The sequence below is a fragment of the Moschus berezovskii genome, chromosome 8 (assembly GCF_049115385.1).
Source record: "Moschus berezovskii isolate FMDL1 chromosome 8, NW_MosBer_1.0, whole genome shotgun sequence".
NCBI classification, from domain to species: Eukaryota; Metazoa; Chordata; class Mammalia; order Artiodactyla; family Moschidae; genus Moschus; species Moschus berezovskii.
Genome location: NC_142467.1, coordinates 2,108,602 through 2,252,780, shown reverse-complemented (window position 1 = coordinate 2,252,780; position 144,179 = coordinate 2,108,602). Strand labels below are relative to the sequence as shown.

At 43.7% G+C, this 144,179-nt stretch overlaps 1 protein-coding gene and 1 pseudogene across 2 annotated transcripts; both read right to left on the bottom strand.

The window, feature by feature from the left end:
* Nucleotides 1-67,059: 67,059 nt before the first annotated feature.
* On the bottom strand, nt 67,060-141,037 carry PJA2 (praja ring finger ubiquitin ligase 2). Of its 2 annotated transcripts, XM_055430197.2 has the most exons (11): nt 140,903-141,015; nt 139,789-139,879; nt 119,118-119,235; nt 115,676-115,876; nt 112,881-113,931; nt 102,873-103,058; nt 91,578-91,763; nt 86,274-86,385; nt 73,412-73,526; nt 72,900-73,021; nt 67,060-70,175 (listed from the first exon to the last, which is right to left on the bottom strand). In XM_055430197.2, the coding sequence occupies exons 3-11, from the start codon at nt 119,146-119,148 to the stop codon at nt 70,050-70,052; spliced, it is 2,130 nt and encodes a 709-aa protein (XP_055286172.2). In that variant the 5' UTR covers nt 119,149-119,235; nt 139,789-139,879; nt 140,903-141,015; the 3' UTR covers nt 67,060-70,049. The 2 variants fall into 2 exon arrangements, with proteins under 2 accessions (XP_055286172.2, XP_055286173.2); XM_055430198.2 differs by lacking the exon at nt 139,789-139,879 and having other exon boundaries at nt 140,903-141,037.
* Nucleotides 141,038-143,453: 2,416 nt separating this feature from the next.
* LOC129559682 (U1 spliceosomal RNA) lies at nt 143,454-143,604 on the bottom strand (annotated as a pseudogene).
* Nucleotides 143,605-144,179: the final 575 nt, after the last annotated feature.

The window sequence follows — 144,179 nt, the reverse complement described above, 5'->3', positions numbered from 1 at the left end:
GAGGGAGGGAGGGGCTGTAGAAAGGACTCAGACCCAGCACAGCACATGGCGAGTTCAAGGACACGGGAGAAGCTCCAGTGACCTGTGTGAAGACAGCACGGGAGCAAAGAGCAGAGGCAAGCCAGAGAGGAAGGTGGCGGCCGTCTGGGGGCGCAGGTAAGGAGCTGGGCTTTATGCAGCAGCAAGGCCGCTGAGCGTGCAAAGTGCACCATCGCTCTGTCTTCAGACATTTCGCTCTGGCTTATGTGCCGATGGGAGTGGACTGAAGGGGAGCAAGAATGGCCCAGCGCCAGCCGGTCTGGACACTGAAGTCATTCGCACAGCAGATGATGGGACGCTGGACTTCGGAGTCAGTGCTGGCCATGGGGAGAGAAATTAGACCCAAGAGGTTGTTAGCACATTTTTCAAACTACGGGTCTTGACTGATTAATAAGCATAAATTTACATAGTGAGTCACGACTAGAATTGTTTTCATGAAATAGAACTAAGTAAAGGCTACCAGAGGAGAGGTTTACTCCATGTTCCTGGGTAGTTCCCATGCACCCAGGAGGTGTAAATGTTAATAAACTTGCTTTTTGTCTCTGTAAACAAATAAATAGATAAATAAACAAAAGCAGAAGCTACCAGAGGACTCTGCATCTCAGAAGGGTCCGTACGGCTCCCTCGGATGCGGTTTCAGGTGCGCGTGCGAGGCTGTTACCTGGTCCTGAGCTGCCGCATAGACCGGATTTCTTCTTTCTGGCCGCACGAGGGTTTGAAAGCACAGAGGCAGGCCACGGCCCGCTGAACCCGACGGCTGATGGGCCGGGGTGACCGAGGCAGCGGCGGGCGGCGGGACGACGCCCCGTTTTCAGGCACCGAGGTGGGGGCGGCCGGGTGAGGAGGCTGGGTGGGCCGCGGCGGGCCCACGGATACGGGCCGCAAGCTGCGGGGCGAGGGCCCTGCGAGGCGCCGAGCGGCCCAGAGGCTCCTGGCAGAGCGAGCCGGCGCCCCTGCGGCCGCGGGGACTTCGGCAGGTCCCCGACCTGGGACTGGACCCCTCGCCTCCCCAGGGCGCCCGCGCCCATCGGGGCTCTGCAGGCGGGCTGTCGGTGGAGCCGGGCCGGGTTCGGGCCTCCGGACTCAGCGTTTCCGGGCTGGTGGATGGTCCCCGGGCTCGCCCGAGGCTGAACGGCCGCGGCCGCGGTGCGTCGGTTGCTCTGACACTGTCTGCCGGGCGCCGCCAGCTGCTCCTCTCGCCTTGCAGGGCGCCTTTGTCGGGTCTGCGAGCGAAGCTGCTCCCCATCGGTCAGATCAATGGCCCGTTGGCGTGGACAACCCCCCTCCCAGCCCGCCGCGGGAAAGCGTGCAGGCCTGGACGCCCTCCTGGCTCTCGGCGGCCCCCCGCTCCCACACACGCCCTGCCTGCGCTGCAGCCCCCACCTCCAGGCACTCGTCTCCCACCCGAGGGCTGTGGTGCCTCCGCAGAGTTCAGATCCCTACCTTGAAGGGATCAGAAGTGCCCGAGCTCTATCCTAATAGAGACAGTATCTGCTTTTCTGTGTTTAGCACTCCATGTTTCTGTTGAATCTTTTCATTAACTCTTCCTTCAGGAAACCCATGCTTAACACCAGCCTTATGGAGCCAAGATAGTTCTAAAACAGTTTCGCATAGATTGTCTCAGAAAAGTTGCCGCCTAAGGCTATGGGAAGAGGCCCCGAGGCCGTCTGCCCGGCATCAGCTCTGCTTGGCCACTGTCACTGGCCAACTGTGGGCAAGTCGGTCTCTTAACCCGTTATTTCTGCGAAAGCAGGGCTATACGGGTGACACCCTCACAGGAGCGATGTGAGGACTAAAAGAGCTGATGGCTGTCTCACAGCCCGGAACATGTTCGGTGCTCTTGTAAGTGACTTCCAGGCTTTCTCTGTCCGTGGGATTCTCCAGGCAAGAATGCTAGAGTGGGTGGTCATCCCTGCTCCAGGGGACCTTCCTGACGCAGAGATCGAACCTGGGCCTCCTGCATTGCAGGCGGATTCTTTACCATTTAAGTCACCGGGGAAGCCCCTTGTAAGTGACACCTATTGCTTATTATCACCACTATCGTCAACACCATCATCGTCACTATGTTCATCAGTATTTGAGTAATCCTGTGGAGGAAGGGCTTCCCTGGTGACTCAGTTGGTAAAGAATCCGCCTGCAATGCAGGAGACCCCGGTTTGATCCCTGGGTTGGGAAGATCCCCTGCAGAAGGGATAGGCTACCCACTCCAGTATTCTTGGGCTTCCCTTGTGGCTCAGCTGGCAAAGAATCCATCTGCAATGCAGGAGACCTGGGTTAGATCCCTGGGTTGGGAAGATCCCCTGGAGAAGGGAAAGGCTGCCCACTCCAGTATTCCAGCCTGGAGAACTCCATGGACCGTCTAGTCCATGAGGTTGCAAACAGTCAACACGACTGAGTGACCTTCACTTTCATTACAGGAGAGAAGATTAAGCATTATTCCACCCATTTTCTAGATGGATAAACTGAGCCTCAAAACTGTAAGATGTTAAGTGACTCACTCACAGCCCTGACGTCAGCAAGTGTGTCCCAGCTCCAAGCCCTGTGTTCTTTCTCCCTCACTTCTGTGGATCTGTAGCGTTTAGAAGGCTCTTTTACTCCTCACCGCAGTTGTAAGAAAGCTTTCAGCATTCACCACTGCCGATACGATTTGACCGCCCCTTCTATGCACCATCTCCTCCTTGTGGGCAAGATGGAGCACCCACACCCTGATGAGTTCCCCCCAGGGGTGTCTCTAACAAGACAGCTTCCAGAGGCTGCTGCCGTCACTCCCCAGGGGAATGGGGGCAGGGGCAGAGGGAGGGTCAGGGTCCCGGGGCCACCACTGCCATTCCTGTGGGCTCTCCTGGGCTACCTGGGAGCAAGTGTGCCCTGGAAAAGGTGGCGTCCAGTAAGTTGCAAGTCGTTCCCAGGTAGCTGGTGATACACGAAGCTGAGGGTGTCAGCACGAGCCCTCACCTTCCCGCGGCGGACTGGCTGCACTGCTCCACGGCCAGCGAGGGAGAGGGCGTGCCTTCGGCCTTCCGCTTCGCCAGAGGGGGGCACAGGGTGGGCCCAGGCGGGTCTCCCATGGGGGAGCTGCTGAGCAAGGCCCACCGGACACGAGGCTCCAGGCCCACTCCACTCCTGGGGAGTCTGCTTCCAGCTTCCGAGTGTCGCCCTGACAGCTTATGGTGAACGGTGTCAGATGAGTGATCTCTGAAGATGTACCTTCGGGACCAGGGGCCAGCCTTGATCACTCAAGGGCTTCTGTGTAGCAGTGTTTTATTAAAGGAAGAAAAGGGACAGAAGAAGTTTCTGACAGACATCAGAAGGCAGATGGAGAATGCCAACCTCATAGTGTTAGCAAGGGAGTTAAATACATTTTAATTAGTTATTTAGTTCAGTTCAGTCGCATCCGACTCTTCGAGACCCCATGAATCACAGCACGCCAGGCCTCCCTGTCCATCACCAACTCCCAGAGTTCACTCACACTCACCTCCATCGAGTCGGTGATGCCATCCAGCCATTTCATTCTCTGTCGTCCCCTTCTCCTTCTGCCCCCAATCCCTCCCAGCATCAGAGTCTTTTCCAGTGAGTTAGCTCTTCACATGAGGTGGCCAAAGTATTGGAGTTTCAGCTTTAGCATCAGTCCTTCCACTGAACACCCAGGACTGATCTCCTTTAGAATGGACTGGTTGGATCTCCTTGCAGTCCAAGGGACTCTCAAAGGTCTTCTCCAGCACCACAGTTCAAAAGCATCAGTTCTTCGATGATCAGCTTTCTTTGCAGTCCAACTCTCACATCCATACATGACCACGGGAAAAACCATAGCCTTGACTAGACGGACCTTTGTTGGCAAAGTAATATCTCTGCTTTTTAATATGCTATCTAGGTTGGTCATAACTTTCCTTCCAAGGAGTAAGCGTCTTTTAATTTCATGGCTGCAATCAGCATCTGCAGTGATTTTGGAGCCCAGAAAAATAAAGTCTGACACTGTTTCCACTTAGTGCAGAGTTTAAACTGAGTTGTTTGCTGTGTAGCCGTCAGCTCTGGGCTTAAAGAAAATAGCGTTTTATGTGACTACAACTAAGGAATGTAGAGGGAGAAACAGATGTTCGGGCTCGCCTCCTCCTTGAGAATCCCAGACCCCTACCTCAGCTTCAAGAGCCCCAGACCCCTCTCTCCTCCTCGGGGACCCCGGACTCCCTATCAAGCTGCCTAGGAATTGAGTCTCAGCCTTGTGTGGACAGTCTGCCCCACCGCGCGTCCCCCAGGCCCCCATCACTGGCTCCCTCCCTCTCCATCCTCTCGGGGACAGAGTTCTAGTTCTCTGATGGCCAGACTAGCTTCCCGAGGGCTCTCTGGGGTCAGCACCTTGGTTCTGCGTCCTGACTGATGTCACATCCTCCTTACCCAGCCCTGGGCTTCCTCAGTCCTCTAGGAGGTTATAGCCTCTCTTCAAGGGTGTGCCTGCCTGACTGTGCTCAACGCCGACAGCCCATGGAGCTGGCTCCTGCCCCTGGCTCCCCTCTGCTGCTCCCAGCCATCCATTTCCTTTCACGCCTGTCTCCTGAGTGACAGAGCTCATCGGTCTCCACGAGCCCACGGCCTGCCTACTGATGGCAGCTGGAGGAAATACACGGGGCTCTTGTTACCGGGTGGAAGGATGATCACGTCAACAGAGATGCCTCAGATCTCACCCTCGCAGAGGAGGGGATGCAGCATTGGGAGCTGGAGTGAAAACACCGATCTGCTCTTAAAACAGGCATCTCCCTGTTTTTATACACATTGCTCCAACAAAATTCTGTCCCATACTACAGGAATCTTGACTATGCCGAAGGCAAAACAGCGGCAACCCGAACAAGAGACAGACAGACACTTGCTGCTACTAACACTCCGCGCTGGGACACGCTCATTCAACATGCTCGTTGTCGCGGGCTGGGAAGGCTAACGCTGTAAAGGCAGAGGCTCCTTCACGAGGCACCAAAAACACTGGACAAGGCTCAGGGGCTCCCGTCGGGCTCCTCGGGGTCAGTGGAGACGCCTCGGGGCTCCTGCTCTTTGCTGAAGGAGGCTGGCAGACAGCGGCGTCGGGGGGTGGCCGCCGAGCTCCTCTGTGCCTTATTCCTCCTTGCAGCTTTGGGGGGCGCGGTGAGCAGAGGCGGGGGCAACAGCTGCTGCGTCCTGGCCACGGAGAGCAGCGTGCCCACAGGCCGTGCTGGGCAAAGCTGCAAATGCGGCAGGTGCCTGAGGATGCCCCCGAGCACAGGCGAGGTCCCCGCACGTCTGGGGTCAGCAAAGACGGACACACGGTGCTGGGGGCAGGGGTGGTAACTGCAGACTCAGAACTCAGGAGGACGCAGAACTTTCCGGCCCAGGAATTTTCAAGCCTGTCTTCTGGCTACATTCAAATAAGGAGGTACTTTATGAAACCAAAGGCTCTGCGTGCAATACGTTTGGTTGTGGTTGGAATGAAACCCACAGAGAAACAACCTAGTAACGTTGCCCCAGATTTCAGTTCAGTCACTCAGTCGTGTCCTACTCTCTGTGACCCCAAGGACTGCAGCACGCCAGGCCTCCCTGTTCATCACCAGCTCCTGGAGCTTACTCATTGAGTCAACCATCTTATCCTCTGTTGTCCCCTTCTCCTCCCGCCTTCAATCCCTCCCAGCATCAGAGTCTTTTCCAGTGAGTCAGTTCTTCGCATCAGGTGGCCAAAGGATTGGAGCTTCACCTTCAACATCAGTCCTTCCAATGAACACCCAGGATTGATCTCCTCTAGAATGGACTGGTTGAATCTCCTTGCAGTACAAGGGACTCTCAAGAGTCTTCTCCAACACCACAGTTCAAAAGCATCGATTCTTTGGCACTCAGCTTTCTTCACAGTCCAACTCTCACATCCATACATGACCACTGGAAAAACCATAGCCTTGACTAGACAGACCTTTGTTAGCAAAGTAATGTCTCTGCTTTTTAATATGCTGTCTAGGTTGGTCATAGCTTTTCTCCCAAGGAGCAGCGTCTTTAATTTCCTGGCTGTGTCACTGTCTGCAGGGATTCTGGAGCCCAGATTTACCTGTTCTTTTTTTTTTACCATATCCACCCTAATCCTTCTATTACACTGGTATTGTTTTCGGTCTTATCAACCTGGGACCTGCCTCTGGTCTCTGGACCAGACTCAGCTGATTCTGATCTCCCTAAGATGAGCTGGAAGTCACAGGACATGGACAGGTGCTGTCAGGGTGCTTTCCCCTTCACTCTGTCAGGTAAGTGTCTGCAGGGCCCCCAGCGTCCTGCCCCCACTGTCAGGGGGCTGCGGCAGCAGGTGGGCCCTGGAGGGACAGCCTGGGGCTGCCCCCTGCAGCCGGCTCACCACAGGGGCTCTGCGAGGGCAGCGGGCAGGGGCCAGCTTTCCTTGGCCCTCTGGTCTCAGCCGTGGACCCACGTCCATGCAGGCTCAGCTCTGACACTCTGGGAAATTGAGGGCAGCTCGTGTGCCCTGTTCTTTCACGGGGGCATAAACAAGTGGTAACGATTTCTACCCCAGAGGAGCCAGGAGGGACTTCACAGATGCTACCTCCGTCCACCCACCTTGCAGTGTGGCACCCTGTCCCCAGGAAAGAGATGCACAGGCCTGTGTTTCTTTTGCTTCCAGAAGAAGGAGACAATTCCCAGGGGGTCAATCCTGGCAGCATAAGAGGCACCTCAGGTCCCCGAGGAGGGACTGTGGGCGGTGATGGACTGGAGCGAGAGGTTTCTCCACACAAGGAGGTTTTCTCCTTCCTGAGTCACTTGCCTCCAGCAGGACTCACTTCGGAACTGAACATGGAGCCACAGATCTGATGCCGAGGCTTCGGCGTAACACGGTGTTGAATTCTGCCATACAAAGTTCAGAGGGTGGAGGCACCCTTTGCCCGAAGCATAAATTCTGCTGCTTTTAGGTTACCAGGTTTCCTCAAATGACGGCGGAAGCTCCGGATGCATAAACGCTGTCTCTTTCTCTGCATCCCCTCCCTTAACTGTTTTTAGCCACTTGCTGAGGACCAAAAGCAAAATTACATTTTAAAACCAACCATTAGTTTATGGATGCTGAGAAGATTTGTTAATCAAGTCAGACTTTTTCCTTTCTTGATCAATACAGATCTGGCTTATCCTGAGAATGGACAGTTACCCAATTACCCACCTTCTAATCGCAGCCTCCACGTCCTGGAACAGTTCAGCTTGTTTCACTGATCAGGCAGCAGCTATTAAGCTGGCATGTGGGCTATTGCAGAACAGATTTAATCTGGCCTGCACGTGATTAAGAGCCCTCACCAAAGCCAGTACCAGCTGTGCCTTTATCGCGTACAGGCCCTCAGGAGCCATCGCAGCAACCCGGTAGCAAGGCCCTAGCCTGGTGAAATGGACGCTACAAGTCCCCTTTCCTGTCTTCGGAGACTCCCGCGTGTACGATGGGACAAATGTGTCCTGGAAACACCAAATTCCCGGTCCTCCTCTCCCTGAGAAACATCTCTAGAAGTGCACTTCTCAGGTGAAAGGGGTAGCTCCTTATACATCTGATGATTTGTCGATTGCAGAACAACAACAAAAATCAGAATATAAATATCACCAAAAAACAACAATGGGAAAATACTGAGCTCCCTTTGTAAACTGACTTCAGAAAAGGTAAATTTCTTAGGAATCACAATGTGATTCCATAATAATTTTATAGGAACCTTTAAAACAATTCCTATGTCTTCAAGCATTTGTGTTCCTAAAATTTACTTAATGAATCTCTCATATTGTAAAAAAAAAAAAAAAAGACGTTTAATTAAAATGGCACTGTGGACTGCAATTCATTCATCGAGAGTAATCACTTTCCCTGTCCATGGGGATTAAATGATGATGATAAATGCTTTCTAATTACCAAGGGGAAAATATCTGTTATCTCTGTCATTAGTTTTCACCTCAACCTTGCAAAAGGAGAAAATGCAATTAATTCATTTGCAGTAAGGATCCTGAAATTGTAAGTAGAAAGTCAAAAATATATCCAGTATTTTATAGTATGTAAGTGATGTACAATGTAAATGTAAATTATTTATAAATGGATTGCATTGTATTTATAAGGATCCTGAAATTGTAAGTAGAAAGTCAAAAATATATCCAATATTTTATAGTATGTAAGTGATGTACAATGTAAATGTAAATTATTTATAAATGGACTGCACTGTGTTTGCAATGAGGAACACTGACCTTGTCCAGGACCGTGCAAATAAGGAAGGAGACTGAGCATGACATCTTAGACGCCAAGGGGGAAAGTTGGCGTCAGGATTTCTGCCTCGATTCCACGTAAACTACCTAGGAAGCTGTGCAAAGGGAGCTCAGACCCAAAATATGTGCTCAAAAATGTTGAAATACCAAATATTGAAACATATAAAAATATGTTTTAAAGCCTGCTTTCTCAGTTCAGAGAAGAGAATCAGGCCCACTGTTGTGGAATCACGCTTTAAGTCTTTCTCAAGCAACATTTGAGTTGGCGTCAGATGAAATGCCTGCACTTCCTTATCTGAAACCATAAATAACAACACACTGTGAATATTTATAAAATCACAATATTAGAATATTCTTTACAAAAAGATTGAGTAACAAGTGCAGTTTTCTTTCTGTAAGTCAGTGCTGTACAAGGAAGTGGAGGCAAATATGAAGGCACTGCTGCGCTCGGTCGTGTCCGACTCTGCGGCCCCTGGACTGCAGCCCGCCAGGCTCCTCTGTCCACGGGATTCTCCAGGCCAGAAAACTGGGGTGGGTTGCCATGCCCTCCTCCAGGGGATCTTCCAGACCCAGGGATTGAACCCAGGTCTCCTGCATTGCAGGTGGATTCTTTACTGACTGAGCCACCAGGGAAGCCCATGAAGGCAATAGATAAAAAGAATATCTGAGACACTAAATCATGGAATTTCTAGATTTCACCTTCCTAAGTGAGTCATACTGCTCTGAGATTAAACTACCCTGAAACAATAGGCGCTGGGACCCGGAGCCTCACAGAACAGGAACTGACACCCTTTTGCAGCTACTCTTCAAATATAAGAAACCCACCCTGTCTTGCTTGGACGTGGTATGAAGAACATGCTCGAATGGTACCGTCTGTAATAGACTGTCTCTAGGGTCTGTGCACAAGACCCTCTGCTTTTCCTTCCTTCCTGGCCCTTGATTGCCTCAGCCCTGGTTTCCCCGCTCCTTCTGACAAGGGCATTTGCTTGAAGATGAAAATCACTAGGGCCAAGCACCCCCGCTTTTCTCAGGGGACACGTCGCTTTCTGAAGGAGCAGAATCACTTTGTCCTTCCGAGCCTGACACGGCCTCTATTATGAAGTCCCAGGAGGTGCTGTTTCAAGGTTGAAAGCACCTCCACGCTGGGTGGGAGCGGGAACACTTCAGTGCTTGCCTCAACGGCCCTGAGTCCCCCAGACTGGCATTTAACTCAGGGCCCTCCAGTGCAAATAGCCCTTTTCGTGGAGATAATGCTAAGAAAGAGTAAAGGTGATAGCTCACGGGTTTCCTGATAAGGAGGAATTGGAGTCAGCTTCCCCTGCGTTTGCCGTGTCAGGGAGCAGGTGCCCAGGCCTGGCTCCAGTAGGTGCTCGAAGAGTGGCCTGGACAGGTATACCATGCAGAAGAGCTGCGCTCTCACTGCCCGTCTGACGAGAGTCTCTCAGGGTCGGACCAGGGCGCCGAGGCACCAGGGCTCCTAGGACTGGGGAGGAAATAGACCCAGGCTCGTCTGCGCTGCACCATCTGAAATCGTTTCTTCACGACAAGGTGCTGGGGTCCAGTGGGCATAGGAGTCTTCCTACTGTTGCTGCTCTTCCTCCTACAGCGGCTCTGTCCCATTTCCCACCCTAACTTCACTCCAGTTTGCTCCCCTCCACCCCCCACAAAACTCAGCTTGCATAGACTCTGCTCCCTTCATGCAGGTGCCAAAGAATGGATGCTTTTGAACTGTGGTGCTGGAGAAGGCTCTGGAGAGTCCCTTGGACTGCAAGGAGATCCAACCAGTCCATTGTAAAGGAGATCCGTCCTGGGTGGTTCTTTGGAAGGACTTCTTTGGAAGGACTGATGCTGAAGCTGAAACTGCAATACTTTGGCCACCTCATGAGAAGAGTTGACTCACTGGAAAAGACTCTGATGCTGGGAAGGATTGGGGGCGGGAGGAGACGGGGACGACAGAGAATGAGATGGCTGGATGGCATCACCGACTCAGTGGACATGAGTTTGAGTGAACTCCGGGAGTTGGTGATGGACAGGGAGGCCTGGCGTGCTGCGATTCATGGGGTTGCAAAGATTCGGACACGACTGAGCGACTGAACTGAACTGAACTGAAGAGAAGAGAGAGAAGGAGGCAAGATGGTGGAGGAGCAGGTGGACGTGGAGTCCATCCTCTCCACGGAAGCACCAGGAATAGTCTCCAGATGAAGATCTCGCAGAACACCCGCTGAGAGCAGGCAGGAGTCCCTGACTTCCAGAAAGGAGTATATAGATCTGTGCAGAAGCTGCAGGGCCTGGGGGAACTGAAGCAGGGGTCGGATCCCCGTGTGGGGCTGTTGTTTAGGGCAGAGGGGAGGCGGGGGGCGTTGAGAGTGCAGCGGCTGACCTGTGACCCTGGGTGGCCCAAGAACCACACAGACAGTCCCTGCCTCAGCCCTGCGCACCCAGGACAGGGCCACCAGTCCCCCGGGAGGGGTGGTGGCTGGGAGCTGGAGCGCGGGGATTGGGGAGCAACCCCAGGGTGAGGTCTGCTGCTGACTGCGGAAGAGACAAAGCTGGCCCGAGGGGTGTGGGGGGGTCTCGGGGGGAACGTCTGTGGAGCAGAGCCGGGCAGCCATGGAGGCAAGGCCACAGGCTAAGGCACGCGCAGAGCGAGGAGCGTCGCCACAGCCCCCTCTCCCAACGCGGCGCGGCGGCCAACCAGCAGAGGCCCCAGAGAGGTCTGCAAGTGCTTGAGGCGCCAAGCACGAGGGAAGGGCCCCAGCCCCGGGGTGGGTTTGAGCGCTGCTGCACCAACAGATAGAGGGCCAGCCCGGGAGGCCTTCTGCATGCCAGCTGGCAGAGGCTAGAGAGAGGGCTCTAACAGAGCCACAGATCCTGGGAGAGAGGGCTCTAACAGAGCCACAGATCCCGGGCCCGAGGTGCCAGGGTTCCTGTGATGCAAGCAGTCATGTCACCCCTGTGCTCAACCCCGCAGGGCAGAGCTGCCAGGGGCTGGAGAAAGCCCTAAGAGACCGCGTCCTTGTGCCCGTGGCCACCAGCTCCCCCGTGCAGCTGGTGCTACCCAGGCCCTGTAATCCACACAGCTGCGCCCCCTCTACATCTGGTCCTCCCTGGGGCAGACCCAAGGCCTCCAGGGCAGCCTCTCCACTGTGGAAAACAGTCCAGAGATTCCTTAAAAAACTACCCTCTGTGTGCATGCTAAGTTGCTCAGCCGTGTCCGACTCTGTGTGACCCCATGGACTGCAGCCCGCCAGGCTCCTCTGTGTGGGATTCTCCAGGCAAGAACACTGGAGTGGATTGCCAAACCCTCCTCCAGGGGATCTTCTCAATCCAGGGATCCAACCTGCATCTCGTATCTCCTGCCTTGGCAGGTGGGTTCTTTACCACTAGAGCCACCTGGGAAGCCACAAACTACCGTACGACCCAACAGTCTCACCATGGGACCTGTCCTCTGAGAAAAGCACAATTCAAAGAGACACATGTGTCCCAGTGTTCACTGCAGCGCTATTTACAACAGCCGGGACACGGGGGCAACCTAGATGCCCATCGACAGTTGAATGGATAGAGACTGTGGTGCATACACACAATGGAACATTACTCAGCCATGAAAAGGAGCGCATTTGAGTCAGTGCTGATGAGGTGGATGAACCTGGGGATTATTATACATAGCAAAGCGAGTCAGGAAGAGAAACATACATGCTGTATGTTAACGCATATATGTATCAATAGCATCTAGAAAGACGGTGCCGAAGATCCTGTTTGCAGGGCAGCGGCGGAGATGCAGACAGAGAGCAGACTTGTGGACACGGGAGGGGCAGGCAGGAGACAGCGGCGGAGACTGACACACGAGCAAATGCACACAGAGAGCCTGTGGGGGCTGCTGTGCGGTGCAGGGAGCTCACAGCGGCGCCCGGTCACAGCCCAGGGGAGGGAGGCTCCAGAGGGAGGGGACATGCGTATACCTGCGGCCGACTCATGCTGACGCGCGGCCGACATCAACACAGCACTGCAGAGCAAGCGCCCTCCAATTAAAAATAAATGCTTTCTTTTTTTAAAGAGGAGAGAAACATTGGTGATTTTCCATTCCAGGGATTTCATTTTACCATGAAGAAATCAAGGCTCAGACAAAGTACACGATTTGCCCAGAGCCACAGAGCTGTGAGTAATATTTATGATGGTTAGTGCTTGACTGCTGTGCACCAGACTGCTCAGCGATTTGCAGCCATCACTGCAGCGTTACGACCTGGGAAGGAAGGCCCTGTGCCGTGTGAACTTGACTAGGCTACAGCCAAGCATTAGACAACCAAACGCTGGTCTAGGTACTGCTATGAAGATATTTGGAGATTTAATTAAATCCTGCAATCCGCTGACTTTGGCAAAGGAGGCTGTCTTGGCAAAGCTGGATGGGTTTAAAAACAAAGGCTTCCACGGCTGTGCGTGTGAAGCGTTTTGTTGGAGGTAAGATTTGAAGAAAGCTTCTGAGCTCCAACTCAGCCCTAGGAGCCCGGGGTGGTGGTTCCTTCCCACTCCCTGCTCAACTGAGAGCAAGGGTGCCGGGCTTTCATCAGAGAGGGTCACGCTTTCCCCTGCAGTTTGGGGCTGGAGGAAGTCACAGTGGCCTGGCATCCAAGTCTGCCTGTCCCATTTAAAGGGCTTCTCCGCCGGGGGAAGAAGCGGGGAGGGGCAGCTGCAAAAGAAAGGTCTAACCCCGTGGTGCCTGCCCCCGACCTCCCAGGGGCCAGCTGCGATTTATGGGCAGAGGTACCTTCAGCCCCGCGCAAGAGGGCCACCTGGAGAGGCAGGGGATGACAGAGGATGAGATGGCTGGATGGCATCACCGACTCGGTGGACATGAGTTTGAGTGTACTCCGGTGATGGACAGGGAGGCCTGGCGTGCTGCAGTCCATGGGGTTGCAGGGAGTCAGACACGACTGAGCGACTGAACTAAACTGGACTGGAGGGGCAGAGCCCCAGTCGGGGTAAACAAACAACAGGAACCACCGACGTTCAAGACACATCATGAGAGTAAGTCACCCACCCTCCGGGGACTGCGCAGGACAGTTCCAGACGTCTCCAGCCCCTGCAAGAGTCAGCAGTAATGTGCCGGGCCACCTGTGAGATGGTGACCCTCACCACAGAGCCACAGGGGAGACCTCTCCTTACTGAGAGGGGGGATGCAGAGAAGAGCTCCTTCAGGGAGGAGGGGCCAGTCGCGACCCCATCTGCTCTCTGCTCGGAGCGTCCTGTCGGGGGGCTGCCTCGACTTTAGACCAAGGCCATGGTTTTGACTGTTCGGGACTAGGCTCACAGTGTCCACATAATTCCTGTGCAGAAACAGACGGCGGCGTGGGGGATTTGTCTGACATGAGCGTGCCCAGGAAAGTCCTGTGACGCCCTGCTCCAGGGAAGGAACTGGCCCTACTGAATAAACTTAAATGGAAACAAAAATAAAGTGTGTTTGTGTTTTTAATACAAGACACTTGTCTGAGACAACTCTGCTCCACGTAATCTTTGCACACGTTGCAGCATCTCCGTAAAGTCTGACGCCCTCAATGCCCAGAACAGGAGGCCTTCTTCTCCAGAGAGGGCAGCGCTGCTTCGTCTTTGAGGGCTCTTTGCTGTCTTTGGTGATTCAGCTGCAAACTCAGATATCTGTTTCTTTCTTTGAAGTGACTCATTATCTTGGGAGTGACTCTGCTGATTGTCATTATGAGGAGAGAAAAAATGCAAGCAAACAACCTAGTCCCCTTTACCCTCCTCCTTCCCACAGAGCATTCGCCTCCCCAATTCCTCAGCGGCCACCGCTCAGCCACTGCTACGCTCGCAGCCTCTTAACTCCCAGGACTGTTTCTGGCCCCCGTCCTGAAGGCAGGCCTTCTCTGCTTGGCGCGAACTGGCCCCGCAGTGGGTCTTAACACAGACTGTGTTCACTCTGTTACCTGAGGAGTAAGAGTGGGAGATTTTCACGTAATTATACTCAGGCCCTGGAGAAGGGAATGGCAGCCCACCCCAGGGTTCCTGCCTGCAGGACGGGGTGGCCGAGAGTCAGAGGCGACGGAGCGCCATCGCTGCCCAAGCACAGACGGCGAAGGGCGAGAGGCTGCTCCTGAAGCTGCAGCCCAAACACACTGTACCTGAGGGCACACCTCAGATGTGCGGGCCTCACCTCCCTCAAAGTCTGTTCTTCCTGCTCCCTTCTCCTCTCTCCCCCTGCCCCCACTCCTCGTAAAGCGAGCCTCTGCCATATGGTGGGAAGTCTTTCCCTCCCCTCTGCAAGCAGCCTCCTGCCCATCTCTGGTCGAGACGCACCCCTCTGCCGACCACGTTTCACGGGGCACTTGCTGAGAAGTATGAGCCCCGCTTCGCATCCATAAAGGGAGACAGTTGCAAACGTGTGAACAGAGCACAGTGGGCCGAGTGGCAGCCAGACCGGGGATCCTGGATCTTCAGCACTCACCGCCTCAACACCTGCTCCCCCTCACCTTCCGAAGGCCTGGGAGAAAGGAAGGAAAGGCAAAGCAGACCCCCAATCCGGCAGAAAGCCAAATCAGTTCAGTTCAGTCGCTCAGTCGTGTCCAACTCTCTGCGACCCCATGAATCACAGCATGCCAGGCCTCCCTGTCCATCACCAACCCCCAGAGTTCACTCAAACTCATGTCCATTGAGTCGGTGATGCCACCCAACCATCTCATCCTCTGTCGTCTCCTTCTCCTCCTACCCCCAATCTTTCCCAGCATCAAAGTCTTTTCAAATGAGTCAGCTTTTCATGTCAGGTGACCAAAGTATTGGAGTTTCAGCTTCAGCATCAGTTCTTCCAAAGAACACCCAGGACTGATCTCATTTCTGTTAACTCAAGCAGCAAAAGAAAGCGATTGTACAGGGTTATATATTTGGAAAAGCCTGTTTGCATTTCAAAATCGTGCCCCCTACACATATAACCAGCAAAACTGAATTTAGGTTGCCCGGATAAGCAGCAGCCTCTACCTGAGGGTTACAGTGCATGAGGAGCACGCGTTCATTAGGAGGCCACAGCTGTGCTCTCTGCTGGTTGTGAGGAGACGACACGAAGCTGCAGACAAGAAAGGCGATGCCCAGAGCCGCACACGGCGCCCATCCAAGCATCCTTTGGGAATTCTACTCAGTTCTCCCGAAGTGCCTCTTTTCTAAGAAAACTGCGTTGCTGTTGACACGAGCTCCTTTCTCTCCTGACGCCTCCCTGTTGGCAATCACCGTCACAGCGCATCACGTTTTCCTCCCCCAACTCAAGTCCAGGTCAGATGCAGTCACTCAAGACAGAAATTTCCGGCTGAGTTTCCCGGCTCACAGCGACCCGAGACGATCCGCGACCCTGAAACGACCCTGCGCTCTTGACCAGAGCCGTCCCTTTCCATTCACCTTGCTTTCCCAGAGTTTTCCATCGGTGCCATGAAAGACCTTGAGTGGAAATCACTGCAAAGAACCGGCAACAAGCCGGTTTCCGCGTTGCTCACAGCCCGCCCAGAATCACCCTGACAGCTGTCACCTGTCGCTGAACGAGCGTGGCTCCACGAGCACGCGGCGCCCAGGGTGGAGGCCCGCGCGGCCTGGCAGCTGCGAGGGCACAGCTGGCGCTGGGGCCCCGCTGGGCAGGCCGGCTCCGCTGCCCGTCGGAGGCTTTGTGGACACAGGGCCTCAGGAGACTCACGAGCGGTGGGCACTCCTGTCCTGGCTCTGTAAAGGGGGACTGCCCAGAGAGAGACGGGACCCCACACCCACTCGAGAAAAGGGGCCCCTTTACCTTCTCTCTGACTCCCCCGCGGCGGGACCCGACCTGGTGACTCTCCCGCCACCGTCTGGCGCCTCACCCGCCCTGAAGTCCTCAGCGCGTGTTAAGGCGAGGTTACTGAGGTCTCATCTGCACACAGGAAAGTCCACGCCAAGCCCACCCCCGGCACCTGCGAGGTTCTGATCTGTCCTCTGCGCCGATGGTTTTGCCGTTTTCAGAACGCCACTTTGTATCTGAGTCCTTTCACTTGAAGAACGCTGGGAAGACTCATCCGTGCTGTCGTACTTGTCAGTATTCCATGTCTTCTGATTGCAGAGACGTGTTTCATGAATGGACGTTCCACGGTTTATCAGTTTACAGCTGATGAAGAGTTTGGTTCTTCCCAGCATGGGGACACTGTGACTAATGCTGCCTTGCAGGTCTTTTTTGGAGACACGCGTGTTTAGCTCTTTCTCTTGGCTAATAACTCAGGAGTAGAGTTGCTGGGTCATATGGTGAGTGTATGTTAATTTTGCAAGAACTTGCTCATTGGCTTCCGAAGTGACTGGACCAGTTCGCGTTCCCATCAGCAACGTAAGAGCCCTGGTCACTTCACACACCTGCCAGAGTGAGGTGCGCTCCCTCAGTCAGGTTTGGACACGTTAGTGTGTGTCCCGTGGCACAGAGAGGCGAGGAGGACAGCCGGGGCAGCTGCCTCGGGGTCTCTGTGTGTGGTCTGCATGCCCGTGTCCGCCCACAGCCTACACACTGAAATCTTAATGCCCAGTTTGGTGGGATTAGGAGGTGCTATTGAGAGGTAGAGCCCCCAGGAATGGGAACCGCGCTCGTATAAAAGACCCCACACAGCTCCGCAGTCCCCCTGCCCTGGAGACCCGGTGAGAAGTCAGCTGTCTGCAGCCTGCGAGCGGAACCTCACCAGACTCTCGGTGTGTCGGACCCCCGACCTCCAAAACTGCAGGAAATAAATGCTTGTGTTTATAAGCCAGCCGGTTCGTGCCCAGTTCTTTGTGACCCTGTGGATGGTAGCCCACCAGGCTCCTCTGTCCATGGAATTCTCCAGGCAAGAGTACTGGAGTGGGCTGCCATTCCCTTCTCCAGGGGATCTTCCCAACCCAGGGACTGAACCCAGGTCTCCCTCATCGTAGGCAGATTCTTTACTGTCTGAGCCCCCAGGGAGGCCCCATAAGCCGCCCAGGGTACGGTGATTTTGTCACAGCAGTTGAATGGACTAAGATGGGCTCTTTTCTCTCCACTTGGGGACCTGGTTCCCACCGCTCTGGGGGCCCAGGATGCAGACACACTGTCCACACCGCTGGCATCTCCCCGGCACACCACGGCTGTCCTCTGTCAGCCGAGCACTTCCTCTCCTTGCTGCTGGCGCCTGAGCAGCAGGAAGCTGATGGACCAGCATCATGGCGCCCTCGCTGCCCTTCCCCGAGGCGAATGGCTGACGAGTGTGCCACGCTGTCCCCAGGGCCCCCTCAGGGCTGAGCCTGGGCTCCCTGCTGGTAACAGGTGTGCCGCACGCCCTTCAGGCCTCTTTCTCCTCCCTCGCACGCCCCCACTTCCTGCTGCATCCTGTCTCAGCTGCCAGATAGCCTCCTTGCATTTATTTATTTAGATTAATTATTTTAATTGGAGGCTACTTACTTTACAGTATTGTATTGGTTTTGCCATACATTGACATGAATCAGCCACAGGGGGTGTACATGTGTTCCCCATCCTGAACCCCTCCCACCCCTCTCCCCCTCCCATCCCTCTGGGTCATCCCGGCTCACCAGCCCGAGCACCTGGTCTCACGCATCGAAGCTGGGCTGCATTTGGGTCAGCTACAGGAGGAGCCCAAAAGGAGACAGCTTTTCTTTCTGCATTCCTTGGGACAGCCCTGCCCGTATGTCTACAGCCCACTCCAAGTCCTTCTCAGAGGAAGCCCCGGCCGACACCAACGAGCGGAAGACAGACTCTGCGGCCTGGTACTAGGCTCCTCCGAGTCATCTGCTTCAAGCCCTCTGGACTGCCTCTCATCCACCATGCTTCCAGGAGACTCCAGGTCTACTCGTTTCTAAAATTCACAGCTAAATATAACTGCACTTAAGAGCATTCGCTGGGTCTGGGATGATGCGTTCACACCAAGCCAGGGAGCTTCTGAGTCTCCAACGTGAGAGGCTACAAACGGACCACATTTAGAGCAAGCCATCCACGACCTCCACCACAGCGCAAGGCAAGGCGGCAGCCTGCACATGTGGGACTCACCCAAGTACTTTCCTAAACCTGATAGCTGGGACTTCTTTACCTAACGGACTGCAGGAATGCTTTAAGAAAATCAGAAGTCTTGCAATGAGAGTCAGTCTAATATCAGATCAAACTTACTCTGAAGGATCCTCTTTAGGAGCCCAGGGCACTTTTAATACAGCGAAACTGCCCTCTCACAAGCTGGAATCAAGATTGCCAGGAGAAATGTCAATAACCTCAGATATGCAGATGACACCACCCTTATGGCAGAAAGTGAAGAAGAACTAAAGAGGCTCTTGATGAAAGTGAAAGAGGAGAACAAAAATGTTGGCTTGAAGCTCAACATTCAGAAAATTAAGATCATGGCATCCAGTCCATCACTTCATCGGAAATAGATGGGGAGACAGTGGAAACAGTGGCTGACTTTATTTTATTTGGCTCCAAAATCACTGCAGATGGTGACTGAAGCCATGAAATTAAAAGACGCTTACTCCTTGGAAGGAAAGTTATGACCAACCTAGACAGCATATTAAAAAGCAGAGAGATTACTTTGCCAACCAAGGTCCGTCTAGTCAAGGCTGTGGTTTTTCCAGTGGTCATGTATGGATGTGAGAGTTGGACTATAAAGACAGCTGAGCACCAAATAATTGATGCTTTTGAACTGTGGTGTTGGAGAGACTCTTTAGAGTCCCTTGAACTGCAAGGAGATCCAACCAGTTCATCCTACAGGAGATCAGTCCTGAGTGTTCATTCGTAGGACTGATGTTGAAGCTGAAACTCCAATACTTTGGTCACCTGATGCAAAGAGCTGACTCTTTTGAAAAGACCCTGATGCTGGGAAAGATTGAGGGCAGGAGGAGAAGCGGACGACAGAGGATGAGATGGTTGGATGACATCACTGACTCAATGGACATGAGTTTGAGTGAACTCTGGGAGTTGGTGATGGACAGGGAGGCCTGGCGTGCTGTCGTCCATGGGGTTGCAAAGAGTCGGACACGACTGAGCGACTGAACTGAACTGCCCGATCTACTGGCCTGTATCATGTTTGAGTCCATAAAGCAACAGGACGCAGCTCTGACATTATTTGTAGGTATATAACATGGTGTTCTTAAAAGAGTTAGGAAAAATGTCACTGAGCTTTAGGAAGAAAGTCTTCTCTTGAAAAATGGAAATCAATGTCTGGTGGAACATGTAACACTGAGAAATAAGGCAGGTTCTATACTAGTGACAGAAGCCTGAGTGCACGCCATCCATGGCTGCTGCTCCTCATGACAGCTGAAGCCAGTCCCTAACAGCAGAGCTGGGACGGCTGCCCCCACAGCGCGGTGAGAACCACGCTGACTCGTGGGAGGGCTCTGAGTCCGGGGCTCCGTGCAGCTGCCCAGGCTGCGTGGAGGGCGGGCTCTTTACCGCACATGCTTACTCTTGCGGGGAGGCGAGATGCGTCCAAGGGCTCCCAGGTGCTGCGAGTGCTAAGGATCTTCCTGTGAATGCAGGAGATACAAGACATGCGGCTTCAGTCCCCGGGTCGGGAAGATCCCCGGAGGCGGGCGTGGCAGCCCACCCCAGTGTTCCTGCCTGGAGAACCCATGGACAGAGGAGCCTGGCGGGCTACAGTCCATGGGGTCGCAAAGGTTTGGACACGACTGAAGCGACTTAGCATGTGCAAATGCAAGGAGCATCCAAAGCTCTCAAGACTTAAACAACATGCAGGAATATGAATCCCAGGACTAATCAGAGCCCCAGTTTGGATGGTTCCAGGAGATCCTGTCCCAGCTGCATTTGCTGCAGTTCTCTCTGAAAATTAAACTGTTAACCCTGATGTAACTAAACAGCAATGCTGACCCGTATTTTGCTCTAGCTAAGGCCTTTGTTGGTCAGCAGTGAGCTCTCCTGATATCACAGAACTCTGAGATTGGGTCAAACTAATTTATGTTTCTGTAAATGTCTTGCTTGGAGATGATTTGTTTTTAAAACAATTAAAGGAGGAGTGGATGCAATACATCTTTAGAAAAAAGAAAAAGTACCCAGGATAATGAAAATCAATTGGATAATGCTAATGTGGAAATGGCTTTCAGAAATGGTTATAGTGGTTTATCATAATATTGCTCACAGAACCTCCGAGAACAGTAAGAAAATGTCACGCATGTGTTAGAGCAGAGAGACTCTTTTCTCGCATATGACGTTAGATGGTGGGCCATTTCTCCCAGCTTTGTTTAATGGCTCCAGTGTCCAAGATCCTACTTGAAGGTGATTCTCGAGCTTCTTGAATGAGTGGAGCAGACAGAAACCGTTCCTCGCACGTGCTTGCTGGACCTCAGCAACAGGCCAGAACCGTTTACCATCTGGTCTTAAAACCCCAGCAGGGCTCAGGGCCTGTGCTACCGACTGTTCCCTTCCTCTCCTGTACCATCAACTGTTCCCTTGCGACTGGCTCCTTTCCATTAACATCTGACACTTAAACATGTTCCACGTGTCCCTGTCTTAAAATTTAAACGCCTCCTCTTACACTTCCTTTGCACAATCGGGTTTCCTACACCTCCCGGCTTCAATCCTTACTGCTCACTCATTGTGCAACCCACACGCAGCTGGACGTGGGTTCCGTGAACACTGCTTTTGCCAGATCAGGAACGGCCTCCTCGTCATTGAGTCCAGTGGACACCTTTCAGTCCATGTTTCCCTTGACCTCCGTCAACTTCTGCTGTTGCCCTCCCGGGGATTCCACCAGGATGGAGCAGAGGCTGGCACACTGAGGAGGCAGCGCCCTGCGATGCCAATTGGGAGGGCGAGGGAGGTGGGGACTAGCAGCGTCTCAGGGTTCAGAGTCACGGGACATGCATCGCCCCCTTCGCAGTCCTGCCCACACTGATGCGAGAAATGGCCCAGCACCCTGCGCTACCTGTTGCAGGGCAGAAGAAGCAAGACTGGCTTTGCAGCACTTACTTTTCCTCCTTAAAATTCACCCATTCGAGTGAGGATGACAGTTTCCCAGCAACATGCAAAAGTCAGGGCCTCAGGCTTCTCTCTGAGTTTCTGGTTAATTATCAAGCGTAAGGTGCTGAACTGTGAGCAAACGCTGTTTCTTTTCACGGATTGAACTGGGCAGGTTGGCGGCCAGCTGCGTTTCCCCTCCTCGCACCTTTAGTCACACGGCCTTCCTCTACTTACCCTACCGTCAGCGTCATGAGTCTCTACAGTCGTAACTTCTTCATTTACAAACCACACCACCACCCTTGCCAACATATCATCTGTACATGATTTTGTGGCCATGACTTCCATCCAAAGAGCTTTCTGCAGTACCTGGAATGACAGTCAAGAATTTGTTTTCTTTCCAGTTTGCTTCTTTTCTTTAATGTCCTATACAGGACATGGACACACGAGGCCGTGAACAGCGGTCTTCACGACCTCCTTGGCATCCCCTCCCAAGCCATCGTGTGACGCGCCTTTTTTTCTGCAATGTCTCTTGTTGAATGGCTCTCTCCTCTAGAAAGCCCACTTTCGCACTTCGTGGGGCTCAAGACATGCTTTGCTAGAGCTGCAAAGTCTCTCTCTGCCTCCAGGAACGTTCCTTCTTCTTTCCTGTGTCTAGTTTCTGGGCTGACCTGAGAACATTTGTGGACTGGGCTAGAACACGGCGAGTTACAGAGCTGATTGTTCCCCTTGATAGCTGTTACCATGCGTGAAGACGGATGGCCCGCCTGCAGTGAGGGCAGCGCCTCAAAGCACCTCGTCTTTTCTCTCACAGTAAAGGAAAATGGCTTTTACTCTGATAAAAATAAAAACCCGGAAGTCTTTACAACAGTGCTGTCATCATGCAGACCTGCAGCTCTTCACCCTGCTCACCACCTCCTGCTGCTCTGCAGACACTCGCAGACGCCCCGACGCCTCTGATCTCCATTCCCCTCCCCGCTTCCCCCGGGGGCCCCCAGTCACCTCTGCCAATCTGCTCAGACATGACCTGAGCCCTCACTACTCCCACACTGTGTCACAGGGTTCTCAATGCTCTGGATTGTTGCTCCAGCCCTTGGTCCATCACAAACAGTGTAGTTTACTTATTTACTAAGTTCACAGCTTATTGTCCATCAACCCCCGTGCCTCACCACGAGGGCAGGGGTGTTTTCCTCTTCATGTCTCTTCCAACTACTGAGAAAATGTCAAGCACGCTGTTGTTCAGTCGCTCAGTCGTGTCCAACTCTTTGCGACCCCATGAACCGCAGCACGACAGGCCTCCCTGCCCATCACCAACTCCCGGAGTTCACTCAAACTCATGTCCATCGAGTCAGTGATGCCATCCAGCCATCTCATCCTGTCGTCCCCTTCTCCTCCTGCCCTCAATCTTTCCCAGCGTCAGGGTCTTTTCCAATGAGTCAGCTCTCTGCATCAGGTGGCCAGAGTATTGGAGTTTCAGCTTCAACATCAGTCCTTCCAATGAACATCCAAGACTGATCTCCTTTAGAATGGACTGGTTGGATCTCCTGCAGTCCAAGGGACTCAAGAGTCTTCTCCAGCACCGCAGTTCAAAAGCATCAGTTCTTGTTGCTCAGCTTTCTTCACAGTCCAGCTCTCACATCCATACATGCTGCTGCTGCTGCGTCACTTCAGTCGTGTCCGACTCTGTGTGACCCCATAGACGGAAGCCCACCAGGCTCCCCCTTCCCTGGGATTCTCCAGGCAAGAACACTGGAGTGGGTTGCCATTTCCTTCTCCAATCTGTGAAAGTGATAAGTGAAAGTGAAGTCGCTCAGTCGTGTCTGACTGTAGCGACCCCATGGACTGCAGCCTACCAGGCTCCTCCGTCCATGGGATTTTCTAGGCAAGAGTACTGGAGTGGCTTGCCATTGCCTTCTCCGCCATCCATACATGATCACTGGAAAAACCACAGCTTTGAATATATGGATGAATAAATTAATGAAATTGAGGTGATTATAAAGAAGTAAAACTATATTAATTATCAGCAATTTCAGCTGATTGTCTTTACTTTTTCAGAGAAAATGTCTACAGCTCTATTTACTGTCATCATGCTTTTCGTATCTCAGTGGGAAATTGGCCCTTAGAAGAGAGATTTAAGAGGTTCGATACCCAGAAGCCATAACGCTGATAAAGGACCAGGTGGTGGGGTGGGTTTGGAAAGGAGGAGTTGGAGGGCTGGGGGTCAGGAGACGGTGCGGGGGCCACACAGGAAATGACCCGTTCAAAATGGACCCCTGGCTTCCTGCTGGCAAGGCCCCCTCGGGGACGTTTCCTGGGGCTGCCGCGCTTCCCCTGAGCTGCAGTGGGCTTCAGTCCCGCTCCCGGAGTGCGCAGGAAGGCCGGACCTTGCAAACGCCCTCAGCCCCGCGGGCAGCCAGTCCGGGAAGCGCGGCCGCGGAAGGCAGCCTGCGCGGCGGGCTCGACAGGCGCTCGTCCAGGGGCTGCCCTCGGCCCTCCGGCTCCGGGCCGGCGCCCCGGCTGAGCGCGGAACCGCGCCGGGCAGGGGCGTGCGCCGGCCTTCCCGCGGCGGCTCGTCCGCTCCAGGCCCGGGTCGGCCCGTGGGAGCCCCGCGGCGCGGCGGGCGGCTCGCGGGGCAGGAGCCGCGGGCTGCGCTGCGCTGGGCGCCCAGGGCCCGCTTCCCGCCGCGGGAGGCAGGAGCGCAGGCAGGGCCCTGGGGGCACCGGGAGCCCCTCCTGCAGAGGAGCCCCCGGGAAGGGAAACTAGGGCAGTCTGTCCACACGGGAAAATACGCGGCATCCGTCGGGAGCAAAACAGCGAGATAAGGGCAGGGAAGAAAGTCACGTTTAAACGGGGAAGATCCGGAGGCCAGTCTCAGGGCTGAGCTTTATTCCGGCAGCGACAAGTCACGGGCTGTTTCTCTGCGGGGGTTTAAGTGGACAGAGGCCGTCCTCCCTTAGATCCTGAGAAGGGAGACGAAAGGAGCCCGCTGGGAAGGGGGCTGCACCATTCTGGACTGTTCTCGGCTCCAGCTACCAGGACAGATGTCAGGGATCAGAAGGCAAGAGGGGACAGCACAGAAGCCCAGGAGACCGCCCCCCGCCCCACGGTCACAAAGCCAGGCCTTTCTCCCGCCTCCCTGCGGCAGGAGGCTGCAGGTCACAGGGACGCAGAAAGTACCTGTAGGCCCTGGAGAAATGGCCCTCATGGATCTGAAGTTTATCTTCCCTAAATAGATTTTCTGCCTCAAATTGTTTCTGCCAGCCTGCCAATTCCTTTTTCTGGCTTTACATTAAGTCAAATTGTTGCTTTTTTTTTTTTAATACAACCTTTAAAAGGAAACATAATAGACACACAGGGTGAAAAATAAGCAGAAGGGAGCTGTAAATCACATTTCTAAAGATGCTAAGGTGGAACAGTCACGTCCATCCTGGTCACAGAGGCATCATCGAACGTGTGATTAGACTGTCCTCTTTAAGAAATAAATCTAGATGAGGACGGTTTTGTGGCTGCCCGTCCACGTCACTGTGGGCCCGACTTCTCCAGGGGTTACAGGGCACGACTAGAAAAACTGTTTTAAAAATAACTTGCTGTCATTTTTCAATTTCCAAATAAAACTGGTTACTGGGCTCAGAAAGTACTGCACAAGAGATAAATCACTTCTAAGGAACATTGAGCTACTATTAAATTTTTTTCTTTATGTGGTAGACATTCTCCCTTTAAAGATAAATATATACTTTACAAATTAAAGTACAGCAGAGTCATTTGTTCTCCCAGTGTTGACAAGAAAACACGCTGAAAGGAGCGTGCCATCTGTCGGTTTGCCCATCCCTTTGTACGCACCTCCACGCCTCGACGTACGCCGCGTATTAATAACAGACAGTGTGACAGATGCTCCCGTTTCTGCTGCTTTTGGAAAAATTTAACAGATTGGATTTAGCTGTTCTGTGATTGTACTGTCTCCTGTTGAGCAACCACCGTAGACCAGGCTGCTCTCCAAGGAGCCGGAGTGAAGCGCCAACCGTGGCTTTCCACACAGCCCGAGGGCTCCCGCCGTGCAGCTGGGGTGTAAAGCCAGGACACTTATCTTCACCGGTGCAGGCACTGTAACCGGATGCCACAGGCCGGCGGCGGGTAAACAGGAGGAATGCCTTTCTCGCCATTCCTGGAGGCTGGAGAACCTGAGGTCAGGGCTCTGGCAGATTTGGGTCTGTAGGGAGCCCATTTCCTGGCTCCTAAGCAGCCTCTGATTGCCGTGTCCTCACTGAGTGGAAGCAGGGAAGAGAGCTCAGTGGGATTCCTTTAATAAGGGCCCCACCTCCTGGCCTCCGCACCTCCCAAAGCCCCCATCTCCAAGTATGAACGCCGAGGACGAGGTTTCAACATGTGATTCTGGGGCAGATACAACCAGTTAGCCTATAGAAAAGGCATAGGAGCTTTCAGTAACTCCACTCAGTCCCACTCACACACACCTTTGTCTTTTTACAGTACGTCTTCGGAGCATTTTCAAGTAGTTGAGAAGCAAAGCTAAAAAGCTGTGTTGTTTTAATACAATTACCAGGCAGAAGAACAGGATATGTCTAATGCTGAAGATTTATAGACCTGGTTTGACAACTTTGCCTCTCCACAATGTGGAGGAAATACTTTACAGTGTGTTGCAGGATTCAGGCTCATCATGTGGCAGTAGAGCATTTATTAGCTTACACCGAGGGTTCTCTGTTCACATGCAATCATAGTTTTATTTTCCTTTTAGTCTAAACACCACTGATGAGGTGTAATGTGTGCTGCAGTTAAGGGTGACACTTCCCTGCTTCTCTGCCACCTTGTTTGACCTTTTACGCGTTTGCTGTGGGTCTTGAATAGCCGTTCCTGCGGCATGATGAACCCAATCAACAGTGTGCCCTCGAGGCGAGGGAGGCACCGATGTTCCAGGAGAGGAGGAGGAATGAAGGAACTGGCCATCGGAGGCGTGCGTGTCCCCAGGAGTATCACGGGAGAAAATGGCAGCCCCAGCAACCATGGCCTCCGGGGGACCACATTCTGAACACCCTCACACTCCAGGCAGTGTCCGAAAGGTCAAACAAACTGGCACGTGAAGACTAAAGAAGGTGCTGAGGGGCCTTCTCTGCTACCCCTACCCCTCATCACAATGCCCAGTGGGGAAGGAGGGAGAAAACCGGTCTCGTACTGTCCCTGGGAACAGAGTCAGGGTCAGCGCTGGAGAGGCAGGCGGGGTTGATGCTCGCCTTCTGACATTAGGACGTAACCTGGACCTGGATCTGTCCTCCGGAGGGAGGTCCATGGCACTGACATTTCCATGGGGATCCCCAGACATTCTTCTCTGCTGGTCAGCGGTTCTTGGTGCTGACCCTACTTTAGAATCATTTAAAGACATTGTTTCAAACTAAAGATTCCTGGGCCCTAAACCAGACTTACTAATCACAATACCCGACGGCTAGGCCCTAAATACTTGTCCTTTCACAAACTCCCCAGGTGGTTCTGATGTGCAGCCAACATTGGGAGCAACTTGTAACAACAGTAAGATGCCATTCCAAACCAAACTTCTCAAATATCCACAACACTATGAGAGCAGTGACAATAATAGCTTCATCATCAGATACCTGCTTCTCTTTCCCTGCCTAAATTTTGCCTTCCTTGGTCTTGGATCAGTCAGGATCTCTCCAAGGGGTGGCAGACTGACAATGTGAACATACCCCCTTCCAAGTAATGCTTCAGTTCAGTTCAGTCGCTCAGTTGTGTCTGACTCTTTGCGACCCCATGAACTGCAGCATGCCAGGCCTCCCTGTCCATCACTAACTCCCGGAGTTCACTCAGACTCATGTCCATCGAGTCGGTGATGCCATCCAGCCATCTCATCCTCTGTTATCCCCTTCTCCTCCTGCCCTCAATCTTTCCCAGCATCAGGGTAGGAGGGGCAAAATTGTGATTAGAATCAAACCCTGTACCTGCCAGAAATGCTCAGAAGTAATATTTATTTGCCAAAAAATCTTGTATTTTCCATAACACGAATAAAGGCATGAAATGAAGCAGGAAGGTATTTTTCGGGAATTGTGTGCTGTTAACCGACAGTCATCTGAAAGTTTATTTTCTTAATGGAAGTAAACAGCTGGCCTCAGTTCCTCCTGAGAATAGTGCAAGATGAACCAGTTTGCCTTAGACATGAAGATTAGCACCTTTTCACTAAAGGTTCTCATACCTGGAATATGTTTCTAAGTGTACACGCACTCCTTGTAGGAATTTCTGGAAACCATGTGGGTTCCTATGTGCCCAAGAGGACTGCGTTTTATCCACCAGTCAGAGGCTCCTGCAGTCCTAAACCACGTGTTAACTTTAAGCCCCCAATGCAGCGGCAGCTTTGGTTGCTTTCTCAGGTGTAGCATCGTGTCTCTCTGGGAGAAGTGAGTCTGCATCTGAGGAGGGGCTATAACCAGCGGCAGGGCCCAGGGCCTGGCTCTAATTTTCAGAAGCTTTACTTCCATTGTTTCTCTTTGAAACCCAGGGCACAAGAAGGTGATTGGACTTCTGTAACTACTTTGTTCATTTATTAACTTTGTCTTTTGTGATGAGAGAATTAAATTTGTTTGATTGGTTCAAGGATCTTATCATCGATGCCTAGAACCTTGGCTGAATGAGCAAATCAGCAAAATGATTCATTTGAAAGCTGGGAGATCAGCGGCCAACTTATGGCCGCTTCTTACTTTCCTCGTACAGACTCGGCTTGCACTGTCGGCCTGGCCAAACACAAGGTCTCCTCCCCTCCGGGGAGTGACATCCTGGGACTCTGACCTTAGAGCTGGGGTCTGTGAGCTGTACTTGCTTGGGGGGAGGTCACTTGGTAGAGGTCATTAGCCAAAGGACACTGAATACCATCCCGCAGGAAGCCGGGAAGGTGGTAGGGAAACGTGAGGGGTGTGCAAAGTGAGGAAGGGCTGTTCACTATGAAACATACCCGGGTTCTCCATGGAGTGTCTGAGAAGCTCCACGCTGTGAAATCAGGGAAGTGTTCACTGAGCTAGGGTCAGTGGAAAACAATTTCCCAGGCCAACCAATAAGACATCTTTTCACCTCCTCATTTTGCTTTTCTTTTATCTTTATCGGTAACATTCTCCTCTTTCGACACATCAATGAAAAATATTTTCCTGCTCCGTCCTATAGGAGTTCTGATTTAGTAAGCCTACCTTGGCCATTTCTAGGGTTGTATTTGATAGAGAAAACCCTGTCTTCATGAGAGTTAGTGCAAGGTGGTTCCTGAAAGCCAGGAGGGGGAGGATTTGGACAGGCCGCTCCACAGATAACGTGTCCTCCTGGGGAGCTGCCAACTGGCCTTGACCGTGCCAGCTCACAGTATCTGGATCCAACAGTCTGAAATTCACACTTAAGCAAGAAACAATGCAGTGGATGTCTTACAATTTTTTAACCTAGAATTTCTTTTGCCACCCACCACCTAAACATGACAGACCAAATCTTCTGAAGAGTTTTCAACACCCACAGCCTGGCAACTCAGAATGGGAAAAAATCATGTACAATATACACTTTAAAAGTATTTTTAGTTTCTTCCGTGAAGTGACATTTCATCTTACTCTTCTTAAAAACATTTAACTGTCAGCGATGGCTCATGTCTGCTAAACTCTGCAATTTCTCTAAACAAGCTGCTTAGTTCTTCAAGACAATGGACAGCTTTATCATAACTTGTTTGCCCAAGTTATAGCAGGCGCAGAGCCGTTTGGTGTGATTGTGAAACAGTGGAGGTTTACCAAGGGAAGTTACAGGATCTGCTCTCCCAAAACCAAAAAGGGCCCAAGGCCTGCTCTAGAATAGGATACATTCAGATCTATCTGACATGGAATCAGTGTCCTTGGGGAAGAAATGGCAGATACAGAGCTGATAATTTGAGGGTGTTTTTTTTTTTTTTTAACGGACTGCTCCCAACTGTGTGGGCAGGGTGATGGGAGCCGGTAGAGACATTTGCAGGACCAGCAACAGCAGGGAGGCACTCCTAGGCCTTAGATGGATGGAGCAGTAACAGGGCCTCAGAAAGAGCAGCTGGACAAAAAGAACTTCCTAGTCCAGACCTCACTGCCTTTCCTCCATGGCTCCCACAACTTAACTCGTCAGAAGCCAGATGACAAGGGACCCTGTTGGTTTAGCCTCCTATATCTCAGAGCAGGATGGAGAAAGACGGACAAGAGATTCCAGGGCAAATGAAAGAAATGCAGGAAACGGGAATCAGAGAGGCAGAGGTGACCAACCAAATGCTCTGGTTTATCTCTGCTCATTCTGTCATTCATCAGGCATGCATTGGTAAGCACCTTCTATAGATTCCCAAGCACCTTGGCAACACTGGTTGCTGCTGCTAAGTCACATCAGTCATGTCTGACTCTGTGCGACCCCATAGACAGCAGCCTACCAGGCTCCTTGTCCCTGGGATTCTCCAGGCAAGAACACTGGAGTGGGTTGCCATTTTCCTCTCCAATGCGTGAAAGTGAAGTTGCTCAGTCATGTCCGACTCTTAGCGACCCCATGGACTGCAGCCTACCAGGCTCCTCCGTCCATGGGATTCTCCAGGCAAGAGTACTGGAGTGGGTGCCAGTGCCTTCTCCATGGCAACACTGGTGAAGAGTGACAAATACTTCCTTCTCTCAGGGAGCTCAGCTCCAAGCAGTAACACTGAAAAGTTAGAGGAGGGATGGTCAGCACGGGCCCTGAGGGAAGGCCGAGGGTGGGAGGATAAGAGGGTTTTAATAGGCCTTCTCCAGTGGTCACGTATGGATGCAAGAGTTGGACTATAAAGAAAGCTGAGCACTGAAGAATTGATGCCTTTGAACTGTGGTGTTGGAGAAGACTCTTCAGAGTCCCTTGCACTGCAAGGAGATCCAACCAGTCCATCCTAAAGGAGATCAGTCCTGAAAATTCATTGGAAGGGCTGATGCTGAAGCTCCAATTATTTGGCCACCTCATGCGAAGAGCCAACTCATTGGAAAAGACTCTGATGCTGGAAAAGATTGAGGGCAGGAGGAGAAGGGGATGACAGAGGATGAGATGGCTGGATGGCGTCACCGACTCATGGACATGAGTGTGAGCACGCTCCGGAGCTGGTGAAGGACAAAGGAACCAGGTGGGCTGCCGTCCGTGGGGCCGCACAGGGCCGACAAGACTGAGTGACTGAAGGACACTAGGACTTGGGCTGGGCCAGGGACGGGTCCCGAGGCCCTCAGTCCCCACCTCAGCACCTCGGGCGCGACAAGCCGACAGAGGAGTGTCTCCGTGAATCCCAGGACTCTGCAACACTAGATCCACACACTGCTCACTGTGTACTTGTGCTGGGTCACCCATTTTACACATGGTATCTCACTGAAGCCTTATGATGGCATTGCTGGGGTGTACGTTATTTTCCACATTTTATGGGTGATGATAAATGGAACTCCAAGAGGTAGCGTGTCCAGGGATAACACATCTAATGCCAGAGAAGATGGGATTCAAAGCCAAGTGTTTCTGACACCAAACTCTCAGCTGCTAACCTGAATGACAGGAAAGGATTTAGCAATGGTGTCTGACCTGAGCTTAAACATTTCTTCTGATAACACCCCGGGTGTTCTCAGATGACCAGCAGCTAGAACCGTTCCCCTATTTTAAGAAGCTGCTTGCTGGTGAAACAGAAGGAGCTGCCTGCGCTTCCCTGTGCACTGGCAGACAGAGGTGTTATCTGCGCTTCACCCACTTAAAGCCCTCTGATGACCCTTCACTGTGCCCGGCACCGACCCCACGCGCTCTGTGAGCAGGGGCCCAGCTGCTCCCACGGCTGGCTGGGCCCCTGACTAACCCTTTCCTCGCCCGGCTCCACTCACGGCGGCCCTCCTTCTGGTCTTCGAGTCAGTTATGCGACTCCCACCACGGCTGCTGTTCTAAACCTTCCCTCTGTCTAGACTCCCTGCCCCACAAGTCCTCACAAACAAGCTTCTTTTCTTACTCAGTCTCAACAGAAATGTCCAAGAGTCCTTTCTGACCATGTCCCATAACGACCCCAATCAACCTCTGAAACATCACCCTTCTCCTAGAGTAATGGAAATAAAAATAAACAAATGAGACCCGATAAACTCAAAAGCTTTTGCACAGGAAAGGAAACCATCAGTTCAGTTCAGTTCAGTTCAGTCGCTCAGTCGTGTCCGACTCTCTGCGACCCCATGAATCACAGCACACCAGGCCTCCCTGTCCATCACCAACTCCCGGAGTACACTCAAACTCATGTCCACAGAGTCGGTGATGGCATCCAGCCATCTCATTCTCCGTCGTCCCCTTCTCCTCCCGCCCCCAACCTTTCCCAGCATCAGAGTCTTTTCCAGTGAGTCAACTCGTCGCATGAGGTGGCCAAAGTATTGCAGTTTCAGCTTTAGCATCAGTCCCTCCAATGAACACCCAGGATTGATCTCCTTTAGAATGGACTGGTTGGATCTCCATGCAGTATAAGGGACTCTCAAGAGTCTTCTCCAATACCACAGTTCAAAAGCATCGATTCTTCGGCGATCAGCTTTCTTCACAGTCCAACTCTCACATCCATACATGACCACTGGAAAAACCATTGCCTTGACTAGACGGACCTTGGTTGGCAAAGTAATGTCTCTGCTTTTTAATATACTATCAAGGTTGGTCATAACTTTCCTTCCAAGGAGCAAGCATCTTTTAATTTCATGGCTGCAATCAGCATCTGCAGTGATTTTGGAGCCCAAAAAAAATAAAGTCTGACACTGTTTCCACTGTTTTTTCATCTATTTCCCATGAAGTGATGGGACCAGATGCCATGATCTTTGTTTTCTGAATGTTGAGCTTCAAGCCAACCTTTTCACTCTCCTCTTCCACTTTCATCAAGAGGCTTTTGAGTTCCTCTTCACTTTCTGCCATAAGGGTAGTGTCATCTGCATATCTGAGGTTATTGATATTTCTCCCAGCAATCTTGATTCCAGCTTGTGCTTCTTCCAGCCCAGCGTTCCTCATAATGTACTCTGCATATAAGTTAAATAAGCAAGGTGACAATATACAACCTTGACGTACACCTTTTCCTACTTGGAACCAGTCTGTTGTTCCATGTCCAAGAAAATGAAAAGACAACACACAGAATGGGAGGAAATATTTGCAAATAATGCAACAAAGGGTTAATCTCCAAAGTATACAAACAGCTCATGTGACTCAATATCGCATAAACAAACAATCAAAAAATGGGCAGAAGACTTAAAAAGACATTTCTCCAAAGAAGATACATATGGCCAGGAGGCACATGAGAAGATGCTCAGCATCGCTAATTATTTAGAGAAATGAAAGTGAAATGAAATCAAAGCCACAAAGAGATGTCCCCTCACACCAGTCGGAATGGCCATCTTCAAAATGTTTAAACAGTAAATGCTGGAGCTGGTGTGGAGAAAAGGGAACCAGGGAACCCTCTGACCTGTTTGTAGGAATGCACACTGGTAGAGCCACTATGGAGCACAGTACAGAAGTTCCTTAAAACACTACAAACGGAGCTACAGGATGGCCCAGGAACTCCCCTCCTGGGCATATATCTGGAGCAAACCGTGGCTGAAAGTGCACACGCAGCCCAATGTTCACTGCAGCACTGGTTACAATAGCTAAGACAAGGCAGCGTCCTAATGTCCACCGGCAGAAGAGTGGACACAGAAGGCGTGGCACGTATACAACAGGATATTACTCGGCCGTTAAAAAGAACGAAACAGTGCCATCTGCAGAAACATGGATGGAGCTAGAGAGTATCATAATAAGGGAAGTCGGTCAGATAGAGACAAATATTTGATATCACTTATTTGCAGACTCTTTAAAAAATACAAATGAACTTATTTGCAAAGCAGAAACAGACTCAGACTTAGAAAACAAACGTGTTTCCCAAAACATATGGGACAGGTGAGGGGGGGCATGAATTAGGAGTTTGAGATTAACATACATACACGACTACATTTAAAACAGATAGCAAGGACCTACTCTATAGCACAGGGAACTTACTGAATACTCTGTAATAACCTAAACCATCTGTATCTGAAAAAGTATCTGTAAAAGAACAGACATAAGTATATGTTTAACTAAATCACTGTATTGTACATCTGAAACTAACAGAACATTGTTAATCAAATATGCTTCAATGTAAAATGCACGCACGCGCAGTTGCTTCAGTCACATCTGACTCTCTGACTCCATGGACTGTAGCCCACCAGGCTCCTCTGTCCATAGGATTCTCGAGGCAGGAATACTGGAGTGGGTGGCCATGACCAACTCCAGGGGATTTTCCTGACCCAGGGACAGAACCCATGTCTCCTGCACTGTAGGCAGATCCTTTACCGCTGAGCCACCAGGGACAAAAGAATTTAAAAAAGAAACCTCTGCAATATATTTTTTAATTTTTAAAATAAATAAAACATCACCTTGTCTTCCAGAACACTCATCACTGCACATTGTTCCCTGTCTATTTACTCTCCACCATCAGGAGGGCTACAAACTTGCATCATCTACGCAATGATATTAATGACTCGCCCACACCACGGATAGTGCTGGGCTCCTTAAATGTTTGCCAGATCAATCAGTGAATGAGTTCATCGTGATGGACCGGGACTCAGAAAGGAAAACAATTAGCATGGTGCTTTAATTTCTTTATCCTTTAACAGTCATGTCTCTTTCAGGTATTATTTCTCCTTAAATTTAGAGATGAGAAGAGTAGTCTTTAGGGATGCTCAAGACCTGCCAGCCACAGAGCAGGACCACACACGGCCCTTCTGACTCCAAGCCCACTGAGCTTTCAAACGCCACTGCTGCTTGTCCGAGTTAGGCTCCGGGTATGAGGCCCCCGAGGGCAGTGAAAACTGCTTTTCCTCCACGTTCTTGTAGAACTCAGTGTTGCTGCCAGGTGGAAGGCAGGTCCAGGCTGCCTCTTGCAGTCATTGCCGTTTCTGTGTAGGCGGAGAAGGGCGCAGAGGGAAGGGATGCAGGCCGTGAAGAAACGCCTGGAGGGGAGGCGCGCTCCACCCTCCGCGGAGCTGCGGGAGAGGCGGCAGAGGCGGGGGCTGCGGGGGGCCGCTCAGCACTGGGGGAGCTCAGGGACCGAGAGGAAGAAGGGAGAGCTAGATGCAGGGACGATAAGCAGACTTCTAGGCCTCAGAACAACCATGGTAGACAGAGATGAGTATCCTTTCCCTTTTACTTACCGAGAAACTGGGGCTTAAAGGGGTCAGAGATGACACTGTGCGTCAGCGAAAGGGCAGGAAGGACTCACAGCAAGATTCCACTTTAGTTCCCTCTTGGGCATTTCTGTCTGCCTGTCTCTCCTTCTCTCTCTCAGCTCAGTCCAGTTCAGTCCCTCAGTCGCGTCCAACTCACTGTGACCACATGGACTGCAGCACGCCAGGCCTCCCTATGCATCACCAACTCCCGGAGTTCACTCAAACTCATGCCATCCAACCATCTCATCCTCTGTCGTCCCCGTCTCCTCCTGCCCTCAATCTTTCCCAGCATCAGGGTCTTTTCCAAGAGTCAACACTTGGCATCAGGTGGCCAAAGTACTGGAGTTTCAGCTTCAGCATCAGTCCTTCCAGTGAACACCCAGGGCTGATCTCCTTTAGGATGGACTGGTTGGATCTCCTTGCGGTCCAAGGGACTCTCAAGAGTCTTCTCCAACACCACAGTTCAAAAGCATCAGTTCTTCAGCACTCAGCTTTCTTCACAGTCCAACTCTCACATCCATATATGACCACTGGAAAAACCATAGCCTTGACTAGATGGACCTTTGCTGGAAAAGTAATGTCTCTGCTTTTTAATATACTATCTAGGTTGGTCATAACTTTCCTTCCAAGGAGTAAGCATCTTTTAATATCATGGCTGCAATCTGCATCTGCAGTGATTTTGGAGCCCAAAAAAATAAAGTCTGACACTCTTTCCACTGTTTCCCCATCTATTTGCCATGAAGTGATGGGACCGGATGCCATGACCTTAGTTTTCTGAATGTTGAGTTTGAAGCCAACATTTGCACTCTCCTTTTTCACTTTTATCAAGAAGCTCTTTAGTTCTTCTTCACTTTCTGCCATAAGGGTGGTGTCATCTGCATATCTAAGTTTATTGATATTTCTCCCGGCAATCTTGATTCCAGCTTGTGCTTCTTCCAGCCCAGCGTTCCTCATGATGTACTCTGCATATAAGTTAAATAAGCAGGGTGACAGTATACAACCTTGATGTACTCCTTTTCCTATTTGGAACCAGTTGGTTGTTCCATGTCCAGTTCTAACTGTTGCTTCCTGACCTGCATACAGGTTTCTCAAGAGGCAGGTCAGGTGGTCTGGTATTCCCATCTCTAAGAATTTTCCACAGTTTGCTGTGATCCACACAGTCAAAGGCTTTGGCATAGTCAATGAAGCAGATGTTTTTCTGGAACTCTCCTGCTTTTTTGATGATCCAACAGATGCTGGCCATTTGATCTCTGGTTCCTCTGCCCTTTCTAAACCCTTTTCTACATCTAAATCTCTCTCTCACACACACCCACACCCAGAGCTCAGTGTCCCATGCTTAGATGAGGTATGTCTGTTTTCACACTTGGAATGTCCTGCAGCTTTGGTCTCTTAGAAAGACCTCGACCAATGAGCAGGGAAGAGTGCTGAGTGTTCGGGGGCCTGGGACCCTGTGCAGACTCTGACAGCAAAGCCTGCCTCCTGGAGAAGCAGTCCCTGGGCGCAGCGTGCACTGATGCGCCGAGACCTGGCTCCCAGTGGAGGGGCTGGGTGGGCACCGGGAGCTCCATAAGAACAAGGGGCAGGGGTCCCTGGTTCCTGAGCAACAGTAGCAAACAGGCCACCAGCAGGCACGGGGCCACAGTCCTTGTGGACTGGGATTGCCCCTGTGCGCAGCTGCTGTCCTGGTGTCTATACTAAAAGCTCCCCTCTCACTAATGCCCCAGTTTGGATAAATCATGGGCTTTCCTGGAGGCTTAGACAGTAAAGAATCCTCCTGCAATGCAGGAGACCCAAGTTTAATCCTTGGGTCTGGAAGATCCCCTGGAGAAGGGAATCGCTACCCACTCCACTATTCTTGCCTGGAGAATCCCATGGACAGAGGCGCCTGGTGGGCTACAGTCCGTGGGGTTGCAAAAAGTTGGACATGACAGAGCACTAACACTTCAGATAAATTATATAGTCACCGTACCAGCAGCCCAACTTTACCACTGGGACCCAGCTCTAGCATCGGGGGAGAAACCACGAACAGCTAACACAGAGGGGAGATGCCTAATATGAGCCCTAAAGTTAACGGCCACGGTTACATCCCAATAAGAAATGGATCAACTGTTCAAATTAACAGTAATTCCATGCTGCTGGATAAACCCAAACAATCTAATTATAAAGGTTAATTTTATAATTCCTTCTTAGATTAATTACTGAACAGAGTAAAAATGCATTGGAAGATATTTTATGCTGCAGAATCATTAATGATTGAAAGATCTAGGAACAGAAACACGCACAGTCACAAATTACTGAAACCACATAGGACTTTATGAAATTCTGTCTAGGAGAGGCATTCGATAAATAATCCAGAATTCATCTATTTCCTGTCCATGCCCTTTGGTTTTAATGACATTCCCATTTTTCAAAGCAACATTGAGTTACACTGCACATGCAGTTGCAGAAAAACTCTTCCCAGTTAATCAAAATTTACTCAGTTTGTAGCACAATTTCATTCCCCAGAGGCCATCACTGACACTCCATATCCACGAACCTGACCGACAGATCCTAGCAGGAGAGTTGCAGAATGACAGTTCTCAAGGAACTCTGGCTTGCAATCAGACAGATGTAAAGATCAAGACATAAAAGCAGCTTCTGCTTCGTGAGGTTAGAGTGAAATGCAGGATATGTTCATAATCAAAGGATAATGAGTAAGAGAAAGAAAACAGCAATTTAAAATGAACTCACATAAAATAGGGACCAACATTTCATAATAAATGACGAAAACAAAGCAGGTCCCCACAGGATTCAGGGAAATTAAGAACCGTGCAGGTTTTGGTATAACTTCCCAACAAAATTGTACTTTGATTCTTGATTTTTCACAATACCAGTGCAGAGAGGATCATTTAACAAAAACGTGTTAGATGGCCTCTCTGAGGGTTCCTTACGCCCTTTCACATCCAAATGTTTACTCGGGGGTTTATTAGCCGGTCAGCCTCTGGGCCTCCTTGCCTCTCAGCTGTCAATCAGTCTGACTCCAACAGGGCGTCATGTATCAAAGTCTTGTCAGCACACGTGACTTGGAGCAATTCTCACTATATCAACCTCCTGAAATCTTGCATCTTTCACAAGATGTGCATTTTCGCTTTGCAATCCATGTGCACTGTGTTAACAGCACATTGTTGGATGTTCTGTATCCTGGAGTCTGGAAAACAGACATTTATATGATTGGTGGGAACCAACATTAAATGTAGCAAAATGTTTGAACGGGGATTTTCTGGTCAGGTTCAGAGATATGGAGAGTCAGTGATGACCTCTGGGGAGTAAACCTGTTGTGCTCCAAGCTGAGTAACTTTTGGTTAACTGGGAAGAACTCTGAAACTCCATGTTGAGCAGAGAGTAACTTTATGACCGTCAGGCCCAGCAGGCAACAGTTCTCTTTCAAGCCCCCAAACCAACTGTGCAGCCGCAGGGCCTTAGATAATGAACTCTGGGGGCGGCCAGGACTCCCTAGAATTTCAGGTTCAGGTCCTGAGTCCATCAACCTGTGCTCTGGTCTTGAGCAAGTCATTTTATTTCAATGACCCTCCAAGCTCAAGAAACCCAGACCCACTTTTGGGGTGCCAGGGGTCCTGCACATATGTGCTAATCTGCATGTTCTCAGGGGGTCTGCTCAGATGTTTCCTCAGAAACATTCAATCCATCAGTTGTGAGGTTTCTCGCATGATCTCCAAAGCTGCTTCCAGCACTCACAACCTCTGATTTCTGACTTTCTCTGGGCCAAACTATCTGTGAGGAATACAATTAAGCCAGAGGGTGGAGGTGTGAAGGGGACCTGTTATCTGTAACCAGTACTGAAATGTGGGAAGCTAATCCATCTGTTCCAACCAATCTACCTCCCAGCAACCTCTGGAAACTTATTTTGAGAAGCTAAATATTTTCAAGTTTGCTGTTTCAGGAGAGGCAGAAAGCTGTATAGAAGGTTTAATGATGCTTATCCAAGTCATCAGAGAAACGCCGGGCACTCAGATGAGTCTGTTTCTGAGGGTTTGAAACATCATTATTAACTATCTTCGTGTATTACTAATTATGACTGAAATCACTGCAAATAAACATAGAAAATGACACATAACATCGGATGTGGACAGAGCAAGTAGGTTTTCTGAACTGGCCTTTAACAGTTATTCCAAACCTGGACATCAGCACAGCTAAAACTTTGTTACTTACTAAGTGCGAGTTTTATATTTAACTCTATAAAGATGATTGCAACATGATATTCCTGTAACAGCAAATACAAGGGGAAAACAGGAACCTGCTTTGACGACATCAGTCTCAGTTTTAAAGCTCTTTAGAATCTCCTTTGTTGGACTCAAAGAATCTGTGTCTATTTATCTATTCATCAGAAATAAAAGGGTCTCAGGATGGGGAAATTTGGTATCATACTACTGAAATAGTGTAAGCTTGAACTCATAAAATCTTAAATGATAATACCCAATAGTGGATGGGCTAAGGCCCAGGGTTGTAGGAAAATAGCTTATATATTTTTATTTAGCATCCATAAGCAAATAGAGTCTATATCTCATTGTAAGAAAAATTTACGAGAAACCTGAAAGAGGTTGTAGGGACTGAGTCAGCTATAATGAGAGGCCAGGACACAGAAACCGTGAAAGCGATTTACCATCTACTTTCTCAGCCATAGAAAAATTTCGATTTTTAAAGGGCTCTGGGAAAACAAATACGCTGGACTCCAAACCAAACCATGCTTCCCTACAGATATGAAAATACATATGAACAAAACGATTGAACGTGTGTGGGGCAACAAAGCATTGCTAACTAATTCAAGTATATGCCAGGATTTATCCTCAAATTGGATAGAAATATTGGGAAACTGACAATAGGAAGGAATTATCTTTCCTGCCAAACTGCCAAGAGCTTATTCAGCTCACAGATTTTCAAGCACTGCACCACAGTGACAGTAAATCAAGAGTCTCAGGAGAGGGTGCGGGCTCCACGTCCATGTGTGCGCGCGGTGTGCTAAGGGGCCTGCGGCCGCCGCTCTCCAGGGCCGCCTCTCCCCACCGCAGTCTGCGCAGCTCTGCGGGGGCTGCAGCCGCGGCCCTGCGCTCAGACCCGGGTCAGGCCTGGCCAGTTCCAGCAGTGCGTCCCTCAGGCCACCGTAACGGGAAGAGTAACGGAGTGGCCAAGCTGGCTGTGGGAACCCAGCCTCCGGGCCGTGGGGAGGCTGCTGAAGAGACCTCTCCCGATTCGGACAAAATACAGGGGGTGGCTGCGGGAGCGCGGTGCCTCGAGGAGCGGGAGGGCGACAGGCCCGTCCCAGCCCCAGACCGCACTCTGAAGCGCACGCGGCATTCCGTGATCCTGGCTCTGAGACCCTGTCTAGTCTGGACCCGCCTGCCCGTCTTTCTGACTTTCCTGACCTTGCACCTTTGCAAGATGACAGGTCAGCTGTCTTCGGAGGGGTTTCTCAACCTGGGTTTTCCTGATGTTGCTCTGAAGTTGGGTTCACATTACGCATTTTCAGTCGGGCTATCACAGCAGTTCTTCTGAAGGCCTCTTATCAGGTGGCACAGGATCTCGATTTGTCTCAAGAGGGATGATGTCTGTTCACTGGCCCGTGGATGAGGTGGTATCTGCCAGATGTTTCCACTGCGAAGTCACCGTTCTCCCTTCTGCAGTAAGCGTTTCCTGGAGAAGTACTCTGAAATTATGTAATTTGGTGTAATTTCACCAAACTTTCACTTCTTTGCTTCTCTGTTATAGTTTCTGGTTTCCTTTAATGCGTTACAGTTTTTCACCAGCGGTACTTATTCTGATGCACAAACTGTCCTCCATCTGGCCAGTGGGAGCCACTTTTTGCATCTTTGTGACCATCAGTCTCTGGTCACTGTCACTTCCTTTTCTGACTCAAGCTGTTTCAGGCTCATCTTGTGCTTTCCCTAGCCCAGCCCTAAGGTCAGCCATTTCTCCAGTAAGCCCTGGTCTCTTTTAGTGGCAGATGGCTTTTCGAGACCAAGATCTGGGAATCAGGATTATCCTTGCTTCCGGCGTCTCAGTGGAGGAAGGCAGACGATGCACATCTGTGTGCACACACACACACAAACGCATTTACATCTCTATTTCTGCATCTGTGTGCACAGAAAAGCACGGACTCACACTGACCTATCCAAATCCAACTGGTACCAGAGTTGGTTCTATTTTTCTTCCTCTCCCCATTTGCAACTCCCTTCCCCGAGAGGAAAAAAGTCTGGATTCCATATCATTAGTACATGCAGCTATCGTATCAGCCCCCTGGATGTAAGGGATCACCGGTCTCTGCAGCACCGGGGACGCCCTGCCCTCTTCGTGGGCTCTGCTCTGATACAGGGCCGCCCCGCACCGACGCCTTCCTCACCCAGCTTGGCCTGGGCGCTCTCCGGCAGACACCCCTCAACTTGTGATCCCACCGCCGTTCCCTGCAGGGCCCCCTCCACTGCTGGGGCACCCCCTGGTCTGGCGCACGGGCTCAGCATGGGGATGCCGCCCCCCTCTGCGGATGCCGCGAGGCCCCCACCCCGGCTCCCGGGCCTTCCTCATTCCACACAAGCCGCAGTCCAGGGGGCAAAGAGGAAGACGGGAACTTTTCGTGCTTTAAAAAATCGCTTTTGTACTGAAAAGTGAACCGTTCTGACTGGAAAGAAAGAGAAGGAAGTTCTGAGGGTTTCCAGGAGTCGTCTGGTCCTCTCTTAAGGTCTTCACTGAAGGTAATGGACGAAGGGATGATGGACGGCTTTAAAGACGCAGTACACACATCGATGGCTCAGTGGCAGGGAATCCTCCTGCCAGGGCAGGAGACACAAGAGACGCGGGTTCAGTCCCTGGGTCGGGAAGATCCCCTGGAGAAGGAAATGGCAACCCACTCCAGTATTCTTGCCTGGGAAATCCCATGGACAGAGGAGCCTGGTGGGCTACAGTCCAGTAGGTAGCAAAGACTCATGGCTGAGCATGCATTCTTAAAGAACCAGATCCCAGCATAAAGTGCTTTTCCCCTTCACGGGCAAGGGAGACAACAAGCCGAGGCAACGACCATGCCTGGCCCAGCCGTGGGGGAGCCTCAGCCTGGTTCTTCAACTGACTGTACCTTATGGAGGAGCCTGCAAAGGGCCTCCCAGCCCAGGGCTCTGGCCTCCTTGGCCACCCTGGCAACTGGACCCTCAGACACACTTTTCCTTTCCTACAGGAGAGATCGTGATCTGGGAGGCTTCATAATTTATTGTCAAAGCTCTGAAAATAAATTTGGGCCTGTATTCTGCGTGCTACTTAATGGAACCCCTACTGTTTAGGACAGTGGGTTATTAGTGATTTGATGAATATTCATGAATTCTGTGAAAATCCGGATGAACATTTTATCCTGGACAGGAATTACAAATGATTATAAAGGAAGCATGAGGGTCCTTAATAGCTCAGTGCACACAGGAGGCGAGGGACGCTTGCATTCACGCACTGGGGCGGTGGTTTTTGGGGCCTCCTGACACGGAGTGGCTTGGCTGGACCCCAGCCTGCTCCCCCAGCGGGCTTCACGGGGCCCAGCCAAGAAACAGCAGTGAGGAGGGCGTTCACGAGAGAGCCCGAACCCCCAGGAAAGGCCTCGCTGGTCTCAGGAAACACGCTTGCTCATGTTTTACGTTCCTGGAAAAGACGGGAAATTCTTGCCCCTACGGAAGACATCTTCCCGTTCTGCGGTGAAATACTGTCGTGACCGGGCCAAACCTGTGGCTCTCGGTGCCTGCCTTGAGCAAAGTCGCTGCTTGGCTGAGTCGCGCCCCTCGCCAGAGGAGTCTCCCGCCGGCGGCGCGGCCCTCCAGGCCCGCTCCCCTCGGGGGCTCCCTGCCGGGACGGCTGGGGCAGCAGAGGGCTGACTGCACCCTTGGGCTGAGGCCTGGAAGCCGTGGGCTCCCGACTGCGTACTTCAGGGAAAAACCGAGAGATAAGGAATGCTAAAACCGCTCGGCCAGCCTCAGGGATCGAGTCGTATGCTTTCTGTTTTCTTGAGATCAGGTATCAAAGTGAAGCGTGTCCCCAGCGGTCAGTCCTGACTTTGGAAGGCAGGCCTCAAACCGGAGGGAGAGCACACAGCAATCCTTGCTTAGAAGACAATATTCCACGGGGAAATTATTAAATTATAAATAAAAATTTCTAAAGAAATATCTGAGGATAACAACATTCTGTTCAGAGTCTTTAAGCACACACACACACATACACACTTGCAGAGCATAATTTCAGGGGATTCATTTTGCTTTAAGAAATAATACAGATCACAGAAATCCCTGTGTGCTTTTCCTTGAGGGTTTTCATCTAAAAAATTATTTTGCTTTAAACTGTAGTGAGTATGAGGATCACCCAGAAATTTGCTTACAATGCAAATTCCGTAGCTCCATCCCCAAAGGCTGTTTTAAATGATACAAAAAGCATACTTTGAGAACAACAAATTAGAGACAAAACAGCTAGGGTGTCACATGAGACAAGACTGGTTGGTGTGACTCAGCCATGACTCAGCCGTGACTCAGCCGTGACTCAGCTGTGACTCAGGTTGCAGACTGCTGGGAGAAAGGCAATGGCTGAGCCTCCTTTGGAAAGAAAGCACTTTATTAAATTATATTAAAGTAACATCACTACAGTACATTTGGTTTTTCAAAAAGCAACAAGAAATATAATAATCCAATTACGCTAACATATTATTTATTATCACTTTATTCCCATTCTTTTTTCACATCCAAATTTTCCTCAGTTATTACCACAAAATGCATATTTATAAAATAGTGTTGCCTCCTCTCCTCTCTATTTTATTTCACAGAAGTCTTATTCTATGTCTGCGGCTGGCCTCCCTAACATAAGGGCAAAGTGCTCCATCTTGGTTTACTCATTGGTTTAACAACAATGTCCTTCTTAGATTCAGTGAACACGTAGTTTGCTTCCAGTTTTGCTATGTTGAATATCTTCATTCCCATAACCCCTGACATTTTGAATTAATGCCCTTCTTTCTGGGCACCTTGACTTTTAACCCATGAATACACCTCTCCCATCATCTTCCCCGAAGGTCAGGGACCAGGCACAGGTTCAGCCTGTGGGCCTTCAGAGCGCAGTGGCTGAGGGCTAGGAAGCCAAGAACTTTCAAAATCTACTGAAGGACATTAAGAAGGAAGGGGGTTACCTTCTGTGCTATTGTCCAAGTCTCTGGAATAATCATAAAAACAAAACAAAAAAATTCCAGGCATCTTGCGGGGCTCAGAGAAGAGCTTATAAGCTTTTGGGAATGGAAAGGAAGGAGAAAAATTAAACATAAAGTGCAACCTGAGGAGGTGGTTCAAGATGGCAATTCACCAAGATCCTGAACTCACCTCCTCCCAAGGACATAACGAATCTACAGCCACGCATGGAACAATTTCCTCTGAAAAAGGTCTGAAAACTAGCTGAGCAACTCCTACACGTGTGGAAAATGAGAAAAAGGCCACACTGAAGTGGGTCAGAGAGGCTGAGACAACAAACTCACCATGAGGAGAGACACGCCAGAACACCCGCTCTGGTGGCCAGCAGGGCTAACCCACTGCAGCTCCACAGGACTCATATTTGCATACTTTAAAGTTGCTGCCTGAAGGTGTGGCATCCAATCAGCCTGAATCGAGGTGCTGTGATTCCACCTGTCGGGACCCTGACAGGTCTTGGAACACCTTCAAAAACTGAGAGCTGGTAGAAAATAAAATAGGCTACTTGGACAATCTCAAAGGTTCAAGGGCCAACCAAGAGCTAGGACAAGGGTGAATAAGGTTCCTCCGTGACACGAGGCCACTCCTCCACGACTGGGAAAGGCGGCAGTTCCATCTGCTACATAGAAACAAACACAGCCAAGAAAATGAGAAAACGCAGGAATGTGTTCCAAAGGAAGACCAAGATAAAACCTCAGGAAAAAAAAAATTAAAAGGAGACAGGCACTCTGCCTGATGAAGAGTCCTGAGTCATGTCATAAAGTTGTTCACTAAACTTGAAAGAAGGATGGATGGACACAGTGGGAACTTCAACTGAGAGACAGAAACTGTATGGAAGTATCAACAGACATCACAGAGCCGCAGAGCACAGTGACGAGGCTGAGAATTACAACAGAGAGGGGCTCAGGAGACTGGGCGAAGCAGAAGAAAGGGCCGGTCAGCCTGAAGACAGGGCAATGGAGCTCCCCCAATCAGAACGGCAAAGAGTTTTATAAAAGTGAAGATAACTTAGGGGATTTATGGAACAACATCAAGCAGACGCTGTTGGGACAACATCAAGCATTTGCTTTTTAGGACTCTCAGTAAGAGAGGAGAGAAAGGCGTAAAAAAATTACCTGAAGAAATAGTGGCTGAAAAGCTCCCTAATCTGGGGAAGGAAACAGACATCCAGATCCAGAAAGCCTAAAGACCCAAATAAGATGAACCCAAAGAGGCCCAAGACACATTATAACTAACATGTCAAAGGTTAAAGACAAGAAGACAATCTAAAAGCTGCAAGAGGAAAGCAACTTGTTATGTGCAAGGGAACTCCCATAATACTGTTAGCAGATTTTTCCGCAGCAACTTTGTAGGCCAGGGGCATAATATTAATATATGTAAAGGGCTAAAAGGAAAACAGTTCCAACAAAGAATACTCTGTCTCCCAAAGTTATTTTTCAGAACTGAAGGACAGATAAAGGGTTTCAGACAAGCAAAAGTTCATCATCGCTAAACTGACCTTAAAAGAAATGTTAAAGTACTTCTCTAAGCTGAGAAGAAATTAATAACAAGAAAACATGTGAGAGTATAAATCTGACTGGTAAGAGTAAATATATAGTGAAGGTAATAGATTAATCACTTATAAAGCTAGTATAAAAATGAAAAGACAAAGTAACAAAAATAACTAAAAACTATGGCTTCCCTGGTGGCTCAGCAATAAAGAATCCGCAGGCTTCTTTATTGATAACGAGCTGCAGGCTCCATCCCTGGGTCAGGAAGATCCCCTGGAGGAGGGCATGGAAACTCACTTCAGTATTCCTGCCTGGAGAATACAACGGACAGAGGAGCCTGTAGGGCTATAGGCCATGGGGTCACAGAGAGCTGGACACAACTGAAGTGACAGCGTACATGCACACACAACAGTTATTTAAGGGATATAGAAAATGATAAAAATTTGGCATAAAAAATACAAAACATGGTAGGGGAGGAGAACGATGTAGGGCTTTAGAACATGTTCAAACGTAAGTTGTTACCAACTTAGAATATTCCGTATAAACACAGGTTGTCATTGGTAAGCCTCATGGTGACCACAAAGCAAAAATACATAGTAAATGCACAAAACATAATGAGAAAGGAAGCTAAGCACAGCACTAAAGACAGTCATCAAACCAAAGAGGAAGCGAGCAGGCCAAGAATAAAGGGCCGGAGAGGAGCTGCGGAACAACCAGACAACCGTTTCAAACCTGGCTGAGTGCGCGTGTACCGATACTTACATTTTAAACGCATCACGTCCTCAGTGAAAAGACACAGCCTGGCGGCATGGAGTTAAAATAAAGCTCACCTGCACGCTGCCTGTCAGACTCACATCAAAGGTGAGGACACACAGACTAAAAGGGAAGAGACAGAAACGGACAGTCCATGCAAATGGAGAGCAACAGAAAGCTGAGGCGGCACACTTATATTTGACAAAACAGCCTTTAAAACAACGACCGCAGTCACAGACAAAGGTGGGCATTACATATGATAAAGGGGTTAGGCCAACGATGACTGACATTTAAAAATATTTGAAAATGATAAGACAATAAAAAATATTTATGCCTCCAACACAGGAGAACTTAAATATATAAAGCAAATACTAGACCTAAGGAAGCAGTAGACAGCAACAGAGTAACAGGAAGGGACTTTAATAGTCCGCTGAGAGCAGTGAGTAGGTGCCGGCCTTGAGTGACGCTGTGGCCAGAACTGACACATGCAGAATACGTGATCCACCAGGGGCAGAGCACACACTCCTCTCAGGGGCGCGTGAGGCCTTCTCCAGGACGGAGCACGTGCCTGGCCACAAAGCAGATCCCAATATAGCGAAAGAGACTAAAAGCACGGCAGACAGCTTTTCTGATCACAAGGACATGAAACCAGAAATCAATTACAAGACAAAACCGGAAATTCCACAAACACGTGGAGATTAAACAACCTGATACTGAGCAACTAGTGTGTCAATGGAGAAATCAAGAGAGAAATTAAAAAAATGAAAACAGAAACACAACACACCAAAATTTATAGGATGCAGCAAAAGCAGTTGTTCTAAAAGAGTTCACACTGGTAGGAGGCAGCTCAAAAATAAAAATAATCTCAAACAAACTTCACATCTCAAGTAACCAGGAAAAAAAAAAAAAAAGAACAAAATAGTAGAAGGAAGGAAATAACAGTGAAAATAAATGAAATACAGACTAAAAAGAGAAAAGAAAAGATGAATTAAATTAAGAACTGGTTCTGTGAAAGATACAAAATTTTAGCTGGACTCATAAAAAAAAAAGACAGGATTCAAATAAAGTCATGTATGAAATGAGATGTTACGACAGACACCACAGATTTAAAAAGGATCACAATGAGATATCTACAAACAATTATATGCCAGCAGATCTGACAACATAGAAGAAAGGGACAACTTCCCAGAAATATGTAATCTTCCAAGACTGAATTATTAAAAAATGGAAAACCTAAACAGAATAATTTAGTTCAGTCACTCACTCATGTCTGATTTTTGTGACTCCAGGGACTGCAGCACGCCAGGCCTCCCTGTCCATCACCAACTTCCGGAGCTTACTCAAACTCATGTCCATCAAGTCAGTGATGCCATCCAACCGTATCATCCTCTGTCGTCCCCTTCTCCTCCTGCCTTCAATCTTTCCCAGCATCAGCGTCTTTTCAAATGAATCAGTTCTTCACATCCGGTGGCCAAAGTATCGGAGCTTCAGCTTCAGCATCAGTCATTCTAATGAATATTTGGGACTGATTTCCTTTAGGATGGACTGGTTGGATCTCCTTGCAGTCCAAGGGACTCTCAACAGCCTTCTCCAACACCACAGTTCAAAAGCATCAATTCTTCAGCGCTCAGCTTTCTTTATGGTCCAACTTTCACATCCATACATAACTACTGGAAAAACCATAGCTTTGACTAGACAGACTTTTGTCAGCAAAGTAATGTCTCTGTTTTTTAATATGCTGTCTAGGTTGGCCATAACTTTTCTTCCAAGGAGCAAGCATCTTTTAATTTCATGGCTGCAATGACCATCTGCAGTGATTTTGGAGCCCAAAAAATAAAGTCTCTCACTTTTTCTATTGTTTCCCCATCTATTTGCCATGAAGTGATGGAACCAGATACCATGATCTTAGTGTTTTGAATGTCGAATTTTAAAACAGCTTTTTTACTCTCCTCTTTCACCTTCTTCAAGAAGATCTTTAGTTCCTCTTCACTTTCTGTCATAAGGGTGGTGTCATCTGCATACCTGAGGTTATTGATATTTCTCCCTGCACTCTTGCTTCCAGCTTGTGCTTCTTCCAGCCCAGCGTTTCTCATGATGTACTCTGCATATAAGTTAAATAAGCAGGGTGACAATATACAGCCTTGACATACTCCTTTCCTGATTTGGAACCGGTTTGTTGTTCCATGTCCAGTTCTAATTGTTGGTTCCTGACCTGCATACAGATTTCTCAGGAGGCAGGTAAGGTGGTCTGGTATTTCTATCTCTTGAAGAATTTTTCAGAGTTTATTGTGATCCACACAGCCAAAGGCTTTAGTGAAGTCAATGAAGCAGAAATAGATGTTTTTCTGGAATTCCCTTGCTTTTTCTATGATCCAATGTATGTTAGCAATTTCATCTCTAGTTCCTCTGCCTTTTCTAAATCCAGCTGGAACATCTGGAAGCTCTTGGTTCACAAACTGTTGAAGCCTGGCTTGGAGAATTTTGAGCATTACTTTACTAGTGTGTGAGATGAGTGCAATTGTGCAGTAGTTTGAACATTCTTTGGCATTGCCTTTCTTTGGGGTTGGAATGAAAACTGACCTTTTCCAGTCCTGTGGCCACTGCTGAGTTTTCCAGATTTGCTGGAATATTGAGTGCAGCACTTTCACAGCATCATCTTTTTGGACCTGAAATAGTTTAGCTGGAATTCTATCATGTCCACTAGCTTTGTTTGCAGTGATGCTTCCTAAGGCCCACTTGACTTCACACTCCAGGATGTCTGGCTCTGGGTGAGTGATCACACCATTGTGGTTATCTGGGTTGTTAGGACTTTTTTTGTACAGTTCTTCTGTGTATTTCTGCCACCTCTTCTTATTATCTTCTGCTTCTGTTAGGTTCATACCCTTTATGTCCTTTATTGTGCCCAGTTTTGAGTGAAATGTTCCCCTGGTATCTCTAATTTTCTTGAAGAGATATCCAGTCTTTCCCATTCTACTGTTTCCCTCTATTTCTTCGCACTGATCACTGAGGAAGGCTTTCTTATCTCTCCTTGCTATTCTTTGGAACTCTGCATCCAGATGGGTACATCTCTCCTTTTCTCCTTTAACTTTCACTTCTCTTCTTTTCTCAGCTATTTGTAAGGCCTCTTAAGACAAGCATTTTGACTTTTTGCATTTCTTATTCTTGGGGATGGTTTAGATCACTGCCTCCAGTTCAGTGTTACACACCTCCATCCATAGTTCTTCAGGCAATCTGTATCATATGTAATCTCTTGAATCTATTTGTTACTTCCACTGTATAATCGTAAGGGTTTTGATTTAATGGTCTTATGGTTTCCCCTACTTTCTTCAATTTAAGTCTGAATTTGGTAATAAGGAGTTCATGATCTGAGCCACAGTCAGCTCCTGGTCTTGTTTTTGCTGACTGTGTAGAGCTTCTCCATCTTTGACTGAAAGAATATAATCAGTCTGATTTCAGTATTGACCATCTGGTGATGTCCATGTGTAGAGTTCCCTTGTGCTGTTGCAAGAAGGTGTTTGCTATGACCAGTGTGTTCTCTTGGCAAAACTACATTAGCCTTTGCCCTGCTTCATTCTGTACTCCAAGGCCAAATTTGCCTGTTACTCCAGGAGTTTCTAAGATCATGGAATCTGGTCCCATCACTTCATGGCAAATAGATGGGGAAACAGGGAAACAGTGGCTGACTTTATTTTTCTGGACTCCATAATCACTGCAGATGGTGACTGCAGTCATGAAATTAAAAGACGCTTACTCTTTGGAAGGAAAGTTATGAACAACCTAGACAGCATATTGAAAAGCAGAGACATTACTTTGTCAATAAAGGTCTGTCTAGTCAAGGCTATGGTTTTTCCAGTTGTCATGTATGGATGTGAGAGTTGGACTATAAAGAAAGCTTAGCGCCGAAGAATTGATGCTTTTAAACTGTGGTGTTGGAGAAGACTCTTGAGAGTCCCTTGGACTGCAAGGAGATCCAACCAGTCCATCCTAAAGGAAGTCAGTCCTGAATATTTATTGGAAGGACTGATGCTGAAGCTGTAATACTCTGGCCACCTCATGCGAAGAGCTGACTCATTTGAAAAGACCCTGATGCTGGGAAAGATTGAGGGCAGGAGGAGAAGGGGACGACAGAGGATGAGATGGTTGGATGGCATCACCGACTCAATGGACATGGGTTTGCGTGAACTCCAGGAATTGGTGATGGACAGGGAGGCCTGGCGTGCTGTGGTTCATGGGGTCACAAAGAGTCGGACACGACTGAGCGATTGAACTGAACTAAACCAGGTGTTTCTTGACTTCCTACTTTAGCATTCCAGTCCCCTATAATGAAAAGGACATCAGTTTTGGGTGTTAGTTCTAGAAAGTCTTGTAGGTCTTCATAGAACCATTAAACTTCAGCATTACTGGTAGTGGCATAGGCTTGGATTACTGTGATACTGAATGGTTTGCCTTGGAAACAAACAGATCATTCTGTCGCTTTTGAGACTGCATCTAAGTACTGCATTTTGGACTCTTTTTTTGACTCTGATGGCTACTCTATTTCTTCTAAGGGACTCTTGCCCACAGTAGTAGATATAAAGATCATCGGAGTTCAATTCACCCATTCCAGTCCATTTTACTTCACTGATTCCCAAAACACCCATGGTCACTCTTGCCATCTCCTGTTTGACCAATTGCAATTTACCTTGATTCATGGACCTAACATTCCAGGTTTCCATGCAATATTGTTCTTTACAGCATCAGACTTTACTTCCATCACCAGTCACATCCACAACTGGGCATTGTTTTCGTTTTGGCTCAGCCTCTTCATTTTTTCTATAGCTGTTTCTCCATTTTCTTCTGTAGCATACTGGGCACCTACTGACCTGGGGAGTTCATCTTTTGGTGACGAACAAAATAATTACTAGCAACAAAATTGAATTGATAATTGAAAACCATCCAATAAACCAAAGTCTGGAGACTTCTACCAAACATTCATAAAATGAATACCAATCCTTCTCAAATTCTTTCAAGAAACAAACAACAACTGCAAAAAAGAAAATACTTTCAAACTCATTTAATAACACCAGCATTAGCCTGATACCAAAACCAGAAAAGAACACAAAAGAGAAAACTATTGCCAATATCACTAATGAACATAGATTAAAATATTCTCAACAAAATATTAACAAGTTAAATTCAACAATTCATTAAGAGTCATACACCATGATCAAATGATATTTATTCCAGGGATAGAAGGATTATGCAACGCTGATAAATCAATCAACATGATAAACCATATTAACAAAATGAAGCATAAAAACCCATATTATCATCTCAGTACACGCAGAAAAAGCATGAGACAAAGTTCAATATAGACTTATGATAAAAAGTCTCCACAAAGTGGGTACAGAAGGAATGTATCACAACATAATAAAGGCCATAAATGACAAGTCCATAGCTAACATCATAGTCAACGTTGAAAAGCCGCAAGCTTTTCCCCTAAGATCTGAAATAAGACAAGGATGCCCTGTCTTGACACTTTTATTCACCACAGCACTGAAAGTCCTCGCCAGAGCGTTGAGGCAAAAACAAATAAATAAAGGCATCCAAATCAGAAAGGAAAAATTAAAACTGTCATTATTGGTAGATTACATGATAATACATATAGAAAACCCTATTAGACAAAAAAAAAACTGCTTGAACTAATCAATGAATATAGTACAGTTGAAGGATATAAAATCAATATACAAAAATCTTCTGTGCTTCTATAATCTAATAATAAACTATCAGAAAGAAAAATGGAGGAGATAATCCCATCTGGAATTCCATCAAAAAGAATAAAATATCTAGAAATAAATTTAACCATGGAGGTAAGAGATCTATACACTAAAAAGTATAAGACATTGACGAAAAAAAATTGAAGAAGACACAAATAAATGAAAAGACATCTATGCTCATAAGAATTAACAATGTTAAATGTCCATACTACTCAAAGAAATCTAGAGATCCCATGCAATCTCTATGAATGTTCCAATGATATTTCTCATAGAAATAGAACAAACAATACTAAAATTTGTATGGAACCACAAAAGACCCTTCAAAGCTAAAATAAATCTTAAGGAGAGTGAAGGAGGCAGGATACGCTCCCTAATTTCAAACCATATTACAAAGCTGTAACAATCAAAATAGTATTTGGGGCATCCCTGGAAGCTCGGTAGTAAAGAATCTGCCTGCCCGTGCAGGAGACGCGGGTTCAGTCCCGGGTTCAGGAAGATCCCACATGTGATGGAGCAACTAAATGTGTGCAGCCCAACTCCTGAGCCTGTGCTCTAGAGCCCGGGGCCATGACTGCTGAGCCCACATGCTGCAGCTCCTGAAGACCAGGAGCCCTAGAGCCCATGCTCCACAACCAGAGAAGCCCCCGCAGCGAGGAGCTCATGCCAGCAGCTAGAGAGCAGCCTCTGCTTGCTGCAACGAGAGAAAAACCCGCAGGGAGCAACAAAGGCCCAGCACAGACACAAAAAAATAAATAAAATAAAATAAAAACTGTATCTGATAGGCATACAAGCACATAAAGAGGTTGATGGAACAGAATAGAGCCCAGAAACAAAGCCACGCGTGTACGGTCAATAAATTCACGACAAAAGAGTCAAACAGATACAGTTGGGAAAGGACAGTCTCTTCAATGAACGGTGTTGGGAACCCAGGACCACCACGTGCAAAAGGATGAAACTGGGCCACCAGCTGACACTATGTGTGTGTGCGTGCTAAGGCACTTGGGTTGTGTCTGACTCTGCAAGCGCATGGGCTATAGCCCGCCAGGCTCCTCTGTCCATGGGATCTCCAAGGCAAGCACACTGGCGTGGGTTGCCACTGCCTTCTCCAGGGGACCTCTCCAACCCAGGAGTCAAATCCACGTCTCTCACTTCACCTGCACTGGCAGCGGGTGCTTCACCGCTAGCGCCACCTTCACTATGCACAAAAATTAACCCAAAACGGATTTAAAGCCTTGAATGTAAGAGCTGAAACCATAAAACTCTCAGAAGAAGCGTAAGCGGTAAGCTCCTCGACTCAGTTTTAGCCATGACGTTTTTGGATCTGACTCCAAAAGCAGAAACAGACAAATGGGATTACATCAAGTCCCAAATCCTCTGCACAACAAAGGAAATTATCAACAAAATGAACAGACAGCGTACTGAATGGGAGAAAATATTTGCAAACCTTAACAGTTCTCATCATAAGGAATAAAATTTGTAACTATGTATGATGATGGATGATAACTAGACTTACAGTAGTGATCACTTTGCAGTATATACCCATAGTGAGTCCTTATCTTGTATACCTGAAACCAACATGATGTGATATGTCAATTATACCTCAATAGTAAAAAAAAAAAAATAACCTGAAAGCTTATAAAATGATAATATTTAACCTTTGTTATTTTAGTCACTCCGTCTGTTCAGCTCTTTGCGACCCAAGGGACTGTAGCCACCAGGCTCCTCTGTCCATGGGATTTCCCAGGTAAGAATGCTGGTGTGGGTTGCTGTGCCCTCCTCCAGGGGGTCTTCCCGACCCAGGGATGAACCTGCATCCCCTGCGCTGGCAGCGGGTTCTTTACTGCTGAGCCACCGGGGAAGCCAGTAACTAACTTAGAGTGCTTTCTACTGGGGGCTTTGAAAGTGTTTGAATAAATCGCACCCGTCTCCCCTGGTCAAATTCGAAAGAAACCGAGAAATAAGACAGAAGGGTGGCAGACAGTGGTCAAAAGAGCACCTTTGTTACTAATAAAGGTGAGAAGGGAGAATGGCTTTATTCTTTGAGCAAATGCTTTTCTCCAAGGCATTTCCTAAGGTGTGCAGAGCTCTGAAAATACCTTTGTTGGGCCCTTGTCTATATAAATAACTGATTAAAAAATACATTATAAAACTCAAGGGCCCATGTGAGGTATTGAGATTCATCAATCAAGATTTAGCACCAAAAATGAGAAAAGAAGGTGTACTTACAAATTTGTTTATGATCCATCAGCGCACGTGAAGGTTTTCATACAATGCAGAAACCATTTCTTCCTGTCCAGATCCAGAAACCACTTATTCATGTTGTTATCATATGCGATGTTCCTGGCTAATTTATTTCCCACCATGAGGGATGTTAGCAGGAGCGTAGCTCACGACGCCACAGCTGTCAGAACCTGTTTGCGCTGACACAACAGAGTTCTTCTTGCCTCTGCAGGTTTCTCCTTCCATTTACTAAATGCTGGTCACATCGTTACTCCTGAGGTGGACTGTGGATGCCAGCTTCCCACGGCTCCATCAAAGGTTGCTACTGTGCTTGACGGCCACACCTGCAGGTCCTATCCAGAGTAGGCAGGAAAAAGTGAACAAAAATTCATCCTCTAGATATGGGAGATGTCCTGTTCTGAATTTTATGGCATAAACAGAACAGCGCATCTTCCAACGGCATCCTCTCTAGAACTCCTGAGGCTGCAATTACTTCATTCCTAGAACTGATCTCTTTCCATAGGGACCACACCCCTGCCTTCCACACACCATCATCAGGGAGAAGGGATGCTGGTCGACGGAGGAAGCAGTTCCTTTGGTACAAGAAACTCTGACCCCCGTCCAGCACGGTTTAAGACCAACCCGTGAGAGACCGTATCACCGTGACGAGGCAGGAGAGGTCGTGGATGCAAAAGGTCTGCGGGTGCGGTGGGGCAGGGGTCTCAGCGGACGGCAAGCCACCCCAGCAATGACGCGTTAGAGCTGGCTGACCGCCCTGGCTGCCAGCGGCGGGGGTGGAACAGGGAAACGACACCCGCGGGTGCCGGGCCGAGGGCCACAGGCTGAGCGGCTCCAGGGACACCTGCCCACACTCGCGGCTCCGGCCAAGACTGAACTGGCTCCGTTTCTGGCGTGAGTCAGAGGTGCCCCACATTAGCATGATTCTGGGGCCTAATCTTGTCTACTTTTTGAAAAGAAACATCCTGTCGGTCAGCCGGAGAGACTCACGGCCAAGCCATCCTCCTGGAACCAGAGCCGGGAGCCGGGCCGCAGAACGACCCGCAGACGTGAGTGCCGGGACCTCCGCGCCCAGCTGAGGACGCACCCGAGGGCACACGCCGGGTCCAGGGTGCACACTGACCCTGCCCGGAGGCTCCGTCTGTCCGGCCACGCGCCTCCGCGGGCCCAGGGTGTAAGAGGTGAGGACGCAGCCCCGGGGTACAGATGAGGCCTGGAGGTCCGGCAAGCCGCTGGCGGTCTCACAGCTGATAAAGGCGTGGGTCTGGGTTTAAACTGAGCCCGTGCGGCTGATGAAGGAGGGAAGCAGGGCGAGATGGGGAGAAACGGCCGGTGCCGCTTCCTCCCCGTCACCAGGATCCGAGGGTATTTTTCTTCTTAATTTGCAGTGTGGAGGTGTTGCCTCAGCTTCCCAGTTCCCAGGCTCAAGAAACTCTGCACAAAACAAACAAGTTTGTAAAACTTAAGTTTGAAAAGAAAAAGATGCTCTCCTTGGGTGCAGTGAAGCTTATCCTCACTTTTGGGGACATCATCTCTTACTTTTAACAGATCACTAGAGAGGGCCATTACTCAATTTACAAGACAAAAAGCATTCCCTTCAAATGTGATTTTTTTTTTTAAACCCAGCAGGTTCCCTCCTTCAGGACCACGAAGCAATCACCATCTCCCAGGGATGATTAATCAGCTAAGTTATCCTTAAAAAGCTCAAAAATTCCACCCTGTACTTTCATTTTCATAAAGGGCCTGTCGTAAAAAGCAAGCTCTTGGAAATGCAAAGGCAGACAAGGTTCCAGTCTGGAAGAAATGAAGTACACCTCACCTCCTGCCTGGAGCTGAAGAAACATTCCGACAAGGCTTTCCCCAGTTTCCAGGCAGGAACCACAGGGGAAAACGGGCCCAAGGTGAGAGGTAGAATTTTCTGCAGAAATCCAACCAGGGAAGGAGAAACGAGCTCCTTTAGGACATGAATTGCAGAGTGTCTTCCTGAACCAGAGCGGCTCAGCTTTTACAGTGACCGTAGACAGAGCATCCCAACAGCAGGGTCTGGACGCCGGCAGGGAAGAGGGCATGCACAGCGCTGCACTGACTGTGGACCATCCCACAGCGGACAGAGGGCTGCGGGGCAGGCGCGGGCGGGGTGGGCCGGGGGTGGGACACGGTCCCGGCCGGCGCCCCGACACCGAGGGCAAAAGGGCCTTCCAGCCCTGTCCCCCAGAGCCTGGATTCTGAGCCCCTCCTTCCAGCCGGCAGCTGAGACTCAAGGTCAAGTCCGGCAAAGCCTATTTCTGACCCTTGACGGTGGGAGACCCACGTGGTTTCAGGAGGGCCTGAATGACTCAGGTAGGGGAGGTCGAAGCCAGAACAACTGTCCTAGGGACACGGCCCTAGGAACAAGGATCACTGTTACACACATACAGATGAGCATTCTTTTGTCAACGTGTTAAAATGTGTAGTTATCAGGTCCACTGCAGACAGATAACCAGTATACAGCATATACATGCTATAGTGAAGTCGCTCAGTCGTGTCCGACTCTTTGCGACCCTGTGGACTGTAGCCCACCAGGCTCCTCCGTCCATGGGATTCTCCAGCATTCTTGCTGGAGTGGGTTGCCATTTCCTTCTCCAGGGGATCTTCCGGACCCAGGGATCGAACCCAGGTCTCCCGCATTGTAGGCAGACGCTTTAACCTCTGAGCCACGAGGGCAGACCCACACACGCTATATGTCCTTCAATTTCTCAGCTACCTTTTGAAATGTTATTAAAATGTCTCCTGTCACTCATGACATGTATTTTAGAACTCCAGAAGCTTCGTGCTTGTGCTGCAAGAGCACCCAACACCTACTGAGAAGTTCCGCAGGTTCTAGAGCCACTGACGCTGCTTTTCCATCCTGTCTCATTCGAGCTCCTTTCTCTGCCACTTCATTCTACCTCCTCACCCCAACTCTTTCCTAACTCAAAACAGGCCCAGAGTGGAAGAATAAACATAGGAATTCATAAGCAAAATCTTGATCTGCTTCTCTGTCATTATTTCCCTACTTGGCCTGCAGGCAGCTGAGGACCCGGGCACAAAGCAGCTTTAGAGGCAAATATGAGCTATATCTGATCTGCGCTTGCTGCTGCTCTGGCTCACCGGAGGCTGACCCAGGGCATGAAAGCAGAAGCAGAGTCTTGGGCATGGTCAGAAAACCTCCTCCAAGTCTTAGCTCCAGCATTCAGCTTGTATGATCACGGGCAAGCCACGGCCACCTCCTTAGGTGAGGTAATATATTTGTAATTTAATTGTTCTTTTTTCATTGACCCAAGTACAAAGCAGTCTATGGATAGGAAAGGCACCTCCTGCCAAGTCGCTTGGGCAGTGCTCTCCCAGCCTCCTGTTTCTGGAGACAATGAGGCCGTGGTGTTCAGTAACCGAAGGGCTGGCTCTCTGGGACAGAGACTAGTTAGGACAGGAGATGACCACGCAATCAGGGCGACGGGCAGTAGGGGTCTGACACTCGGCCCCATTTAGTCACAACCCGCTTTCCACCTTGGCCTGATCAGTGTGCAAACTGCAGGCTTCCTCTGACTACAGTATTGCTCTTGCTTACTCAGAGAGGTGGATACTGGCTGGTGGTACTGCGGGAACCACAGGGAATGACAAGGGAATAGTGGATGCACAATTCTATTTGAGTGGGTTGGAAATGTACATAAACATCTACACCTGATGAGATCTTTTTTTCAGGTTCAGTTCAGTTCAGTCGCTCAGTCCTGTCCGACTTTTGTGACCCCATGGACCGCAGCACACTAGGCCGCCCTGTCCATCACCAACTCCCAGAGTTTATTCAAACTCATTTCCATTGAGTCGGTGGTGCCATCCAACCATCTCATCCTCTACTGTCTTCTCCTCCCGCCTTCAATCTTTCCCAGCATCACGATCTTTTCCAATGAGTCAGTTCTTCACATCAGGTGGCCAAAGTACTAGAGTTTCAGCTTCAGCATCAGTCCTTCCAATGAACATTCAGAACTGATTTCTTTTAGGATGGACTGGTTGGATCTCCTTGCAGTTCAAGGGACTCTCAAGAGTCTTCTCCATCACCATAGTTCAAAAGCATCAATTCTTTGGCACTCAGCTTTCTTTATAGTCCAACTCTCACATCCAGACATGACTACTGGAAAAATCATAACTTTGACGAGACGGACCTTTGTTGGCAATGTCTCTGCTTTTTAATATGCTGTCTAGGTTGGTCATAACTTTTCTTCCAAAGAGTATGCGTCTTTAATTTCATGGCTGCAGTGACCATCTACAGTGATTTTGGAGCCCCCCCAAAATAAAATCTGTCACTGTTTCCCCACCTATTTACCATGAAGTGATGGGATTGGATGCCATGATCTTAGTTCTCTGAATGTTGAGCTTTAAGCCAATTTTTTCACTCTCCTCTTTCATCAAGAGGCTCTTTAGTTCTTCTTTGCTTTCTGCCATAAGGATCATTCATCTGCGTATCTGAGATTATTGATATTTCTCCTGCAATCTTGATTCCAGCTTGTACTTCCTCCAGCCCAGCATTTCTCATGATGTACTCTGCATATAAGTTAAAATAAGCAGGGTGACAATATACAGCCTTGATATACTACTTTCCAGATTTGGAAGCAGTTTGTTGTTCCATGTCCAGTTCTACCTGTTGCTTCCTGACCTGCATACGGATTTCTCAGGAGGCAGGTCAGGTGGTCTGGTATTACCATCTCTTAAAGAGTTTTCCACAGTTTGTTGTGATCCACACGGTCAAAGGCTTTGGCATAATCAATGAAGCAGAAATAGATGTTTTTCTGGAACTCTCTTAATTTTTCGATGATCCAGTGGAAGTTGGCAATTTGATTTCTGGTTCCTCTGCCTTTTCTAAATTCAGCTTGAACATCTGAAAGTTCACAGTTCATGTATTGTTGAAGCCTGGCTTGGAGAATTTTGAGCATGACTTTACTAGCGTGTGAGATGAGTGCAACTGTGTGGTAGTTTGAGCATTCTTTGGCATTGCCTTTCTTTGGGATTGGAATGAAGACTGACCTTTTCCAGTCCTGTGGCCACTGCTGAGTTTTCCAAATTTGCTGGCATATTGAGTGCAGCACTTTCACAGCATCATCTTTCAGGATTTGAAATTGCTCAATCACCTCCACTAGTTTTGTTTCAAGTGATGCTTCCTAAGGCCTACTTCACATTCCAGGATGTCTGGCTCTAGGTGAGTGATCACACCATCGTGATTATCTGGGTTGTGAAGATCTTTTTTTGTACAGTCATTCTGTGTATTCTTGCCACCTCTTCTTAATATCTTCTGCTTCTGTTAGGTCCATACCATTTCTGTCCTTTATTGTGTCCATCTTTGCAGGAAATGTTCCCTTGGTATCTCTAATTTTCTTGAAGATCTCTAGTCTTTCCCATTCTGTTGTTTTCCTCTATTTCTCTGCAATGGTCACTGAGGAAGGCTTTCTTACCTCTCCTTGCTGTTCTTTGGAGCTCTGCATTCAAATGGGTATCTCTTTCCTTTGCTCTTTTGCCTTTCACGTCTCTTCTTTTCACAGATTATTTGTAAGGCCTCCTCAGACAGCCATTTTGCCTTTTTTCTTTTTCTTGGGGATGGTATTGATCCCTGCCTCCTGTACAATGTCGCGAACCTCTACCCAGCGTTCTTCAGGCACTCTGTAAGAACTAATCTCTTGAGTCTGTGTGTCACTTCCACTGCATAATTGTAAGGGATTTGATTGAGGTCATACCTGAATGGTCTAGTGGTTTTCCCTACTTTCTTAAATGTAAGTCTGAATTTGGCAAGAAGGGAGTTCATGATCTGAGCCACAGTCAGCTCCCAGTTTGGTTTTTGCTGACTGTATAGAGCTTCTCCACCTTTGTCTGCAAAGAATATAACCAATCTGATTTCGGTGTTGACCATCTGGTGATGTCCATGTGTAGAGTCCTCTCTTGTGTTGTTGGAAGAGGGTGTTTGCTATGACCAGTGCGTTCTCTTGGCAAAAACGCTATTCTAGGTTTCTTGACTTCCTGCTTTTGCATTCCAGTCCCCTATAATGAAAAGGACATCTTTTTTGGGGTGTTAGTTCTAGAAGGTCTTGTAGGTCTTCATAGAACCGTTCAGATTCACCTTCTTCGGCATTATTAGTCGGGGCATAGACTTGGATTGCCGTGGTACTGAATGGTTTGCCTTACAAAAGAACAGAGATCATTCTGTCATTTCTGAGATTGCATCCAAGTACTGCATTTCAGACTCTTGTTGACCAGGACGGCTACTCCATTTCTTCTAAGGGATCTTGCCCACAGTAGTAGATAAAATGGTCATCTGAGTTAAATTCACCCATTCTGAGTCCATTTTAGTTTGCCGATTCCTAAAATGTCGACGTTCACTCTTGCCATCTCCTGTTTGACCACTTCCAATTTGCCTTGATTCACGGACCTAACATTCCAGGCTCCTGTGAAATACTGTTCTTTACAGCATCGGACCTCGCTTCCATCACCAGTCACATCCACAACTGGTTGTTGTTTTTGCTCCATCTCCTCATTCTTTCTGGAGTTATTTCTCTACTGATCTCCAGTAGCACATTAGGCACCTACCGACCTGGGGAGTTCCTCTTTCAGTATTCTATCATTTTGCCTTTCCATACTGTTCATGGGGTCTCAAGGCAAGAATACTGAAGTGGTTTGCCATTCCCTTCTCCAGTGGACCACAGTCTGTCAGAACTCTCCACCACAACCCATCCGTCTTGGGTGACCCCCACACGGCATGGCTCATAGTTTCATTAAGCTAGACAAGGCTGTTGTCCATGTGATCAGAATGGTTAGTTCTCTGTGATTGTGGTTTTCAGTGTGTCTGCCCTCTGATGGAGAAGGATAAAATGCCTATGGAAGCTTCCTGATGGGCGAGAGTGACTGAGGGGGAAACTGGGTCTTGTTCTGGTGGGCAGGACCATGCTCAGTAAATCTTTAATCCAGTTTTCTGTTGATGGGCGGGGCTGTGGTCCCTCCCAGTCATTTCCTGAGGCCAAACTATGGTGGAGGTAGTGAAGATAACGGTGACCTCCTATAAAAGATCCCATGCACACACTGCTGCACTGAAGGCCCCCAACCCTGCAGCAGGCCACCGCCTCCACTGGAGCCTCTGGACACTCACGGCAAGTCCTGGCCAGGCTCCTGTGGGGTCGCTGCTCCTCCTGGGCCCGGCTTCACAAGGTTGCTTGTGCCCGCCATGCATCTGTCTCCCCGTCCTGTGGAAGTTCTGGTGGCTCTACGGTGAGGTTAATGGCAACTTTCTCCAAGAGGGCTTATGCCATACCCAGGTCTGCTGCACCCAGAGCCCCCACCCATGCAGCAGTCCACTGCTGACCCGCACCTCCTCAGGAGATGCTCAGAGACAGTTCAGTCTCTGTGAGGTGCACAAGGTATGTTTGAGCCCTCTTAGAGTCTCTGGCGGGCATGGGGTTTGATTCTAAATGTGATTTTGCCCCTCCTACCATTTTAGGTTCAGTTCAGTCGCTCATTCGTGACCAACTCTTTGCGACCCCATGAATCACAGCACGCCAGGCCTCCCTGTCCATCACCAACTCCCAGAGTTCACTCAAACTCATGTCCACAGAGTCGGTGATGCCATCCAGCCATCTCATTCTCGGTCGTCCCCTTCTCCTCCCTCCCCCAATCTCTCCCAGCATCAGAGTCGTTTCCAGTGAGTCAACTCGTCGCATGAGGTGGCCAAAGTATTGCAGTTTCAGCTTTAGCATCAGTCCTTCCAATGAACACCCAGGATCGATCTCCCTTAGAATGGACTGGTTGGATCTCCTTGCAGTCCAAGGGACTCTCAAGAGTCTTCTCCAGCACCACAGTTCAAAAGCATCAATTCTTTGGTGATCAGCTTTCTTCACAGTCCAACTCTCACATCCATACGTGACCACGGGAAAAACCATAGCTTTGACTAGATGGACCTTGGTTGGCAAAGTAATGTCTCTGTTTTTTAATATGCTATCTAGGTTGGTCATAACTTTCCTTCCAAGGAATAAGCATCTTTTAATTTCATGGCTGCAATCAGCATCTGCAGTGATTCTGGAGCCCAAAAAAACCAAAGTCTGACACTGTTTCCACTGTTTCCCCATCTATTTCCCATGAAGTGATGGGACCAGATGCCATGATCTTTGTCTTCTGAATGTTGAGCTTCAAGCCAACCTTTTCACTCTCCTCTTTCATTTTCATCAAGAGGCTTTTGAGTTCCTCTTCACTTTCTGCCATAAGGGTAGTGTCATCTGCATATCTGAGGTTATTGATATTTCTCCCAGCAGTCTTGATTCCAGCTTGTGCCTCTTCCAGCCCAGCGTTCCTCATGATGTATTCTGCATATAAGTTAAATAAGCAAGGTGACAATATACAGCCTTGACGTACTCCTTTTCCTATTTGGAACCAGTCTGGTGTTCTATGTCCAGTTCTAACTCTTGCTTCCTGACCTGCATACAGGTTTCTCAAGAGGCAGGTCAGGTGGTCTGGTATTCCCATCTCTTGGAAGAATTTTGCACAGTTTACCGTGATCCACACAGTCAAAGGCTTTGGCATAGTCAATGAAGCAGAAATAGATGTTTTTCTGGAACTCTCTTGCTTTCTCCATGATCCAGCAGATGTTGGCAATTTGATCTCTGGTGCCTCTGCCTTTTCTAAAACCTGCTTGAGCATCTGGAAGTTCACGGTTCACATACTGCTGAAGCCTGTCTTGGAGGATTTTGAGCATGACTTTACTAGCATGTGCTGCTGCTGCTGCTAAGTCACTTCAGTCGTGTCCGACTCTGTGCGACCCCATAGACGGCAGCCCACCAGGCTCCGTCATCCCTGGGATTCTCCAGGCAAGAACACTGGAGTGGGTTGCCATTTCCTTCTCCAACTAGCGTGTGAGGTGAGTGCAACTGTGCAGTAGTTTGAGCATTCTTTGGCATTGCCTTTGGGATCGGGATGAAGACTGACCTTTTCTAGTCCTGTGGCCACTGCTGAGTTTTCCAAATCTGCTGGCATAAGATTATAAATCGATTTAATATGTTTAGGCTCCTCTACTTAACCTCTTTGGGCTTACTCTCTGTGATTATTAATAATGATAATTACCAACTTGAGCAGTTTTTTTCCTCCAAATGCTAGGTTAGGCTATTGAACTTGCAGGTTAGTGTATTCAGCGTCTAAGGGACTTTAATACCCACTGTACATCCGCTGAAATTTACTTCCTTTATGCTCATCTTGAGTGTTAACTCACTGACCTGTGCAGGAAGCAGCACATCAAGGCACTGAGGAGCACTGGGCTGGAATCCTGACTTGCTTCCTCACCAGCCATGTGACCTTCGGCCGCTCCTTAACCTTTCGATGCCTTTGGAGATTTAAGTCTACATCTAACAATGTTTGGTCCTCCAGCATTGTGACCAAAACTTAGACATGGTATTTTGTACCAGAGGTTACTCAGCCAGCAGGAAGCCGGTGACTCAGAATTGCCTACTTTCTGATCCATTTTCTGGGGAAAAACCAACTGGCAGCCTATGTGTAAATGCCCCAGAGCACGAGGAGGAGAAGGTACTACAACACAGCACGGGGAAAGGTGAGACACTGTCACACTCTGCCTCCATTAGTGCCAGCCCTCTCTCTGGAGAAAAGCTCTCCCCAGCTTCCTGGATCGTGAGATACCATGACCTTCTGGGGGCCGTCGGGCATATAACCTCCTAGAAGATCTTCAACTCATAAACACAGTAACAGAGCTACAAGTCATTGGGGAATGAAAGGAGTTGCTGGAAGCCGGTCACCTCGCAGGGCTCAGCACGTGTTCGTCTTTCTCCCTGCTTCCGTTGATTCTCACTTGACTATCATGGAAAAGCCCTATGAGCCAGGCACACCCCAGGCCAAGATGAACCCCTTCCCATACGGTGAATTCGGCTGCTCGGGGAAAAGTAACATAGTCAAGCTTCCTCAATACGAGACACTCGAGGCAGCCAGGGAGGCTGGCGATCTTGTTCACAGTCGTGCTGAGGACATTTATGAAACACAGCAGGTCAAGATACAGAGTTCATTTGTTGGACCTGATGAAAGTGTTGTTTCCACAGATTCAGGGAGGCTGCCAGGCTAGGTCTGTATTATTTTTATAAGGTGACTAATTTTCACTAAAATACTTAAATGTCTTCCTTCAGGTGCTATTTGCTCAAGCAGACGTGGGCCACAGTCACAGTTCACGTGTGAGTCATCATCCAGTCTAGATGAGCGCCTGCTTTCCAGACAAGGTTGATTTGTAAGCTCCCCATCTCTACCCTCATCTGCCTGAAACGCCAGTTTAAACTACAATGAAAACTCGGACGCTCTTGCATGGCTCCAAACCGGGAATGAAGGCTCCTTGGTCCAGACCAAGAGGAAGTACTTGTGGAGGCCAAAGGCTGATGAGCACGACGGTACGTAGTGGGGCCCCTTATAACAGTTAGTTGTAACATCTGAGGTCTTTTAACAAGAAAATGGGAATAAAATAGACAGGAGAACTAGGGCACAGATTAAATGCCTGAAAATAATTTAAAATATCACTTAAGGACTAAAATCAAAAGGAAACCCTGTGTCATGTGTCTGTTCCTACTGACTGCAGGTGTGGGGGCAAATGCGCACGGCTCCTGGGGCAAGGACTCCAGAGGCCTGAAAAGAGCAGGGTTTGTCACTTATACGCAGATGTCTGCACTGGTGAGGTCTCACTGGCTGGAGAGACAAGAGGATGCTACATACCTCTCGGGCTAGAGACAGCCTCCGCAGAATAACTTAAGGATTCCTCCAAATTAGACAAAGGGAGGAAGTTCTCATAGATTTTAATGGTGACTAAGAAACTTCACTAACTAGGACATCAGAAGTTTGGTCAGCAGTACATTACTTAAGGCAAAAATGTCTCTCTGTTCTGTAACAATTTAGCAAAGTAATATGAAAAGGAAAAACTAACAAAGTAGTTTTCAGAATTTTAAACAGGCCTCCTTTCCCATTTTAAAAACCCAGACATCATTTCAAACAACTTGGTTAAATACTCACGCCGATCACACCGTTCCTACCCAGAAAGGTGGCATGAGCCACCCAGAACCCTGGGGTTTCTGTTTCAGAACCAGGACTCTGTTTTTTCATTTGTGAAAGCTGTGACAACAGAAACTACTCTGCAGACTCATTATGAAGACTAGCTGAAACAGAGAGTCTAAAACAATGTCTCATATTTAATACTTTGTAAATTGGAACTACTCTTAGAATGCAAAAATGCACTTTTGTCAATTAATCTGAAGAAAAATTGCTGTTTTATAATCAAAGAAAAAGAAATCATGGTGGCTTACTGAATGTCTCTGACAGTGAAGGGCTAAGATGCAGTATTTTTCCCTGCATTAGACCTCCTCCCTCTAATATTCACTAAAGAACTGCATATGATTATAAATTAAGAAAATGGAATAAATTGCCATATCTAGGCATGTTCAGTTCAGTCGCTCCGTCATGTCCATCTCTTTGCGACCCCAGATCTAGGAATGTAAAACTTTCAGTAAAACTGACATTAATTTTTTTTCTTTTGATTTAATAAAGTTCCCATGTCAAACTCTTTCGGCTCCTAAGAAGTGATTAATGTGCTTTTAAGATTTTTAGCTAAAATGTTCATCAATCCTAAAAGGCAGTGCTAAATGTTCTCGCCTGGATAATCCCAGGGATGGTGGAGCCTGGTGGGCTGCCATCTACAGGGTCCCACAGAGTCGGACACGATTGACGCAACTTAGCAGCAGCAGCAGCAGCAGCATCAAACAATGATAGAAAGCAACTGTATTTCCCCCTCACTCTGCACATCAACAAAGAACATTTTTTTCAAACCTTTACCCATGCACAAACAGTAGTACTGAACCTTTAACTCAGAGTCCTTACTTTATAGAGAAAACAGAAGCACAGTGTAACTTGTTAAGGTCACGTTAATTCAAGTATCATTAATTTTTGAAAGAAAAAAGGTAGATTCCAAAAATTACAAAAATGAGGTTGACATATGGGTCACTTATCAAATTCTAGAGAAGGTTAACAGATGGCATGTGAGCAGTTAGAAAGGAGGTAGCATGCTTTCACTAAGAGTGAAGCATTTTCAGGTAACTTCATTTGCTTTCTTGATTTAATACACTAGCAAGATTAGGCTACTTCCATAGTGCTTGTCAACCAAACAGGACAATATTTCTTATTCTTACAGTGTCCTTTTGGGAAACGTAAGCATCTAAGTGACTAGTAGTTGCTTCAACAACTGTAACCAAAGCACCAATTGGTGGGTCAAGGTAATCTAGAGGGCCATCGACAGCGGCATTCTGAAGAGGGCCTGTATTTCATCCTGCTTGTTCAGTATTTATCAGTAACCTGGAGAAAGCCTCTGAACACCAAAGGCACGCTTCATCAAAACTGGGACTGACACAGGCTGGGAGAAGAATCAAGAGTTCATACAGACCTTTACAAGTTAGTTTTAGTAAGGATGAATGTAGTCTTTCAATTAGGTTAACGGGAAATTCTGTAAAATTATTAGGAACCAGCCTGGCTTACCAGCAATACCTTGAGGTTTAGCAAAAGACAATAATGTGATACGCGTGACTAAAAATGACGGTAATGATAATAATAATGCCAACATATAGTCGTCGTAACGGTCATATGAGAATCACCTTGATGATGGCAATAATGCATCTGCATCCGGCTTTAGTCAAACCACAGAACTCTGTTTAGTTTTAAGCAATGCATTATACGTGAGAGACTGAAATAGTCAATGCCAGCTGGTCCAGAACAGGTATCACGGAAGATCTGGGGAAAGTATGAAGCCTCAGGGGAGACATGAAGAGGTGGCCACGTAGAAGGAACAAGACTCACGTGTGCTATTTGGAGCGTGTGGGTGACGCTTCTGTAATAATGAAATCCAATCCTTGTAGGGGCGCTGAATGGCTCGACCTCTGGAAGGCCATCAACCACTTCTGTATGGCCGAGTTCTCTTTTAGCCTCTTCCTTCTTAGATCACAGCGAAGGACTATAAAATCGTGTGGTCAGGAGCCTATTTCAGACTTCCTGTCAAGACTTGTGTTCTCTGCTATTAACTCTAAATCCTCGAGGAGGTTACGTTATGGAAGTGATATGACTACACAATTAAATATTAGAAATGACCACTGAGTACATCCTGTTTATTGTTTATGATTTACACGAACAATGATGGTCTGGGGTTGCAGAACAATAAACCAATCACTGCATTGGGACTGGGCTTTTGAAAAGCGTGCATTCCACGTTAACAGTTCACAAATGCTTAACAGCCTAATATAAATCCAGATCACAAATAACCTTAAAGAGTCAGTCAGCTTAGAGATAAATAAGAAACACAGAAGAAAACCACACAGATTTACCTTTAAATATCAGCATTCATATTACAACAAAGAAAACATTAAAAAAAATAAAATCATTAGGTCAAGTCACTTAACATATAATAACAGAAATAAGAGAAACATATTTTAATTAATACTAATACTTCTAATTTACCATCATATATTCTTTACTTTTTCAAAATTTAGTTGCCTTGTCAGCCTCAGATTATATCAGCTTGTTACAAGGACAATTCTAAAACCTCAATTTTCTTTTTTACAGAATTTTTAAGCCAACTCTTATTGAACCTTTTCTCCTTCACAGCAGCTGTTTATAGATAGTAGGGAGCCAAAAATGAAGGGCGGAAACAGATGGAAAGCAAAAAGTACAACAGCTATCTTAAGTTCAGCTCTCAACACTGCTGGTTGAATTTGGAACCAAAACCTCTTAACAACTGGCAGATAATAGCTAAATCTTAAGAGGCAAAGAAGAAATGTTTTCCCTCTGACAGCTGCTATCTAGAAGAAAACCAAGGTCCATTATACTGCCTAAATATAACGTGTGGCTTATTATAGAGAAGCCTGGAACAACGCCAGTTTAACCAGTAAGTGTCACAACTGATCATTATTACTTAAAGGAAACAAACAACAACAAAAATCACACTAACCACAAATTTCCACAATATACACATGAGAATTAACTTTAATCTGATTTGACCCCTTGACACTAACTGATTATCAATGAAATATGGTATGGAAAGATCACGGAGTAGAAAACAAGCAGATTAGTTTATACAACAGTGACTATATACATCAGAAGGAAAACATGCTACCTAATGCAACATTAAGGCCTGAATGTAAGCATTTCCAAAGTCACAGATGCCCCGAAGAACCTCTAAATTACAAAGTTACCACATTACATGCATGCAATGTTCAGTTTTGTTTTACCCATAAAAGGATACACAGTATTTTGCTGTAAATACCAGACACATTTACAATATATGCAAAACTTAGAATGCAAGTTTTATGTTCCTTATATTTAAGCCTCAAATGTGCCAACAGTGAAAATTCATTTATTTTTAAGAGTGGAGAAAAGAGATGGAATATAAATACTCAGAGAAATTATACAAATAAAACATAAACTTTGCATTTGGGAAGCCATATAAACATTCCTTTCTGTGTCCAAACTAAACTATCAGTGGACTACTGTGATGGATGTACACTCACTGTGTGCTTTACTGCTTTACTTGCTCAAATGTGGCATTCTAAGACACATCATCATTCTCCGGTCTTGGTATCTCAAGACATCTTTAAGTTAAATATCTGTAAAGCATCTGTAAGTTAAATATCATGTCCATGTTGATATATACTTGCCTAATGGGTGGGACACCTAAACAGAAAGCTGTGCAGTCTTAGTTTGGTTACATAATTACAGAGATGACTCTGTGGTCAGGTTTCCCACTAAAAAAAAAAATGTGAGGAGAGCTGATTTCCTCTCTTGTGTAAAAGCTTGTGAACAGGTCTCTTTCAGAGGATAAATTTGAGGTCAGAATCTTTTCTTTTATAGAAAGGAAATTAACACCAGAGCTGTGTTACCTGTTCAGTTCTATTTACACAATTACTAGGGAATCATACAATCTATTCCTTTTTCATCCACAGCTTCATTTGACCCTATTTTAATTCTGGGTGAATAGTTTTACCAAAATATATTAGTGCAAAGAAACAAAGGCTGATAATGTAATATGAATAATCTCTGTTCAGCAATACTTTAAAGTAATAAATTATAACAGAGGAAGGTTTAGATATGTTGTAAAAAGGTGTGGTCAAATCTGTCCTGTACTCCATCAATTTGATGCTTTATACAAGATAGAACGATTAATTTTCTAGTTTTTTTAAGGATTCAGATTTTCCTTTGGGATACAACAGAATGAGTGTTTTAAAACACTTCCTACTTGACTTTCCAAAATATTACAGAGTCAAAATACCTTTAACTATATCCAATATTTATTACAGAAATGTGTCATGAGTGTTCTGGACCTTCAAGTATAATTTTAGACAAACAGAAAGGATCTCATAAGGCCATCTAATTCATCTCACTGCACCAAGCACTGAGTACAGGAGACTGTTCATATTCTTTACTAACTTTATGCACATCCACCAGTTCAAATATAATAATTAATTGTCTACCTAACCATTTCAAGGAGACTACAATTAAGATATAAACATTTTGTGATGCTCTAGCTAGAAGTTTTGTTTGGCATTCTAAAAAGTCTTAATTTGAAAGAATAGATAACCTTCTTACAAAACCACTCAGTATTACGAACCAAGAGGTTTTGATGAAGCAAGAGCAAAGGGACCAAAGAAAAAGCATGCTTTAGAATTCCTTTTTATTTCCAACGAAACCAAATTTTATACTGTTGTGATCACAATCTTCACATTTGATGCAAATAGGAAAGCTTAATTATAATCACTTAGTGGCAGTACTCCAGACAAAACCAACAATGTGTGCCACATAGATGATTATTTCTTCTGGAAAGAATTAACTGATAAGCTTGACTTTACAATTAATAACATGTTAAACGAAAGAAAATGGATGCACTACTTCAACATTCAGCTTGAAAACATTTAGTACTTTCTGCAAACCTAAACTTAAGTTTAGAAAGCTTAATATTCTCTTTCTAAACTATGGCATAGACTATATATAGCATTTTTAATATATTTATATATAATTATTTGCACATCAGATTTAGAAGGAATCTGCAGATTTACTTCTATAGACCGATCTCATTCAAGTGGGAAGGTTTAGGGGGCTTCTGTAGCACTGTCACTTGCAGCGGGGGCGTCACGATCAGGCTCAGAGGAAGCGGCTGCGGGTGTTTCCATCACAGCAGGTGGGAAGTGACGGCGGCACACGGGGCAGGTCCCGGACTGGAGGGAGAAAAACCGAGGGAGAGAAAAAGCAAGTTCACAGCCAACAAACGGAAAGGAAGCTCTGAATTGCTATGAGGTATCAGAACAGTAGCATTATCCTAAAAAAGTCAAACAATGTAAAAACAAATGAACACCAACCCACAAAACACAGAGAAGCAGAATTGTGGCCCCCCTCACCCCATCAGACTCTAACTTCTTTGCAGGGAGCAATGTCTCCTCCTCAGTCTGTGTTGCGGGTCACGCGTCTTTCCTCAGTGAGCGTTACCTGGGCGTCCACTGTGCGCTCCACTGAGCACTGGCGCTGCAAGGGTGACCTAGGAGATGCAGGGCACGCCCTCCCCTGAAGGGAACTACTATGCATCTAAGTGTGCGTATTAAGAGAAACCAGAGACCGAGTTAATTCACCTATTTACTACATCAAAAGGGGGTGACAGAGAGTGAGACGGCTGGATGGCATCACCGACTCGATGGACGTGAGTCTGAGTGAACTCCGGGAGTTGGTGATGGACAGGGAGGCCTGGCGTGCTGTGATTCATGGGGTCGCAAAGAGTCGGACACGACTGAGCGACTGAACTGAACTGAACTGAACTGATTACATCAAATCATCCCCTGGGATCTTCCTCATATATAGTAAAGGCTCACTCTAGTGTGGTACAGATAGTCAAAGCAGATGGACTTGTAGCCCTTCTTTATAAGCCAAATACTTCCTTTTCAGAAAGTTAAGAAGAGTTAGGTGCCTTCTGAATAATAAAACAAATAAATGAGGCAAGGTGGAACAGGGAAAGCAGTTAGACTGGGAGTGCATGATTTTAGGACCAATGGCAGATTACAGAGATTGCCATCTGGCAATAGATAATCCCCTCACAAATCTTTTTCCCGGAGATCTCCCCGACAGAAAACAGGTTGAAGAAACCATGCTGCTGAAGGTGACAAACATATGTATCTTGGGAACCCTCTCCCCAGAGGAAAGGCTTCACACTCTGCTGCTTCCTGACAGGAGAGAGACTAAAGAAACTACGACCTTGGGTTAAAGCAAAATCACCGACAACTCAAGACTGTACAACGTAAGTGATATTTACAACTCAAGAATTTAATTCAGCAAACAGGTACTGTGCACTTGCCACAGAGATGGAGCCAAAGAGCAACAGCGGAGGGTCAAACAGAGGGGTCCAGTCTCAGCCAGGCAAGCGCACTCCAGCTGCGGAGCCGCGCGTGGGTGACAACTACTAGCAGACGAGTAAGGACACCGATATGTCCCCGAGCTGTCGTCAGGGGCAAGTGGAAGCGCGCGTGCACCATCCGGGGTGACACGCAGCAGGCACAGACAACACGAGCCCCCCCGAGGCTCTGACACTGCTGTGGGCGCTGAAAGACCAGGGGTGCTCAGAACAGAAAAGCTGGAATTCAAGCGGGGCACCCTAGAACCTCTATGTTTACAGTAAGGAGGTGATCACACCAGGCTAGGCAGACATGAGTAAAGGTACAGAGGAGTAAACCTGAAGGACACACTAGATCCCAGAAGGCCTTGAAAGCCCAGACAGGAACTTTAGATATGATAAAGGAATAACGAACACTTCTGCACTGGATTTGAGAGATATTAACTAGAATACTGACAGAGATGAAGTGGCAGTAGAAGGGGAGCAAGACCAAAGCAAAAGACGGAAAGAAAAGGGAGGAAGGAGAGGGTGGAAGTGAGAGGGAGGAGACGAAAGAAGGCGGTTATGGAGGAGAGGGAGAACCGCATCCGAAGTCACCCAGCTGGGAAAGCATCTGGGAGCTCCTACTGAACTGCACGTAAATATACTTTATGCAACAATAGAGTTCACGGAGATTTAAAGAATACTTCTTTAAGCAATTAAAATATACTTAAAAATTATTAGGTAAACATTAAAAAATAGTATATAAAAATTGCATCAGAGGTACTTGGTAGGTAATTAAATATCATACACATTTTTACTTTACATTTTAAATATTTTATAGAAGTACAGTAGATTTAGAATGCTGTGTTAATTTCTACTGTATGGCGAAGTGATTCAGTTATACATGTCTTCTTTCGCATATTCTCTTCCGTTATCGTTTATCCCAGGATAGTGACTATAGGTGCCTGTGCTATACAGTAAGGCCTTGTTGTTCATCCTCATTTTTAGAGGTGCCGTCTCATATTAGAGAATATCTGTACAATGCTACAGTACTGAGTAGCCCCAAAGACTTCCTGGCTTAAGGTATTTTTGAAAACATAAGATTTCAGAGATACAATCAAAGATCTAATTAGTTTTATCCTAACAACATTTTCTTACGTTGTTTTTTAGAAAATGTTAGTTTTTAAAGGGATTCCCTGGTGGCTCGGACAGTAAAGAATCTGCCTGTAGTGCAGGAGACCCAGGTTCAATGGGTAGGAAGATCCCCTGGAGAAGGAAACGGCAACCCACTCCAGTATTCTTGCCTGGGAAATCCTATGGACAGAGGAGCCTGGCAGGCTACAGTCCATGAGGTCACAGAGAGACGAATACAACTGAGCGACTCACACTTTAATAAGGTAAAATAGTTTGATATTACCATTAATCTATAATCATTAAAAGGTAACCAATTTTAAACACTAAATTAAAAAATATTTTCAATATGTAGCTAAGTATAACAGGCTTAAAAAACACTACTGTCATCATTAACTTGTAGAAGAAACCATTAAAATATTAATTCTAAAAAAGTAAACCTGCAGCTCACCTTTTGTAGCCAAATTGAGACACAAGGTTTGTGAAAGAAATGGTGGCAGGGTAACTCTGTTGCTATATCATCCTTAATATACTCACTGCAACAGATTGGACAGCACTGCTCCTGACCAATAGCTGAAAACAAATGACATGACTCATCAATCCCACAGAGTTCAATTTCTATAAAACTGAAATCCAACACATTAACTCATAAACGATAACTACAGAAGATGAAAGAACCAGAATTTGATCAATTAACTGGCAAATGTATTTCTGCTTAATGCATGACAATTTGGAATTTAATAAACATTGCTTTTGTAGAAAAGTTGACTGGAGAACATTTGTTCCCAACCTATCACTTGATAAATTTAAAAATTCCATTAAGTAAGTCTGTCAAAACTAAGTTTCATAGGAAATCTAATGAAAGTGTCTGACAGTATTTTTATCTTCTATATGCACTGGTAACATACTTGAAGATGCCACGTGTCATTTGACACATTTATTAGAGATAAGCTTTGCTCTTACCAGTGTGATCTTCAAGAACAAGGGTCTCTGGAAGACCATCAATGCTCTCCTTACTGGCTGGTGGATTGGCCACTTCAACATCCACTGCAAGAGACTCTAAGTGTGCCAAGGCAGTCTGAAAATGGAAAGTCACAGCACTTCATTAGATATACTTTTAAGTAGCAATGAAAGCCATGTTTAAAGGTTTCATCTAAAATCACATCTGGCATCACCCCTCTTCCTGTTGGTTTCTTTTGCTTCAGTTCCTACAGTGAACCAAAAATATCATAAACACAGAGAAAAAAATAAATCTGTTTCTCACAAGTACAACAAAAATCTGTTTTGTCTAAATAACCATTTGACCATCATACTTGTATTTTCAGAACAGTGGTTTTCTTCTAACTTGTGTGTTTCTGTAGGAAATCAATCACTGAAAGAAAGTAATATTCTGGACAGGTTCAACTCGTGAAAGCAAAAGATGGCAAGGTTACAAGACGCTCAAGGCAGGGAAGCAAACACTGCGCTCCTGAACGGCAGGATCTACTCCTGGCAGAGAGTCCGCGCACCCACGCTACCAGTTCACTCGTGCTGGCACAACCCCTTTTACTGCACTTGGCAGATGCTGCATTTTTTATGAACCAAAGATTTCTGGCAGCCCTGCCTCAAACAAATCTCAGTGCCACTTTCCCAACTGCATTTCTCATTTCATGTCTGTGTCACATTTTGGTAACTCTCACATTTCAAACTTTTATCATTACCATCTTTGTTCTGATGATCCGGGATCAGTGAACTTTGCTGTTACTGTGATCCACTGAAGGCCAAGACAGCGGCCAGTGTTGTTAGCAATGAAATGTTCCCACATTCAGGTGCATACATTTCTTTGGACATGCTGCTACCGCACACTTAATACAACACAGCACAGATGTAACTTTATATGCCCCGAGAGGCCCAACATTCGTGTGACTCACTTCACTGTGGTGTTCGTGGACTAAATCTGTAACCTCACTGAGATATGCCCGAACTCCCAGTTATCTGGGCTGTGAACTTTATCTGGGGACTCAAATGTCTCGAAAAAGTCACTATTCTAAGAAAGACAGGAAGACCAGCAGATCATACGACCATCTAGTAGGAGTCAGCCTCATCCATTTGTGGCTTGATTAGCCCTTTTGACTATAATTAAATGAGAACTGCAGACAGGACCTATACTCACAAGATCTAAAAGGTAGAAACAAACCAAATATCTACTGATGAATGAATGACTAAACTGGTTAGTAAAGGGAAGTATATCATCAAATTCAGAATCCTCTGATACTGTACTATGGTAGTATATTAACCATTTTATTGAGTATTAACGTTAAAGGATAAGAGTATTAAAAATAAGTACACTACAATAACTTGCTAAATACTCAATAGTCAAAGAAAAACTGGGGACATCAAAAACCTAAGGGGGGAATAAAAGGGCAGAGCTTTTTGCATGCAACTGGAAGTTGTTACCAGCAAAAATAAGCTACTGTCTTATGTAAACCTCACAGAAAAAGCAAAAATCTACATTAGATTTTTGTGTAGATAATACATCGACATTATCAACACAAAAGATAATGAAAATCAAGTCACAAAGAAGACAACAGGAGAGGGAGAAAGGAACAAGGGAACTACAAAACAGCCAGACAATAACGGGTAAGAACGAACTGGTAACTTCTTACCAGTCTCCAATCAAAAGGCATACAGTGGCAAAAGGAGAAAAAGATGACAACTCAGCTAACCATATGCTACCTATAAGAGACGCACTTCAGCTTTCAGGAAACACACAGGCTCAAAGTGAAGGGATGGAAAGAGACCCTCTATTCAAGAGAAATCAAAGAGCAGGGGCAGCTATACCTGCATTAGATAAAAGAAACTTTAAGCCAAAAACTGTAGTAAGAAGCAAAGATGATTATTATGTAAAGAATCAACTCATCAAGAGGAGGAAAAAATCAAAAAAATATATACTGAATAACAGAGAACCTAAGCATAGTAAGCAGGTAAAAACAGATCTGAAGTGAGATTAGACAATGATAAGGTAGTATCAGGGGAGTTGAGTAACTCACTTTCAACAACAGATATATTACTCAGAAAACAAAAAGGAAACACTGGACTTGGACTCTATTTTAGGTAAAACAGACAGATACAGAACATTTCACAAAACAGCAGCAGAACACACATTCTTCTTGGATGCACCCGGGACATTCTTCAGGTTAGATCCTAGCTCGAAACAAGTCTTGACAAATTTAATAAGACTGAAGTCACACCAGCTATCGTTTCTGACCAAAATGGCAAGAAATAAAAATCCAACAACAGGAAGAAACTGGAAAATTCATAACTACGTGGAAATTAAACAAAACACTTCTGAACAACCAATGGGTTGTTCACATATTCAGTATGCCAAAACTTACAGGATGAAGCAAAAACAGGTCCAAGAGGGAAGTTTATAACAAAAAAAAGTATACATTTAAAAAAGAAAGAATAGAACTTCCATACAACCCAGCAATCCCACTCCTGGGCATACACACCAAGGAAACTAGAATTGAAAGAGACACGTGTACTCCAATGTTCATCGCTGCACTGTTTATAATAGCCAGGACATGGAAGTAACCTAGATGTCCATCTGCAGACGAATGGATAAGAAAGCTATGGTACATATACACAATGGAGTATTACTCAGCAATTAAAAAGAACACATTTAAATTAGTTCTAATGAGGTGGATGCAACTGGAGCCCATTATACAGAGTGAAGTAAGCCAGAAAGAAAAACTCCAATACAGTATACTAACGCATATATATGGAATTTAGAAAGACAGTAACCATAACCCTGGATAGGAGACAACTAATCTTCGAAAGTATAGGCATAAAGTTGTTTCTTTTATATTCTTAATACATCTATGAATAATTCCCATTTTGAATATCGTTTATTTGCAAGATTTTTCTTGTTGATTATAGTTACCTGATGTTTCCCTTTTTAAAGAAGCTTTTTAAGGCAGCTTTCACTCTGTTGAGTTTCTCAATTTCATTTTTATTGTATTAATACCTGGTATGTATTAGGTGCTTTCTTCTCTTTATGATTATTCTGTTTATCTTGCTAACTTCTTAAACTGGCTGTATACTTGTATACTCATTGCTTTTCCTTTTTATGTAGCCTACTATATTTAAGGCCTCGGTGGACAATGTTTTCCATATCCCATAGGTTTTAAGACTTTATATTTTTGTTATCTTTCTTTAATGATGTTGTTTTTAAATGCCATGTACTCAGTGAGTGATATAAACACATTATAAATTTCAGTTTTCTAATAAAAAAAAGGGGGGAATTACTCAGGCAACCTAACTTTACACATTAAAATTTGTATAGAACCACAAAAGACCCTGATCGTAAATAGCCAAAGCAAAGAACAAAGCTGAAGGCATCACATTTCCTGATACTATAAAACTACAGTGATAAAACAGTATGGAGCAGTATAAATATAGACACACCTAACAATGGAACAGAACCAAGGACCCAGAAATGAACCCTGGAAAATACAGGACCCAATAAAGGAGCCAGGAATACTCAGTGGGGAAAGGACAGTCTCTTCAATAAACGGTACTGGGAAGACTGAAAAATCACACGCAGATGGATAATCACAGGCATAAAACTGAACCCCTAAGAATAACTGATGCCTTTGAACTGCGGTGCTGTAGAGGACTCTTGAGAGTACTGTGGACTGCAAGGAACTCAAACTAGTCTATCCTAAGGGAAATCAGTCCTGAATATTCATTGGAAGGACTGATGCTGAAGCTGAAGCTCCAGTACTCCAGCCACCTGATGTCAAGAGCTGACTCACTGGAAAAGACCCTGTTGCTGGGAAAGACTGAAGGCGGGAGGAGAAGGGGATGGCAGAGGATGAGATGGTTGGATGGCATCATTGGCTCAATGGACATGAGTTTGAACAAGCCGTGGGAGATGGTAAAAGACAGGGAAGCCTGGTGTGCTGCAGTCCATGGGCTTGTAAAAAGTCAGACATGACTCAGTGACTGACAACAACAACGTTACACCACTCACAACAAAATTAACCTGACATGGAATAAAGACTTACATGTAAGACCTGAAACGGTAAACTTCCAATTATAAGATAAGTAAGTCCTGGGGATTCAAGGTGGCAAAGTGATCATAGATGACAATACTGTATTACATAGCTTAAATAAGGGAAGGGAGTAAATCTTAAACGCTCTCACCACAAGACAGAAACGGTAGTTACGTGAGGTGACAGAGGTTAACCGCCCTCCTGTGACAGTCGCCACACAATATGTAAGTGTGTCGAATCAACACACTGTATTACATACCTGAAATAAGGTAAGGGAGTAAATCTTAAGTGCTCTCACCACAAGACAGAAACGGTGGTTACGTGAGGTGACAGAGCTTAACCACCCTCCTGTGACAGTCGCCACACAATATGTTAAGTATATCGAATCAACACACTGTGCGCCTTGTGTGCGTGTGTGTCAACTCGCTTCAGTCGTGTCAGACTCTGTGTGGCCCCGTGGACGGTAGCCCGCCAGGCTCCTCTGTCCGTGGGATTCTCCAGGCGAGGATACTGGAGTGGGTTGCCATGCCCTCCTCTAGGGACCATCCTGACCCAGGGACTTTACCACGAGTACCACCTGGGAAGCTCTATGGTCCACCTTAAATCTACACAATGTTACATGTCAATTATATCCCAATAAAGCTGGAATAATGTGGTACATGCAAACAGTGGAGTACAATTCAGCCTTGAAAAATAAGGGAATTCTGACACACGCTAAAACAAGGGTGAACACTGAAGGCATTACGCTAGGTGAAACAGGTCAATCACAGAAGGATAAATACTGTGTCCCTGATACGAGGTCCCTAAAGCACTAACATCACAGGACAGACAGCAGAATGAAGGCTGCCATAGAGTTAGAAGAGGAGGGATGTGGTTACTGTTTATATGCTCACTGCCCCTCAGCTCTGTACTTAACAATGGTCAGAATGGTAACTTTCACATTCTATGCCCATTACCACAATACAGAATAAACCAGGCTTTCTAGGCAGGAACAGGACTCTGCCCGATGGTCAACACTGTGCTGTCTTGGACGGCAAACAGTCTTTTGTATACTCCTCATAATCTAGCCTAGGTATTTCAGCAACCATCTTTACAGAAAGAATTTGAGAAGACCTACAACAGAGTATAGGGCAAAGCAAAGTCAGGACTGAAACAAGAAAAAGCAAAGAAAGGTTTTTTATAAAAGTTAATAAACACAGTTAATAACGCTGAACCCCAAGTTTGACTCTGATTTGCAGACAGATATTGCAAAAAGAAAAACAGTGTGCCAGTAACAGAAGTATTGCTTCTCAGTTCCAAATTCACCTTTCATTTCCATTCTGTGAAAACAGATCTGGGCCTTTTAAGTATTCTTCCTTTGTAAGCTCAGGCAGTAGACGGTGCTGGAGAGACAGGAGGAAAGGACTGCTGCTTAGTTCCAGCGGGCTTGCCCCCGGGAGGAAGGAAGATGCCGTCTCTATCCCTACCTTGGTTTTTGCACCACAGGACTGCTGCTCCAGCTCCTCCAGTGAGAGGCTCCCCTAGCACCCGGCTCCAGAAGCACACCACTCTCCCCAGTGCCTCACAGCTGTAGGGTAAAGTGGCCAGCAGCCTCCCCTGGCACTCATCTTGGGTGGTTTTATAGCAGGAGTGCTTCCAGTGAGTCACTTCCCTGGGAATAGCTTCCTAGCACTCCAAAGCCAGATTTTTGCCGAAAACAAGAGGGCAGATTTTCAGCAAGTTCTGCCAGCCTAGCAGTATAAACACTTCTCTAAGAACCATGGTTGCATCCTCTTCAACACCATCTGGATCTTAACCCTGTGGGCAGAGGGGTAGAGTGCTTCATCTCAGCCCTTAGGCTATCCCTTAAATCTGCTATTCCTATATTCTTCAGAATTCACTTTGCTTGGGCCTCCCAGGTGGCACAGCGGTAAAGAACCTGCTGGCCAACTCAAGAGACACAGGAGAAGTGGGTTTGGTTCCTGGGTCAGGAAGATCCCCTGGGGAAGGGAACAGCAACCCACTGCAGTATTCTTGCCTGGGAAATCCCATGGACGGAGGAGCCTGGTGGGTTGCAGTCCATGGCGTCACACAGAGTCGGAAACAATCAAATACACACACATGCAGCCTAACTGTAGTTAGTTATTCTTATCCTGCTCAAATTACTGTTTTCTCTCTTGTGACTGAATCCAGACTGACACAGAACTGGTATCAGGCACGATTCCATGAAGGAAGAATGGGACTGGTGTGGCGAAATCTTTCGGCTTGAGCTCAGAGCTGAGCTCCTTATCAACTGGGATGGGCTGCTCTCAAGGCACAGGCTGCAGCGGCATCGGAACTAAGCTGTCTGTGGTGGAATGCAACCAAGTACCAGCTGAAGCGCGTCGTGGGAGCCCAGCTGTTTGCCACACCTGACCTGATGGCAGTAACGGTGACTGTAAAATCTGTGACGTGTGATGGATCCTTCTGAGTGTCCCTGCAGGCTGACAAGGAGAAAAGGACAAACCTGGGCCCAATAACTTTCAAAGGGAAGCACAGTATGAGAACCACAGTGTGCCCATGATAGCCCTGGAAAAAAATCTCTTATTTCTGAAATTCTAACATACGTTTCAAATTAATTCTAAGTCTTGTCAAGTTTCTCAAAAATTATACCACTAACTGGTTAAAAAACAGGATGCTAAAACTCAGAATGAGGATATGTGGTTGAATTCAGATGTAACTGTTTTGAATCCCCATGACACTCTGCATCTCCTTTACCAGCAGGAGTGGCTGACCATCCACAAACCTTGCCTCTACATGAAACTCCTGGAGAGGGATAACTACGTACAGAGCGCCCATCCCTTAGTACTTCCTCCCCAACAGTAAAGTTACCAGAAGACTACAGCAGCCAGAAAAGGCAAGATGACTGAGCACAGCAGACTCCTGAGAGACGTAGGCTTGGGTCCCCCCACCAAGTGAAGAATCCTAAGCAGGCAGACCCTTGCTCAAGACGGGAGAATAAGGGAAAAGGACACTGCAGCTATCAATGACAGCCTGTGGCCAAGCACAGAGGCAAGGACTAGCGGCTCTGCATTCTCCATCTGCTTGGTGGATGTATCTGTTTATCTGCATCTAACCATTTTTTCCATCCTTCCCATTTTATACAGCAGTCAACTTTACAATTCAATCTTTATGTAAAAGAACATTTAGCATGACTGACTTGTGGAGTCATTAACATAGCCAGCAATGAATGCAATGACTCCTGGGGCTCTTTATCTGCTCATCGGGGGAAAGACTGAAAACTTTTGTTGTATCTTGTTAGACAGAAACATAACTGTTGTGTATTGGATGGGAGTTCAAATGTTTGTTGAAAGGGGTATACAGAATCCAAGCAGTCAAAGATATATGGACTGTTCCAATGACCAATTAGATCTAAATTCACTACTTTAATAAGCTCTGTGAAAATGGATTTGGGCCATTTAAATATTTTCCATTTAAATATGTCAAGCTTCGTTCACAGAGACTGCTGAAGAGACAGAGCAGCAGGGAAAGGACTTTGCTCCTGACCCTCGTGAGAAGCCCGTGCAGCTTCTGTGGCACAAACAGCCTTTGCCAGCAGCAGACTCCTGCAGAGCACACAGCTTCGCTAGCACCCAGCTCTCGCAGGGCATGCGGCCAGTAGGCTTCCCCAGTCCCCACCGCGGACAGAGCGCTCCAGTCAGACATCACTCTCCAGGGCTGATCTTCCCCAAGTTCTGCCAGCCGAGGACTGCAGTGACTTCTCTGCTATTCAATGAGCCACAGCTGTGCCATCTCCACCAAGGTATGGATCTCAGCCACGGACCAAAGTGCGAACTCTTCCTTAGGTGGTCCTGGGTGGTGACTGCTCCCTGTGTGTGTTTTTTCTACATTCTTTAGAATGATCTTTGTTAGTAAACACTCCCTTTTCATTCTAATCCCTTGTTACAGTGATTTTTACGTATGTTGAAATTTCAGGTATTTATTAGCACTACAAATTGCAGTCAACAGAAAGGAATAATGAACCCAGTGACACAAACGTGTATTAAAGCATAGTTAACCTGGATTAACCTCCCCAAATGGATCTTCCTATAAATAGAATCCCTTCTTTTTGTTTATGTGTAGCACAGATGAGCTCTCTTTATTTTAAAACTTTCCCATAAAGAGACAGGGAAATGGGAAGTAAGAGCCTGTTACTTGTCCCTTCTTTCTCATGAATAACTATAGCTGCAATCATGAATGTCCTTCAATTCCCTATGTACTTCTCAAGGTAAACTCTGTAAGAACTCATCTGTAAATTTCAACATATGTAAAAATAATTTATTGTCTTGGCACTTACATATATTTAAGATGATCTGGGGTCACTTATAAGCAACAAGTGCAAGAAAGACCACTTTACAGCCACTGCTACGAAAATCCATAAAAATCTGTCTATACCTTAATACAGTATATATTCAAATGTTAGTTCAAGTGTCAGAAAGACAACTAGATGGCCGAAACAGCCAAAGCAGCACAATCCTTTGTCAGCACAGAATCTAGTTTCTAAAGAATAAAATAATTTAGCTTTTAAAGAATGAATAATTATACCAAATGATTTATTATGGACTTTGAATGACCACTAATTCCGTACTAGTGATTAGCACTAATTAATGATGTTAGAGGATTACCACTTGGCTGGCTGATAATTTGAAGGCATCTTTGAATATAGCCATTTACTGAGAGCTTATGACGACACCAGGTATCTTGCTAAGTGCAAAATTTTGCTTTTCCCATTTAGTAGATGAGGACCTACAACTTAAGAGGTTAAGTCAACTATCCAAGGTCACACTGCCTAAAAGAATCACTGAACTCAGAAGCCTATGTGTTTATCTCATTTACTATCTTTCTAAGTCCTACACCCCAGCGTATATGAAGTGCTTTGTAAATATGTGAGGATATTCCTCAGGGCTTATGGGTATGGAGAGTCTAAGAGACCAAATTTCAATTAACTTTCTTCTGTAATCTTTCTTCAAAGGAATCTGCCTAACAATGCTCCTCCAATCACTGTATCATCCTGGCTCTTCTACTCCACATTCCTTTTTTATACTCACCTTTTTTTCCACTTTATAAATAAAAGCATATGTCTTTCCCATTCAGAGGGGCAATCTGAAATACTGGGGTCAAACTGAACTATAACGACTGAATAACAAACCTTTGTGGATGACTTCCAATTTTCCACTTTCAAAAAAAAAAAACTGAAGGAGGCTCTCAACAAGTTTTGGGGATTTTGGCAAATACCTCAGAAGAATTCAGTGACACGCTATGATAAACTCCTTCCATCCCTATCGATTGATTTATCTGAATAAGGTTTCTCAACCTTCATTCATAAAGATGAAAAGGAGAAATAAATTCATGCTGACTTATATCTCACTCTATAAATAAATAAAATTCACTCAATCAGGAAGGAAAAAAAAGCCTCCATATAATTAAGAGATGCATTTCTAATGAAAGTTTATGTTATGTTTAAGTAATTATATATAAAATTTGTATGTAAGTTTGTTCTTGATCAATAGATATTGCAAAAAACTTTAACTCAATCTACACCAATTTTTTTTTTACATTTAAATTCCTGAAGATATTTTTACTGCAAACTGGTATATTAGGTTAAATAATATTACTTAGGTTTTATGCTAAAAATCTTTAGATGTCAATGTCAAGATGTACAAAGGAATACTTAAATTTTGGGGAGACTGAGTAAAAAGTTTTAATACCACTGTTTCAAACAGTTAAAAATCTTAAGTATTTTGCCCTATTTCTCGCTCAAATCAGAGAAAGATATGAGGTAAATATTTACTGCCAATATATTAACCAATAGCTACTACGCAAAAAGAAAGGTCAGCCTAGTATTGGAAAAATAAGAGAAAACAACCACTGCCAAAAAGAGGGCTACTAAGAAAAAACAAAAACAGAGCACTCAGTTTGCTTATTATTCATACTTGTTTTTCACTTATTCACAAAATGTTAGTGCTAAACCTAAATGGAAAAATCCTACATTATCTCAGTTCACTTTTCAAAATGATTAAGTAAGTACATGCTAGACCTAGGAAAGTAAACATTTCTAGAGACTGACAGGAAGAAGGAACTGTACTGGTTCTCTAGGAGTGAAACATGCCTCAGCCAAATCCAAATAAAATAAAGCTGAGCACTCAATCTGAAGAAGCGGTTGTGCTGTGGGCAAGGGGACACTTCACGCTGTTCCTCTGAAACAGGAGGACGGATGGGTAAGCGCGACTGACAGCGTGCGGCCACAGGCCCCTGAGAGCAGCGGGCGGCAGTGAGAGTCTGAGCTCCCGGGCGTGTGATGCTCTTTCCTGCCTCGTGGCTTTGCTGCGCGGCTACTGCCTTTACCCAGCATGACCCTCATGACAGGCCTCACTGGCTCTTCTTTTAAGACGCCAAACGTCACACTTCTCATTAATAACAAATAATAAAGTTTTTAATTTTCAAAATTTCTTTCTAAAGATATTACCACATTGTAGGAGATCATAAACCACTAGCATAATGGGAAAAAACTATCTAAGCACTGCAAAGTTCAGTTCAGTTCAGTTACTCAGTCGTGTCCGACTCTCCGCGACCCCATGAATCACAGCACGCCAGGCCTCCCTGTCCATCACCAACTCCCGGAGTTCACTCAAACTCATGTCCACAGACTCGGTGATGCCATCCAGCCATCTCATCAAAACCAGACTCTAATACTGATGTATTCCATGTGGTCACTTAAAATTTGTTTAACTCAAGGAAGTTAGTAATCTTTAATCTTTACATATTCTATTTCTGATGCAGGTTATCATGTTGTGCCACTGCTTTCGTGTCAGAATTTGGGAAGGCAAGTTATATAACCTGGGAAAAGTCCTAAGAATATATAATTCTGTCTCATGATGTTCTAACTTTTCTTGTAGTGTATAGTATTTTTCCCTCCTCCCAGTTTTACTGCAACATAACTGATATACAGTACCATGTAAATTTGATGTATATAGCATGATGATTTGACATAGATAACATTATGAAACCATTATCCCAACAAGTCTAGTCAACACCCATCATCTCAAGAGATGAAAAATCAAAGAAACAGAAAAAAATTATTTCCTTGTGATGAGAAATGTTAAGATTTACCCTCTTGACAATTTTCACATATAATCTCAATATAAACATGCTAACTGCATTTATCATGTCGTCCATCACATCTCCAGTGGTCATCTATTGGGTGCTGCTGCTGCTGAGTCGCTTCAGTCGTGTCCGACTCTGTGCGACCCCACAGATGGCACCCCGCCAGGCTCCCCCGACCCTGGGATTCTCCAGGCAAGAACGCTGGAGTGGGTTGCCATTTCCTTCTCCAGTGCATGGAAGTGAAAAGAGAAAGTGGAGTCACCCAGTCATGTCTGACTCATCGTGACCCCATGGACTGCAGCCCACCAGGCTCCTCCGTCCATGCGATTTTCCAGGCAAGAGTACTGGAGTGGGGTGCCATCGCCTTCTCCGCATTTATCGTGTAACTGGGAGTTTATGCTTCTGCCTGCCTTCATCCAATTCCCCCTGCCCCACAACCCCCTGCCTCAGTAACCACAAACCTCATCTCTTTTCCTGCGTTTGTTTGTTTTCAATGCATAATTGACCCACAACAGTGTATTAGTTCACTAGCACACTACCAACATAGTGACTGGTTATCTCCATACATTTCGGAACGATCCCCAGGATACACAGTGTTTCTCCTGTGGCCACTGAGGAAAACACTCACTATACAGAGTAACTAAGAGCAGTGGTCTCCATGGAAGGTGACGCACGCCTCAGTGACGCCAAAGCAGAGCTAATGCGTGTGTGCGCGCACGTGTGTGTGCGTGTGCAGGTAAACAGGTCTGTCTCTATTTCCTACTTTACGAGTCTAATCTCAAGGCTTCAAGCTAAGACACCATTACAGTGCTCCTGAAAGTTCTCTCATTCCTTTTCCTTCTTTTACTTTTGACTCATTCATCTTATTACCATCCCTCCACTGGAAATCACTATGGAGACAGTAATTAAGACTTCTTCTTAACAACAACACTCACTGGTGCAATGCAAGTTTCCAAATGTGGAAAAGCTTGGGCTTTTGACCACAGGCAAATACAATTTTGAAGAAGCTGTTTGAGTTTTGGTCAAACAAAGCAAAGAAGGCAAGACAAACAGGCACCCAATGTGCCATGTTTATGAGCCTGTGTACGTGTGGGGATGAGGGTGAGTGAATTTTCCAACTGCATTAAGCAGCTAGATAGATTCAGAAGCCATACGAACCAAAAAAGGGAAGCAATTTGAAATATATCTTTAGATAGCTTTAATTTCATTTAACAAATATACTTGTGTGTATGTGTGTAAAAATATTCAGATTCAAAGACCTGTATAATTCAACAGAGGAAGGATATTTCCTAAATGCTGTAGAAGGAAATGGCAACCCACTCTGGGGTTCTTGCCTGGAGAATCCCAGGGATGGGGGAGCCTGGTGGGCTTCTGTCTGTGGGGTCGCACAGAGTCGGACACGACTGAAGTGACTTAGCAGCTTAGCTTAACAAACAAAACAAATACTATATTCTGCAGTAAATACTGGAAAATACTATAATTTCAGGCAAATGGGCAGGATGTCAAGTACAATTTATATACACACACACTGAATCACTACTTGGTTATTATTATTATATTGGCAAAAAACTTATTCACCTTTTCTTAAAAGCAGTTTAGAAAAATCTTTAATTTTTATCACTGTGCATCCCACCAACCATATATGGGAAACCAGAGAACTAAAATACCTCCATAGCCTGGGCCAAGCGCTCTTCTAGCGCCATGTATGTGAGGAACTGAGGATCCACATAAGAAATAGCTTCAGCAACTCCGAGTCCATCTGCGAAGCCATCAAACAAGCTGGGGAAGAAAAAGTACAACCGTGATTTAGGAAACCTTTATGGTGAAGACCAAATTATACACTAGCATACTGACAAGCCAATAAACACACAAGCAGAAAACCTTAAAATATTTTAATATAATCTTACGGGGTGAGGGGCGAGAAGAACCCAACAGGAAATTAAACGCTAGGTGTAAGGAGTTAAGATACCATTTCCATTCCTAACAGGATGCCACACTCACTGCAAGTTTGTAAGAAAATTCTCTGCTGTTTCTAGTTCTAGTTCTGGGAACCATGTATGGCTGGGATAAACGTAATACTTTTTATCTACTAATTCTTTTCCATGTCGTTCCCCTTTATTTTGGTTTCCAATATGAATTTTGGTGAGAACATGGTAAGAATTACTCCATCTATTTTAATTCTATCATTGATCAAAGTCTCTTTTTCTTTTACCTTGTACTGCTTAATCACTCTGGCTTAAGAATACTTCATTTTCGCAAGTTTTTCTCATTAATTTCTCTTCTATTTTTCTAAGGACTAGGGTTTCTCCCTTACCATTCAGTTTGAAAAAGATCTGAGCTCCTAACTGCTCACTTCTATTACTCTGAAGGTCGTAAGCCACTTGAAGAAAATATGATGTCTTAATCTGGTTCTCATCTTCTCCCCTCCACCTTTATACACACAGACTCCTCCTTTTCCTCTGGCCATGGAAATAACAGATACTTCAAGGTTCAGAAAGCACAAGACACCCTCAGTCGTCTTTCTATCTTGTTCTGTTGGAGCTCCGTCCCTTCAGGTACCCTTTCCGCGGGTAATTCCTAAGCCTCTACCCAATCCCAAACTCTCCTGAGCTCTTGATGTGTATCTTTAGTTTTCTGTGGGGCACTTCACCTCAATGAATTCCTACCACCTCAAATCCAACGTCTCCAAAACTGGGCTTATTTTGTCTGGTTAAAGATAAGCTTCTGTTGACCTCTGCATTCCTATCAGAAACTGAGTATCACAGTCAATAATACCCAGTTACTTATGCTAGCTCAAAATAGTTATGATGTGCCTCTGTGCCTCCATCAAAATTACAAATCTATGGCCCAGAGATCTAAAGTATTTCTATGAAAAATACATTAAAACTTAGTAGTACCTAGAAATCAGCAGACATCATACAGTACAAAAGGAGCGGGCATTTTCATACAATCACAGATTTCAGAATTAGAATTAAAACTTAAGATTACTGAATCCAACCTCCTTTGCACTATTAACTCCTTCATCTATCAGTGAGATATAGGGTACAGAGGAAGAATCTTGGAGTCAGACAGATAGGAATTTAATGTCACATTTAACTGAATTATTGCTAAATAATATGAAATTTTTATTTGGTGTTACTGTTTATCTATAAAACAAATTAAATGAGTAAATGCACACAGGTGCTGTGCAAGATGGCACAGATTAGGCACTCAAGAAACAGCAGAACCACTTCCTCCATGCAGGAAACATACTGCTTTCTAAGCAGGTGCATGTGGTGTCGGGGAACCCTCATTAGAAGTCTGAAATATATGAATTAAGTGCTCTAGTTCTGCATGCTGAAGCAACACAAACTATGTCCACTTTCCTCTTTCAAGTGATGAGAATCAACTATCCCCTAATAATTCTTTTCTTGTCTAAGCTAAACAAATCTAGACACTCAGAGCATAATCTGGTTATTATGTGGTAACAGAAGAATGATCAGTGAACATTAAATATTCCAGCACTGTTCATTTGGTAAACACCATGGTAATAACTGCCTCAGATAAGAAGCACCAAGGACGCTAAAACCAGTAGTCTGAGAGCAAACAGGTTACCTTCCCACTCGATGTCTGTTTAATTATAAAGGGAAAAACTGCAACTGTCCAGTGATGAAACCTGAGAGACTCTACCTTCACCAAGTGATCAGAATTAACATCATCACGGCCCGATTCGACGCCATGTGCCTTCTGATACGCACGGAGAACACAACACTGCTTCTATGGTATGCCTGCTAAAAATGTGTAACTCAAACCTAACTATGTCATCAGAAAAAATTAACCTAAGGGTCATTCTACAAAATAAATGGCCTGTACTTTTAAAAATACCTAATTCATAAAAAACAAAGAGTGAGGAAATGTTTCAGATTAAAAGAAAGTAAAGAAAACATGTTAACTAATCTATCTTGGACTGCATCAGAAAAACATTTCTCTAGGACTGCAAGGAGATCCAACCAGTCCATTCTAAAGGAGATCACTCCTGGGTGTTCATTGGAAGGACTGATGATAACGCTGAAACTCCAATACTTTGGCCACCTCATGCGAAGAGTTGACTCACTGGAAAAGACTCTGATGCTGGGAAGGATTGGGGGCGGGAGGAGAAGGGGACGATGGAGAATGAGACGGCTGGATGGCATCACCAACTCTGTGGACATGAGTTTGAGTGAACTCCGGGAGTTGGTGATGGACAGGGAGGCCCGGCGTGCTGTGATTCATGGGGTCACGGAGAGGCAGACACGACTGAGCGACTGAACTGAACTGAACTGAATGGCATTAATGGGGCAATTATAGATATTTGAATAGGTCTGTAGATTAGAACAGTACTTATCAGTGTTAATTTTCTGATTTTCATATTTTTACTGTGTAAGAAAATGTTCCCATTTTAATGAAATTCATTCTAGGTGATCTGTAAGTAAAGAGGCATCATGTTTGCAACTTACTACATGTGTCAAAAACAAACATAAGTAAAGGAAAGAGTGGCGACATGAATGTGGTGAATGTTAGTGCTCACAGAATCCGGGTGGAAGGCATGTGGGAATTTTCTGTACTACTGTTTGCCATTTTTCTGTAAGTCTGTAATAATTTCAAGAGTTTTAAAAATTCTACTCCTAAACCATGGTTACAGCCATAAAGAATTAATTTCTCACAATCTAATTAGGTTAATTATTATCATCCCAATTTATTAGGTTGAAAATTATTAAAAAATAATAATTGTAACCCAATTTCTAATCAAGAAAAAGCTTAAATTGTTATCAACGAATAAATAAATGGTACATTTGGGATGTGTCTAAATCTAAAATCTATGTTTTTTCCACATCAACTCCTACCACACAAATCCATGAAATAGTCTCTGGTTATCCTATAGCATTTCTGTGACTTAATGAAAACAAACAAGTAAGCAAACTTTTGATAGAGGATTTTTTTCCATGTTCCTTTAAACTAAAATAAAAATCCAAAGGCTTTAATTTTTTTTTCTATGCTGAGGCAAAACTGGAGAAAAAAAAAAAAGCATTAAATTTTAGAGTTACACAAGAATTGCTGCTGTCCACCATGGCCATTCCTTTAAGATGCCAAAATGACATGCTATTTTAATGTGAAAATCAAGCCATATTTTTACCTTACTAACATTTAGCTACTACCACATAAATCGAACAGAATACCACCAAAGCAAATAACGAGGTGTTGCCATATTTAGAGAAAATTCAGAACAGTAACTTCAAAAATTTTGTCTTAAAAATCAAGGCTAAATTGTTTTCCATATTAAAAAAAAAACAAACTACTTTGAAACTTCACAACTTGGGGAGCAATCAGTAATGTCTTTACAATCTTAATACAACAGCCATGTCCAGAACAATCATCAATGAAATAGAAGCTTTCAAATTTAAGTTAAAATTCATTCAGTAAAGACCTCAATCATTTCTTCAAATTTTTTTTGGAAACCTTTTTTTGAAGGTATTTAGAAATGTTATGTATCAAGATCGTAAAAAATATCACGTTAGTAATACCATCTCTTATTAATCTGTCCTAAAGAAACAATCTGATGTACAGATAAAGTTTTATGGGTGAAAAATTTACTGCACTATTTCAGTAAGGAAATAGTCGAATAACTTTTCGTGCTTCTGTAGGATGGAGCACTCATACAGCATTTCTCATGTGAAACCACACACGTCTCCCAACGTGCACAGATGCTGCTGAACAGACAATCCTGCCGAGCACTGTCAGAGATGACTGTGAGCAATGTCACCAGGAAAAAGTCAGAACGAACAAGCTCAGCAACAGGGGAGTGGGCAGACCTGAAGGAGGGGGAAACAAAGGGGGTGCTCAAGGTCACTGAGACGAGGTCACTGATTCCATGATGCTTGGGGAGACAGAACACAGGTCTCAGAAGAGAGTCTTTAGGATGAATTACAAACTAACTGTGTGGCTGTGAGGAAACCCCACTTCTGCTTCTGTAACAGGGTCACTAAGGTCTGCTCTGACTCTTCCCCTAGGGAGGGAGAAAAGGGTCAGCAAGGAGAATCATGGCGACACTGCGTTTCTCGTCTGGAACGATTTAGAGAAGTACAAAGAAAAATCATTCAGAAAGCGAAACCGAAAACACAAAGGAGGCCTTAAAAATACATCACCAGGGGTCTGAGTGCGTTTTTCTTACGTGTATTTTTCTAAATTTCCTGTAATGGAATTTTAACTGGAAAAACAAGACAAATTCTTAAAAATATATCTGTGCAGAGATGAAAATAAGGGTAGTATCAAGCCATAATTTTTTCCAGAAAAGTAACAAAAACGGAGTAGTTGGAACAGACATTCTCTCTACATCTCAGTAATTATTCCAGAGGGCTCTGCACACTTGAAAAAAAAGTCTAAGTTTATAAACCAAAACAACTAAATTCTGATCATTCTATCACAAGCAGTAACAATTCTATAATCCATTTAATGTATATGTTACTTCTATGTGAAGCTCACTATTCTTTGCAGCATGAAGTAAATTTAATCCATTCAACATCTCTGGGAAGGTCCAACTCTATTTTGCAAATACAGAAGAAAAACTACAGTCCTGCTTCTTCTGATTCAATCACAGGTTTAGAAATTCTTCAAGTAGTATTCATCATGGACTTTTATGTTTTACAGGATTATATTAAGTGCTATATTAAGGGGATCAGGACACACAATATATATTTGTCATAAAAAATGTTTAACACCAAACTTAAAAGTCAGAAACCTCAAACAAGTATGTAAATAACTAGGATACAAGGTAAGCATCCACAGAGTTAACGGTCAAAGTAGGAAGAGGTCAATGACTAGCATTCGTGTGGGAAGCAGTATCTGAAACGAGCTGGGAAGGAGAGGGAGACTGCATGCCTCAGAACCGTGCTTTCGCATCGCGAACGGACTCCGCTCAGTGCCCGTGGGCACGGTGAGCGCTGTGAGGTGCGCACCTCCAGTCCACGTCCAGGTCTTCACTCACACTGGAGTCATCCTCAAGGTTGTTGTTGCCGTCCAGCATGAACGCTTCTGGCTGTGCAAACTCGTGAGCGGGCTCGTTCCCTTCGTCACTGCTGCTCTCATTGACTTCATTGTACTGTAACCAGGGAATTTCTCCCTCTTCCAAGGATGTCTGTTCCCTAATACAAACATTTGCATGGAAGAACAAACATTATTATTTTAAAACATATATCATAAGTTTTTTCTTTAAAGAGCTCTCTTCAGTGCAAGTAGATACTTTATTTTAATTCTGAATTCTTGGTACTTCCATGATTCTAAAAGATCTGCCTTTAGGTGTGAACCTGTGTATTTGATATATATTATCTATACTCTATTTTCTTTTTGCAGGAGAAAAATAAGAAAAACTCACCCTAGGTAATCTGAATCGTTAAGTCCGATCTTGAGTAGTTCCCCTCAGTTACAATAAGACCCAGGCTACTCAGCCTGGCTGCAAACTCTGCAAAGCAGGAGCCACGCCCGCCCCCACCCCTCACTACTTCCCTGCTGTGCTCTCTCCTCCTGGAGCACGTGGAGACCAGCCCACCTTGCAGACACTCCCTCCACTTGAAATGCACTTTCACCGGATGTATGCACTGCCACTCCCCTGCCCGGTCCTCAGATCAGAGGAAATGTCACTTCTTTACGGGAAGCCTGTCTTGACCACTCATTTTAAGCAGCTCACAGTCACTGCTGATACAGCATTGTGCTTACTTTCCTTACAGACCTTCCTTGTATTTATCATTTTCTTATTTACCATTAGTCATTATTCCACTAGAAAATAAGCTAACAGAAACAGGGATAGACAAATCAATGACACAGATAAAGAAAACAAGAAAAACGAAAGTATTTCAGAACAACAGGGGAAAAGACCACTTGATAAATGACACTGAGACAGCTGGGTATACACACGGGGGAGGGAGGGACACTACAGTTTAATGTCATTATTTAGCCTTAAGTAAATTCCAGATCTGTTTTACAGAAACGCGTGTCTGCCTTCAATACCTCTAAAAAAAACAAGTACTAGAAGAACCACAAGAGAAATTTCCACAAAAATATCAGTGTCGTCCTAAACACGATGCAAAATTTTGAAGCCAAAGATAAATTGACTGCTAAATTTCACAACATACACATTAAAGAAAATACTCATGGAAAAGCCAAAACACCAAAAACTTGGACATGAAGACCAAACTGAGAAAAATTAATAATTATAATACATAAGAAAAAATGGCATTTCAAGGCTGCAAACACTGAACAAAAGCTGCTTTCAAATTTACAAATAAGACAATTATACTGGTAGAATTTTCTTATTCATTTTATTTGACAAAAAAATACCTTTTTTTTTAAACCAAAAGGAGGTTAAATAATATAGTCTCAGCAAAGTTTCATTTTAGTTTGGGTTTAAGATGAGAAATAATGTTATACAACAATTTATGTATCTCAACTTGAAGAACAGCTAATTAGAACTCTATTGATTTTAATGTGCAAATTTAACTTTAGGGATAAAAACCATTTATGAAAGAGATGTAGGCAATGCCCACATACAAGAAACAACACGTTTTAAATATAAAGAAACTATCTCCTTCTATACCTAAATCCATAAATGTTTAATTTCTGCTCAACTACACTTCAGAATAACATGCTTATACAATTTAGTCTAATAAAACGAGAGAAATGAACATACCAAAATACGCTTATTTTGTTGAATTTTTAATGTCTAATACATAAAGACAGCAGATGCTTTCTTGTGCATAATTTAGTTTCAGTAAAATTAAGCCTCAAACAGTTTTAAAGTACAGATCAAACTAAAAATCCCTGCACAGGAGACCTCTCTTCACAGTGTTCTGAGAGTACCTGGCACAGTGTCCTCTAACTCTCCTGGGACTCACGTGCCTCCTCCTAGACTGGCAACTTCTCGAGGGCATAACACGTTGTCGTCTCTCCTCATTACCCTGAGGAAAGCATGGCAACCCACTGCAGTGTTCCTGCCTGGGGAATCCCATGGACAGGGGAGCCTGGTGGACTTCTGTTCATGGGTCGCAGAGTCGGACACGACTGAGCCCAGCGCACTCATTAGGGCCTCACTCCCTGAGACATGTGCTTGACACTTAATAGGTTCGCGCTCTCTCTCTGTTGCAAATATAATAATAAACCTTTGAAAAATAATCTTTTAAAAGTCAAATAATTTAGAGATTAAGCCTAGAATAGTCCTTGGAAATGTCTATTATTTCAATGTACACCTACAAGAAATACATTTTTTAATATTATACAGTTATCAAAATGACTGTTAGGCTGTTATTCAGATATCTAACATAAAACTTGAATACATGGTTGAAAATTATTCAATATAAGAAATATAAATTTATGAGTTTTTTAAATTCAAAGAAAAAAACTAAAGTAAGAAATTACTCTGAATCTAAATGATAATGTCATTAATACTCTTTCAACCATATCAATAATCCTTGGCTACATATTTTGTTAAACATTTGTTTCTCTCTTTCACAACTCATTATAACACAGCTGCAGAAACAGAAAACAAGTGCTATGTGGCATATGCACTCAACCTGTTACATGAAGTTCATTCATCACTTAACACAAAGTTGATCAAGCTACAAGAGTGGCACTGTGGTTGGACCCAAGTTGGCCTGACAGTATAACAAAAGGAATTTTGATCTTAAAAAAAAAAAAAAATTGAACAATAGGACACCAGAAGTACCCAGGACCACCTGTTACCTCCCCATGAGCTACAGTGGAGAAGTCTCTCTCTGATGCTAGAGGCCCTATTCCTGAGCTCTGGATCATCTTCTCAAGAATTTCACTTACCTTTGCTCTAATTATAAGTCAGTTACTGTCTCCTTGAACATTCTATAAGCAAACAATCACGCTTCTAGGTTTTTAGGGGTGAGGACAACCCTGTTCTAGGCCCATAATCCACTTGGAATCTCTTCCCTTTTGTAAAAAACTGGGTATCTCCATTTTCTCACCTTCAATTTCCTTTATTTTTTAATTCCTTTTTTTTTCAAATGCAAAATATATACAACCTATTTTAGTTATATAATATCTTACACTGAACAATCAGAGACCAACCACCCAAGCCAGGAACTGGAATATTACCACTGACTAGCATACACCTTGTGTTCTACACTTTTTCTATCCCCTTGGCCTGACACTCCAGAGCAAAGTACCATCATGTTGATGCTGTTTTCATTCCACTGCTTTTGAAAGATGCTTTCACTATTTTTCTATGCTTAAACAAGATATTCACTACTGCCTGTTTTTAAACTTTATGAAATAGGCATGACACACATTTTCCCAGGAATGGCTATCCTCACTCAGCATTCTATCTTTAAGATTCACCCATGCTTCTGTATGTAACTATGGCTCATTCATTACCGCTGCTGTGTAATACTCTATGTATGAATACATTAATTTTTCTTATTAATACACACTTAGGTAATATCCACCTCAACAAGCAGTGTGTAAGAATTGATTCACATCCTCCAAAACACCTGACACTGCTAATACAATAGGTGATTAAAAGGAGACACCTCCGTGTGATCCTTTTCTTGTTGCTGTTTTTATTTTTTGGCTGCACCACAGAGCATGTGGGATCTTAGTTCCCCAACCAGGGATTGAACCTGCGCTCCCTGTGTGAGAAGCACAGAGTCCTAACCACTAGACTACCAGGGACGCCCGCTCCTTGTGTTCTTAATGTACACTCCCTGATTACTAATGATCTACGCATCTTCTGGTATTTTTAATTCACCAGTATACTTCCTCTTCAGTGAATTATCTGCTCAAGGTTCTGATCATTTTACAGTCATACTCAGTTTTGCTCACTAATTTCCAGCTCACTATGTGCTCTGCACATTAAGACTTTATACTGTAAGTACTGACTGTGGCTCAGATCGTGAACTCCTTGTTGCCAAATTCAGACTTAAATTGAAGAAAGTAGGGAAAACCACTAGACCATTCAGGTATGACCTAAATCAAATCCCTTATGATTATACAGTGGAAGTGAGGAATAGATTTAAGGGACTAGATCTGATAGATAGAGTGCCTGATGAACTCTGGACGGAGGTTCGTCCATTGTACAGGAGACAGGGACCAAGACCATCCCCATGGAAAAAAAATGCAAAAAAGCAAAATGGCTGTCTGAGGAGGCCTTACAAATAGCTGTGAAAAGAAGAGAAGCAAAAAGCAAAGGAGAAAAGGAAAGACATAAGCATCTTAATGCAGAGTTCCAAAGAATAGCAAGGAGAGATAAGAAAGCCTTCCTCAGTGATCAATGCTAAGAAATAGAGGAAAACAACAGAATAGGAAAAACAAGAGATCTCTTCAAGAAAATTAGAGATTCCAAGGGAACATTTCATGCAAAGATGGGCTCAATAAAGGACAGAAATGGTAGGGACCTAACAGAAGCAGAAGATATTAAGAGGTGGCAAGAATACACAGAAGAATTGTACAAAAAAGATCTTCACGACCAAGATAGTCACGATAACGTGGTCTGACCTAGAGCCAGACATCTTGGAATGTGAAGTCAAGTGGGCCTTAGAAAGCATCACTACGAACAAAGCTAGTGGTGGTGATGGAATTCCAGTTGAGCTATTTCAAATCTTGAAAGATGATGCTGTGAAAGTGCTGCACTCAATATGCCAGCAAATTTGGAAAACTCAGCAGTGGCCATAGGACTGGAAAAGGTCAGTCTTCATTCCAATCCCAAAGAAAGGGAATGCCAAAGAATGCTCAAACTACCGCACAATTGCACTCATCTCACACGCTAGTAAAGTCATGCTCAAAATTCTCCAGTCGGGCTTCAGCAGTATGTAAACCGTGAACTCCCAGATGTTCAAGCAGGTTTTAGAAAAGGCAGAGGCACCAGAGATCAAATTGCCAACATCCGCTGGATCATGGAGAAAGCAAGAGAGTTCCAGAAAAACATCTATTTCTGCTTCATGGACTATGCCAAAGCCTTTGACTGTGTGGATCACAATAAACTGTGGAACATTCTGAAAGAGATGGGAATCCCAGACCACCTGACCTGCCTCTTGAGAAACCTGTATGCAGGTCAGGAAGCTACAGTTAGAACTGGACATGGAACAACAGACTGGTTCCAAATAGGAAAAGGAGTGCGTCAAGGCTGTATATTGTCACCTTGCTTATTTAACTTATATGCAGAGTCCATCATGAGGAACGCTGGGCTGGAAGAAGCACAAGCTGGAATCAAGATTGCTGGGAGAAATATCAATAATCTCAGATATGCAGATGACACTACCCTTATGGCAGAAAGTGAAGAGGAACTCAAAAGCCTCTTGATGAAAGTGAAAGAGGAGAGTGAAAAGGTCGGCTTGAAGCTCAACATTCAGAAAACAAAGATCATGGCATCTGGTCCCATCACTTCATGGGAAATAGATGGAAAAACAGTGGAAACAGTGTCAGACTTTATTTTTGGGGGCTCCAAAGTCACTGCAGATGCTGACTGCAGCCATGAAATTAAAAGACGCTTACTTCTTGGAAGGAAAGTTATGACCAACCTTGATAATACATTAAAAAACAGAGACATTACTTTGCCAACCAAGGTCCGTCTAGTCAAGGCTATGGTTTTTCCCGTGGTCATGTATGGATGTGAGAGTTGGACTGAAGAAAGCTGATCGCGGAAGAATTGATGCTTTTGAACTGTGGTGCTGGAGAAGACTCTTGAGAGTCCCTTGGACTGCAAGGAGATCCAACCAGTCCATTCTAAGGGAGATCGATCCTGGGTGTTCATTGGAAGGACTGATGCTAAAGCTGAAACTGCAATACTTTGGCCACCTCTTACGACGAATTGACTCACTGGAAAAGACTCTGATGCTAGGAAAGGTTGGGGGCGGGAGGAGAAGGGGACGACCGAGAATGAGATGGCTGGATGGCATCACCGACTCGATGGACATGGGTTTGAGTGAACTCCGGGAGTTGGTGATGGACAGGGAGGCCTGGCATGCTGTGATTCATGGGGTCGCGGAGAGGCGGACACTACTGGGCTACTGAACTGAACTGAACAGTTTCCTAATTTGGTTCTCTTCTTTTCTATCTTTGTTATCTTTTATTACTCTCCCATCCTGCCGTGGTAACACTTCCTCCGCAATGGCCATAGAAATGGTACACTTGTCTTACTCCTGATCTTAAGGGCGAAGTTTTTTTTAATGCTTATTTATTGAAAATTATTTCTATTTTTTTAGATAGGTTTTATGAGGGCAAGGAAATTCTGATCTGTTTCCGAATTTTTATCATGATGAGATGCTGAACATTAAAAATGATTTTTTTTCCCCCACAGAAAAAAAAAATCTACAGAATCTGTCATTTGAATTTTCTCCTGTATTTTGCTAATGTGGTGATAACATTTATAGGTATTCTACATGCAACTACTTGTACATACCTGGAATAAACTCAAATTGGTAACTGAGTTTTATCTGTTAAAAAAATACACTTAAAAAATTCAGATTTCCAATAATTCTGTTTAAGAGTCTGATGTATATTATACTTTAATGAAATAAATAACCTTATAATTTTCTTCACATACTCTTTTGGTACTAGGGTTATACTGGCCTTATTTGAATGACTTGGAGAAACAGTTCTTTTCTCATTCTCTTGAAGAGTAGTAAGATATGACCTTTGAAAGTCTAGAGAGAATTTAAGAGAATTCAGCTCTAAAAACATTTGGATCAATTGTTTCTCCACGGAAAGATTATAAACCACTGATTACGTATCTGTAATAGTTATCATATTATTTAGGGTAGTGAGTGTTGATGAATTCTATTTTTCTAGGAATTTGTCAACTGCTAAGTTTTCAAATGCACTGATCCTAAGTTCACAGTGTTCTTCTTGGTCCGTACGACCGTCACTGGTTTTGCAGCTCTGTCCCACATCACTCATGGGTGTCACCCTTATTTCCCTGCTCACTATCGCTCGTGGGTGTCACCCTTATTTCCCTGCTCACTATCGCTCGTGGGTGTCACCCTTATTTCCCTGCTCACTATCAAGGGCAGCGTCTTGTTCTCGTCTTCTCCGGGTGTCAGCTTCTGGCTTCTTGGATTCTCTCTCCTGTCACTGTTCTCTAATTACTCTGACTTTTGTTCTTATCTTCTCTAACTCAGATTCTTGTCTCACCTTAGTTTATTTATTCCAATATTCCTTTTCTATTTTTTAAGGTAAACGCATAGCTACTCCAGCTTGTTTTTTTTTCTAACATAAGTATTTATAAAGATAAATTTACCTGTAAATATCAATTTCACTATAATCCCAGTTTTTGATTGGTGGTATTTTCATTATCACTGAGTTGTATGCTTTTTAAAGTTCTAGTACGATTTCTTCTTTGTTCTACTGGTTTTTTAGAAGGACGGATAATTTCAAATGCAAAGGGGGTTTTATATAACATACATGTATTATTTATTTATATAATTAATTGCATTATGGTCAGACAAAGTGGTCTGCAGGATACTGATTCTTCGAAATGTGCTAATCTGTGCTTTGCAGTCTATAGTACACATTCACTTTTTGTGCGTTTTGTATTTCACAGCATGCAGTGTTCATTAAATCATGTTTAAATGAGTTCCTCAAATCTGCAATTAATTTTTTGTGTCCATGAATTAGAAATTCAGAAAGGTATTTAAAATTTTTCTAATATGACAGAAAATCTGTCAAAATTCTCTAGCTTGATTAAATTTTGATTTATATCTTTTGAGCCTATTTTATTAGGTACATTCAAGTTTAAAACTGTTACATTTTACTGGAAAATTGGACTTATTACGTAGTGACCTTCACCCTCCCCAATAATGCCTTTGTGTCTTTAAGTCTACTTTGCTAATGCTAGTATGATTAGTCCATTTTCTTTTAGTTAGTATTTCCGTGAAATATCATTTTCGTCCTTTAACTTTCAATCTTTCTGTATGCCAATGCTTTAAGTGTGGGTTTTATAAATAACATTTAACTTAAAAAATCTAACTGATTTGAAGCTTTATCTTTCACAAGCAGACAGTACACAGTTTATATTACAGAACTTTTTCTTACGTGCTGCTTTTTAAATCTCTTTTCCTTCCATGTTTTAATGCTTCTTATTCCTTTCTTTACTGCTATTTGGATTGACTTTAAATGTTATTTTTTCATGTCTCAAGTTTCTTTTTTCCTTGTATACAGGTTTCTAACACATATACTCTGTATTTATTCTTATAATGGCTATCCTTAAAATTTTACCATACAAATTTACCTTATGTCAAAAGCTAACTTTCAGACCTCTCCCAAACTATACACTTCAACTCTGATGTTTTCCCATCAACTGAAATACTACTGCTGTACAGTGTATTAATTCTGCCCTCCTCACCAACTGACTTCTATTTTTTTAAATCAAATTACTGCCTTTTTTATTGCAGGATACTGATGCAAGCATAGATGACTTCCAAATGTGTTTCTGTTTGTACTCATGTATCTGTACATCAACAATTCAGGACACTTGCCTTAAACTTATAAGGTAAATATCCACATGTCTCCTGCCATCTACAATGCATGTCTTAACTCACACTTAAAATTACAAAAAGGAGTTCCTACTACCCAATTCTCTCCCCAGGCTTTTCCATCTTAGTCAATGACATTAACGTCTACCTAATGCTCAAACAAAATACCCAGTCATAAGTGACTGATTTCTCCCTCATCTCACACACCAATTCATTCTAATATTTATAACTCAGAAATAGTCCCAAACTTGTTTACCTTTTAAAGTTCTCACTACCAGATATCCCCTCACAGCCTAACTCACTCTTTCCTTCTTTTTCACTTTAGTCCCTTTCCAATTCAATCTCCACAAAGTTGTCTGATCTTCTAAAAATGCGTTAAATCAGTTAATTCTCCACACTTAAAATCTCACTGCTCTCTGAAGACTTCCAGCTGCTGCATGTTCTTCAGAGTCTGGTTCCTGCCCACTTCCTCTCATGGTACTCTCTTTCACTCATCAGCTCCAGCCCCGTTATCTTCTGACACGCCAAGCCCTGTCCTTTTCAGGACCTCTGCTCTCATCTTTCCTACTGCCTAGAAAGCTCTCCCTCAACTGCTGATTTTCATCTTTCAGAACTCAGTTCAGAAGTCAGTTCCTAAGAGAAGTCCTCCCTGACCACTCTAATTAATAGAAGTGCCTATCAGTTGCTTTATTACATTTGTGTTTCATTCCCTTCATGGGAATTATCAGTTTGTAATTTATGATTATTTCTATCTTATATATTACCTGCCACTCCCACCATCACGTAAACTTCATGAAGGAGCTTGGGCTTGTTCACTGATACAATCCCAGGATCCAGTATAACGCTTGGCACATACTGCATGCTCAGTAAATGTTTGTTGCATGACAGTTACATATGAAACATTACATATGAAATTTTTCACGAATTACATACAAAAAATTTAATTCTTAGTAAACTAACTAATTGAAGGCAGGAGGAGAAGGGGATGACAGAGGATGAGGTGGTTGGATGGCATCACCAACTCAATGGACATGAGTCTGAGTAAGCTCCAGATGGACAGGGAGGCCTGGCATGCTGCAGTCCATGGGGTCGCAGAGTAGGACACGACTGAGCGAATGAACTCAACTGAACTGAAACTAATAATAATTAAAGATGATCAAACATAAAGTTAGAAAGAGGGAAAAAAGTGCCACCTCAACACACCATTATCAAAACCAATTGTTTGTAAATTCCTTTCTTTACAAATTTTCTAATGTTTTCTATTTCTAGATTTTCTTACAGAATTAATCTCAAGCTGGAAATTTATTTTTTCTGAGAAGTAAAAATTTGACGTTTGTCCAAGTTGAAATAGTTTTTTCCTAAGAAACTATATTTACCAAAATAGATTTCACGAGACTAAATTAGAACCAATTATCATCATAAAGAAATTTTAATCATCAAAGAAATACTCCCTCAAAATAAAATGCCAAGCCTGAAAGGTTTCACAAATACTAACAGCCTTTAAAGAAATAAGAAGCTATTTAAACACCAAGAGATACAATGTATATATTTATATACTCTTGTAGCAAAGCGAGTATCAAACTTATCAAGACCAAAAAAAAAAAACACAAATAGGGAAAATTCACACAGCTCTCAATATAAAAATCCTATGTCAAATTGTAAAATCCCGCAAAAAGAATCTAGCAGCTTATTAAAACAACAATAAACCATGGCTATGTGATCACGCTGGGTTAATTCTAAGAAGAAGTAAGGGTGGCTGAATATTAGGAAATCAAGTAACAGAATAACTGCTCACGATTACTAGGCCAACAGTAAAAATCATCACGCCATTTCCATTGGTGCCAACAAGGCTTTAATATTCAACATTCTTACCAGAAACCTATAAAATACAAAATGAGGAAAATTTCTTTAATGTGATTTAAAACAAAAACATTCTTTGTGTATGAGCATATATATGAAATCAATCTAAACACCAGAGTCTCTCTTGCCCGGGAAATACTAGTGGAGCAAGAGCTGGTAAATATAAGATAATATATATATTAATATATAATATAATATATATAAATAAAGCCCACAGTTTATTTCCAGCCTGGCACCTGTTTCTATAAAACAATTTTACCGGAAGACAGCTACACCCATTCATTCACACATCACCTATGGCTACTTTTACACTGCAACAACAGAACTGAGTAGCTCCGATAAAGACTGACACACAAAGCTGAAAATATTTACTACCAAGCCCTTCACAGTACAAACCTGACAAGCTCTGCACTAGAGCATTCCACTCAAGTTAGGAAAACACAAAGATATTTAACATCAACCCACTAATTGGAGATATATGCAATGCAATCGGACAGCAACAGTAAAACTTCACCTTTTATAACTGCCTGCACTCCCAAGAACAATCCACTGACTCCCCCTGACAGCTGTCCCTTCTGCCTTGTCAGTATCTCCACTGAAGAGCAACGGTAGCTCTGATTCACTCTTACCGGACTTAACCAAAATGATCGTTTAAATGTCCACAGTTTCTTTTAATAAAGCAAAATGGAAACACAAACTGTATTTTAAGAGAAGACACTGTAATTACCAGTATTTTCAAGTAAATTGTTCTTTGGAAAATAACCAACAGCATAAAATAATTCAGCAGGATCTACTGGTCCTACATAGGGCTTGTAAATGTGATTAACAGCATACCCAACATTTGAATGTGATGCGTAACACTTCGTGCAATACACATAAAAATCACAAATCTTACTGTTAACATACCCTTCCTGAAGAGACAATTCTTGGTTTTCTTCTTCAGGACCACTGCTGTCACTCTGTAGTTCAGGTTCATTCTCATCTTTTCCTGGCAGAGTCTCCCAGCTTTCATCACTTGAGGACTGATCTTTTTCCGTACCAGAAAATCGATGAGGCAAAGAAGCAGACCATTCTCCATCACTGCATTCTGAACTGAAAATTTAGAACAGAAAAAAACTCTCAGTACAAGTGTATTTATCATTTGGACTGTTAACCAGGCATTATGGTAGAGAATGGACTACTGATGCTCTACATGTTTCATCAGGAGCCGATTCAATTTTAACGCATTTTAAAATAAATACAGAGATAAATATTCAGCAGAATGTAACATTTTCAAATGAATATAATATATGGCAAATATGAAATTATCAATTTATTTTTTTATTAAAGTAACTAATTCCATGGTGCTTAGACATAGGTTCTTTATCTTTTAGACATATTCTAAACAAAATTTTAAGTAATTTATTCAGTAATCACAATTTAAATGCTATCTGGAACATATAATAAGAGTTATTACTCACCTGACCTATCCACAACAACTTTCTAATTACCTACTGACAACTGATATCATATCCTCTATGAATAAATTTTCACTATTACCATGTTTAAAAAGCTTACCTATTTTTTTCTATTCCTTTTACAAAAAACACTTTGCAGTGGAGAGATTCAAATTCATACAAAACAGCACTGACAAATCTCTACTGAAGTCCTTTGGTAGGACTATGAACACAACATAAATCTCAACAGAATATTTTGATAAGGAATGAAGTAAGTGATAAAAGGGTTAATGAAAAAATTTCAGAAAAATTTACTTTTAGTTATATGTATTTAACTGGTTAATTTGTTTACATTCAACAACTTGCAAAGGATTAGTCATCTTATATTTGCTGTTGTTTAGTCACCAAGTAGTGTCCAACTCTTTTGCAACCCCATGGACGTGGCCCGCCAAAGTTCCTCTGTCTATGGGTTTTCCCAGGAAGAATATTGAAGTGGGTTGCCATTTCATTCTCCAGGGGATCTCTCTGACCCAGGGACTGAACCTGTGTATCCTGTATTGGTAGGTGGATTCTTTACCACCAAGCCCCCAGGGAAGCCACATCTTACATTACCAAAAGCTACAATATTAAACTTAACAGTGTTGAATATAAATCATAAATGCTCTTTCCAGTCGAATCAATCATTCTGGTAAGGAATTCCCTTAAAGATTACCTTTTTGCACTGACTTTTAAGAAAACAAAAAAATAACAAACTTTATGTTTTTGACAGGAAGTGATAATTGGTATTGTCTTCTTCTACAGGCAGATGAACCCAAGAGAGCAAGATGCAATTAACAAAGAGAAGCACTAATCTGAGTTCTGAGAAGTTAACGGAAGTAAAGAAATAAAATCAACTTCCAATGTTCAGAAAACAACGGGCAGCAGGACACAAATATCCTGGAGAAGAAACAGAACAAAGCCCCAGCATACCAAATAACAGGTATGCCTTCACTGGGTATGAGTCAAAACTGCTTCTACTTAGTAAAATTCTCTCTGATCCAAAGAATAACCTAAGATCAAGTAAATCATTTTCAGACTTGTGTCAGTGTCAAAATCTAACAAAGAAATGGTTTTAAAGGAGCTTACTAAACTAACTTTCCTTGACTATGAAGCTTCTCAAATTTATAGCTAAATTACCAACTCCAATTTTGGTATGTCTTTAAAAAGCAGGGTAAGATTTCTACATTAGTTTGTGGCAATTTTTAACACACTTGCTTAAAAGCAAACTTCATTACTAAACATTTCTCTCAGAGTAAGGTCCCGTCCAGAAAGATAACATGAAACTTCTGAATTTTTATCAATTAATGAAATAACTGATGGAATACCTCGAAATTTCAATATAAAAAGGATGTCTATGATCAACTATCAATATATTTAAGATGCTTACGTTGAGGACTGGCAAACTATGCATCTCATTAGCCAAATCTGGACCTGATGCCTGTTTTATTTTTTAATGGTATGTGAGCCAAAATTGGTTTTTATATTTGATTTTGCCTTTTACTCAGCAAAACCTACAATATTTAATATCTGACCCTTTAAGAAAGTTTGTACACACCTGGCCTACATCATTGATACTCATTATATATAACACTCACCTCTAAGTAGGTAACTTTTAAACATATATCCCCAGCTCTGACCACGTACTAAGCTTTCATAACCACTAACTGCCCACCAAATATTTTTTAGATTTTCACATTCCTTTTAAAAATTATGTATTTATAACTAAACTCATCTGCTATTTAAGTCCCTTTCTTGACTTTCTATCTGCTAATGGTGTTATCCTGCCCTTAAGCTGGATAGATCTCTGACTCTTCACAAACTCCCCACACTTAAGTCCTCTCTTACTTCCCATTTTTTCTGTTCAATGGCTCTTACATCCTAGTGCCCTTTTCTCCAATTCCCCTAAAAAAACTCTGGCTCAAGTGTTTTCTCCAAACCTAGACTTAAGACAATCAGCTTCAGTCAGTTCAGTTCAGTCGCTCAGTCGTGTCTGACTCTTTGCGACCCCATGAATCACAGCACAGCAGGCCTCCCTGTCCATCATCAACTCCCAGAGTTTACCCAAACCCATGTCCATCGAGTCGGTGATGCCATCCAACCATCTCATCCTCTGTCGTCCCCTTCTCCTCCTGCCCTCCATCTTTCCCAGCATCAGGGTCTTTTCAAATGAGTGGGTTGTTTGCATCAGGTGGCCAAAGTATTGGAGCTTCAGCATCAGTCCTTCCAATGTTTTTGATCTCATCTATTTATTGTATATTTACTCTTTTTTATTTCTTCTAGATCCTTATTAAACCTTTCTTGCATCTTCTCAACACTCGTCTCCAGATTATTTATCTGCAACTCCAATTTGCTTTGAAGATTTTAGATCAATTTCACTATCATTATTTGGAATTCTTTATCAGGTAGATTCCCTATCTCTTCCTCTTTTGTTTGGGTTGGTGGGCATTTATCCTGTTCCTTTATTTGCTGGGTATTTCTCTGCCTCTTCATCTTACTTATATTGCTGTTTGGGGTGGCCTTTCCGTCTTCTGGCAGTTTGTGGAGATCTCTTTATTGTGGAGTTTCCTCGCTATGGGTGAGGTTGGACGGGTGGCTTGTCAAGGTTCCCTAGTTAGGGAAGCTTGTGTCAGTGTTCTGGTGGGTGGAGCTGGATTTCTTCTCTCTGGAGTGCAATGAAGTGACTAGTAATGAGTTATGAGATGTCAACAGGTTTGGAGTGACTTTGGACAACCTGTATAGTCACTTCCAAGGTGGTTCCCTCTGTTTTAGCTTCTGTTTGCTGGTCTCTTCAGTGTCTAATTTCCGCCCTGACACTAGGGGGTGGTGGTGGACACTTTTTAAGGCTCACTTGTTCAGTCTTGTTCTGGGAAAGTGGGAATAGAAGGGACATACCTCAACATAATAAAAGCTATATACGACAAACCCTCAGCAAACATTATCCTCAATGGTGAAAAACTGAAAGCGTTTCCCCTAAAGTCAGGAACAAGACAAGGGTGCCCACTCTCACCACTACTAGTCAACATAGATTGGAAGTTTTGGCCACAGCAATCAGAGCAGAAAAAGACATAAAGGAATCCAAATTGGAAAAGAAGAAGTAAAACTCTCACTGTTTGCAGATGACATGATCCTCTACACAGAAAACCCTAAAGACTCTACCAGAAAATTACTAGAGCTCATCAATGAATATAGTAAAGTTGCAGGATATAAAATCAACACACAGAAATCCCTTGCATTCCTATACACTAATAATGAGAAAATAGAAAGAAATTAAGGAAACAATTCCATTCACCATTGCAACAAAAAGAATAAAATACTTAGGAATATATCTACCTAAAGAAACAAAAGACCAATACATAGAAAACTATAAAACACTGGTGAAAGAAATCAGAGAGGACACTAACAGATGGAGAAATATACCATGTTCATGGATTGGTAGAATCAATATTGTGAAAATGTATATATTACCCAAAGTAATTTATAAGTTTAATGCAACCCCTATCAAGCTACCAACAGTGTTTTTCACAGAGCTATAACAAATAATTTCACAATTTGTATGGAAATACAAAAAACCTCACATAGCCAAAGCAATCTTGAGAATGAAGAATGGAACTGGGGGAATCAACCTGCTGGACTTGAGGCTCTACTACAAAGCCACAGTTATCAAGACAGTATGGTACTGGCATAAAGACAGAAATATAGATCAATGGAACAAAATAGAAAGCCCAGAGATAAATCCATGCACCTATGGACACCTTATCTTTGACAAGGGAGGCAAAAATATTCAATGAAGAAAAGACAATCTCTTTAACAAGTGGTGCTGGGAAAACTGGTCAACCACTTGTAAAAGAATGAAACTAGAACACTCCCTAACACCACACACAAAAATTAACTCAAAATGGATTAAAGATCTAAATGTAAGACCAGAAACTATAAAACTCCTAGAGGAGAACATAGGCAAAACACTCTCCAACATATATCACAGCAGGATCCTCCATGACTCACCTCCCAGAATATTGGAAATAAAAGCAAAAATAAACAAATGGGACCTAATTAAAATAAAAGCTTCTGCACAGCAAAGGAAACTATAAGCAAGGTGAAAAGACAGTCTTCAGAATGGGAGAAAATAATAGCAAATGAAGCAACTGATAAAGGATTAATCTCAAAACTATACAAGCAACTCCTGCAACTCAATTCCAAAAAATAAACGACCCAATCAAAAAATGGCCAAAGAACTAAACAGACATTTCTCCAAAGAAGACATACAGATGGCTAACAAACACATGAAAAAAGGCTCAACATCCCTCATAATCAGAGAGATGCAAATCAAAACCACAATGAGATACCATTTCATGCCAGTCAGAATGGCTGCTATCCAAAAGTCTACATGCAATAAATGCTGGAGAGGATGTGGAGAGAAGGGAACCCTCTTACACTGTTGGTGGGAATGCAAACTAGTACAGCCACTATGGAGAACAGTGTGGAGATTCCTCAAAAAACTGGAAATAGAACTGCCATACGACCCAGCAATCTCACTGCTGGGCATACACACAGAGGAAACCAGAATTGAAAGAGATACATGTACTCCAATGTTCATCACAGCACTGTTTACAATAGCCAGGACATGGAAGCAACCTAGATGTCCATCAGCAGACGAATGGATAAGAAAGCTGTGGTACATTTACACAATGGAGTACTACTCAGCAATTACAAAGAATACATGTGAATTAGTTCTAATGAGGTGGATGAAACTTGAGCCTATTATACAGAGTGAAGTAAGCCAGAAAGAAAAACACCAATACAGTATACTAACGCATATATATGGAATATAGCAAGAGGATAACGATAACCCTGTATACGAGACAACAGCAGAGACTCGGATGTGTGGAGCAGTCTTTTGGACTCTGTGGGAGAGGGCGAGGGTGGGATAATTTGGGAGAATGGATTGAAACATGTATATTATCATATGTGAAACGAATCTGACGTGGTTGGGGGCTCCCCACCTCAACACTCTCTGGATTTAAGAGGCCATTCCTTCCGGAAGTGTATAAATTAGCCTGGATAGAACCTGCACGCTGAATTTACTAATCAAGAAATGAGAAACAAGAACTATAAAGGTGGCATAGAAATACAAGAAACAATTCTTAAGTAATCTTTTAAAACTTTGAACAGAGTTACAGATTTTACCATTTGTTATAAACTGGTATATATAATTTAACCAGAACCAAAATAAAATTAGCATTGCGCGAATTCTGAAGCACTTTCAACATGTTGTAGGAATAATGTGGACTTTTGAGTTTTACACATTCAGAAGTAAATGGTCTGTATCTTGTGCCTTTGCTGGCTTTCTGTGAGCTGTAGTTTCTGGGAAGTGAGCAGCTCTCATTCCTGTAACTCTTGTAATCCAGTCATTCGTGTGCCTCCTTCATGAGGATTCAGTACGGCTTGGTGCTGTTATCCCTCTGATAGGAACTCCAAGTCTGTGTAAAGCCCCAAGGGTCTGTTACTTACTTTTATTTTATATTGTACTATATTTTATTTACAGTGTTGTGTGTTTCAGGTGTATAGCAAAGTGATAGTCATATATATATATATATATGAATTAACAAAAGCAGTTCCCGTCTTTTGATGGGGTGCACATGGTTTATAACATAAATGGCATTATTTTGAGAGAGGGATAACTTAGGTTTATTTTGAGAGAGGGATAACTTAGGTTTGGCATTGGGTTTTTTTTCTTTTTGCAGCCTGAGGCAGTTGTAAAATAACTTAATGTAGCTTTTTACAACTGTGTATTCGATAGTATTTTTTCATTTGGTGAAATTTTAACTGTAAATGTTTCTGGCATTGTGCTTTGTACCATTTATTAAATAAAAATTGAAATAAAAAAACAAAAACACTTTTCAAATTTTATTGAAAATATGCTGTAAGGAAATTATATTAAAAAGCATGTTGTTGGGGAAGACTCTTGAGAGTCCCTTGGACTGCAAGGAGATCCAACCAGTCCATCCCAAAGGAAACCAGTCCTGAATATTCACTGCAAGGACTGATGCTGAAGCTCCAATACTTTGGCCACCTGATGTGAAGAACTGACTCACTGGAAAAGATCCTGATGTTGGGAAAGATTGAAGGCGGGAGGAGAAGGGAACAACAGAGGATGAGACAGTTGGATGGCATCACTGACTCAATGGACATGAGTTTGTGTAAACTCTGGGAGTTGATGGACAGGGAGGCCTGGCGTGTTGCAGTCCATGGGGTGGCAAAGAGTCGGACACGAATGAGCAACTGAACTGATTATATAATTCTTGGCATTCTCAAAAATAGTATATTAAACATAATCTAAGCAGTTTGAGGCTTTTTACGAGTACTAACACTGAACTATGTTGTGATAAAGATACGATAGAAGTTGTTCAAATCTATATGTTTGCTTCATTTAGTAAATAAGACCCAAATAGTTAGGTTTTTTCTTTTTTTGGCCTCATCGCGGGGCTTGTGGGAGCTTAGTCTCCTGATAAGGGATCAAGCCCTGGCCCTTGGCAGTGTGGAGTTGTGACCACTGGACTGCCAGGCAAGTCCCTAGGTTTCTTCCTGAATTGTGTCTGGCTTTTACAACTTTCTGGTCTTTTTCCCTTAATATCAAAATATTGTAATCTATGACTCCCTAGGTATGAGGAACAAAGTTATTTATCCCCAATTTATTCCTTCTAAACTATGAACTTGGAAACAAGATAAAAAGTTTTGCTAAAATATTAGAATATGTGCTTACATACTGTTGCTTTGGCTGTTCACAGATATTTCATTTGTTGGGAGATACTATGATCAGAGGAGCTTTCTTCACAGCCTTCAACTAACAGATAGGAAAGGAAAGGAGCTTAATTTACCCTCATGGTAACTATCCATATATTCTGTCTTTCTCATAAGGCTGATGAAGATCAAGGCAAGAGGGATCATTATTATTTGTATTTACAGAGTACCTGGAACAAAATGTGACCTTTAGGAGGATTTCAATAAATTCTTTTTAAATAAATCAAATCAACTAGAACTAATATTCCTTTCATTTTCCCAAAGATATCAACAACAAAAAGTTGTCCTGACATGTTTACATTAGATAAGGTAAGGTTTCTTACCTTTTAAGCAAGGTTAAGGCCTAGGGACAGAAAAACTCTGAAAAAAAAACTTAAGTGCTGTAAGAAGTGTTCAGGAGATGGCACACCTCTTTTCAGAACAATCAGACCCAAGGTTAAAATCTGCTGCCATGGACAAAAGGTCTTTTAAACTCAAGATCTTGTCTTCGAATAGTTATTAACATTCTCAGGGTATATTTCAAAAGAGCCGAGTATGAACCTTAGCTCTTTGGTCTAATTCCAAGTCTGGTAATTATACGCTGCCTATTAAAATTCCCCTTGCAGTTCTAATTTAATAAGGTGGTGTTCAGTTCCTGTCAAACAGCTGAGAGCAACTCCACCAGCTACAATGCTTATCCCATAAAGTATAATGTTTCACATATGATTAAATGATCATTTAGAATTTTTCAGGGAAGCAAACATACATTCTTTAAAACATTTTCCACTTGTAAAGAATAAACTATATATTTTTAAGTGGCAAATAAAATCCTATACCTTAAAATGTCACAGTAAATTTTAGTTTATTTTCTTGATAAGAGTTCTACTTGTAGCTATTACACTGTTATATGATGAGAAAACTCTTCAAGTATATCACCTTTAAGTTTCATAAATAAAACAGAGAAAATATAAAAACCTCAGACTCAAAACTATCCTTTTTCTTGTGGTTGGCAAATAGCAAAAATATTTCAGCAATTTCATTAGATGACATTAGGTTTGACTACAAAATGTAAACTAAAGAGGTTTTTATTTTTGATTAATGTGTCTAGAGTGGAGAAAGCATAGCCAAGCTAAATGATTTTCTTCAAAAAAGCAAAAATGTGGTAAAAAAGTACACCAACCTTATACTTTCAAATCATAAGATATCCTATTGTTTTTAATAGTAACCTAAAGGTCTAACAGATATTCACAATCCAATCCAAAAACCTTAGGGCTGAGTATGTTTCGGAATTTAGAACTTCAACCTCCCCTCCTCAAGATTTAGGAATACTACGTGGAGTCTAAGTCAGCACTAGAAATCAGATGTTTTCATATTTGTGCAGTAAAATGTATGAATACCTGAAAAAGGGCCTAATTTTAGTTCAGATCTAGATCTGCAATCAAGACTAGCCAGGTTTTGTGGTCAATTTCTGTTCTTAGAACTTTATGGATTTTGGATGAAAGACCTCACCTAAACTGAAAAAGCAGAAGTCGGTCAGGCACAAGTTGTTCACTTCAAGGTAACAGTAGAGACATTTCATTTGTTTCTACAAGTTACATATGCTTTATTATGGATGCTTAATTTATCCATCCAAAAAAAATCAAGACAATTTTATTAATTTTATGATGTGAAAGAAAGTATATAAAATGCATTCATATTCACAAGGATAAATTTCTTCCTTTGCAGAACTTTCTAGTTAAAAAACAAAACAAAACTATTTCTTTAAATTGATAAAATCTTGAAATTGCACTGTAATTGAGCATTCCAAGGGTTACCACAAGCGTAAAAGAACAGGTAAAAGTCTAAACTCGGGTGCTGAAAAGTCAGCAGCCGGACAAAGAAATTATTCATTTCTCTGTTCTTTCTGTTGTCTTACAGTAATGGGAAGAAAGGAATCCATGTAAGAGGAATCAGGATGCTTCTTATAAGAAAAGTTATATGTTCTCTTCAAAATAGTAAATTACAGTGGTGAAGGACAGAGCGCCTGGAGCTAGTAAGTAGACAATCAAATTCCAGGTCCACCTTTTACTAGCTTTGTGACCTTAGGAAGTTAGTAAATACTCTTATGCCTCAGTTTCATCTACAAATGTGGAAAATAACAAAGGTACCACATAAAGTTACTAATGAAAAATAAATACTAAATAAAAATAAATAAAAAATAAACTGATAGGAACAAACAACAGGAAGAATAAACAGGTGATATTAATAAATACTGGAAAAATTAATGCAATATTATCAACCAAAATTTCCTTGATCTTAACCACATTTTAAACCCAGAATGGCTTAACGTAAGAAATTTTCTAAAATACAACAATGTTTACCTTGCATTTTATCAGTATTAACTGAAATACCATGAGTTGAAATAATTAGTATCACTATCCTTTTTTAATAGTAAATAGCTATTACCTGAACTTTTAAGTTCCATAAACTAGTGAAACACCTAGAGAGAGTTTCTATGAAAAACTAACCAGTATGCATGGTTAGCAATTAGTGAATAAAAATATTTGATAAGTAGCTAATTCCATGGCCATGTCAGAGAGCCCATCCACCAAACATAAATGGTACTAGAAAATAAACCACTTTGCTCACTACACAATCTCACGAAGCATCGCACAAAACTTACCTGTCTTCATCTTTGTCATACAGTTGGTAATAATCTCCACAGCCATTCCAAAATGTGTTATCCACAACCTCCTGCCTTACTGTGGCTCCATTTTCTGCTGTTAGCTGGTTATCTTCTGTTTCCCTCTGTGTAACTCTCACGAAAGGCAGATCCAAGAACATGCAATCACGTTCTCCGTCATACTCATCACATTTTATTAAGAGGTCATCTGAGCCATTTTCCTCAACTTCCAAAGCCTCTCTCCACCTCTGAACACTTCTTTGTTTGGCCTCATGTCTATTAAAACCTGTTTCTTGGTCCACCTGGCTTGAACTTATCACTTTCCTAACTTTGGGCCTCACCACCTGCTCAAGAGAACTTCCCTGGTTTTTGCCCCTATCATTGGTGTTTTGTTCACTGCAGATATGCCTGGGAGCACAGGCTGAATCTTCAGTTGAATTTTCTCTTTGTCTCTCCTGGCTAGTACTATTTTGCTGTTTCTTTCTAACCACTTCATCTTCAGAAGAGGGCGTCTGAAATTCCTGATTGTTCTGATTGACAAACTCAGTATTATCAGTAGAACTTTTCACTAAAGGTGCTGAATCTACCTCTTCAAACTCATCTCTTAATTCACAGTTGAAAGAGGGAACTGTTGGTGAAAGACCAGTGTATGCCTCTACCTCTCCATTTTCCAACTCAAATACTGCATTGCCCAGTGCTTCCTGATAGCTACCACCTTCCACAACGTCTGCAGAGAGCTGAAGATGGTCATTATCCTCTCCATGTCTGCCATCTGGATCATAAGAGTCAATATGCACCAATGTAACCCCATTTTGGACACTCGAAGCATTACAAACTCCTGGAGTATATTCTCCCTCAGAGTGACTGTGAAGATCCGTGCTGCTTCCTAAGGGCTCCCTGCCTTCCTTGCTATGATGCACTGCAGCAAACGATGGAGTGCTCTCAATGGTTTGACTCAATGCTGTATCACAGATGGGAATTTCTGCTTCGCTTTTTTCAAATGAAGGGTCAGTGGGTAAAGAAGAATGAACTTGATCCAGTGGACTGGAACCTTCACAGAACAAAAGAAAACATATTTAGAGGGACTAATTTAGATAACACTAAATAATGACCTATAACAAGAAACCATACCAATTATTACCTATTTGAGAACTGAACTGAGAATATGAGTGAATTTACCTGACTGACGCTTCTACACTCCCTAACTTAACCAGGAGGGGCAGACTGGTTACCCTATGAGTTCATTTATGCCCTTGTATGGCCTCTCAATATCCTCTCTCTTGGACATCTTCTGTAGGTTTTTCACCCAAATCCTAATACTTAAAATGTTCTATACAAGATATTTAAAAGAGAGACTAATGAGAGCCCTGAGAGAAGTCATAGGGTAATCAATCTAATCTTTCAGTTGTTGAAATGGGCAATTCAAACTTAAAATTATTTTATTACATGTAGATTTCTTTAAAGTGTTTATAATAGCTATAAGAACAGATAACAGACTTAACAGAAATGAGACTCTGTGTTCTATGTCAATTCAGAAGATTATATCTCAGTCACTAGATACATAATATTAAATTTCTATCCCCAAAATGAACTGTTGTATCTATGAGTTAACTTCAGTTATGTTACAGCTATGACTGAAAAACAAACAACAAAGCCAATATATTTATTCTCTTTGTCACAGTTTCTAAGAACGATGAGACAAGAATAAAAAGCTATATACCCTACAAATTACTTCCAGCACAACTATCTTTTACACTAATGTATAACTAAAAAAATAAAGACATCAAGACCTGTTGAACCAAAATTTTATAAATTATAGATAACTAAAGGTGAGTCTTGTCATGTCACAAAATTTTATAAATTATAGATAACTGAAGGTGAGTCTTGTCATATCACAAAATTTTATAAATTATAGATAACTGAAGGTGAGTCTTGTCACGTCACAAAAAGGCTTCTTTAGCAGAATGGCCTTAGCTAATAATCCATATTCTTGTACATTAATGACAGAAAAAAAAAAAACCCTAGAATTATCAAGTTTGCTCAGGATAAGAGGAAACTGACATTGCAGTCCAAAAATGTGTAGTTACACTAATTGGATTGTTGTTATTGTTTAGTTGCTAAGTGTGACCAACTCTTCTGTAACCCCGTGGATTGCAGCCTGCCAGTCTCCTTTGTCCATGGGATTTCCCAGGCACGAATACTGGAGTGGGTTGCCATTTCCTACTCCAGATCGTCTTGACCCAGAGATTGAACCCGCCTCTCCACACTGGCAGGCAGATTCTTTACCAATGAGCCACCTGGGAAGCCATAGTACATGAATACCTGAAAAATACTTTTTGAGTAATGAATAATTAAGGAATTTTAATTAAATAGCTATTATTTGACCTTTATATTTTATATAATGATTCTTTAAAAATATCAAATTAACCAAGTTAAATTATTTAGAGATACAAATAACACCAAACAACAAAAAAAGCTGTTTAAATGTAATATGGAGGGGAGAAGTGCACATTAAAAATTTTTTTTTCCCCTTGAACATTTCCTCTGGTGAAATAATGTGACAATGTAATCACTGCAGCAACAATGCAGTTATAGATTAACGATTGGCTGTATTCTATTTTCTTCTATGTATATACTATTAAGTTCAATAGAAAATTTTAAAATAGAAATTCTTTATAGGAAATGTACAGCATTTATACTCAAGACACACACAAAATCCACTCTCTATTTCAAGCATCACAAGATCAATTTTTACACTGCTATTAACAGCTTTTAAATAATTCCAGGCCGCATACCTGAGGAATTTTCTTTTGGAACATCATCCAGTTCCAACACTTCATAGTCATCACCAGCCCGACCTAAGCTTCTTTCATGCCTGGTCATACACGGTTTGAAACTGACATATGCGTGTCTTCTGCCATATCTCCTGCCTGTAATTGTCTGATATCCTCCTGCTGGTTTCGGCCAGGCAGCCTTGCTAGAGTCTTGATCCATTGCTGAAAAAGAGAGTTAAAAATAAGAGGCACGGCAATGGCCTTCGTTGTGACATTTGGGGTAGTGTTTCAACATATATGTTATTATCTGTCAAATCATATGCTACTGAACACCAAGTGCCCCTTCAGTTCAGTTCAGTTCAGTCGCTCAGTCGTGTCTGACTCTCTGCGACCACACGAATCACGGCACGCCAGGCCTCCCTGTCCATCACCAACTCCCGGAGTTCACTCAAACTCAAGTCCTCAGAGTCGGTGATGCCATCCAGCCATCTCATTCTCGGTCGTCCCCTTCTCCTCCCACCCCCAACCCTTCCCAGCATCAGAGTCTTTTCCAGTGAGTCAACTCGTCGCATGAGGTGGCCAAAGTATTGCAGTTTCAGCTTTAGCATCAGTCCTTCCAATGAACACCCAGGATCGATCTCCCTTAGAATGGACTGGTTGGATCTCCTTGCAGTACAAGGGATTACTGGTAATATAAAACTAACTTGAAAAGCAAGCATGAAATATTACTTTCTGAGAGTTATGGGATCCCCTTCATCCCTCCCCCAAATATCTTCTCGGTTCCTTTAAGGTACTGCAGATTTTTACAACATAACCTACCCCCAATTTTTTCCACATGCCAAATTACTATACTGTAAAAGCTGCTAAAGGATTGAAGAATGATTCTTCAAATTATCTAAGTACCTTATGTATAACTGCTCAATACAAATTTGTTGAGTGAATTGATATGAACCATATGATATGATGGTTTCGACTGCATTAAAAGTGAATAAATTCCAGTCTAACTGCTGTTCAGTTGTATCTGACTCTTTGTGACCCCATGGACTGCAGCACACCAGGCTTCCCTATCCTTCACTATTTCCCAGAGTTTGCTGAGACTCATGTCCATCGAGTCGGTGATGCCATCCAACCATCCTGTTCTCTCTCATCCCCTTCAATCTTTCCCAGCATCAGGGTCTTTTCTAATGAGTTGGCTGACTTCACATCAACTGGTCAAAGTATTAGAGATTCAGTTTGAGCATCAGTCCTTCCGAATAAATATTGAGGACTGATCTCTTTTAGGATGGACTGGTTGGATCTCCTTGCAGTCCAAGGGACTCTCGAGAGTCTTCTCCAACACCACAGTTCAAAAACAGCACCAATTCTTCAGCACTCAGCCTTCTTTATAGTCCAACTCTCACATCCACACAGTTACTGGAAAAAAACCACAGCTTTGACTATACAGACCTTTGTCAGCAAAGTAATATCTCTGCTTTTTAATATGCTGTCTAGATTTCTCACAAGTAATTTCTTTAATGCTATCTGTACTATTACAAAGAACCAACTGGACCACAATAAAATATATCCCAAAGATTCAGTTCAGTTCAGTCGCTCAGTCGTGTCCGACTCTCCGCGACCCCATGAATCACAGAACGCCAGGCCTCCCTGTCCATCAAAAACTCCCGGAGTTCACTCAAACTCATGTCCATCGAGTCGGTGATGCCATCCAGCCATCTCATCCTCTGTCGACCCCTTCTCCTCCTGCCCCCAACCTTTCCCAGCATCAGAGTCTTTTCCAGTGAGTCAACTCTTCACATGTAGGGTCAAGTAAAACTCTCCAAAAGAAAACAGTGGTGAGCCAACTCAAACTTTTCAAAACTAGCAATGTTATATGCATGGTAAGAAAAGTCAAAAACATCTGAACAACTTAAGTACTAAGTTCTGATGCCTATGGGATATATAACAGCAAAGATTAGCATGCTAAGTAGGATATTATCTCACATCTACATATAGAATAAGTGTGCTTAGTCAACTGGATTTTACATATATTATGCAGGAACTAATAAAATATCTCCTCACAGTATATGGAATAGTCAGTAAATGAAAGTTACATATTTCTGTTTTAGGGCATTTAAAATAAAAAATGTAATTGCTTCTAAGCACAAATTCCAATCCCAAAGAAAGGCAATGTCAAAGAATGCTCAAGCTACCACACAATTGCACTCATCTCACACGCTAGTAAAGTCATGCTCAAAATTCTCCAAGCCATGCTTCAGCAATACGTGAACTTCCAGATGTTCAAGCTAGATTTAAAAAAGGCACAGGAACCAGAGATCAAATTGTCAACATCCTCCGGATCATAGAAAAAGCAAGAAAGAGAATTCCAGAAAAACATCTACTTCTGCTTAACTATGTCAAAGCCTTTAACTTTGTTGTGTGGATCACAACAAACTGTGGAAAATTCTTCAAGAGATGGAAATACTAGACCACCTGACCTGCCTCCTGAGAAATCTATACGCAGGTCAGAAAGCAAGTTAGAACTGGACATGGAACAACAGACTGGTTCCAAACAGGAAAAGGAGTACGTCAGGGCTGTATATTGTCACCCTGCTTATTTAACTTATATGCAGAGTACATCATGAGAAACGCTGGGCTGGAAGAAGCACAAGCTGGAATCAAGACTGCCGGGAGAAATATCAATAACCTCAGATATGCAGATGACACCACCCTTATGGCAGAAAGTGAAGAGTCTAGTCAAGGCTATGGTTTTTCCAGTGGTCATGAATGGATGTGAGAGTCAGACTGTGAAGAAAGCTGAGCACCGAAGCATTGAAGCTTTTGAACTGTGGTGCTGGAGAAGACTTTTGAGAGTCCCTTGGACTGGAAGGAGATCCAACCAGTCCATCCTAAGGGAAATCAGTCCTGAGTGTTCATTGGAAGCACTGATGCTCAAAGTGAAACTCCAATACTCTGGCCCCCTGATGAGAAGAGCTGACTCATTTGAAAAGACCCTGATGCTGGGGAAGATGGAAGGCAGGAAGAGAAGGGGACGACAGAGGATGAGAGGGCTGGATGGCATCACTGACTCAATGGACATGGGTTTGGGTGAACTCCAGGAGTTGGTAATGGACAGGGAGGCCTGGTGTGCTGTGGTCCACAGGGTCACAAACAGCTGGACATGACTGAGCGACTGAACTGAAGACTCCAGAACCAGTACCTTGAACAACACCTCCAAAATATAGTCTCCAAAGTGTAAACCACAATAGATGCCAAGGGGGTAGGAAAAGAAAATCTAACCATTTCTACTTATACTCATTTTTTTATCAAAAATTAGAAATTAAGCTTTATAAATAATATTCAATGCATGGATTGAAACTGGCCTTAAATAAGATCAAGATTAAACATCATATACAGTACACAAGGAATCCAGAGTGGAAAATATGAAGTCCTCAATCTAGAGTTAAGTAACACAGCCTTTGCTTACCTGCTGGCTCTTTTTCAGTATACTGTGACATATATGGCAGTTTCCGTGTGCCCAGTTCAGTGGAATTATGGATGTGAGTTAGTTTTTACTCACACAATGGATAAGCTGCAGACGATTCCTACAAAGAAACCACAGATTAAACACAACGTCAATAAAAGAGAAGCACAAAACAAAATGGCAAAACTAATACTTCTAGTGAAGGTCTTAGCTTGCCCGTAACAACACAGAAATATACATTGGATTTGATAAGGCAATCAAAAAAATGTCAAAACTATGAAGATGGCTATTTGAAAACATTCAGACATCCTCTTGGAAAACCCTGCCTTAAGTATATATCATCCTTAAGAAAGACAACGATGATAACACATGAATAATTTATAAGTACATAAGGAAATATATTAGGAGAAGTGTGGATTGGGGTACGTGACCAAACTTATGTTATATAGTACTTTGGGCATCTACTACAAACTATGCTACCTTTGCTTCTCCATCAAACACTAAAGTTCCCTTAGCCCTGCCACTGTTAAAAGAAGTTAACCCTAAAAACACAAACTTCATTTTAAAAATGTATAATGGCTTATGACAATAAGTGTAAAAAACGATATATTTCTATTCTTTAATCAATTAACCAGATATTTTAATCCCAAAGAACCTATTCTAAATCAGGAAAACGAAATTTACCATGTAACATATAAAAACTTTGTTTTGAAATTAATCCATTTATTTAGTATTTTAAGTTACAACGTGTGCTTATTTTTTTAAAGTTTGGCAAGAGCTTAGTTTTTTATTTAAACACCTTAACACCTGAGCTACTGCTAACTGCCCACCACCAACTTAAAGTTATTAGAAGATGACAGCTCTGAAAATTAGTTTAAATCTATATGCTATTTGTCTAGCCATACAGCTAGCTATAAATGAACACATATAAAAGTATACACACACATTCTCCCATGCATATTATAAATCCAGCAATAGGCTGTTTACTGCTCTAACATAGCTGAATTAAGTCAGATTGTTAACAGTAGCTAAAAGGTAAAGGAATATCAAAAAAATAATCCTGCCATATTGGCAAAAATACAAGCTCTGATTAATATTGTTTTAATAATAAAAAAATAATCTGCAATAACTTGCACCTTCACAGATTCACAATACAATACATGGCAGACTTAACAGATGGCCATGGATTTAAGTTCATGGATATTTTATCCAAAGCCTTGTCTTTGAAATAAGGCAATATTCTGGGCACTATTTTCAGTGCTGAGGATATAAAAATGAACAAAATAGACCAATACTCCTGCCATCTTAGTTCAGTTCAGTTCAGTCGCTCAGTCGTGTCCGACTCTCCGCGACCCCATCAATCACAGCACGCCAGGCCTCCCTGTCCATCACCAACTCCGGGAGTTCACTCAAACTCATGTCCAGAGCCGGTGATGCCATCCAGCCATCTCATTCTCGGTTGTCCCCTTCTCCTCCCGCCCCCAACCTTTCCCTGCATCAGAGTCTCTTAAGCCCTCCTAAAATTGTAGTACGGTGTACAGACACTAAACAAAACAACAAGAAATAAACGTTGGACAAGGCACGTGTGTGTGCACGCTCAGATGCCCAGTGCTGCCAGTCTTCTTGCAATCCCATGGACTTGCAGCCCAGTGGGCTCCTCTGTCCATGGGACTTTTCCAGGCAAGAATACTGGAGTAGGCCGCCATTTCCTCCTCCAGGGAGATCTTTCCCATCCAGGGATTGAACCTGTGTCTCCTATATCTCCTGCATTGGCAGGCAGATTCTTTACCACTGAGCCACTTGGGGAGCCCCCAGACAACATCTATGGAGCAAAACAGAGCAGGGACTCAAGAGCTGCTAGGAGTATGCAGTTTAAAACAGCATGGTTAGGGAAGGCCTCACCAAGAAGGGATCTTTGGGCAAACACCTGTGAGAGAGGGAGCCCCATGTGTGGTAAAGAACATCCTCAGAAGTATAAAAGGAGATTCTGAAGTGAGGATTCCCAGAAGTGACCATGGCAAGAAGTCTGGGGTGGAATGAACAAGAAAGTAACAGATGAGGTCAGAAAGTAAATTACGGATGGGGGAGTAAAATGGAACTGATCACATAAGTCTTTACAGGGTAAGACAAGAAAGTCAAAGTGAAAGTCACTCAGTCATGTCTGACTCTTTGCAACCCCATGGACTGTCCATGGAATTCTCCAGGCCAGAATACTGGAGTGGGTAGCCTTTTCCATTCTCCAGGGGGTCTTCCCAACCCAAGGACTGAACTCAGGTCTCCCGCATTGCAGGCGGATTCTTTACCAACTGAGCCACCAGGGAAGCCCAGGAATCCTGGAGTGGGTAGCCTATCCCTTCTCTAGCGGATCTTCCCAACCCAGCAATTGAACTGGGGTCTCCTGCATTGCAGGCAGATTCTTTACCAGCTGAGCTATCAGGGAAGCCCAATATAAGAAACTTAGGTGTTATTTTGAGTGAGATGGAAAACCACCGAATAGTTCTCAGAAGAGACACTACCTAACTTGTTTTAAAAGGAACACTCTGGCTACCGTGTTTAGACTGAAGGGGAACATGGTCAAAGGTAGGGAGACTGGTTAGAAAGCTATGAAGGTACTGACAAGAGATCACAGTGGTTTGGACCAGGGTAAAAATAGAGGCAGTGAGAATTTACCAGATTGTGGATATATTTTGAAAGCAGAGGTAACAAAATTTTCTGATATAGGTTATAAAGGAAGGTCAGAATCTGAGGTTGATTCTTAAGTTTTACAGCCTAGGCAACTAGAAAAACAGACGGGCCATTACCTGATGTAATCTGTGGGAGAAGCAGGTTTGGAGAAAGTATACTGAGTGTACTTCTGGATGTGCTAAATTTCAGATATCTATAGATATCCAAGTAGAAGTGTTAAATAAGAGGCTGGAGTTGACTGGAGAATTCTGAACTGCTAGCATAATTTGGAAGCAATCAGGATATAAATTAATATTCAAAAGGGTTTGTTAGAGATGGCCTCTAAAATTAAGAGGTCAGGGTAAAAGAAGTAACTGGAAAACCAACCAGTGAGAGAGGCAGGTGAGAGAAAGAAAAAACTCCAGGAGTGTGGATGCCAATGAAGACAGCACTTCAGACCAGAGAACTGATCCACTGGGCCAGGTCAGTTCAGTTCAGCTACTCAGTCGTGTCCGACTCTCTGCGACCCCATGAATCACAGCACGCCAGGCCTCCCTGTCCATCACCAACTCCCGGAGTTCACTCAAACTCATGTCCACAGAGTCGGTGATGCCATCCAGCCATCTCATTCTCGGTCGTCCCCTTCTCCTCCCGCCCCCAACCTTCCCCAGCATCGGAGTCTTTTCCAGTGAGTCAACTCGTCGCATGAGGTGGCCAAAGTATTGCAGTTTCAGCTTTAGCATCGTCCTTCCAATGAACACCCAGGATTGATCTCCTTCAGAATGGACTGGCTGGATCTCCTTGCAGTCCAAGGGACTCTCAAGAGTCTTCTCCAACACCACAGTTCAAAAGCATCAATTCTTCGGCGCTCAGCTTTCTTCACAGTCCAACTCTCACATCCATACATGACCACGGGAAAAACCATAGCCTTGACTAGACAGATCTTTGTTGGCAAAGTAATGTCTCTGCTTTTTAATATGCTATCTAGGTTGGTCATAACTTTCCTTCCAAGGAGGAAGCGTTTTTTAATTTCCTGGCTGCAATCAGCATCTGCAGTGATTTTGGAACCCCAAAAAATAAAGTCTGACACTGTTTCCACTGTTTCCCCATCTATTTCCCATGAAGTGATGGGACCAGATGCCATGATCTTTGTTTTCTGAATGTTGAGCTTCAAGCCAACCTTTTCACTCTCCTCTTTCACTTTCATCAAGAGGCTTTTGAGTTCCTCTTCACTTTCTGCCATAAGGGTGGTGTCATCTGCATATCTGAGGTTATTGATATTTCTCCCAGCAATCTTGATTCCAGCTTGTGCTTCTTCCAGCCCAGCGTTCCTCATGATGTACTCTGCATATAAGTTAAATAAGCAAGGTGACAATAGCCCAAACTGCTGCTAAAAGAAAAGCGTGGCAAGGATCTGTAACTGGCCCTAGACCTAGCAACAGGGAAGGTTACTGGAGCTCTTGACAATGGCGTCTTTGGTAGAACGGTAAACACAGAAGCCTCATCAGGGCATGCCGTTGAGAGAGAGGGGCGCTGAGTACAGAAACCATTAAAATCTCCCTGTTTCTTAATCATACTTTTTCCCAACATAAATCCATTTTTTTCTAAAAGATTCTTTCTGGAGCCCTCCAACTTCCTGATAAACACCTAGTCTCCTTGCTTTCCAGATCCGACTACTTCTGGGCTATCTTCTGGTTGTGTTCTGAGTTAGGTCGCCTGATCTGAAACCCATGTCCTCCCCTCTTTTGTTTCAGGAACAGGGCTGTGTTCCTTCTGTCTTTATGAGATTCTCAAGTAATTGTTTCAGGAATTTTATGTAAGTAGGTAAAAGCTGAGTCTTTACACATCAAAATATTTCCTCTTTCCATTACACTCTTGACATCTGTTCAAAACAAAATCATTTTTCCAACCTCTAAAAGGCACTGCTTTCTAAGCGTCCCATGTTGCTGTTAAGAAACTGTCCTGTCAGTTTATTTCTCATTCTTTTGTAAGTAAAGCAATTTTTCTTTCTGGAATAACTAAGATTTTCTCTCAAGAAACGGTATTCTATATTTCACAAGGACTTTCTTTGGCCATTTAAAAAATTTCTATCGCACAGCACTAGTAGGGTTGTTTTAAAGACGCACATAAAATTTTCTCAGTTATTCTCTTTTCTTTCCTTATTTTCTCTGTACTTGGCCCACAGAGTTTAAGTCTTTGTGTCTAAACTTTTCTTTCTTATTTTCAATGTACAGAATGATAGATTTCACGTATTTATCTCTGGCTTTCTAATATTCTCTGTAATAATTTTTCAGATTTCTTGTGTTTCTCGTTCCCTGCTTCTTCTATCATGGTCATTTTCAATAGTGGTTCTTGTCTTATGAATAAAATATACACTAGAATCTCTCTGTAGATATCAATTATCTCTATTTTATCTAGGCCAGCTATATAGATAAGTCCTACAACAGGGCTACTCATTCCTATCTCTGAAGTATAAAAGAGAAAAGAAAGCAGAACAGAGGACGAACAATAAAAACCACAGTTATACATCAAGATTAAAACAATTAATCAATCACTGGCAGATTTGTACGTAAAATTTATTGGGAACATTTGGTCTGTTGAGTTTTCTCTAAAGAAATGTTTCCTCTGCTAGTACTGTTCTTCTAATAATAACATATGACTCCTCTCTACTTGTGACAATTATTCATTTCAAATTCTTAAAGAGTGTTCACATACTTCTTCCTAATTGCAAAAACAAAAAAACTACATAAATGTGCCGTTGTCTAAGAATAAAAGGAATTAATCAGGGAAGTATTAATTCTAGATCTTCCAATTATTAACTTAGGTGTCATCATTTTACCCCTTAACTAGGATAATATGCCAGCAGTTCTAGACAGGTAACGGGAACAATCTTCAAAAGAAAACAAGGAAAAGGCTCAATATGGGCTCTACCGCGAGTGAATTTAAAGACAAAGACCTTGCTTTAAGCGTGTTGTGTCTACTAGATGAACCGTGTCAGTATGCTGTCTAACATAATGGTACGTTATTTAAACAGCTGTCAATGGAGGGATGAACCAATGCATGACAACTCTGTGCCCCTTTCTCTGATGGAAATACGGAAATACAGTGAAAAGAGACTAAGAGTTGGGAATACTTAGATTCCAGTTCCAACTCACACACATTAAATGAAAGCCAGTGGTAGAGCTAATTCAGAAAACGAAAACTCTAAAATAGTAATAAAGCAAAAGATTAAGCAAAGAGAATAAAGAGTGCTCATATACCTAAATGAACACAATATACACTGAAGTTGATACATACCAAGCTACACCTTGAATTGCCTTCAGAATCAGTTCTCCTATACATGGCAACTCCACTCATACAAGGCAACTCTGTCCAGAACCCCATGGACAGAGAAGCCTGGAAGGCTATAGTCCATAGTCCATGGGGTCAGAAAGAGCCGGACACAAAGGAAGTGACTTGGCATGCAAGCAGGCATGCACACACACACCACCGAGTAGTAACTAATACTCTGGCCTATATGATATTCAGAGTTCACATTTACGGCTACTATTTTTGCAGTGTGGGCTACTCGTCTGTGTAATATCACCGCACCTGTTAGAATAATGCAGTGGTTTTACAGCATGTCCACAAATCCTCTGGTACTTTGCCTTAAAAAAGCAGAACCTGATTTGTTCCCATTAAGTGTGGGCTACACTTAGTAACCGGAGAAGGCAATGGCAAGCCACTCCAGTACTATTGCCTAGAAAATCCCATGGATGGAGGAGCCTGGTAGGCTGCAGTCCGTAGGGTCGCTAAGGGTCGGACACGACTGAGCAACTTCACTTTCACACATTGGAGAAGGAAATGGCAACCCACTCCAGTGTTCTTGCCTGGAGAGTCCCAGGGAAGGGGGAGCCTGGTGGGCTTCCGTCTACGGGGTCGCACAGAGTCGGACACGACTGAAGTGACTTAGCAGCAGCAGCATACTTAGTAACTCACTTGTAATGAAGACAAAGCGATCGAAGTGACTATGTGATGTACGAGACTCAGGCACAAGAGACTGTAGCTTCCTTCTTACTCTCTCGGCTCATGCTCTCTGGGAGAAGCTAGCTGCTACTCCGTAAGATCACTCAAGCAGTCCTACAGAATGGCCCATGTGATGAGGGACTGGCAGTTTCTGTCAGAAGGCAGAAGAAACCAAGGTCTTCTGGGAGTAGCCATGAGAATAAACCTTCTAGGAAGGAGATTCCTCAGCTTCATTCAAGGCTTTTTATGACTGCAGTTCCATCTCGATTGTAACCCTCATGAGGCCTTGAGCCAGAACCATTCAGTCAGGCTGTTCCTGAATGTCTGACCCACAGAAACTATGATATAATACACACCCTGAGCTGCTAGGTCTATTACTGCACAGAACTATCCTGTATTAGATAAAAAATACAACCAATTTAAACTACCTGTGTTTAGATTCTGAATTGTCTTATGCGTCCATTTATCACCACAAAGATTCTCTAATACCATCTCACAAAAGTGCATTTTCTCCCTGTAAGAGACCTACTTATTCTCAACCTGGGAGGCGCCACGTCGGGGATGACAGTGTAAAATGAATGATATGCGTCACTCGCTTGTTGACAATGTCTACACTGCTGCTCAGCACCTACACTCTGCATTTTTTCACGTGTCTGATAGCCATCTGTATGTCTTCTCTGGAAAAATGTCTACTTATTTTTTTGCTATTGAGTTGCATGAATTATTTATACATTTTGGATATTAACCCCTTATTGAATACATGATTTGCAAATATTTTCTCCTATTCAATAGATTGCCTAGAAATAATCTACTTTAAAAGTGTCCTTTTAGAAACAAAAAAGTTAATTAAGGGGGTGAGCAAAATGGGTGAAGGGGGTCAAGTATATGGTAATGAATGGTAACTAGACTTTTGGTCATGATCACTTTGACAAATGACTCTCTGCGACCCACGAACCGAAGCCCACCAGTCTCTTCTGTCCATGGGATTCTCCAGACAATACTGGAGTGGGTTGCCACGCCCTCCTCCAGGAGATCTTCCCAAACTAGGGACTGAATCCAGGTCTCCCTCATTACAGGCAGATTCTTTACCGTCTGAGCCACTGGGAAAGCCCATTCATTAGATTGCCTAGAAATAATCTACTTTTATAGTGTCCTTTTAGAAACAGAAAAGTTAATTAAGGGGGTGGGCACAAGGGGTGAAAGGGGTCAAGTAAATGATGACGAATGGTAACCCGACATCTGGGGATGATCACTTTGTAATGAACACAAATGCTGAGTCACAACGTTGAACACCTAAAGCTTAGGTAACATTATGTATTAAAAAAAAAAAAGAACAAAACAGTAGTTCAGAAACAAACACAGCTTGATCCAACTATTTTAAGGGGGGGAAGTCTTAATTACCCTTCCAAGCTCACTGGAATATTTTATTTCGTATTCTTCCATATTTAGCTTTACATATATCAAACCAAGATCCGTCTAGTCAAGGCAATGGTTTTTCCCGTGGTCATGTATGGATGTGAGAGTTGGACTGTGAAGAAAGCTGATCGCCGAAGAATCGATGCTTTTGAACTGTGGTGTTGGAGAAGACTCTTGAGAGTCCCTTGGACTGCAAGGAGATCCAACCAGTCCATTCTAAAGGAGATCAATCCTGGGTGTTCATTGGAGGGACTGATGCTAAAGCTGAAACTCCAATACTTTGGCCACCTCATGCAACGAGTTGACTCACTGGAAAAGACTCTGATGCTGGGAAAGGTTGGGGGCGGGAGGAGAAGGGGACGATGGAGAATGAGATGGCTGGATGGCATCACCGACTCTGTGGACATGAGTTTGAGTGAACTCCGGGAGTTGGTGATGGACACGGAGGCCTGGCGTGCTGTGATTCATGGGGTCGCGGAAAGTCGGACATGACTGAGCGACTGAACTGAACTGAACTAAGTGCCCTAGAAATGGTTCTTAAAACAAACTTTTATAATTACCTAGCCCATATTTCCTTTCAGTAAAATAATTTTTTAGTTACACAAAGCTTTGTAATTATTACCACACTTAAGCTATAAATTCAAAAATAAAAACTTCATGACAAAATAGGTTTATGACAAACTCTGACAAATGCCACAAGAAAGCAGTTTCATATATGCTGGAACCAATTACATTTAAACCTAGCTTCCTAACATTATCTCATCCTTCCATTTTCAGCTGCCAAGGCAAAGTAAATATCCCAAGAGATTAATAAAGAATCCACTATTAGCAACTTAAGCTTATACTTTAATTATGTCTGACACTTACATATTATTTTTAATGTATCTCCAGATTTTTCATGTTTTCTATCAACAAGCACAAATGATTGCTTATACGTATTTACAACTGCAAAATATTCAGTACATCTAACTAGTATACACACAGTAAATGAGGACTACAGTGATATTACCTCCATATGTCACTGGAAGCAACTGGACATATTACTAAAACTAACTGCAGTAAATCAAGCAACCAACCACAGACTTAAAAGTTACAGGCTGCTACACAAGAGATCAAATTGCAAACATATGCTGGATCATAGAAAAAACAAAGAATTCCACAAAAATATGTACTTCTGCTTCGTTGATTATGCTAAAGACTTTAACTGTGTGGATCACAACAAACTGGAAAATTCTTAATGAGATGGGAATACCAGACCACATTACCTGCCTCCTGAGAAACCTGTATGCAGGACAAGAAGCAATAGTCAGAACTGAACAAGAACAATGAACTGGTTCAAAATCTGCAAAGAAGTACATCAAGGCTGTAGATTGTCACTCTGCTCATTTAACTTATTTGCAGAGTACATCGTGTGAAATGCCCGGCTAGATGAAGCACAAGGTGGAATCAAGATTGTGGGAAGAAATGTCAATAACCTCAGATACGCAGATGACACCACCCTTACAGCAGAAAGCAAAGAGGAACTAAAAGAACCTCTTGATGAAGATGAAAAAGGAGAGTGAAAAAGCTGGCTTAAAACTCAACATTCAGAAAACTAAGATCTTGGCATCCAGTCCCATCACTTCACAGCAAATAGATGGGGAAAATGTAGAAACAGTCTCAGATTTCATTTTCTTGAGCTCCAAATTCACTGCAGATGGTGACTGCAGCAACCAAATTAAAAGACACTTGCTCTTTGGAAGAAAAGTTATGACAAACCTAGACAAAGTGTATTAAAAAGCAGAGACATCACTTTGCTGACAAAGGTCTGTATAGTTATAGCTATGGTTTTTCTTGTAGTCATGTATGGATGTGAGACTTGGACCATAAAGAAGGCTGACTACCAATGAATTTATGCTTTCGAACTGTGGTGCTGGGGAAGACTCTTGAGAGTCCCGTGGACAACAGGAAGATCAAACCAGTCAATTCTAAAGGAAATCTACCCTGAATATTCATTGGAAGGAATGGTGCTCAAGTTGAAGCTCCAATACTTTGGCCACCTGATGAGAAAAGTTGACTCACTGGGAAAGACCTTGATGCTGGGAAAGACTGAGGGTAACAGGAGAAGGGATGACAGGATGAAATGGACAGGAGTTTGACTTGATGGACATGAGTCTGAGCAAACTCAGGGAGATAGTGAAGGACAGGGAAGTCTGGCGTGCTGCAGTCCATGGGCTCGCAAGAGTCAGACATGACTAAGCGAATGACCACCACCACAAGAAAACTAGGTATGACTAGCAAACTCTGCAAATGAACAACTTTAGAAACGATAGTAATACCTAAATCAGAGAGAAAGTTTAAGGGACAGGTGTTACAACTTCTGGGATGAAATGGGTTTGCTATCCCTGGTAACGAGAGATAAGACAGAAGGCTATACTTGATTGTCCAGTACTCTTCCCTGAACTACTACTCTTCCCTTAACTACTACCCTTCTCTGAAGATAGTTTTGCAAACTATTGCAAATAAGGAACAACAGACTCAGCACTGGTACAGTGAAATTACATTGCAAAATGGAGCGCAAACATGAAACATACGTAATCAGAAACAAACAATCTAACGATTTTACAGACAAAATATGTCTTTTCACACTCTGCTCTGCTGAAGCCTGTGTCTCGCCACGTGTTTATAAACGTCTCACTCTCATAAAAAGTCTGGTAAAAAAAATTTTTAAGACTATCAACAGCAATCTTTGAGGAAAGAAGCGAAATACAACTCTTAACACATTAGAACAATAAATAATTTTTGTGATTTACCTGTAAGTATAATTGGCTAAGGAAAGAAAAGACAGAGTCAAAGAAAAGTGAGATGAAAGAATAAAATTTATCAATTCATTAAAAAAAAAAAAAGAATGAAGAACATTTCTCAAATTTACCTCTCATTTAGATAGGAAGATCTCTGATTCAAGTGTCACAAATAACAAGAATGCTGCTCAACCTACCTTCCTTTGACATACACAAATTAATCAGCTTTAAGCAGAAAAGTTGGAAAGAACATAACACTGTAAATCAACTACACCTCAATTAAAAAAAAAAGCTGTATAGATTTTCATGTCAATAAGCCAGAAAAAGAAAAAACCAGGGTACAGGAAAGGAAAATAAAAAATTCAATGTTATGCATACCAAAAGGTAACAAATGTCATTTGATGCTAAAAAACACAAAATATGCTCAGAATAATGTATCTGTGATAGATACTGAGATGTGTGCACTACAAGAAAAAGAAAGAAACGTGAGTGAAGGCTGAGGAGATACAAAACACTAGTAAGGCAGAATGTTGAAGCAAGATGGTATGTACATGGGGGTTGCTTGTACTCTATAGACATGTTTGGAAATTTCCGTGATAAAAACTTTTACATTATTTCTTTTCTTTGCAATCATTTATTGGAGAACTGTTCACATACAAAACTCTTAAGCATACATTAAATCCAAAAAATTTTTACATATATATATATCCAGCTACTCACCTAGATCAAAATTATTTATCATCACTTCAGAGGGTTTTCCCTCATCCCTTCCAAGACACTAACTCCTCTCAACCCAAAGGCAACCACTGTCCTGACTTGTATTACCCCAGTTAAGTTTTTCAGATTTTAAACTTCATAGAAGTGGAATCATGCATCATACACTCATCTGTGTCTATTTACTTTTGCCTGACACAATGTTTCTGAGATTCATTCATGTTGTTATAAACATCTTTGCATGGGCTTTAAAAAAAACTTTTCTTGAGTATCCATGACCCGGAATTGCTGGGTCACAGCACAGAGCTATGTTTGGCTATAAGAGATCCTGACAGCTTTGTAAAGTGGCTGAAACAACTTACATTCCCACCAGCAATACATGAGTGTTGTTTCGTATCTTTGGCAACACTTGATATTGTCAGTCTCTAATTCCAGTCCTGTGGTAGGGTGTGAGGGGGTGGTGCCTCATTGTGACATTCCCTGATGAGTAATAATGCAGAGCACCTTTACCTGTGCACACTGACCTTTTGGATATCATCTTCAGTGAAGAACCTGTCTGCTTTCCTGCAGATTTTAAAAAGTGTGTTGCTTGCCTTTTTTTTTTTCAGTTCAGTTCAGTCGCTCAGTCGTGTCCAACTCTTTGCGACCCCGTGAATCACAGCACGCCAGGCCTCCCTGTCCATCACCAACCCCCGGAGTTCACTCAAACTCATGTCCATCGGTGATGCCATCCAGCCATCTCATCCTCTGTCATCCCCTTCTCCTCCCGCCCCCAATCCTTCCCAGCATCAGAGTCTTTTCCAGTGAGTCAACTCGTCGCATGAGGTGGCCAAAGTATTGCAGTTTCAGCTTTAGCATCAGTCCTTCCAATGAACACCCAGGACTGATCTCCTTGCAGTCCAAGGGACTCTCAAGAGCCTTCTCCACCACCACAGTTCAAAAGCATCAATTCTTCGGTGATCAGCTTTCTTCACAGTCCAACTCTCACATCCATACATGACCACGGGAAAAACCACAGCCTTGACCAGACGGACCTTTGTTGACAAAGTAACGTCTCTGCTTTTTAATATGCTATCTAGGTTGGTCATAACTTTCCTTCCAAGGAGTAAGCGTCTTTTAATTTCCTGGCTGCAATCAGCATAAGCTATACTTTCTGGATACAAGTCTTTCACCAGATTTACTTAATGTGAGTATATTCTTGTAGTCTGTGGCTTGCCTTTTCTCTTTAATGACATCTTCATGAATAGAAATTCATAACTTAGTGTAGTCTAATTTATTAACTTTATGTTTTAAGAAATTTTTGTCTAATCCAAGGTGATGAAGACATTCTAGGTTTGCTTCTAGAACCTTGATAATTTTAGCTCATATAGATCCAACTCAAATGAATACAGTATCAGGTAGAAATCAAGGTTCATTTTTTCCCCAAATATTCAATATCCAATTTACCTAACACAGTTTAACATGTTTCTTAACTTCAGTGGAGCTTTTGTCATAATCCAAGAAACTACATATGTGAAGGTTCCATTTCTAGACACTCATATTCCTCCACTGGTCTTTTTGTCCATCTTGTTCTAATATAATCTTAATTACTGTACCTTTATAGCAAGTCTTGAGACATTTACATTTTGATATAAACTTTGCAATCCATTTCATTATAATTTTTCAGTTCAGTTCAGTCGCTCAGTCGTGTCCGACTCTCCGCGACCCCATGCAATTCTGGGATTTTAACTGAAATCGTATTGAACCTATCGCTCAACCTGGAGGAAACTGACATTTTCACAATAGTGAGTTCCTACTATATAAAGATGAAGTATTTCTCCACATACTTAGGTATTTTAAAATGTCTCCTAGCACTGTTTTATAATTTTCAATGTAGAAGTTTTGCCAAAGTTTTTATTAGATTTATTCTTAGGTATCTTACATATTCTGATGCTTTTCTAATTTTATTTTATACTTTTTGGTTGCTAGTATACAACTTACATTTTTGCAAGTTGTCTCTGTACCCTTGTATCTTTTTAAATTCATATTCTAAAACTTTACTGGCAAACACTTAAAATTTTTTTTTTCCATTTTTTTAAATCAACCTTTTCTAACCTGAAGGCACTGGTTAGGATTTCAATGTAGTTAAATAGAAAAAAAGATAGGGGACATGAAACAAGGTTTTTCACTGAGTATTGTATCAGCTGTATCATTTTTTTTGCTGCTGCTGATACTACACAGAAAACTAACAGTTTTCTTCTATTCCTAAATTGATGAGGATATGCTACCTCTATCTTTGAGAAAATGCTACCGGACAAGTGGCACTAATGAATTCCTCAACCTGTAAAGAAACACAGTGCCCATGAAGTGCAATGAAGCAAAGCACAACACACTGAAGTATGTCTGTATAAAGAGTACAGTGCTCTCAGAGCACTGCCCCAGCTGTACTCAACAAGCTGGGATGTAATTTTTTTGCTATTTTTCAGATAAAAATGTTTCCTAATTTTCATCATGACTTCATTTTGATTCACGGGCTATTTAAAATGTCTTGGTTAATTTTCAAATATTTGGAGCCTCCTGCTGCTGCTGTTGCTAAGTTGCTTCAGTCATGTCCAACTCTCTGTGACCCCATAGATGGCAGCCCACCAGGCTCCTCCGTCCCAGGGACTCTCCAGGCAAGAACACTGGAGTGGGCTTCCACTTCCTTCTCCAAAGGATGCATGCATGCTAAATCGCTTCAGTCGTGTCCAACTCTCTGTGACCCCACAGACGGCAGCCCACCAGGCTCCTTCGTCCCAGGGACTCTCCAGGCAAGAACACTGGAGTGGGCTGCCACTTCCTTCTCCAAAGGATGCACGCACGCTAAGTCGCTTCAGTCGTGCCCAACTCTGTGCAACCCCATGGACCTAGCTGGTTATTTTTATGTTGCTACTGTTGTTCAGCCGCTTTTTGCTTTTGTATTATGTGCGTCTTTAAAGTGTTTAATTGCTAAGTCACGTCCAACTCTTTAGCAACTCCATGGACTGTAGCCTGCCAGGCTCCTCTGTCTAAGGGATTTCCCAGGCAAGACTGAATTGCAGTTAATTCCACAGGGTTCAAAGAACATGTACTGTATAATTTCCATCCTGTGAAATTTGACGATACTTTTTAAGGACCACAATATTTTGACAAATGTCCCATATGTGCTTGAAAAGAAAAGCATAGCCTTCAGTTGTTGGATAAAATGTTCTATTAATGTCAATTATATCATATTGATTAATCATGTCATTCAAATTTCCTATTTCCTTACTTTTTTATATATTTGTTCTATCTGTTATACCACATGTATATTTAAAATCTCCAGTTATGAATGCATACCTATCTTTACTAATTATATTAACTTCTATATTCAGAGGCTATGTTATCAGGTAAACAAACACTTAGGATTATTATGTTGTCTTGATGAACTGACCTACTTATTATGATATTTTTCTGTTTATTTCTTGCAATATTTCTTCCTTTATGTCGATTCTGAACAATATTACAACTAATACAGGTATATCAGTTTTCTTTTGGTGAGTACTTGCAAACAGTACTTAGTCTTTTTATCTTCATATTATGTGTGTCTTCAAAATGTTTTTTAAATAAATGCCTTTAAGTTTTTTAATCATGCGATCACTAATCAAAAGAAAGATGGAGTAGCACTATCAATATCAGAAAAGTTGTCTGCAGAAGAAATATTACCAGAGATAAAGAAGGATACTACATAATGATAAAGGGGTCAATTCACCAAGAAGACATAAGACTCCTTAACAAGTATGTATCTAACAGCAGTTCAAAATACATGAAGTAAAAACAGTTGGAAGATGAAACAGAAATAGACAAATCCATAATTACACTTGGAGACTTCAACTCTTCTTGCCATGACCAACAAAACAAGTAGACAAAATCTCAGTAAGTAAACAGAAAACCTAACAAGCATCACAAGTCAATGTGACCTAACAATTACAGAATATTTAATACAAATGATTAATTTAGCATTTAAAATGGCATGCAGGCTTTATAGAATATCCTGCCCCAAAGCAGCATGACATACATTATTTTGAATTGCACATAGACATTTACCAAGACTGACCATATTCTGATTCATAAAACTTCAAAGAAGTCAAACAAAATTATACAAAGTATGTTTTCCATCTACAATAAAACTAAGCCTAGAAATCAGTTATAGAAAGAGAGAAGCAAAAATCACCAAATAATTGGGAATTAAACAATATACATCTAAATAACCCATGGGTCAATGTGAAAGTCACAAAAGAACTCAGAAAATATCAACATAAAAATTTGTGAGACCATCTGATGTAGTACTTAGAAGGAAAAGAAAGGTCTCAAATCAACAGCCTTTTAAGCTTACACCTAAAAAAACTGAGTGGATTTAAATCCAAACCACGTAAGAAGAAACAGTAAAGAGTTAAAATCAGTGTAACTCAAAACTTTTTTTAAAGTAATAAAATAAAAAGCTGGATCTTTAGAAAAGTTAACATAACTGATGAACCTAGAAATGAACTAATAAAGACCAAAGAGAGGTCACATTGACCACATCTGGAATGCAAGAGGAGACATCGCTACGGATGCCACAGCTATTAAAGGGACAATAAGAAACAACTCCATGGCAATTAATAAAGAGGCAAATTCCCTGACGTGCAGAAGCTACTAAAACTCATAGATTAGGTGACTCACATAGTCAAAGACTATGTTTTTAAGACAAAATTAGGTTATCCTTACCATCCTGTACCTATTAAAGTAACTAAATCCATCCCTGTTCAACAAAGAAACCTAGGCCCAGATAAGTTAGCTTGCAAACTCTGATAAACATTTACGAAAGAAATAGTAACTCTATTCAAAATTTTTCAGGAAATACAGAGGAAGAAATACTTAAGTCTATGAGATTACCATTATCCTGATACAAAAATATTACACAAAAAGGTATCTTTCATGGACACAGATACAAAAAAAAAAAAAAACCTCAACAAAATATTAGCAAATCTAATCTACTAACTTATGAAAGTGATAATACATCATAACCAAATGAAGCATATCCAGAGAATGCAAGATTGATTCAACATTTAAAAATAAATCAATGTAATTCATCTTATGAACACACCAAGGAAGACAAATCAGAAGATCATCTCAATAAATAACAGTTAAAACATTTGAGCACACTCAATGTCCAATCACGATTTAAAAATTCTCATGTAAGAACAGAATGGGGACATCCTTAACTTGATTAAAGGATTATTTTACTTAACTATAATAATATTAGTATATAATAAAACCTGATAAAAGGCCCTAGTAGACTTACTAATCAAAGACCGAAGGATTTTTTTTCCCTAGGATTATGAATAAGACAAAGATATCTGTTCTCACCACTCCTATTCAACATTATACTGGAGGTCCTAGTCAGTGCAATAAGGGGGAAAAAAGATACAGGGGAGGTGGTTACATACAAATTGCATACAAAAGAAACAATGCTCCATATCACAAATGATGTTAACTTTCTACATGAGAAAATCCAAAAGAATCTACAAAGGAAAAAAAGTTATCAGAATAGGTGAGTTTAGCAAGGTTGAGAGGTTCAAGGTCAGTATACAAAATCAACTGTATTTCTAGGTACTGTCAGTGAACAACTGGACATGGAAACTTTGGAAAATTATCATTTACAGTATTATCAGAAATGATGAAATACCTGGATATAAATCTGACAAGAGCAACAACTTCTGTTTCTTGCAACTATAAAATACGAAGGAAAATGAAGAACTTTGATTAAAACCAAATAGAGATATCTCATGTGCTTACAGAATTATTCAATATTAAGATGTCAAATCTTATCAAACTGATCAATGTATTCAATGTAATCTAAATTAATATCCCCTCAGTATTTTTAGTAGAAACCAACAAGTTACTTCTAAAAAATTTCATGGAAAAGCAAAGGGGAACTAGAATATCCAGAATGATTTTGGAAAATGAAGAACTTACACTATCTGATTTTAAAACTTATTATAAAGCAACAATAATCATGAATGACAAAGTGGCACTGGCAAAATGAAAGATAACAGAGATCAAGGGGATAGTCCAGAAACACACTCACATACACGGTCAAACTGACTTTTGACTAAGTGGTTCTAGAACTGGGAAAATAAACTTGATTCGTATTTCACACCATAAACAAAAATAACTCAGAACAGATTGCTACCCCTTGACATAAAAACAATAACATTTGAAGAAGAAAATGTAAGAGGAATATGCCTTTGTATTGAGCAAACTTAGAACACAGAAATACAAATTATAAAAGGAAGAATTGATGAAATGAATTTAATCAAAATTAAAAGCTCCTCTGGGACAATGAAAAGGTAAGCTTCAGACTGCACCGAGTGTGTATGAATCTGTACGGGTCAAAGGACTTCTACAGAAAACTGTACAAAGAATTCTTCCAACTAGTAAGACAAGCAACTCAATGTTTAAAAACGGCTAAAGATCTGAACGCATACTTTACAAAGGAAGACATACAAATGACCCATAATAAATGATAAGTTCTCACATCATTAGACATCAGACAAATACAAATTTAAAATACAGTGTTATACTACTACATAGCCACTAGAAGGGACAAAACTAACCAAGGCTGATGAGAACAGAGAGCACTGGAACTGTAAAATGGGGAGCAGTTTGGCAGGTTCTTAAAATTAAACATTCATCTACCATACAACCCAATAAATCCATTTATAAGTATTTAATCAAGAGAAATGAAAATATATGTTCACACGTTCATGAATGAATGTTCGTAGAGCTTTATTAATAAGAATCCCAAACTGGAGACGATCCAAATACCCATACATAGGTAAAATGGTCAATTATTGTGGTAAATCAATACATCATAAACTATTACTCAGTAACAAAAGCCATGAACCAGCTAACCATACAAACACATGGATTATCCTTGAAAACAACATAGTGAAAGAAAAAAACGTGGACACAGAAGTATATAATTACATAATTTATTTATATAAAATTTTAGAACAAATGAAACCCATCTAGAGTGAGAAAAAGAGGACAAACTGTTTCCTAGAGTCGAGGGTAAAAAAGTGACTTACTGAAAAAGGGTAGAAGGGAACTTTCGGGGATGAGAGAAATAGTATCTTGACTGTAGTAATGAAAATATTCTACTCTGGATTGTGGTAGTGGTGACATGACTGTATACATCTGTCAAAACACACCGAGCCATACATTTTTAATCTATGTATTTTATTGTAAGTAAATTATCCTCAATAAAATTGATCCTGTCAAAAACAGCTCTTTTGGGAAAATACTAACCAGGGAATACTGATGATGCCTCTATACAAATACTCAAAAGGTATCAAAAACATCAAAAAAATTCAATACCGATTTATGATTTTTTAAAGTGTCATCAGAAGTTAAAAACAATAAAATCATTTGGAAAGTTAAGAATACAAGAAAATATTTTAACCTATTATACTCTCCATTTATCAAAAACCTTCAGTAAACATCATAATTGATGCTAAAACATCAGAAACAATCTCCTTAAAGTCTGAAACACCAAGTTGTGAACTATCACTGCTATTATTTAACATTATATAAAACGTATACTAGCTAAAGTAATGAGAAAGAAAACTGAAAGTGTTAGTCTCTCAGTCCAGTCAGACTCTTTGTGATCCCAAGGACTGCAGCCCACCAGGCTCCCCTGTCCTTGGGGATTCTCCAGGCAAGAATACTGGAGTGGGTTGCCAGTCCCTTCTCCAGAGGATTGTCCCAACCCTGGGAACGAACCCGGTTCTCCTGCATTGCAGGCAGATTCTTTACCAGCTGGGCCACCAGGGAAGCCCTAATGTAATGAGAAAAACACAAACTATAAAATTTAAAAGCCACAAAACTGTGAATATTTTCAGATAATCAACTCAGTAAAGTGGTTAGATACATGATAAGCAGAAAAAAATTCAAAAGCTTTGGTATAACTGGGGGGTGAGAAATAAATGTTACTGAAAGTTTCTATCCACCAGCTACCAAGATGGAATGCCAGACATAGAGTTTTATGGAATAAAACTATAAAACTTTCCTTAATCAAGATGTGAATTAAGAGACATGCTATACATACGTATCTATCAGAGGGGAGAGATTCAGTATCACAAAGGTCAATTTTCTCCATATTAATCTAAAATTTCAATATAACCTCACTCAAAACACCTAATGGATCTTTTATCTAATTTGCAGGTTCATTTGTAGAATGCATAAGACTAACTTCGAAAAGAGGAATAAGTAGGGAGAAATGATTATCAAAATTTAAATGCATACAGTTTTTAACCTATCAGTTCAATTTCTAGGAATCCATGCTCCAGAAATAATCACATAAAGAGGATGTTCACTGAACAGCTGACTCTTATGATGAAGGTAGAACTAGAAGGGGAAGTGGGAGGTGCACTTTTTACCTCACAGTCTTTCATGCGTTTCAAGTTCTAAAATTTAAAGGGTATTAATAAAAGCAAGTAACTGCAAACTTGGCTTCAAATAGAGCATCATTTGTGATAAGAAAAAGAAACTAACTTAAATGTCTTTTAGTAAGGGAACGGTTAAGTAAATTACAGCCCATTGAAATTATTTAAATATCATTTAGTTTTTAAACAGTACCAAGGGGACTTATAATTTACAAGGGAAAATGGCCAAGATACATAATTTGGCAAAAAAGGCAAGTGATATATCAACGTGTTTAGCATATTTCCACCAAACTCTCCGAACTTTACATGTGTGTACATTAGGAAGACATACAGTACTGTTAACTCCAGACACTGGAACGAGACTGGAGGATAAAAAGGAATGTTCACATTGTAGTTAATGGTTCATTTTCTGTATTGCTAGAATTTTACATCTAGTTTGCATGTTTGTAACTGAATTTTAAAAATCAGAATTATTTTATATAAAAATAAATTCCAGAAGACATGAGGAAAAAAAGTCCAAACGTTCGTAAAAATCTTTTAAATGTTTATCTTCGTGTTTATTTACATACTCTGCAAATGATCTATAGTCTTCACCAAAAGGGGCTGCCAATATAAAGAAATTTAACTTACCAAACAGGTCACGATAAAAAATAAAAATATATTAGGCCTTTAAAAAAACAACTTTCCCGGAAGCAGCCGAGTCAACGCAGTGCCTACGCGTCTGTTAGAAAAAAAAAGAGAAGAAAAAAAAAGCCCTGGAGAGACGTCTCCGCAGCTCTTCCTCGCGGTGCAGAAGGCTGCCCCCCTCCCGTTCGCCTCGCTCCGAGCGGCGCTCGGCCGCAGACGAGCCGTCACCGCCGAGCCGGGCCGGGGCCGGCCCTGACCCCCGCGCTGCCATCGGGGCGGCCTCGGGGACCCCCGCGGGGCAGGGGCGACGGCCACGGGCGGCTCTCGGGGGCGCGGAGCTCCGCGGGCGCGCGGCGGCCGACGGCTCGGCTCCAACGGGGCGCTGACCGGGAGCGCGCGGGGGTCTCCGCACGCGGTGACCGAACGGGGTGCGCGGGGGTCTGCGCACGCGGTGACTCAGTGGAGTGAGCGGGGGCGCGCGGGGGTCTCCGCACGGGGTGACTGAGCGGGGGTCTCGGCACGGGGCGGGTGAGAGGGGTGACAGGGGTCTCCGCACGCGGCGACACGCAGTGGCTAAGCGGGGGTCTCCGCACGGGGTGACAGAACGGGGTGCGCGGGGGTCTGCGCACGCGGTGACTCAGTGGAGTGAGCGGGGGCGCGCGGGGGTCTGCGCACGCGGAGACTGAGCGGGGTGCGCGGGGTGACAGGGGTCTCCGCACGCGAGACGCGCGGTGACTGAGCGGGGTCCGCGGGGGTCTCCACACGCGGTGACGCGGCGCGGGGGGCGCCGAGCGCGCCGGGGGAGACGCTCTCCTCACACAGCCGCGCCGAGGGAGAAACGCAGAGCTCGCGGGCCCGGCCGCCAAGGGCAGCGAGGGGCAGTGGCCGGCGGAGGCGCCGCGGCCGACGCCGGAGGAGCGGGCCCAGGCGGCGGAGACTGCCTCTCCCAGCCAGCGACCCCACCCACCATGGCCGGCGCGGCGGGCCGCGGACGGGCCCCGCTCGAGGGCCGGGACGGAGACGCCGGCGGCGGAGGCGGCAGCTTCCCGGCCGTGGCCCTCGCACGCCCGCCACCGGGACCAGCCCCACTTAGAGAAAAGGAAAGCAACCCCCTCACCGAGCTGAGGAGCGGCTCCGCAGCGAGGACGGCGCTCGGTCCTCCACCCGCCGCCGCCGCCTTCTTCTCCGCCTCCGACTCCTCCCCCGCCCGACGCGCAGCAGCCGGCGGCGGCGGAAACACGGGCGGCGGCGGCGCGCCCCGCCCCTTGCGCCGCGGCGCAGGCGAGGGCGGGGGCCGCGCAAGCCCCGCCCCCAAGGCGGGCTCGACCAATAGGTCGTTGCGGGGGTAAGTCGCATGCCCAATCGGAACCTGAGCAGTGGGCGCGCGTCAGTAGTTGGGACGTGGCGGGGTAGGGGAAAACCCTCGTCCTGTCTCAGCGCCCCGCTTCCCTGTCTCGGCAAGGAGGAGCCTCGCCGATTGGCCCTGGAGCGGAAGGACAAACCCCACCCCCGCCAGGCCCCGCCCCCTTTCCCTGCAGCACTGCGACGCTGGAGGAGGCGGGGCGCCGGGCCGGGCCGGGCCCGCAAGGCCTTCAGTGGGTTGAGCTGGGAGACAAGGGCGGGGTCTCAGGGGAGGCAAGGCCGTGCGGAGAACTGGAGAAGGAGTGACGCAGTTAGGCTTTCGGAAATGAAGGCGCAGCACTCGAGAGGGACGTGTCAGTCAATCCTCAATCAGTCCAGTCGCTCAGTCGTGTCCGACTCTTTGCTACCCCATGGACTGCAGCACGCCAGGCCTTCCTGCCCATCACCAACCCCCTGAGCTTGCTAGTCGGTGATGCCATCCAACCATCTCATCCTCTGTCGTCCCCTTCTCCTCCCGCCTTCAATCCTTCCCAGCATCAGGGTCTTTTCCAATGAGTGGGTTGTTTGCATCAGGTGGCCAAAGTATTGGAGCTTCAGCATCAGTCCTTCCAATGAGTATTCAGGACTGATGTCCTTTAGGATGGACTGGTTGGATCTCCTTGCTGTCCAAGGGACTCTCAAGAGTCTTCTCCAGCACCACAGTTTCCAAAATCAATCCTAATTTGACTGTAGACTTAACTAACAAGATTAAGGTGTCCTGGCGTCATGGGTAGCCCAAGAGAAGATAGCAGAAGGAGGAAGGACAGCTCTCCCTCCCTGCCCACCTTGGCCTTCTCCCCTCCCACACCGCAGTCCAGCAGGCAGTCCTCTGTCCCCTCATTTCTGATTCTTTTGGGGTGGGGGCGGGTCATATGGGGATCCCTGCGTTTCCTCTGGCCTGATCAGAGGCTTCCAGTTTGCACCTTGGGGCTGATGGGTTGTCAAGCTGGTAAGTATCAGCTCCCATCACTTGCGACCAAAATAAACACAACAGCTGTAGTCCTTGGACACCTTTCTTCATTTAAAGATGGGTGACAGTTTAGTCAGTCGCATCCCTGATGCTGGATTGTTTCTTCGCCCTGCACGTGTCCTCTTTTCATGCTGAACCTGCTTCTGTGATTACAGTCCCGCTCTCCTCCCATCTTACCGCAAGCCCCTTCACCCCCACCACACACATGCCCAGTGCCCAGGATACATTTGTCTTGTCACCTGCGCCAAAAGTTAAGAGCCCCACTTCTTGTGCTGTCCCTGGCAACTGCAAAATCTCCTGCCAGTGAACCCAGACTAATTTTTTTTTGCTGTTGATGAAAACAAAATTATCCCAAATTTACTATAAAAGTTGGACTATGAGAATTGGCTAGGCAGTTTGTGGAACAAAACTCTCAGCTCACCGATGTAGTACATTTCTTACCAAGAGACCATTTCCTGCTTGATATTTCTCTGCTTCACAGGTGTTGCTCTTTCTCCATACAAGTCTCTCCCTCTTTGAAGGAGAACTGGTACTTTAGTCACATTTCCCTTGTCTCCTTTTAGGATGTTGTATACTGATCCAATTGGATACACTAACCTTTTTGTTGGGGCAGGGTTTTCCAAATTTTAATCTCTTCCATATTGTATCTGTGTATACATTCACAATAGTATTTATTTTCTTTAAATAAATGTGTATTTCCTTCAATTTCTTTAAGAGGGAACCTTCATAAATTACTGTAAATTGAAAGCCTGTATCACCTCTCTCAAGTTGAAAGCAACTGAAGGAGAAGTGAATATAAAGCAAGGTTTTTAAATTCTGGGAATTAAAGAGCATTTTTTCCTACTAAAGTCTTTATGCCTAAAGCCTACTGCTTGTAAAAAACGGAAGGTTACCAAGCACTAGAAACATATTTTAAAAGCAAGCAGGGAAATGGCATTTTTATCATGATGTAATCAAAGGAGAGAAAAATAGAACCAAAATAGGAATCACTCTCTCACTATGTGAGTCTTTTTTTTAATCCTGCATGCATGTCCCAAGGCATCAGAATTGATCTATATTACTCTTTGAGAAACACTCCATGTATTCTAGAGTCAAAAGGCTACACTCTTGCTGTATACTAGCTCCTGGGGAACTGTCATGGTGCCTCTGGGTTTGTCATTTAGCTGATGTTACAAGGAGCATATATTGAGGATTAAGGTCTAGTCAAAATTGACTTATCTGACATCTTGGACCCATTTGGTTATAGTCTGTTTATGTTGTGTCCTTGGGCTATGTTATTCTTTCTTTTTTTCCCCTGGGGGGAAAGTTCCCCAGTACCACAAATTATGCAGTTGAGTTTCCCACATTTAGGGAAATTACAGGGTCAGCACATCTGGAGTGCAATGGATGAGCCTCACTTTGGAAAAACTACGTTCGTGATCCTTGTATCTCCCCTGTCAGGTAAATATGGGCTACGTCATTCTTTCAAGGGTGTGCCGTGTCCCCTTCCCCCTGTTTCAATACCTAGCATGTAGTAAGTACTAAATACTTATGTATTGTATTTTATAGAGAGATAGATAAATATAGGTATATCAGTGCAGTTCAGTTTCTCAGTTGTGTCTGACTCTCTGTGACCCCATGGACTGCAGCACGCCAGGCCTCCCTGTCCATGACCAACTCCTGGAGCTTACTCAAACTCATGTCCATCGAGTCAGTGATGCCATCCAACCATCTCATCCTCTGTCTTCCCCTTCTCCTCCCACCTTCAATCTTTCCCAGCATAAGGGTCTTTTCCAATGAGTCAGTTCTTTACATCAGGTGGCCAAAGTATTGGAGTTTCAGCTTCAGCCTCAGTCCTTCCAGTGAATATTCAGGACTGATTTCCTTTAGGATGGACTGGTTGGATCTCCTTGCTTTCCAAGGGACTCTCAAGAGTCTTCTCAAATACCACAGTTCAGATATGTATTAATGATTTATATGTATTATTGTTGATTTCAGAGAGGGGAAGCTCTGCCTATGGCAATGAAATGAAGGCACCACTTTT

Excerpts from the sequence above, each read along its gene's own strand:
- PJA2 (XM_055430198.2), bottom strand. The coding sequence starts at position 119,148 with ATGTCACAGTATACTGAAAAAGAGCCAGCAG. Across the intron at positions 86,386-91,577 it reads GACCTGGACGTGGACTGGAG|CTTGTTTGATGGCTTCGCAG; the intron begins GTGCGCACCTCA and ends TTTCTTCCCCAG. Across the intron at positions 73,022-73,411 it reads TGTTCTTGAAGATCACACTG|CTATTGGTCAGGAGCAGTGC; the intron begins GTAAGAGCAAAG and ends ATTTGTTTTCAG.